Source organism: Cyprinus carpio, chromosome A14 (assembly GCF_018340385.1).
Source record: "Cyprinus carpio isolate SPL01 chromosome A14, ASM1834038v1, whole genome shotgun sequence".
NCBI lineage: Eukaryota > Metazoa > Chordata > Actinopteri > Cypriniformes > Cyprinidae > Cyprinus > Cyprinus carpio.
The window spans coordinates 21895218-22039396 of record NC_056585.1 but is presented as its reverse complement, the minus strand read 5'-3'; the positions used below and the strand labels follow the sequence as shown (position 1 = coordinate 22039396).

The 144179-nt window shown below is 36.3% G+C and overlaps 8 protein-coding genes, 2 long non-coding RNA genes and 4 pseudogenes across 15 annotated transcripts; 5 read left to right on the top strand and 9 right to left on the bottom strand.

The window, feature by feature from the left end:
- LOC122134665 overlaps positions 1-3267 on the bottom strand; it is a 4647-nt pseudogene extending 1380 nt beyond the window's left edge.
- Positions 3268-9063: 5796 nt separating this feature from the next.
- LOC122147462 lies at positions 9064-10325 on the bottom strand. The gene is made up of 2 exons (XR_006161642.1): positions 10228-10325; positions 9064-9128 (listed from the first exon to the last, which is right to left on the bottom strand). It is a non-coding gene; the product is annotated as an uncharacterized LOC122147462 (long non-coding RNA).
- Positions 10326-10394: 69 nt separating this feature from the next.
- Positions 10395-11086, bottom strand: LOC122147533 (annotated as a pseudogene).
- A 1514-nt stretch (positions 11087-12600) lies between these two features.
- Positions 12601-15752, top strand: LOC109108777 (transcriptional regulator Kaiso-like). Its single transcript, XM_019121881.2, has 2 exons — positions 12601-12748; positions 13383-15752. The coding sequence occupies exon 2, from the start codon at positions 13385-13387 to the stop codon at positions 15296-15298; it is 1914 nt and encodes a 637-aa protein (XP_018977426.1). The 5' UTR covers positions 12601-12748; positions 13383-13384; the 3' UTR covers positions 15299-15752.
- Positions 15753-16613: 861 nt separating this feature from the next.
- Positions 16614-24904, bottom strand: LOC109102243 (transmembrane protein 255A-like). 2 transcript variants are annotated; one of them, XM_042770240.1, is made up of 10 exons: positions 24595-24904; positions 23918-24060; positions 23331-23393; positions 21317-21406; positions 21158-21223; positions 20970-21058; positions 20694-20765; positions 20112-20274; positions 19878-20021; positions 16614-18115 (listed from the first exon to the last, which is right to left on the bottom strand). In XM_042770240.1, the coding sequence occupies exons 1-10, from the start codon at positions 24647-24649 to the stop codon at positions 17984-17986; spliced, it is 1017 nt and encodes a 338-aa protein (XP_042626174.1). In that variant the 5' UTR covers positions 24650-24904; the 3' UTR covers positions 16614-17983. The 2 variants fall into 2 exon arrangements, with proteins under 2 accessions (XP_042626174.1, XP_042626173.1); XM_042770239.1 differs by lacking the exons at positions 16614-18115; positions 20694-20765 and having other exon boundaries at positions 19823-20021.
- A 1684-nt stretch (positions 24905-26588) lies between these two features.
- LOC122134068 (protein ATP1B4-like) lies at positions 26589-32645 on the top strand. The gene is given in 8 exon segments (XM_042770238.1): positions 26589-27087; positions 28090-28312; positions 29860-29988; positions 30148-30261; positions 30591-30790; positions 31007-31063; positions 31200-31290; positions 31377-32645. Coding segments are annotated over 8 exon segments (1044 nt in total). The 5' UTR covers positions 26589-27021; the 3' UTR covers positions 31541-32645.
- On the bottom strand, positions 32180-41241 carry lamp2 (lysosomal-associated membrane protein 2). Of its 2 annotated transcripts, none has more exons than XM_042770236.1 (7): positions 40941-41241; positions 39062-39353; positions 38835-38982; positions 38582-38713; positions 38039-38093; positions 37669-37839; positions 32180-34799 (listed from the first exon to the last, which is right to left on the bottom strand). In XM_042770236.1, the coding sequence occupies exons 1-7, from the start codon at positions 40984-40986 to the stop codon at positions 34648-34650; spliced, it is 996 nt and encodes a 331-aa protein (XP_042626170.1). In that variant the 5' UTR covers positions 40987-41241; the 3' UTR covers positions 32180-34647. The 2 variants fall into 2 exon arrangements, with proteins under 2 accessions (XP_042626170.1, XP_042626171.1); XM_042770237.1 differs by lacking the exon at positions 32180-34799 and adding an exon at positions 34947-36849.
- Positions 41242-43629: 2388 nt separating this feature from the next.
- Positions 43630-53970, top strand: cul4b (cullin 4B). Its single transcript, XM_042770235.1, is given in 21 exon segments — positions 43630-44529; positions 47048-47163; positions 47248-47351; positions 48099-48168; positions 48319-48392; positions 48517-48679; positions 49447-49536; positions 50055-50137; positions 50231-50298; positions 50408-50526; positions 50625-50817; positions 50939-51043; positions 51143-51253; positions 51351-51436; positions 51535-51642; positions 51754-51867; positions 52176-52281; positions 52565-52720; positions 52723-52736; positions 52808-52963; positions 53647-53970. Coding segments are annotated over 21 exon segments (2592 nt in total). The 5' UTR covers positions 43630-44069; the 3' UTR covers positions 53743-53970.
- Positions 53971-55686: 1716 nt separating this feature from the next.
- LOC122147532 lies at positions 55687-57869 on the top strand (annotated as a pseudogene).
- Positions 57870-61351: 3482 nt separating this feature from the next.
- On the bottom strand, positions 61352-63210 carry LOC122147459 (annotated as a pseudogene).
- Positions 63211-67192: 3982 nt separating this feature from the next.
- Positions 67193-86471, top strand: LOC122133919 (palmitoyltransferase ZDHHC9-like). The gene is made up of 9 exons (XM_042770233.1): positions 67193-67386; positions 75340-75500; positions 78733-78891; positions 80060-80197; positions 81393-81441; positions 81712-81814; positions 84422-84525; positions 84745-84853; positions 85887-86471. Exons 1-9 carry the CDS (start codon positions 67220-67222, stop codon positions 86052-86054), a joined length of 1158 nt encoding a protein of 385 aa, XP_042626167.1. The 5' UTR covers positions 67193-67219; the 3' UTR covers positions 86055-86471.
- A 1684-nt stretch (positions 86472-88155) lies between these two features.
- On the bottom strand, positions 88156-95680 carry LOC109060339 (SAM and SH3 domain-containing protein 3-like). Of its 3 annotated transcripts, none has more exons than XM_042770230.1 (8): positions 95451-95680; positions 93337-93429; positions 90915-91049; positions 90292-90436; positions 90060-90211; positions 89447-89659; positions 89212-89356; positions 88156-89100 (listed from the first exon to the last, which is right to left on the bottom strand). In XM_042770230.1, the coding sequence occupies exons 1-8, from the start codon at positions 95511-95513 to the stop codon at positions 88880-88882; spliced, it is 1167 nt and encodes a 388-aa protein (XP_042626164.1). In that variant the 5' UTR covers positions 95514-95680; the 3' UTR covers positions 88156-88879. The 3 variants fall into 3 exon arrangements, with proteins under 3 accessions (XP_042626164.1, XP_042626166.1, XP_042626165.1); XM_042770232.1 differs by having other exon boundaries at positions 90921-91049; XM_042770231.1 differs by having other exon boundaries at positions 90915-91046.
- A 3646-nt stretch (positions 95681-99326) lies between these two features.
- Positions 99327-109531, bottom strand: LOC109060320 (xaa-Pro aminopeptidase 2-like). The gene is made up of 21 exons (XM_042770229.1): positions 109298-109531; positions 108647-108714; positions 108080-108190; positions 107576-107639; positions 107323-107427; positions 106549-106635; positions 106061-106201; positions 105219-105320; positions 105031-105112; positions 104750-104951; positions 103511-103600; positions 102909-103018; positions 102466-102543; positions 102239-102310; positions 102052-102112; positions 101885-101954; positions 101624-101728; positions 101005-101064; positions 100855-100931; positions 100627-100716; positions 99327-99952 (listed from the first exon to the last, which is right to left on the bottom strand). Exons 1-21 carry the CDS (start codon positions 109344-109346, stop codon positions 99752-99754), a joined length of 2025 nt encoding a protein of 674 aa, XP_042626163.1. The 5' UTR covers positions 109347-109531; the 3' UTR covers positions 99327-99751.
- A 14561-nt stretch (positions 109532-124092) lies between these two features.
- On the bottom strand, positions 124093-139448 carry LOC122147458. 2 transcript variants are annotated; one of them, XR_006161639.1, is made up of 4 exons: positions 139299-139448; positions 139044-139177; positions 128294-128519; positions 124093-126174 (listed from the first exon to the last, which is right to left on the bottom strand). It is a non-coding gene; the product is annotated as an uncharacterized LOC122147458 (long non-coding RNA). The 2 variants fall into 2 exon arrangements; XR_006161640.1 differs by lacking the exon at positions 124093-126174 and adding an exon at positions 126192-126312.
- Between the last annotated feature and the right edge of the window lie 4731 nt (positions 139449-144179).

Here is a 144179-nt window from a genome sequence, read left to right as displayed (position 1 = left end):
ATGCTTAAATTGTAATAATCTTTAACATAACTACTTTTTTTCACTGTATTTTTGATCAAATAAATGCAGCCTTGGGGAGCATAATACTTCTTTCGAAAACATGTGAAAAAAAATCGTAATTCTTCCAAACGTAAGGACCGGTCGTGTACCTTATTCTCAGACGGTCTTTTTTGGCATTGTCTTCTTTTTCTGCTGTTCCCTTTGATGGCTTTTCAGGATGAGCATTAACGGAGGACTCTCCATCTCTGTTTTCATTCTTTCTTTTCTCCCAAACACGCTCCTTGTCCTTCTTCCCCCGCTTCGTCTCTCTTTCTGTAGGTGTTTTCTCTATCCCTGACGTTCCCTTTTCCTCCCTTCTTCATCCATGCCGTCTGATATACGTTCGTTCTTTTTCTTCTGTCTTCGCTCTCTCTCTCTGTCACGGTCTCGCTCTCGGTCCACATCACGATCTCTGTAATTTTTATGCCCACTATCCTCTGACCTGAATACCAACAGCATATTAACATCATGAGATGAAAGTAGAGGAGAAGACCTGAAAAAGTAAAATATGTGTTGAGTAAGGCTGGGAAAAAATCTATTGAGTGTAACCAACATACTTTTCCCCCTTTCTCCTCTCTGTGTTCACCATTCTGCCGCTTCTTTGTGTCTCCTCCTCCAGGAGGTCGATCTTCCTTTAGTTTCTCTCTGTCTTGTTTCCTTGGCCTTGTCCTTTGGCTTCTCAGTCTCACCATCATCTGCTTTCTCTGTTTTTTTCAAGAGCTGAAAGACAAAAAACCAGGTTTGAACATTATCATTCAAAAGTGGGATCAGTAAGATTTAAAAAGGATGCATTTTATTGATCAAAAAGTGACCGTAAGGACATTTACTGTATGTTACAAAGGTTTTCGTATTCAAAATACTGTTCTTTGAAGTTTCTATTCTTCAAAGATCCCGAGAAAAAAATACATATCATGGTTTACACAAAAATTTGAGGCAGCACAACTGTTTTCAACACTGATAATAACAAAAAATCTGCATATTAGAATGATTTCTGAAGGACCATGTGACACTGAAGACTGGAGTATGATGCAGAAAATTCAGCTTTACCATCACAGGAATAATCTACATTTTAAAATATATTATAATAGAAAACAGTTAGCTTAAACTGTAAAATCTTTTACAATATTATCGTTTTGTATTATTGATCAAATAAATGCAGTCTTGGTTAGCATAAATTATTTCAAAAAACATTCAAAAACATTTAGTAATGCAACTCAATAATGGATTTATGTAGTCAATAATATTTTAGATAGTTATGTACCTTAATTTTGGCTGTTCATCTTTAGGTTGGTCCTTATCCTTATCAGATGCCTTTTCTCCTTTTTTAAATTTCTCTGCCTTCTTTTCTTTTTCTCCTGTCCTCCTCTCTCCACTTACGTCTTTCTCTCATCTCGCAGGCGTGCGTTTACGTTCTAGTTCTCTCCTGTCTCCTCTCTTCTTTCTTCTCTTCTCTAATCCTCTGAGGAGGACAGGCTTGAGAGAGCAGAACACACTACACATACAGTATGGCGTATTATATATGGGAAACTATATGAACCGATGTCAGGCTAATGAAGTATGCAATTAAGACGTCAGTAAATATTGCACCCTCACTTTACCTGTTTATTCTTAAGGAAAGTCCAACAGAGGTGTGGTTTTTTTACCTGGGTAAAGAACATTTCAGATAATTCTTTTAAATGCAAACTTTTAAAATCGTTTTGTTTATAGAGATGTTGTGTTGAAACACACCACTAAGTTCCTTAGTCTTGGCCTCTATTTCCCAAGTAAAGTCTCAGGGTTGGAAGGAAATTTTTCCTCGTCACCATTGTAGAACTCCAAAAAATTTTTGTAATCAGCATCTAATAAGTTAAAGGTAAACAAATAATAAAAGTATTGTTTGCAGCAATAACAATCAAATGTTCAAAACCACACACACATATATTTCACCGTCTTCAATTGTTCCACTTTTGGCATCCTTCTTCTTGCTCCTTTTCTTAGCGGTTTTCTGGAATGGTGCAAACTCAACAATTGCTGGATATTCTGACCGAATTTGGAAAAAAAGAAGATAAAACAGTCCTCACTGTTTAGAGACGAAATTCACCAGAAATCTCAGTCTGACGACTCTATTTGACATTTTTTTTGAAAGGGCTAGGGCTTGGGGCACAATAATTCTGAACTCCTAAAAATTCACTGATTAGCTAGAAAAAAAAGTCAAACCTCGATTATCAATGAAGACATAGCCATCAAACCGATCTCTGAAGAGAATTACGTCATCTTGATTTTTGAAATTCAGATACGCTCTTGCAAACAGATGAGGGAAAAAGACTGCAAATAAACAAAATCTCTCATCAGCCAATCAAATATCTTTCATTATGTTCAGTCTTCTGTTTCCTTTTCTAAGAATTCATCTACAAACCTAGTATCGCTAGAGAAAAAAGACTCCAGGTAATCCAGCTCGGGAAGAGGCTGCAGCTGTTCCCACTAAATCTTCTTTAGTTAGACTTGGAGGGAGACGTCGGATCACAATCTAAACAAATCCAATAGTGTAAAAAGAAACAAAAATGAATACTGGAATTACTTGCACACACTTTATGTGTTTTATTACATTGTAATACCAATATGACACATGAGATATTTATAGTTTACGTGATTGAGGCGCGTAATAGTTGTTAATGTGGATGTACTATATATACAACGCAAAGTTTATTAACTATGATTGCTGGTGATAATAACATTAATGTGAATAAATAATAAGATCTGACATTTAAAAAAACTATAAATTATTGTTTGTGGCTGTATCCCCAAAACCCCCCATGCGTCAAAGTTTCTAGTGATTCTTCTTTATTATTTTGCTAACAAAGTGCCAAATCCCAGCAGTGATTGTTAACTTTGACATGGGGGTTGCTAACCTAGTCTGTTCAGTTATATTCAACTGCAACGTTTAAATCAAAAAAGAGAATAATAATGTAAAAGTGTTAGTAAAATACAGCTGCTGACAATAATTTATAGTATTTCAAATGAAAGCGGCTAGCTACGCTGTTTATAATCTATTTGTAGCAGGAATGTAGCCAGCTAGCCTGCTAACTAACTAACGTTACCTTTGTCAAAGCCCTCCTTCTTCTCTTTATTTGGCTTTTCATTTTCATCACATTTTATTTCCACTTTCTTTTTCTGGGGACGCGTGTTTTCCTTGTCCTCCTTCATGATCCTTTGCCAGCTTCTGTAGCGAGGTCTTACTTCGTATGTTTCTCGCTGTTAGAAGCCGTGTGTTGGTGCTGGCTGTCTCTCCACTGACCAACTTTCCGCAGTCGATGTTGTTTCTCAGTGACACCAGCAGGCGTCTCTGATTGGCTACAGCTCATGACTCGCGAAGAGTCTCTCGATAAAGCGAGGAGCGTCCCCACTCTTCCACTCTGCTAATTTGTCGTTGCCAAAAATGACTCCTTGCTATCGAGAAAACTCGATGACAATTAGTGACTGTTAATGACACTTACAATATATTTGACCACAATATTACATACAAAAAATTCACACAGCTTTCTAATACTCGTTCTTGTACTGAATTTAAGTGGCTCTATTGCATGAAGAGTGGACAGGCTGACATGGCTGTGCTCCTCACAATTCATTATAACGAGTTTTATCATAATGCTATATCATTCAAAAATGATTAAATTAAAATGTCATCTCATGCTACGCACGAACATGATTAACAAAGTGTCCTTAAGTATGTTAATACTATAATAGGTTTGGCAGCATAAATACCACACTAAGAGCCACAATGCGGCGCTGCAGTATTACAGCCGAGGTTTTCAGATGCGGAAAGTGAATGGTATTACACATCTCGGAAGTTGTTTTTTGTGACCGTCATAAGGGCAGACATTTTGGCCCATGTAGAAGACAATTTTGAAAAAAATAAAAAAATCGTGTCCTCTGCAATAATTTCTGCTGTGTTTTTTTTTAACCTAAGCCAGTCAAATTTCAGCACAATCATGTGGTATGATGATATTGCCCGGCTTTGCTATTATGACAGTTTGTCTGATGATTCCCTGGCATCGCAAACTGCTCAAATCCAGAAGTTCCACAAACGGTGGAAAGGTGAGTTATGAATGATGATGAGCTATATTTTGTCACTGTCAGTCACTGAGTATTCTTTAATGGAGTGCTTCAATAGATATAACCTTTGTGTCAGCTTGACATGGTCTGATCTTTGGTACGGTCTCTTATAGAAAGTCTACAGCATTTAATTCCACTTCTTCTTGTATTTAGGAAAAAAGAGGATCGTACGGGCTTCCCGATCACTGGTATCTGGTGGAGAGAGATAGAAGACGTGTCGATGAACTTGGTGCACATTACCTTGCAAAGGTAAAATAATTTGAATTACACTTATGTTAAAACGTATACAGGACTGACAATATGCTCACAAATAGCTGGTGGTATTGTTAATATTCTTCTTTATTTCCTAGGGGCCATTGAAAACATTACAAATGACGAGCCACCAAGCAACCATTGAAATGCACGTTTTGTCCAGACGGTTATTAAAATGTTATGCTGTAAGTTATTAGTTTTGCTGGCTGTTTCTTTTTTTTGTGTGTGTGTGGTTCATATTAGATTTTTGTTCTATAGAGATGTTATATTGTACTGTTTTTGAGGCTGGTTCAAGGTTGTGGGAATGGGAATATTACATTTGGAATATGATTTGTTTGCATAGTTAAACTTCTGATTTAGGTTAAGAGTTCACGTTAACCGTCTTCGTGAGGTTTTAGTTAATGTAATTAAGGACTAATTTTGATTTAGTTGGCAGAGTAAATTCTTTTCATCTTTTCAACTTTGTCACTTCACCATGCACTCAAGGTGTAAAGAGCGGGTAAAAATATAGAGTGGCATTTGAAATCTAATCCTGGCAGTTTTTAAACAGAGGCCAGAGCAATGCATTATAAATAAACTTGTATGTAATACACATGGACACTGCAGTCTACAAAATGTGTCTAAGCACTTAAAATAATTCTATTGATCAGTTTAAGTGGAATCTACAAAAAATGCTTGAAAATATACTGAGTACACAATAAGGTGCATAACAACACGTTTGTAATACGTTATGTAATTATACAGGCCCACAGATTCCTCTGACAGCTTTCAAACGAGCTAGTGTCAGGTTGACATCATATGTGGTTAATGCAATGCACTCAGTATGACAAATGGTACAAAAGTACTAACATCTCTTTTGTGAGAAAAATTTGTGAAGTTTTTCACATCCATTAGGAGAGCAAGTGCGGAAACTGAAATGCTGACGAAGCAAGCAGCAGACATGACCATAATCTATTCCAAAACAATAATGCTTTTAGCAGGCTTTGTGATTAGCATTGTGATTTTTTCAGGCTGTAGAAGCTTGAAAGTTACTATTTGAATTTATATGTATATTTGCGTTTTGTAGCGCAATAAGCTCATTAGTGCTATTCTATGCTGTAAATGTAAAAATCCATATTTTAAAGCGGGGGGGGTATTCAAGGAAGTTCAAGAGTCCGGTTCGATATTCTTCCAGGGTGAGTCGGAAATATATATGGCCCACTATAATAAATAGAAAGTTTTCCAATTTTCACAATTATATGAGGATAAACACGAGAGATCCATTACAATACGACCGTGAGCGCTTGTGGACTCTTTATTTAGATAAAAATGAAGCAATCGCACATTAGGGAAAGGGTTGAATGAAGCGCGATGGGCTCTAGATACAAGCCAAAATAATGTTTTACAGAGTATAACACCGAGAGATCATTACAATGTATTACGACTTTGAGCGCTTGTGGAGTGAACTTTGCTCCGCTGTTTTGAAGCGCTGCTCACTTTTGATATAAAAATAGAGATAAAACATGCCTTAAAAAATAAAGCCTATTTTACCTAGCCTCATTATGTCTCGCAGTCCGGTTGGTAAAGCTCAAGCCGACTCCATATGCCTGTTTTTTACAGACAGACCAGTTATAAAGGAATTGTGTGGTTTGAGTTCTACGAAGTTAAATTCTTATATAAAGAAACTTTACCTTTTTGACTTTCGACTGAATAGCTCTTATATATGCAGTGGTTAATACTTTGTGTAAAGGAACTGCAATCATTGTCTCTATTTTTAAAAAAGAAAACTAATCTTAAGAAAATCTGCGGGACAGTCAATGACTTTGCCTTTGGTTTTTCTGTACTACAACTAGAGGATTCATTTCTCACATGCCTTTAAAAATAAAGACTCTCTATAGTTTAATAGATTGGTTTTCCTTTCTTCACAAGGTTAATACTGAGGGTTAAAATTACTAAAGTCTGAAAGAGGCAATTATTCTTTTTCCTTAGGAATACATTTATTTTATTTTTATGGAAAACCATGATAATTTTTTTAGGATTCTTTCCTCATTTTTGATAAAAGCTCCAGCATGACTCCAAGTGGGTCACCTGACCATATTTTTATTTAGATGCAACCAACATTACATAAAGGGAATTGCAGTGGAATAATGGTTATAATAGTTCAAAGAATGATCACAAAGTTTATTTCTTTGTGCACAAATAAAAGAAACTTCTTACCTGTTCCACATGACATAACCTCTCCACAATCTCGTCACTTGAAACCTGTTCACCGTAGGATAAACTCAAGGCACCCTTCACAAGCAAATGAAAAACTATGGGAAACAACACATTTGTTGTAAAATCTTTAAAACAAGACCATTATCATTAAGTCACATGTTGGAATTTTCAGTTGCTCACCTCCTTTCAGGTCCAAAAACATGAAACCAGCTAATGACATCCATGAGACTGAAATCCTATTTTACTTCCTCTGTTCGGGCTAGAGCTACTCTACTTTCTTCTCGCCTTCTCTCTTGATTTCTTCCTGTGAGGACTTTGGAAACGAACAAGCCTTGCTGATCTACACTTCAGATGTAACAAGATTCTTACTTTTTACTTTTCTTCTTTCGTTTCCTTCTTTCCCTGAAGCACGTAAAGGATTTTGCTTTTAGGGGTTCTTTCTCTGCTTTTTCCTCTTGGTTAAAGGAAGCAAGATTCTCTTATCATTATTATTATTATATATTATTAATTACTGTTTATTAGATCTGGTTTTCCCGCCCTTTCTGCAGCCCAAACCGTAAGGCCTAGAGACTCCATCGTAACGCCGAATGTCCTGAGTGGCATAAGCAATAAACAGGTGGGCAATTAAAAAATATTTTGGCTGATACTCCACCTAGACAAAACATTGCGCATTTGCAATAAACAAAATTGTGCAATGTTTTTTTTCACGGCGCATCTTTTTCCTTAATCGAGTACATTTACTTTAATACTTTTTTTTAATCACTGCTGCCCGATGCAAACCATGATAATTTTTTTCAGGACACTCTTTCAAGAATCGAGAACAACTTTTTATTTAAAAGTAGAAATCTTCTATGTAACAAACTATATTTACACTTTTGATCAATTTAATGCATCCATGTTGTTTAATAAAAAAATTTTAAAAAAATTGCGCACCTCTTTATAAGACAAAGAATGACTGCAAAGTTTTGAACATAGTGTATGTGCACAAATATATGAGGACATTGGCGTATAAAAACATGCTTCATACCTGCTTTCCACTCCACAAGGTCACGGACATCAACCACATTTCTCAAACTCCACAAAGGTCTCGTCACTCGGCACTAGTTGCGCGGAACGAGTTTTGGGCTCTGAATCACGTGGTGTTCACATAGATGCAATATGGATATCATTTGATAGATTATCCTCATAATGCACACCTTTGCCTGCAAGAACCGATTACGGTCAGTCAAACACGTTCATGAAATTATCACCAATATGTTACACATACTTTTGCGAAATAGTCCTAGGTTTTCTCGGGCACACGGAACCAAACCACATGTGGTAATCTTTGTGGACATCTAGATCAATAATATCGAAAAAGTTGAATTTGTTCTTTGGAGCTTACAAGGGGTATATTTAGAACTGGGGATTGGCCAAACATACCCGAAGCCTTATAAAGCCAAAAAAAGTCCAAACTGTCTGAACACCCTTGGTGATTCCAAATGGTGTTTGCGAGACGTGAACAGCATGCAAAGATTCATGGAGAGCGGACCATCAGGTGGCGCTATAACAGTACAAAAGGTCTCAAAAACACCATCTTATAGGTAACTGGCCTCAAATTGATGAAAATGCTCATTTATTCGCACCAAACACAGATCTTCATATCTGTAGTAGATTATCTCATTCTGAAAACTTTGCCTGGGACCAATGTTGTTCAATTAAAAATGTAATTAAAGATTATATAAAATAAAGAAATAAGCTAATAACAAACTGGGGGGGCGGCCTTAGTGAAAATCTGTGGGGGGGGGGTAGAATTCTCTAGCGGTAGGTCAATATTTAGTCAAAAAAAAAAATGTAACCTTGCATTTGGACCACTAATAAACTGGTCATTTGGATAGTTTCTTACGTAGGGTAACCAAAGGCCTATAATATAAACAGAAAGCCACAAATCCTCAAGACTGTGTAAAATAATGATATGTAATTCTAGTAAAACAAGCATGCAAAATTTCAGTGCTCTTCGGCCAAAAATATCACTCTAATGGTTTAAACGGTTAAAAACCAGAAACTTTATGTTGTGTTTAATTGATATGTTATAGAGAAAAATCTAATAAGTGTGATCATTTAATTTCAGTGTGTGTAGTGTTGTCGTGGACTAGTGAGCCTATTCGCCATTTGGAGGTGTTTACTGTCAGCATACATCAAGGTTGGCAAGACCACCTCAAAGGCCTAAAGTGCTTGAACCGGTTCTTGCTGCTGCAGCTATATTTTTATATTTTGTATAAACTTTTTTAAAGCCACAAACCTTCACACTTTCTGGACTTCATGGCCTTGAGTGTTCATGTTCTTTTCTTCTTTGGATTTTCTTTGTTGTTCTTTTTCGTCTTTCCCCGGTAAGAAACGATATCAGACATTTAGATTATTTATTCACCAACAACTGTTTTCGTATTCGGTAAACATGCTGTGAGAAAGCAGATTATGTGTACGTGAGATAATGAACTGATTTACCCTGTGAACTTGAATCAGAGCTGCTGTTCTTCACGTCCTCTTCTACAGGAGTGTGCTCGTCTGAGCTATTACAAGATATTAGATGAGAGCATTTAAGCACAGAGTATATGATGAATATATTATTGTACATAGACTGTTTTCCTCAAGTTGGACATCCACAACAAAAAATACACAACTTAAAAAAAGATAAAACAGCCTAAACCCACTAAGAAGAAAAAAACAAATACATGAAACCAATCATCTAAAGACAGCTCATCATTGGCTTGTGCAATGAGAAATGCAATAAAGCATTTACAACAACAAAATGTGGAAAAAATTACATTAATACAGAAATTCCAAGACGATGTGGATTTCCAGATAAGGCTACATTAATCACTTTACCCCCATGTCGCTCCAAACCCGTAAAAGCTCCGTTCGTCTTTGGAACACAATTTAAGATATTTCGGATGAAAACCTGGAGGCCTGTGACTGTCCCATAGAGTGCCAAATAAATAACCCAGTGTCAAGGTCCATAAAAGGTATGAAAGTCGTCGTCAGTCAACTACTCCATCTGCCATCAGATGTGCAATCTGGGTTATATGAAGCGACAGGAACACTTTTTGTAAGTGAAGAAAACAAATATAATGATTTTTTTCAACAATTCCATTGTCAGTGGTCTCCTCTGTGTCTCTCCATATCACTGTATGCTCGTCTGTATCATCCATGCCACAAGGATGCACTGTTTTTATTTCAAATCAAAGCTAAATACACGTAGAAACAGCGACGGAGGACACAGTGGATGATACAGAAGAGCATACACAGCATACAGTGATATGGAGAGACACAGAGGAGACCACCCGAAAAAGGAATTCTTTGAATAAAGTCATTATTTTTGTTTTCTTCGCTTAAAAAATGTGTTCCCGTCACTTCATATAACCCAGATTGTACGTTTGATGGCAGATGGAGTATTCTGACGATGACTTTCATACCTTTTATTGACCTTGACACTGTTATTTACTTGGCAGTCTATTGGACAGTCACAGGCCTCCAGGTTTTCATCCAAAATATCTTAAATTGTGTTTTGAAGATGTACTGAGATTTACGGGTTTGGAACAAACATGGGGGTAAGTGATTAATTACAAAACTTTCATTTTGGGGTGGAGTCCCCCTTTAATATGAACTCACTCAGGTTCTCTGACTCTTGGAGAATATCCCCAGACCTCAGGACATCCCAGTTCACCAATTCTCTCACGTTCCTGCAGACGCCTTGATAGAGAATAGCAAGAAAACAAATAAATGTAATTATGCATCGAAAACAATGCTCAGTAACTGCTCGTGTCGTGTACGCTCGCTCATGAAGACAGCACAGACTGAAGTGTGTCTGACCTCGCAGCGATGAAGGCGTCTTGTCTCTGTCGTTGGGGCATCATCTCTCTTCTCTCGTAGTAATCGGATCTCGATCCGAAGCCGTGATCTCTGTCTCTCTGATCTGACCAATTTAACCGATCTCTTTCTCTTGACCCTGGAGCGACTGCGGGAATTCTCTACTCGGAACCGGTTTCTGTTCCTCTCTTTGTCGTTGTATCTCGCTTTGTGATCGTCTTCGTGCTCGTGTTTTGTGGTTCTTCAGCCCGTGGTCCGGTGAGCGGCTGCGTCGGCGTCTCTTCGGGCTCGCAGAACCGGAATATTTTACGTCCAGCTCGGGCATTACTATAAACTGTGTTATTAACTTTAACGGTAATTTAATGACGATTGGATAGTATTTTATTTAGTTAGGCCATAAAACGTCCTGTTTAATTACATGTTGTTGGTCATGTCGCAGTTCACTAAGAACTAGCAAAGCTAGCTAGATAATGATTTTAGCGAATTTCGGTTTCTTTAGCTAATAAGACAAAGAAAAGTTAATTTATATAAATCACGGTGGTGTTGAGACTCACCATGAAGCAGTAAACAACTTAAACGCGTGTCAGGGGACCAAAATGTATACTAGCGTCGTTGAAGTGCCTCCTTGTTTTTTACGTTTCCCCTTTTTCTTCTATTGTGAAGAATTATGTAACTTAGTAGACGCGCGCAATATCGCCCCCTGGAGACCTGGAAGGCGCGTAATTGAAACTATTCTTGTGTTTGCCGCCGGTAAGTTTTGATTTACTTTTTTGAATATGGGAAAATGCATGCTGATTTTATAATTTGCTCTTGTAAGTATAAAGACAGTCTATGACAGACATATACGAGTTTACCTAATAGGCTACATGACATAATGAAAGCATTTGCTAGGTGTCGTAAAAAGTTTCATTCATGAATACCCAAAATTGCATTTATTTGTTTTGTTTGTTTTTAAGCACCTAGCTTGCCACATGAGTGTCTGAAATGTAAATCTAACATATTACCTTATTTAACCAGGAAAAAAAAGACTCGCTGAGATTAAAATCTATTTTTACAGGAGTGTCCTGGCCAAGATAGGCATGTTTGCAAATACAAATAAACAACATAGTTACAACATACAATACAAAAACCAACATACCAACATATAACTAATTAAAAACAATTACACAAATTACATAATAAAGACTTAATGCGTAATAAAAACGTTAAAATAATTATAAGACACCAAGTTTTGTAACTGAATGTAATGAGTAATTGCCAGACGAAATCCTTTGAATAAAACAACAGAGATAAACATGGCAAATAATCCAATATGGCTTTATATATCAGCAGATAATCAATGTATTATTGTGTTTACTGGGAAATTTTTGTTTGAATACAGCATTCACAAAAGGTGAATACACATTTGAAGGGTTTCACATGAAAAAAGCCTCTATAGTGCCGTTTGAAATTGTCTTCTAAAATGAGCATTTTTCTCAGGCTCCTGTGTGTAGGTTCAGGAATTTCACATTTATGGTAATGAATAGGTTCTTTTCATTGCCATTAAAGTGAAATAACTGATTATATATACATAGGAGCCTGAGAAAAATGCTGCTTTTAGAAGAACATTTCAAACGGCACATAGAGGCTTTTGCATCTATAGATTTGTCATTTGGACTTTTGAAAACCTGATAGTTACTGAGATGTATGAGACTGATAACACTGTAATAAAACGTTTATACACTCTACACATGTCTATGACACGTCTTGTCATGCTAATAAAGCACGTTGTAATTTTCAGTTTTTAAAATTCTTCTTCTTCTACATCTTAATAATAATAATGTTTATTTATATAGCACATTTCTACAGACTCAAAACCTTAACTATATTTCTTTAGTTGTTTTATTTACAAAATACCATAAAAACTTCTTATATTATACTGATTTGAAAAATGATATGGACAGTTTTTCTAATACGAAAGTGAAACAGCAATGTAAAACTCCTAAAACTTTTAAAATGTATGTAATTTGCCCCAATTTGTACTTCAAATGACAAATCTCTGTATTATTGCATTTCGCATTTGTTTTCTATACGCCTATTCATAAGGGTGCAAATACAAGTAAAGTTTAAGATAAAATCGTCCTGTCTCGTTAACATTCATCACACGTCTGTTTGAGGCAGACTGTTGCGCGCGACTCCTGTCGGCTGCTGGAGGAGAGACTCGCTCATCTCAGACAAGGAACGCGCGCTCCGTTGTGTTGTCCACGGCAACCGACACACGTTATCGCTGTCATTGTTGTTTTCCAGCAAAGGGAATCGTGGATTCTAACGGGTCGCTCTGCAGGTATAGGATTATGGAAATTCATTTCCAAGAATATGGGAGATTAAAACTTTAATTCATCTTATTTAACCACATACGCGTCGCTGTGCATCGTAGAGTCAAGATAGGCCGCGCGCTGCCGCCAAACCAGGAAGGAGAGTTGAATTGAGCCATTTGTTTTTGTTTTCACGCTGACCGCTGCACACCGGGCTCCTACCGGTTCTGAGTGCTAACATCAAAAAGCTGTGGCCTCGCACGTATTTGTGTTTCGTTTGATCACGTCAAACTAGTCAAAGGCATTAGTTTTAAGTCACTTTTCAAGAAGCATATGTTTGTATGCTTGGCTTTTGTTTGCTGTACAATTAGCCGGCTAGCCTGCATGCCTGCGATTCTCGTGCATATCCACATTCTGTTGCTTTTAATTTAGAAACAATAAAACTATATAACATTTTTAAGTAATGTTTAGATCGACATAACAAACTGAGAGAAAAAATATGGTATGAAAATATGATTTGTCATTGTGTGTGAGAGTATATCTTGCAGAAATTAAAATCACAATGTAGAAAGCTTTGCATAGAGTTGTGTTAATTACATTTGAACACGTTTTGTAATAGATTACTAATATGTATTAAACTTTATTATACCTCTTTCCCCGCAGGCATGTCAAAACTAAAGCTAATATCTGCAGCAGACACTCAGTACGCAGCATCTCTGTTGAGGTCCATCAATGATGAGCGGCACAGCGGTTTATTCTGTGATGTCACCATAATCGTGCAAGACCGCAAGTTCAAGGCACACAAATGCGTGCTGTCTGCCTCGAGTACCTATTTCCGTCAACTTTTCTCAGTTGCTGGACAAGTGATAGAGCTGAACTTCATCAAGGCAGACATATTCGATATGGTCTTGAATTACATATACACTTCTAAAATCTACAGAGTTCGATCAGACAGACTTGAGGATCTCATCAGCGCCGGTCAGGCTTTGGGCGTGACGTTCATAGCCAATTTAGGAACGCCGCTCGCACAAGTCAAGGGATTACCTGGCCTGTCCAAAGAAAGTGACAACAACAGCATTGGTTCCTCTGAGAAGAATGAGACCGGAGGTGAGAATATGCCGATCATCACTGAGACGTTCTCACTGTCTGCTGAAGAATTCAACATGGCGTGCGGTAATACGGAAAAGGAAGTGGACTCGGACAGCGATGATGTTCTCTTCGTCTCAAAAACAGAGGCACCTCAAGCTCAAAAGACCAAGATATCAGATGTTAATGATAAAGAAGGAGGACCAGAGGCTAAAAAACAAAAAGTCACAAACGAGGAAGGAATTGCCTCTAAAGATTCAACAGCCCAAGAGAGTAACAACAAGATTTCTTCTGAAAGAGATACGTCACTCCTAAATAACCTTGAGCCCCAGCCAGACGTTGTGCTCCTCTCGAACCCAGAAGCCAGTAGCAGTGTTCTCACTTCTCCAGTAAGATCGAGCTCAAACAGCGAACCCACCACCCCAGCTGGCGTGAGCAGCCTTCCTTCGGATCCTCACAGCACCTCGCTGCCTCTAGACAACAACGAAGTGCTCGGAGTCCAAAAGAAAAAGGTCCTTCTAGAGCACTCGCCTGATCAGCCCGGAAAAATCAGACTGTCGGATGTAAGGCCGATGTATAGCACCAATAACGGTCCAGTACCAGCAATAAACATGGCCATGACAGTGTTGGGGAAAAAGACGATAACATTAGACAAAGCCTCGGAAATCGATTCGCTGTCGCCTGGTTGTAAAGTGTATGCCAACATTGGTGAAGACACCTACGACATTGTTCCAGTAAAAGAGGATCCTGTGGAGGGATCGGCTCCTGGTAGAAAATCGCAAATCCCACACGGTGTTCCCAGTGTGACCAGTCACTCACCTCGAGGAAAGAAAAAATTCAAGCTGGATCAGGAGGATCACTATGAACTTATCATGGATGGAAAGACCTTTTACGTGTGTATTGTGTGCAAGCGTCCCTATGTGTGCCTGACGAGCCTCAGGCGGCACTTTAACACTCACTCGTGGGAACGGAAGTATCCGTGCCATTACTGCAGCAAGGTTTTCGCCCTGGCCGAGTACAGAACCAAACATGAAATCACTCACACGGGCGAAAGACGCTACCAGTGTTTACTGTGCAATGAAACCTTTCTCAATTATCAGATTTTGTCCACCCACTGTAAGCAAACGCACAACCAGGACCCGTCGGGAAGGAAAGAGAAAGATGATTCATGCAACAACTTGTATCGGCTGCTGCCTTGTAAAACATTGCAGTTCAAACCATATTCCTTTGTGTCCGAAGAGCCGGGGGAGATTCCGGTCATCAGTGAAGATGGGACTGTCCAACATGTAAACCCAGACAAAGAGCACTTTACCAACCAGCCACTTGCAGCTAGCCAAAGCAAAGCAATGACCTGGGACGACATCTTTGTAGAATCTGAAGCACAAAACCGACCGGCGGCTCACGTTCGACTGGGTCCACCTTCACGACCTATCGACCAAATAAATGCCGAAACCAGGAATGAATTTGAGTTTGTTATACCAGAGACGTACTGAGCATGCTTGTGCACTGCTCTGGCACAGGTGCCTTGTTTGTGTTTTAATTTTTTAGTCTTCTGGACCCTTTGATTGAAAAATCAAAGTATCCATCAACTCATGAATGTTTTTTCAAGGTGCTTTAATGTATATTTAGAAAATGTATTAGTGTTGGTTTACAGTTCAGTTTCACAGTCCATTACTGAATCATAAAACTGCTTCGTCAGATAATATTACTAAGTAGACAATGCATACTTTATGTACAGCTACATTAGACCTGTGTAGAGCTGATCCTTAAGATTTTCTATTCCCATTTATATTCCAGACATTACAACCCTGCTGGATGTAATTAGTAGGGATCAAGTACTGGCTGTTGCAGTTTGTTACATTTATTTTTACAATTCTGTACTTTTGAGAGCGTTACATAAATCCTATCAAAAATCAAATGTAACTTAGGAGTCAGCAAACTTAATTATGCCTTCTCATTTTCAAAGTTTCCCCTTAAAAACTAAAACATTTTATAATATTATATATAAAAAATATTTTTTCACAATATATATCACAGTTAAAATCACATTTCAGCACTCCTGCAATAAAAAACAGTAATAATTTTTGTATTTATAGTTTTTTTATGTCATCTGTCCAGTAATTATGTTTCGAGGTTGTTTATTTATATGCTGGCCATATATCCTGATATAGTTTCCCAGACGGTAACTGAGACCTGAAGAGAAATATTCCTCCCTCCTCTGCTCATGTCTAGAGAAACAAGATGCTGAATTGTCAGGGTAATCAAAGGATCTTGTTGGTAACACAGAGGACCTCTCCTTTACAGTTGAATATTTTGTACATATATCGTTTTTTAAAATTATTTTTTCAGCATAGTTTTATCAATTATTTTAGCTTTGTGGGCCGTGAGAAGAATCTGTGAATACGTTGAGATTCCTTCATTCAGAACTAGTGCTTTAACACCATAACAATGTACATGATAGTACTGAAGACCTTCATTTTAACAGTTTCTTCTCTTATGGAACCTATTTATTATTAGGTCTTAGTGTGATATAGAATGAAATAAAATTTTGAAGAAGTTACACACGTATTTCTTTTATTTCCAAGTGATTTGCATTTTTCAGTATGATAACCACCAGTCAATATGAACATCCCTGGCTCTATATCAGAGTGGATCTTGTCAGTGGTGATATTATAATGCACTGATACATGAATGTAATCTCCAAGGTTCCACGTGATGAGGGATAAAATGGATTCAATCAATGGTCAAATGCCAGTGAACATATTTGGAAATGCACGTGTGATAATGAAGCAAAAAATCTATTCCAGCTATACATATCTAATACTTTAATTTTAAGATTTTAACATCAAATGTAAACAAGTGCTTTCATGAGACATGAATGTGGTCAAAAATTAACAATCGAGGCAAAGATCCAATTTACGAGTTTTCTTTATAGCATGTGACTGTACTACAACCACCAGTTGCACCCAAATGTCAACCATGAAGTAATAAAATCATCATATTAATATCTCTACTCACATCAGTAAAGGACAATGCTCTTGATATGAATCAAGCACATGAAGTACAGTTTATAGACTTGACATTCACAGTAAGCACGCAAAAAGATGAAAAGGAGAACACTATAAGTCTTAAGACTCAATTCTGTTGTGTTATGAGAAGGCAGTTTGATTGTTCAGTATATGTACAACATGTAGAGCATTGCGCACACACTGATATATTTGCAATATGGAGGGACATCCTGTTATTACGTAGTGAACAATAAAGTGTTTAAATTTGTGTAAGTTTATATAATAGTTACTTATAAAGCTAAGCCTCCTTTTTACATTCTTTAAGTCCTGTCATTTATAGACAGAAACAACGGCAACAGAACAGCAGGCGAATGTGAGGTGTATATGTTTTTAAAGTCCTCTCATTCTTCATACCACTATGTAAGAGCTTATTACTTTGCATAAATCAAGCAAAGGATATTTTTGTCACAAAAGATTATTCCAATTTGTGACATGATTGTGTGCTTGATGTAATGCAGAAGAAACACCATATTTTACAGGTTAGATCATAGATCCTAATGAAGCACAAAAAGTAAGATTCAGCCTAAATATATGTACAATTCTTTGCAATCTAGCTGCCCAAAACAGTTAAAAATAACTCAAGTAATTATCTAGAACGTGTGAATACAATAAATTCTGAAGACAATAAAGTGCAAATCAATTGCTAGATAAGAGACTCATCCTCGTGCAGAGAGAGCAGAGGCGACTTTGGAAGGAAGAAGTTCACATTATGCAGAGGAATCTCAAGTGGGAGACCTATAACAGGAAGAGGAGGCGAGCCAGGTGGAGCTGTACTGGAAGCAGACACACATTTTAAGGCTTTTCTGTGAAGAGTCTTGATCTCACAGTCAGGTTAGTTGTTATTAGGTATAGTCCTCTTGGATTGAGGCTACATAATGTGAATATTTTACACATCAGGTTTGACTTGAGAGAATCTTTTCAAGGCTTAATGTTGCATATTACATCTGCTGAATGATGATGAATGACTGGGTAATGCTGTAGTCTCTCTATACTTATCCCACCGCACAGGTGAGCCTCCTCTGCAAAGGTTGTTCATTCAGACACTAATATACAAAAATGTCCAACGCCAGTTTTCTCTTGACAGAAAAATGTCTTCCTCAGACTGGTCCCTTAGGGGCTGTATGGCGGGGGCTTCTCATCAGGTGGGTAATAAGGAGGAGAATAACGTGGCGGGATCATATTTGGCCACATGAGACTGGCTCCAGACTGGGAGTCATCAGACAGGCCTGAAGAGTCAGGAAACTATTATTGTTAACTTAAACTAAAACCATAAAAAACGGTTATTTGAAATAAAATAAATAAAAAAGTTAAGATTAGTTAAAATTACAAAGAAAAAAAAATAAAATAAATAAAAAAGTTTAAAAGTGTTAAGCTTACAAGGCAACATTTATCATTTTCCCCTAGTTTATGTTTAGTTACTAAAAAAAAGAAAAGAAGCGAAACTAAGAAATAAACATACAGATATTTTTTAAAACAAAAGTTATAAAAATTTAAACAAAATATTAATACTTTAAAATTAAAGTGAAAAAAATAAAATAAAAATAAAATTTAATTAAAAAATATTAACAAAAACTATAATAAGATACCAATGATAGTGTAATAACACTGCTCTCAATAAATTATATATATATATACAGAGCTGGGTAGATTACTTATGAATTGTAATCAGTTACTGATTACAGATTACATGACAAAATTTGTAGTCAGTAATATAATCTCTTAGATTACACATTTTTGGTAACATAATCTGATTACTTTTGGATTATATTTAGATTACATTTGTGCTAACCCTTATTTGATATCACATATATTGAATTAGTCTAATCTTGTACTATTTTGACCTATACAAAGAAAAAATATATTCCACAAAATATATTTAATTCACCAACAAAAGCCACAATAACTTCTTTTTCAAGTGCAATGTATGGACAGTTAATACTTACAAAATACCCACACTAATGTACCTTGCTGTTAGTGTTTGCTAGTAACACTAAAAATAAAACAAAATCACATCTAATGATTTTTAAAGGATATTTACTTATAATTAAGTAAATTTAGAAAACAGCTACATTAAAAAAACCAATATTGAAAAACATAAAATTCACAGCAATATCACTGCCAGGTCAAATATTGAATATATTAAAGACCATAACTAAGTTAAATATTTCATCTCAAAACACTTGAAGTGCATAAGGTAGTAACAATGACGAAAAATCAACATTTCAAAAAATATATTAAAGAACATATTAAAGGCTATGTTCCCCTCCATTTTCGATTATCTTGTTGCTGATTTCTTCTGAGCACGGTTCTGACACCCCTCCCCTTCTCCGCCGGAAAAACTCGAAGAATCACGAATGTATATATGTGGCAGGTTTAACAGGAAAAAATATACATGTTAAAAAAAAACTGAAATTTAGGAGAATCAATGAATTGTGAACAACTTATTACCATTGTGTAAATAAAATGTAATCATGTAATCCATAAAAAAGTAATTGTACTCTGATTACGAGTATTTTAAAAAGTAGTTTACTCTAATTACAAGTACTTGAGTTTTGGAATCTGATTACGTAATCCAGATTAGATGTAATCCGTTACTACCCAGCTCTGTATATATATATATATATATATTTGTTCCAGGGGAATGATCTTTTTGTGCTTATTGTTTATTTGCATATAATTTATTTTTAAAAATAAATGATTGCATTAAGCTAATGTTAATTGGCATGTGTTATTATAAAAATAAAAGATAAATAGAAATATACAATATAAACATTAAATTCCTATATTGTAGTATAGTAATAATAATTGTATATGTATATTATATTTATAATAAATGTATATATTTCATATATTATTAAATAAATTATACAACATAAAAAGTCTATGTATGTTGTGTTGTATTATAATATATAATATTTTATTATACAGTTAGTATTTTAATCTCATCGAACAAGCATTTTAGAAAAAGTCAAAGTGGGTTGACAGCTCAAAGTGAATGGATTACCTGAAGGTCATAGGCAGTGTATGGAGGTAAGCAGGGGGCAGTGTTGTAAAAAGTGTTGTTAGATGTTGTGGGTCCAGGAGTCTCTTGGGGCGGAGGAACAGGGAGAGGTTCTGGCTCACAGGAATCTGGTGCTGCTGTAGGCATTTAATAAAAAAATCCAAGAAATGTCACAGGTTCTTAGAAATCCTACAAAATGCTTCTATATACGTTGTTTGCACTGCATTTCAATCTCACCATGTCTTTGAAGCCCCCCAGCACCGCGGCCGTGATGATTCCCAGAAACAGAGCAACAATGTTGAGGATAGTAGCAGACCACAGCAGGTGGTAAAGATGCACAACGTCCTGGCAGCTCCGCACCTCTGTGTACTCATGGTACCCTCCTCGCAGTTCCACTCGACTGAGATCATGAGGAGAGAAATGTATTATCACAAGAGACTCATAAAAAGAAATAAGACATATAGGTGACAGACAGAGCAACGAAAGAGGTAAAGCATGACCTGACCAGCGATTCATGCAAAAGAAAAGAACAAAACCATCTGCATACCAGTGCACATCACTCTTAAGAAGAGCATGAAATGGATAAATATATCCAGTCTCCTTATTTAAGCTCACTGTCACTTTTAAATTAAATAATTGCTGTCACTCCTCACCTGTGAAACAGGAACCAGAGAACACTAAATCTTAGTTCCTTTCACTTCACGAGTTAAGTAACTGTACGTAAAGTACAGCGACTGTACACAGCCACACTCAAGATTTTAACAACAACAAATAATGGGCTGTCAATGTCATTGAGGGACTAAAAGTGGAAAGACCTACTTCCAAATCATGGAGGATTTCCTAAATTTTTTCAAAACATCTTTATTCTGAAGTCCCATAAGAGGATGCTCTCTGAAACATAAATAAACAAAGTTCTTTCGAACAGAGCTGAATTTCAGGGATAGAAGCACACTGCATACAAGCAAATATAAACCAGAACTTAACCAAGGTAAAACAAAGATAGCATAGTTGTTGTTTTTTTTTTTCTCAGATTGCTTGTTTGCAGAGGGTATCCTAGGAGGGATGTATCCAAATGGGACTTTCTCACACACATACTTGCCACAGTTGTAAAGATCACAGCAGTAGCAGGTGTTGCTCTTCACGCGCAGGTTACAGGAGACGCGAGATGCGGTTAGACAGTGAACCTGGAAGACAGATGTATTTTCTAAATTGGATCCTAATATACTAGTAACAAAACCCTTAAATTCAGAGGCGAGAGCGCTTCTCTCAGGCTGACGACTCACATCTAAATCAAACGCAGTCCCGCTGGAGTAATATTCACATCGGCCAGCATATAGTGGTCTGAGGTCCTTTGAAACAACAACAGCAGTATGCTATGACTTTAACTGCAATGATTTTCTGAGGAAATGCATTTTACAATAACATGGTGTGGAAGCACTTACTATATGTCTTGCAGCAAAAACGCCATCCACTATAGCACAACAGAAGGCCGCCACCACACCGAAGCTGATGAAGACAATGGAGGCCACCAGCTGTAAGCAGAACAGCAATGTCAGCATATTCACCTGCTGGAGTAGCTCCATGCATGTGCATTCACACCTGGGCACTACTACTATGTACGATTTCTATAGAGACAGATTGAAGTAGTTTGTCTAAGATCTTGTAGATGTGTCTATTATGGGATATGGAGATAATCTGGAATCTGAATGGATTCTGCCTTATTGCCACTTAACTGCACTGATTTCCCTGCCATTTCACAACCATACCAGTCACTCCATTCTCTCTGCAATAAAAGGCACTTTGCAGAGGCATGTCTAGTGGCACTGTATGATAGAGAAAATGGAAAACATTTAACTGCCCAAATCTGATTAATAAATAATTTCATTTTGAGTGTCATTCTTGATATAGCTAATCTAAATCAATCCATATCTTAAAATAAGTAATTCTCCCCTTAAAAAGAAAGGTTGAGACCGGTGAAAATGCTTCTGTTTTGCATTTTTCTAATTTAATAAAAAATGGTATATTATGGTTTTTAATATTTTTATTATAAATAATACAATATAATATCAATACCCTACTGTTCAAATGTTTGGGGCCAAAAATATTTCTAAAACAATTTTTGAACAAAATTATTACTGTTATTCAGCAAGGATGCATTCAATTAATGAAAAATAATAATAAAGACATTTATAATGTTACAAAAGGATTCTTGAAAAAAGAATCACAGTTTACACAACTTTTAACAGTTTTCAATGTTGATAATAATAAAAAATGTTTTTAAGCACCAAAACAGCACATTAGAATTATTTCATGAAAGATCATGTGACGCTAAAGACTGGATCAATGATTCTGAAAATTGTAATGATATTTCACAATATTAATGTATTTTTGATCAAATAAATGCGTGCTCGGTGAGCATAAAATACTTATTTCAAAAACATATTACCGGCTATTCTGAATGGTAGTGTCTATAATATTTAAATACTGTAATAATAATTCAATTATATTTAATATTATTTAATATATTAAAATAAAAACATATGTATATTTTATTTAGATTTATCTTATGAATAAAATCATTATAAGTATATTATTATATATATTTATATTTTATATTATTTATTTTTACTGTATACAACTTATGTCATTGGTGTAACAATGAGTAAAAAGGATTTAAAAAATGATCATACGTTTCAGAATGTCTTAATATTTAGTTTGTCTCCACTTTGCTATAATGACAGCAGCGTTGAAGCTGCATGAACTGAGTGAAACCTGATGATCATGTTCTCCAGCATGATTTAAAAAAAAATATCTAAAGAGCATCTTGTGCTTCACTGGAAACAAGAACATCTGACCATCTGTACAAAAGGATTTGACATGCTCAATTTTGCTACAAATTTGCTTATTTGATTAGGGGCCTAGAAATAGTGCAAAAGCGTCATTGTTCCTTGTTTGACATTATTCAGAAAATAACCAACTATTTCCAGGTTTTTTCAGGTTTACAAAATCTCAGACTCCCAGACACCACTCTACATGCTCTAACCACTTCGACTCCAAGGGTGGAGTGTGTATCCTGCACTCTCCCGGCAGTGACTGTCCCTGTATGTCTATGATCTGGCCAGCTATGCCATCTTCATGCATTCTTTATTTGGATTGTGGAACCTCCCTATTCCCTTTGCACTGCAATGGCTTCTGAACATTCCTGCCTGGACATCCATCCCACTCCCCTTACACTGAGCTATTTCTGGGTGCATCTCACCACAGGGGCTGCAACATGCCCTGCTATTCGAGCTCAAACCTGTGAGCCATTTCTGCCATTATGACACAACTAAAAACAAACAGTTGATTCTTGAAAATCTGTTTGTTTGTGCGAGTATTTGGTTAGAAATGTCTATTGGATGATGGAATGCATAAGCACAGAATCCTAAATGAGAAGTGTAATAAAAGACCCCTTACCATCTGCCTCTTATTCTCTATCAAATGGGCGCCAATGATTCCCAGAAAGGACCCGAAGCCGAGCTGAAAATATCACAGGGTGAAACTCATGATAGTTGTAAATATCACCCTATTTCAAAGTCTTAAAACTAGTATTAAGAACCAACATACAATCTCTCATTCCCACAAAGCCTTTGTCTTTCTGCAAGCAGTATAGTTTATTTTATGGTGTGGTCAACATATATATGAAATCTGGCCATGTCCCCACCATATAGTATTTCAAAACAGTCGATCCTCGCAGAATAGGAAAACACCTGTTACTTGTACAAAACGTTCTGAACTGTTACTTAAGCTTGTATATTTTCTCCTAGAGTGTTGAACAAAATGATACTTGCTGTTAAATAATGAATGGATGAATTCACTCAGTTCAACCTTACAGTAATGAGGTAATGACAACCGGTCACCATTATGGTGGGCCAAGCGGAAAATAATTAAATGTGAAGCCTTTCCTTCCCTGCAGTACTTTACATCACAAACCCATTTATAGACAAAGAGGATAGTTCGCAGTCTGTTCTACGCACGACTATGAACATTAGTAGCATACTTACAATGACTCCTGGATAGTAGCCACCGACAGTGATGTTTTGAGTCCTGGTAGTAGCGGCCAGACCAAAGACCAGGATGAGTATGGAGACGATAAGGAGCATCACTGTTACTATGATGGACTTTCTTTTCCTCCTCTTAAATGATCCTGGAAAAGACAGTGGAGTAGGAAGATGCCACAACACAACACGCCCTTCCTTCAGGCAGCATTTGGCTACTAGTGCTTTCATTTTAGGCACGTTCGTTTTGGGGTAAAGCAAAGCAAAGCAAAGCAAAGCAAAGCATAACATCCAGTGTATTTGGCCTCTTGTATGTCTATAGTATCTACAGCTGCAAAGGCACGGCCACAACCCAGAAACCCAGATAAATGTAGGTGATGTAATATGATGGGTTTCCATCACTAAACAAAACATATTTTGACTATACAATAAAATGTCACTTACGGTTGTGTATTTTTATTTACAATATCAATCAGTGTTACATCGATTTTCATTGGGGACATCTGAGACATGCAGGAATGTAGGTTAAGTGACGCTTATTTCTCTCTCGTGCTAGTATATTCTAAAAATTACTAAGAATAAACGTTGCTAATCGCGTTTAAATGTAAATACAAGCGTAAATTGTCCTCCGTGTGATCATAATGGTCTGCGGGCGCAGTGAATGCCATTGACCTTGTACTTACCCATCGCATCTGAGATTGGTATACCGCTGCCTTGCGCATTCAGCCCCGCTGGCATTGTAACGTCAGGTTATGCAGCATTAGCTGCAGTTATGACTTCAAGTCAAAAACAAAAAACCTAGTCAATAAGATAAAGATGCCTTTCCTCAGAGTTAATGAATGGAAACTCCTTTCCTGCCGTGGCATTCTCTGACACCATGCGTCTCCCGTGTAGCCGAGCTTCTCTCATCAGCATCTGAGTCTGTTGCTCATGAATCCGCTGCTCTCATCCCTTCAGCAGAACGCCGCACGGAGTACAGCACTGCGCATGCGCAAGGCAGATCCGCTCGCTTGGATCAGGAGCAGTAGTGATCGGAAGAGAGAGTCATTTCGAATCGGTTCTTTCGAGCAGTCCGTTTCAGAAGCAACCTGTGCAAAAATAGATTCAGAGGTTCTTAGCGTCATGATGTTGTTGTCCGTGAATGCATGTAACACGTTTTAAACGTTCAAGTGAAGTCATGTGTAAGCACAAAATGTTGTTTATTACTTAAGGGTGTTTATAATTTCATGCTTCCTTCCAAGTAATTTGAAGCCATGATTCAGTTTATAAAAACTAATGCCATTTAGAACTAGAATTCCAAAAGACCGACTAAAACTATAAACAAGTTCTTGTATGCAGTTGCTGGACTGCATAGAAAATTTCTACATAATTCTACATATATTCACAACCTCTTATAGAGAAGATCGCTTCAAATATTTACCTGTTACATTACACATATTAATAATTACTCATGCATAGCCTGAGAATATCTAAAGAAGTAACAATTTGATTGGCTAATACGAAAATACTTTAAGGGTATTGTGCAGTTGCTTGCTAGCTCCCCCTACAAGAATGGCTATTTTGAAAGTCTCAGAACTAGAAGCAATATCAAAGTAATGAAAGTGCGCCATCATCAGGTAGTTTGTGACACACAAAAAGTAAGAAAATAAAAACTAAAGTTTATGATAAATTCTGCATTTTGTTTAATTTATTTTTTACTCGTGCAGCTTGAAATCTAATGGACATACACCAGACTCATTATCTCTCTCTCTCTCTCACACACACACACACACACGCATACATAAAAATATATCTGATGTGATGCAGAGTTCAAAATGTCTGCAGTTAAAGCCATAGTCTAAAATCCGTATTTAGTTTATGTGTCACATTCTGCTGGCGAATTTCTGCAACCCACTGCGACGTAGGCCTGTTTCGTAGGCAAGTGTATAATAAGTAAATGTAATTGAATGGATTCCTACATCGCCTTTCATTTTTACCAAATCAAGCATTCACTTCTACTTAAGTGTTTGTTTGTTTGTTTGTTTGTTTGTGTAAAAAATTAAGGATTAAAACACTAAATTAAATATATTGATCTCTATTCCTCCAGCCTAGGTTTGTCACAAAGTAAATGAATGCATTTGCTCGTTTCAGTTCTTGATGGTCTTTCTTTGAATGACCTGCTCTCTACCAAAGAAAGCAGAAAGAACCAGACAAGACCGAACTTTCCATGACGCGAGTTCTTTTCAGGTTTAAAAAAATCAGCGGGTTCACGGAGCTCAACGTGATCTGTGTACAAATATTAAGCTTGATTACAACTTTCTGAATTTATTACGCCTTTGACGCCAACGCAGACCAAAGCTGGCACACATTTCACAATTTTGCGTTCGTCTCTTTAATGCTTTATGTAATGCGCGTGAATACTCTCTCCAGTTTAACAGCCCAGCGAGTCAATGGGATTGTTTAGTGAAGGCTCCTGCATACTAAACCGCACTGTTCTGATGCGGTTGCCGATTTAGTGAATGACTACGGCAAATGTAGATTAGAAAAGAAACTTATAAAGCTGTGGGTCTTTGAGTAGAGCTTGTTTCAGCAGACAATGAGACTATGTGGTGTGCGTGTGCAGAATTCCACACAACACTAAACGAAGCTGCTGCCAAAAAAACTCCACTTCGTATCCCACCCCCACTTTCCCTCTCCAGCTCAACTCCATTCACTGTGATGCTCGACTCCTAGCGAGAAGAAGCTCCTCCGCACCCAACATCCGTTCTAAGAGAAAAACTCAAATGAAATTCAAGAACAATTCCTGACCACAATTAACCTTTGTGCAGCCAGCGTGACGTGAACCTGAAGAAATCGCCTCATTGCATTCATCAAGACTTTATTTGGGGGGCACTTCTGGTATTAACTTTTTTCCCCCCCTAAGGCTTTCCCCCACATTTTTCTTCACAGAAGAAATCGAAATATTCTCTTCTTTAAAAAAAAAAAAAGTCTGAACAGTTGTTTCACACAGTATTTGACTTTCCTGGACTGCTGCAGACTTTATTCGCGGACTGAAATCTGGCAGTAAATCGCCTGGACCGCTCGTATATGTGATTGGTTTAACAAGTACCTTTATTCTTCAGTGAGAGATCATGGAGCGCGACTCTACCGCGGGAGGGGCGGAGGACCTGCTCCTGGAAGACAAAGTTTCAAAGCTGGCAAGTGACCATAACCATAATGCACCAGACTTATGTGGTTACTTTTGATCAGGGCATTGTAATGACCATTCCTTGCTGGATTAAGTGCTCGGTGCAATATATAGTAGTCAACAATATAACAGAACGCAGATAAACGTGGTATTACCCAACCGTAAGTCAAACTTCTTGTATTATTATTATTTTTTCAATTCATTACTGGTACAGTAAAACTGTATCACACAAGAGGCATTTGAAAATCCCTCTGGTATCTTAAGGAGCTGTTTCTACCTTACCTGGCTTGTTAAAAATGACTTGTATTTATTGAATCATATTAAATAACACTAAAGTAAAACTTAAGTCCGAAACTATTTACAGTATTATGGCAACACGTTCGATTGAATGAACATTATGTAATGCATTAGGTATCATGAAGTAAAACGAACAATTTATATTTTATGTTCATTCACAATACAGTAGTAAATCTTAATACAACTTGAAATGTTTCTATATCGGAATTAATATTAACCTAGATTAAAAAATATTTTTTATTGTTAGTTAATAATCATAAATGCATTAACTAATGTTAACGTACTGAATCCTTATTGTTTCCAGCTTATAACAGTTTTTAAAAGCACATTTTATGTGTGACTTGATATTGAGAATGAGTGTGTAACATCTGGCTGAAGAGTGACCCTGCAGATCTTGTGCAGCTGTGAGAGGTTAGATCTCCCAACATGGGTCAGCGAGTGTGTGGGTCCTCTTCTGCCTCTCATAGATCAATGGGATTGTGAAACGTCTTTCATTCACATTGCTTTCATGCACTTGCTTTTCACTTTTTTGAAGATAAATATTTGTCTAACTCTTCTCCTAGCCTTTCCTCTTTTAAGAGCATCAGACAATATTATCAACATTAAAGTGAGTTTTTAACCATTTAATGCTTATTGCAGTGGGCTTTTATTTTTTTTACACTACTTACTATTGTGATTCAGAAACATGCTTATTAACTTTCCGCGTTGTCTTTAGCGTGCAGGATCGCTTCACAAACACGAACTAGCTGAGGCCATGGAAGTGGAACAGGAAGGACTGGTAGAACATCAGCCTCTGGAGCAGGATGACCTTAACTTTGAGAAATGGAAGCCCAAGCCAAAGCCCAAGAGGACGCTGCATGAGAAAATCGACGACTTAAAGACTTACCTGTGGAACGCAGAGACTAAGGAGTTTATGGGCCGCTCGGGGAAGAGCTGGAGTGAGTAACAAGACAAAATTATATTTGAATGTACACAACAAGATACCCGTTTCAATGGCAAAACAAAGGGCATTTGTCTGTGGGTGAGAGAGTGCATCCAAATTGTACTTGGACTGTACAGTCTTTAATTAGTGATGTTCAGTCTCACCATAGAAGCAAAAGCAAATGAGACTATTGCTTATTGTTTTTGCTCATTATTTTCCATTTTTAGTGGAGTTATGGGAATGAGTTGCGGGGATGAGGGGTGATGAACTGTGCTTCTGCTTGCTCAGACAAAGTGTGTGTGAATGTACACGCTGTCACTGTCGGTCCGTGTGTGTGTGTGTGTGTGTGTGTGTGCATGTCCAAGCTTAGTGTTTACATAGGTGCACAGATAGCTTAGAGACATCTTGACAAAAACAGACTGCCTGGGGAATGGTCCTCAGTGGGAGAGCGAATGTCACAGTCCCTTAGCTGGCCTGGGATCACATTCCATATACCCCTACCGTGCTTTCCTCTCCCTCTTTCCCAAAGCCCCCTTGACCTCCAGATCTCCTCCAACATGTTCTCAGATCAACGGCACAACTTAACGTAGCGTTTTTTTGTCCGAGCTCAGAACTTTTTTGGCAGCGAGCATTTCCTGAAGACGTCCGATGATGACAGAGCAGCCAATCGCTGCCTCTGAACGTCCCGTTGCTAAGCAACACAGCAAATTCCCATCGGGACAATTACTCTAGACAGCAATATGAATGTTTCCTGGGGTAAAGAGGGAAATCTCAACACCACAATGGCCCGAATTGAGCGTTTGTCTTGATGCAACATCTCCATGCTTTACATGGGCATGATATGATAGGGAATGTGCCGGAGGTGGATTAAATAAACAGCCGTAGTCTTCCTTAGCGCAGAGGAGGGGCTGCTGGAGGGCTGTGATGCATGTCCCATGAAAGGAGAGTGCAGAGGCCTCACAATGCAAGAATGGGGTGATCGGGCTCCTTGGAGCTGGCTGTGGCTCTGTATGGCTGCAAAAGTCCGTCACCGTGATGGCAACCGGAGGTTCACTGTGTTCCTGAGTGAAAGAATTTTCACCAGGCTCAAACAGAAAGGCTTTTGTAATTGGGGGACACAAGACAGGCTGCAGCTAGTCCCTGTGAAATTGTCTGTGCAGCAAAAGCCGTTTAGTTTGACGGCACATCCCATTTGATCAGCTGTTAATGGACTCTTAATTGAAAATTAAAGGACAATGGCTACACTTTTTTGCTGGGTCTTATATGCCAAGTTTCATTGACTTTAGTGTCTTGAACACTTCCACAATGGAAAGGTTGATGAAGAATAATTAATAACAAATGAAAAGGCTTAATATTTGAATGGTCAACTGAATGAAAGATACATACATATAAGAAAGAAATTCCTATATGATAAACTGTCCCAGTCTGATTGCAGGGGTGTGAGCATTTCACTTTACTAATACCTTTTTACGTGAATCAGTTATTCTACTAAAATATTTACAAGAGGTTTCCTCTCTTAAATCTTGCTTTATTCATCATTATTTTCTTATCTTTTTTTTCCAGGCCTCATTCTGCTCTTTTACTCAGCATTATACATTTTCCTCGCGGCTATGTTTGCTGGTGGTATGTGCTGCCTGATGTGGTCAATTAGTCCATATGCTCCCACCTACAATGACAGAGTGATGCCACCAGGTTGGAAAAAATGCATTTTACTTTGATAACATTCAAAGAGTATGAAACAAGGGTTTTGGGGAATGAATGGATGGATGATTTAAAATTAAGCTTTGAGCTTAATACAGTTATTCTTGTATTCTCACTGCAGTTCAAAATCTTCTGTTTCTCCCCCGGCAGGCATGACTATGTTTCCTCATGTAGATGTAGCTCATGGGTTTGACATTGCTTTCAATGCCTCCGACCGAAGCTCGTGGAAGAAGTATGCGAAAGCACTGGAAGCCCATCTGAAACGTAAGTTCTGGATGAGAGAACAACTAAGGTTACTGAGTTTGGTTTTACACTCTTTAATAGGGAAGATACGTTTTCTGTTCAGTGGGCACAGATTCAAATCGCTCCAGCACGCTGTTTAACAAATCCTGCGGTCTATAGAAATACTGACATGGAGGGAACCCCTTTTGTGCACTCAGTGCTGCCAGGGCCCCACTTTTTGTGCTGGCCTCTAAGTTGTAGAGGCCAGGCTGGGCAGCAGCCATTGTCTGGTTATTTTATGGTCTATCTCTCTCTCTCTGTCTCTCTCTTCCATCTCTTTTATTATGGTTTCCCGCCATGGCTGTGTTCAGCCTATGACGATGGAGTGCAGGATAGGCGGAACATTAACTGCGAGGGAAATACGTATTTCAAGCAAGAAGACTTAGAAGAGAGTGCCGAGCGCAAGGCATGTCAGTTTAAGAGGTCCTGGCTGGGTGAATGCTCCGGCCTGAAGGACAAAGATTTCGGCTACTCAAAGGGAAAACCCTGCATCCTCGTCAAAATGAATCGGGTGAGATTGAAATAGACAATATAATATACTGTACAAATATCATTTTGTTTGCTGAACAAAATCTCTCCAAAACAGAATAAATAAAGCTCTGAAGCTCTAGTGCCATCTTGTGGTTAAAATAAGCAAAGACAAATTAACAAATCCTGCAGTTAACCATTAAGTAATCAAGCCAGTCTCAATGGTTAATTAACACTTGACTCTTTTCTGTTGTGACAGATTCTCGGGTATCTGCCTGGTCAAGGCACTCCAGTAAATGTTACATGTGGAGTAAAGGTAACAATTAATGACTAGCACAATCCATTAATACTATATAAATAGCTAAATAAAATAATTATACAGTATAACAACCCAGTTTCTTTGCAGTATTCCAAACAGTAACAATTTTGGATCTCCTCCAATGCTTTTCCAGAAAGGGTCAACTGAAGGCCTTGGAGAAGTCCAGTTTTTTCCAGAAAATATCTTCAACTTGCTACAATACCCATAATATGAAAAACAGACACATAAAAGATACCACATAACATTTATCCCAGAATTCCTCATGACTTTATAACATCACATAACATCATTCACCACCACTACAAAAAACAGGTGAACTACTCTTCCCCGCTGGTGGCTGTGCGCTTTTCTAGTGTCCAGTATGACACCCAGCTGCACGTTCAATGCAAACTAAATGGCAAAGGCATCATCAACGATTCAGCAACTGACCGTTTCCTGGGTAGTGTGTCTTTCACTTTAGAAGTGGGTGCGTAGGGTGGTAGTAGACCTAGAGACATTGAAATTAAACTTCTCAGAGTATGTTATAATAAATGAAATAGCACACTGGGTGTTGTCATTACCCATTAGCCCTCTGATTATGCCTCCGGCAGCCACTGTGCTATTCACGTCAGAGCTGTGTTTCTACACTACTTTTTCAAACAAGGAATTTCCCAGTAAGCAAAGACTGAGATTCATAGATCACATTCAGTCACGTAACATTCACTACCCAGCCGCTAGAGACTGACCTGTCTGGATTTCATTATAGGATAAAATGAAAATATGAAAAGATGTCCAAATACAGTAAATAGGTTGCAATTATAGCTATTGAGGCATAATCATTCTACAGTGAAACGTAGGCAAAACAATTCTCTAGATCTGTGTAGTCTGTAGAATTAACATTTATTAAACCTTTTTGATCAGTTCTTTTGCAAGTCAAAAGTGTAAATAACACAAATTAAAACACAAAAAATATTTTTTTATGATTCTTCTCGGTTAAGTCTCCTTTAAATTCCCCCTTTGGATGAAGAAAAAGGCCGAAAACTGCTTAACATTATCATTTTGCTTGCTTATTTAATTGAATAACAATCAGATATGGTTTAGAATTAATAAGTGATTGTACATTTTTGGACTAAATTTTTATTTTCTTTCCTTTTTTTTTTTTTTGATGTGCGACTAAATTTTGATTCCAGAGGCAAATGTATTTCACTGAAATGTGGGACAGAAATCCCATTTCATCATTTTCACAGAGCTTCATAATAGAGTACAAGTTGATCTTTCTTTTTCAAGCATGCAACCAACACTTCTTAAAAACGAAATAGAGTTTTCACATAATTCATCTCTGAGTGAAACTATCTGCTTAGTTGCCTGTAAGGAGGATTTCAACAGTATTATTTATTAATTGTATTTGAATATATTGACATGGTACAAACAGTTACAAAGTGTAATAGTGAGATGGAAATTGGTAACTGCACATCTTTGTTATTCAGTAAATGCAACGAAATATCCACTTGCTGACAAAGATTTGCCAGCTTATGTTTTAAACGCACTCATGATGTTCTAGTATAAACAATAAAGATGGATGAGAATTAACGGAATCAAACCTTTCTGCTCAGTTTTCCATTCTGTTTAAAAGTAACCAATCAGTTGTGATATGTGTGATATTGTCTCCAATGATAAATTGCTTGAGATTGCCAAGAAAACATCACTACATTCAAACTTAAATGCAGTTAAAAAAGTGAGATGCTTCCAGTAACAGAGGCATAATTTATGACATCAGTAACTTTTATAGCAACACTGCTGATCTAAGTCCATCAGTGGAGGCTAGAGGTTATCTGTGAAATCATGTGAACTGTGAAACTGCAGTTGCTTAACACCGCAGTTCTAACATGAAATCAACTTGTACTGAGATTCTCAAGAAGAGGTCAGAGCAGGAAAACAAAGCGAGAGAAAGACTACTGTACAAAAAAAAAGCAATTTTATTGATTTTTTTTCCCCACATTGAACCATCATTCTTAACCTGACAGATTAAGGTCCTATAGAGGAGGAACAAAGAAATGTAACTAAAAGGCACACTATAGTACGACAATATATTCTGTGTTTAATTGTGTTTGTTTTAAAAGCTAAATCCTTTGGGGTTTTTTATGAAAAATAAAATGTTATACAAATGAACTGGTTCGGACACATGAGTATTTTCACTATGCAGAGCAGAAAACAGACCGAAAATACACAGGAACCTGTAGCTTTGGTCTTAAAAATGGTGTATTTTGTACATTGTATGCACGTGTCCAGAGAAATGACAAATTAAATCCACAACCCCATGTACTAACAGGCCTATTGTAACACTTCCAACATTCCCTGAGAGGGACCTAATGAAATCAACAAAAGCATGATCAACAAAATCTTCATATTCAATGCTGGTAAATGTCACAAAAATAAAATAAAAATAAAAAAAATTGTGTCCCTTTATAATATAATATGCTAAGTGCAAGAGTGTGACTTATCAATAAGCTCTGCCAATTAAGAAACTGCGCCATGATACTTTTCACCCCTAGTTTAGGCAACAACTGATTCAAGACAACACAATTACAGAACTAATTGAGCATTTACATTCAATGGTTAATAAACTCAAAAGATTCCTAATTCTAAAACTGCATCATTCATTCATAATGATAGTTCACATGAAGAAGTCACAGCAATCAGAACTGAGCATCCTTAGAGCAAGAAAATCCAAAACTACCATAAAAGGGGGAATAATCTTTTTTTTTTTACCCCCTCGCAATGCCAGTGGATTTTAGACAGCCTGTGCTTACACTAAACAAGTGAATCATGCCGGTTGACATTGCTTCAAGGGTGATTAAGCAGAAATATGCCATATCATTCATAAAACGTTTAAATCATACACAGGAAATGATTAGAGCTCAGAGATATAATTATGTAGTAATGATTTAGCTATGCAATTGAATGGGTGTCATCAGTGGTTAGTGCTGGCAGGTGAGGAGGGTCGAGCAATTCGCAGAGCAAAAGGAGGAAGCCAGCGGGACCGGAAGAGAGAGGAGGAGCAAGTATAAATGGTAAAAGGACAAGCTGGGTTTAGAGGCAAGATGGTAGCAGCTTGGGTTGTTATACAGACTGGTAACCAGTGCGACTCTTCCGCCGGCCAATCAGGTAAGAGATAAGCACTAGGATGATTAGGAAGCTGAGAGCCACACCCACAGCAATGGGTACAAGAAAACTCAAATCAGAATCCAGAAAGCATTCCTCCGCTGGGAGAAAGGGAGAAAGAAAGGGAGGGTGAGTGATTACGGAAATAACACAGTACACAGTAACATAGTACTGGCGCTCAAATGATTTTGTTAATCACAACAGGACTCACAATTCAGTCAGATCGATGCAGAATAGGCATTGTATTTTGTGACATACAGGCCTACCTTATAATCACCACGTTACATAATGTACTGGCAAGGGAATACAATAAAATATTTGAAATATGAGACTCGTTTCAAAAGAATTTGTGCACATAAACTGAAATGATTTGATTTCTGAAATACTGCTAGATTATTAGCCACAATTTGCATGGACGCATTGATATTCTCAGATTAATATTACGAATCAAATTGCTCATAGCCAGAGGTCTGACTTCTCTTTCTTCCGATCAGATAGGCCAGTAAGACAATAATAATCAGGACAGCCAGGGCAACTCCCACCGCTATAGGGACAATGAAGTTATCAGGCTCATCTGCGACGCAATCCTCAGCTGGAAATAAAGAGAATGAATGAGGGAAAACAAACAAACAAGAAGAAACAGCAAGAATGTGTCAAACTGCAGTTGAAACCTATATCAAACAAAATTCTTTGACATTTGCATGGCAGTTTTTCACTGAAAAGATGGCCCACACCGATATTAATGTTATATACAATTGTCTTTCTCCTTTTATTGCAGCTAAAAGCCCATAAAAACAAAGCCATTCCATTGCTTTAAATACACACATTAAATATTTAGGGCAGTCAGATAAGGAATCCCTTTTCACAAGTCTAAAAAGCAGAAAACTGTCAAACAGGTATGTTCAAGGGGGGAAAAAAAATTAAATATAAACCCATTTTTATTTTACAGGTTATTTATGTAACTTATTGGATGGCAAGCAAAAGTAACTGCATTAAGCGAGGCACAAAATTACCAGTGACCAGTTTTAAAGGTTTCAATTATCCTGGTTATAGTAAAAACAACAAACATTTACAAACGATTCTGTGTGGGTGCTGCATAGACTAAATTAGAATAGTGCATAAAGTGAAAAATTCACCTGAAAAAAATCTGTGAAACCTAGAGAGCCATAATGTGTGATAAGAACATAAATACATAAGAGAAAGCAAAGAACTTATTCTGAAAAAAACTCAGCTACTCAAAACACAAGTCATGTCTAATGTAACAAAAGAAAGAAAAAGAAAAAAAAACGCCACTATCAAAGACAGTTCAAACAGGTGCAAAACTTCATCTTGCAGCATACAATTCAGTTAGTAAAAAGCTGAATTTATCTTTCAGGCTAGAATAGATGTAAATAAATCAAAATTGCGAAGAGTAGCTGACAAGATGGCTGATTTATAATTAATTGTCCCTTTTCAAACCCAAATAAAGGGTAACCATACATTACTAAAAATATTTTGTAACACCATTTAAATGCCAGTTAGCATTTCTTTGTATTATGCTTTACTGAGTGTCACTTAAAAATAAAATAATAATTCAATTCAAGTTTATTTGTATTGCGCTTTTTACGATACAAATCATTGCAAAGCAACTTTACAGAAAATTAAGTTTCTACAACAATAATATTTTTTTAAATGCTTGTCATGTAGTTTAAACATTCAAGCATTTGTTTTCCTGTTCTAGAATTTCAATTGTTTGAACGGGCCGTCCAGCATGTTTAGACGCCGCTCTGAATACAGAACGACCAAAATGATGCAAAAGCACCTGATTTTAATAATTGTTAGCTGGCACTCACTATAGTGCAGAGTACCAACTTGTTTATGGGACTTCTTTAAATATTTAACCCAAATGCTACAAGACAGGTGAATATAAAGCAGTTTCCGTTTAAAGCTGTGGATACAGTAATGATAGATTTGATGGGCACAAGTTAAATGAGCTAAATTAATTACAAAATGAAAAATAAAATTAAAATTAAAAGGAATGTCTAAAAGAAGCAAGTGCATGGTCTGATATGGAGCGATGAAATTTTAAATTGGCCACAACCCAGGAAACTGTTGTTCTTACTTACTCTCAACCAAATAGCAAGGTAATGTGACTGTGGTAGTAATTTGCATTTTAAGAAATAAAATAAATGGAGCTTAAAGCCAAAAAAAAAAAAAAAAAAAAAAAAAAAAGACCATGCACTTACTTCACAACACAAAATTTTGTGGTGCAAACACAAACTTGGTTCACAATAGGAAGCTCTGGTCCTGGAATGCCACTGTATCTTTAGATTTTCAATGTTGCAGTTTAAGGGCCGGTGGATTAATAGACCACATTAGGACAAAACATTTTTTGGGACTCCCGTGGCCATGAGCCAGTCGCCAATTGAGATTGCACAAAAACCCACACTATTCACAATGGTCCAGGAACAGGCTTGTGTGTCCCTTAAAACACCCAGGATTTGATTCTGTGATTTTGTTGCATTACAGTGTTTGATATCCAACATAGGTCCTTCGTCGACCAATCACGTATGCAATCACAACAATGAAAATCAAACCAGCCAGAGCGGCACCAACAATGATTGGGATTAAGAGGCTGGTGTCATCCATTGAACATTCATGAGCTGCAGACAAAGAGAACATGAATGAACGTAAGATGAAGCTGCTATCTCCTCATTAACACCACTGCAGACATTCTCAACACACTTCACAAACATAATAAATCACAGACACTTAATCTGGTAAAACTGAGCCATTTCTATGAGACTTTACAGATTTATTCATCTTTGTTAACATTAGTTAATAAAATCAATGATAGCTTATATAAGCTCAGGACTATTAGACAATATTAACATATTACTTGGTTGAAATTAACATTAAAGTAATAAATGCTTTAAAAGTATTTTTCATTGTAAGTTTAGCTAATGTTAACAAATGTCACTTTATTGTGAAGTGCTGCCAAAAAAATAAAATAAAAAATCTGTGTTCAAATCATCATGTTTTTACCTCACATTTAAGACTACAAAATTAACTCCTATTCACTTATCAGGATAAATTTTGCAGGACATTTTTAGACTACCATTCATCCCTCTGTGTTCATCATATAACTTTTCCATATTCATCTTTCTTCTTACTTTCAGTGAACTTGGTGTAGCAAGTCACATCTGATATGATCACAGGAAACCATGGCCTTATCAGATTTAGTTGTGCATGAGAGCAGTACCTAAGCTTCAAAAGTAACACTAATAAGAGTTGGAAAGCAAAGTGGCTTTTCACACCACTCTGAAAAGCAATGATTCTTGAGCTGTAGTGCGAGTAGAAAAGTAGCTGATAAAATACAGCACTAAAGGACAAAGTCCAGTTATGAGTTATACATATGCTGTATAATTACCTCTGATGAGATAATTATCTCAGCTTTATTCTGTAGCATCACAAATACATACCGGTGTTAAACTTGTTGTTCTGGACTGCGAAGGGCTGCACTTGTAGCTCGAACGTGTGGATGGTAAGCTTGTCAGTGATGTTGTAACTCTGCTCTTTTTTGCACATGTAGGAGCTTCCGACAGATGCCTCCCATAGAGACAAATTATTATTGGAGGCATTGAAAACATTTCCTGTTGAGGTCATAACAATCAGAGGATAGAAGATTATTACATGACAAGAGATGAGACATGAGATTTTGTGTGTGTGTGTGTGTGATGTGATATATATATATGACAAAATAGTTTAGAATTTTGATACGGTCTTAACGTCTTGGAATGAAAATAATTTCAGGCATTTCATTTTCACTTTTTTACATTAAAATTCCCTTACCATTTGCAAGGTTAACAGAAAGCATCAAAGCATGTAGACGGAACTTCTGTGAAACCTGTAAAAACAAACAGTCAGATGCAACCTGATATCATGAGAGAATGTAATAATTTTATTTATGAACAGGCAGTTTCATATGAATATGTACAAAAACAAGCATGATGGTCCACTGCTAACCCATCGACCTTAATCAGGTTAGATGCCATACTTACAGTCGTTACAATAACATGCACTGTATTTGTAGATCATTTAATTTCCACATCTTTTAAGTCTGTTTTAAGGAGATTTTGTCTACGTTTAGACAGCTTAACAATCAGTGTGTTGTTAAACTACAGTACAATCCACTGAACTAAGGTCCATTCCTAAACCTAACCCTAAGTTGGGCATAAGCAGATCGTACAATAGAGATACAATGCATTAAAATTCACATTTAAGAATTGCCAATAGATGGCAAAACAAAAAAAACCAACCCAGAACATTTACCGCCTATTTATCTCAATGGACTTTAGTCCACGGTATACTTGACTCTTTTCTTTAAAGACTTACATTTGTGAAGACCAAGTGAACTGTGATTTCTTCTGACTTCAGCACAAGGGAAGAGTCATTGCCACCACTTCCACAGGTTCCACTCACTTCCGTTACATTAGGGTCCAGATTAAGAGTCTGAAAGCTGGCATTCTAAACAACAAGAACATCATAAAAGAGTTGCAGTGGCATAATAGCCTATCATAACAAATTTGCAGTAAAATATCACAACTTTCAATTCTTGCATTCCTCTGTACAGATCTTTTGTACCTACCTCACTCATTTTGAAACTGAACTGAAGGCCCATCTTTGCCAAAAGGCAGACTGTGGCATTGTCTGACTTAACACTGTAGTTTCCAACAGTTGGGTTGGGGACAGGAGGAGAGCTATTAGTGTGTGCGGTAGTTGGCACTTCTGTGGTGCAATTCTGTGGTGGAATTCGTGGTGTTGTGATGTAATTTATTTTGATGCGATGTAGTATAATTTGAGGCGCTGTAATATGAATTCGTGGTGTTGTGATGTGGGGTAGTTGGAGGCGCTGTAGTAGAATTTGTGGTGTTGTGATGTGGGGTAGTTGGAGGCGCTGTAGTAGAATTAGTCGTGTTGTGATGCGGGGTAGTTGGAGGTGCTGTAGTAGAATTAGTCGTGTTGGGATGCGTGGTTGGAACTGTAGTCACAGCTGAAGAGTGTTTGGAGGTGTTTGGAGAAGAAGTGCTGGAGAGGGTTTGGCTTGTGCTTAACTCCTGTATTGCAGGTAATGGTGATGTCACCAGATCATCAGCATGCACAATACCTAAACAGGGTGGAAGCATAATGTTAATTCCTCATAGGCATTATATCAAAAGTGAAAGACTACTTGGACACACCACAGCCTTTCAGCCACCTCTATGCATAAGGAAATAAAAACAGCAATCCAAGCACATTCCAGTACCTTCCTTCCTGACTAACCGGCAGCAAGCTAACACCAAAAAATATTGCATTTTATTTGCGTTTGCCTAAGACTTAACTGATTAAGGCTGGAATACACCAGATTTTCAATTTGCAATCAGGAGTTGGCTAGCTGCCAAAAGTCAAAGCCAGTCTATAAATTTTGGGCATTCAGAGTTGACAGATTTCACAGAAAATCACATACTGTGTGATGAGCACAGACTCAAAATATGCTTCAAACTATGTTTCCATCCAGTCAGAGGTTATCAAACATGTTTGATATTTTGGGCCAGTTATAGAACTCATGTTGTTCTCATTCATCACGCATCTCTTAGCAACAAGGTGCATGTTTCTGCTTGAGTTTGTGGTGTTCAGAATGACTTGAAAGCCTGGTAGTGCGTGATCCTTAGTCGTTTTAGTGTACAACGCCCAGTTTTTTCCTTTGTAACCATTTGCAAAGTCGTCAAGAGTATGATGTATAAAAAACATTCAGACTTTAAATGCTGTGTAAAGTACACCGGCCTTTAGACAATCACAGTGAGTGGCTGTCCCCTGTCCTGCAGTTTGATGAAATCATTAACCTGGAGCTTCACACACAAACACATCACATGATTATGAATGAGGGTGGGTGAGGAAAAAAAACACTGAACAAGCACTTCAGGATCACATGCTTCTGAATCTGAATGTGTCAAGTCAGAGAAATCTATGGCATTAATTCCATTCGTCGCTGAAAATAGTTAAATTATTAAAATGTTAACGTGAGTGTTCGAAAACATCAGTCTGTCTCAACACCAACTAAAAAAAGCGTTATAAATAATATAAGATTTATTTAACACACTGCAGTTAATACATCAGTACACGATATACCGGCTTTATTACAGCACTGCCTAGTTTGAATCACACCGATTATGTCTAAAAAACCTAGTGAACTACGAAAATCAGCATTTTTTGACATTAAAACTTTCATATTTTGCACCCTTTATTGCCGTCTATGTAGGCAGCGCGCTAAGTTAAGACACGACCAGAGTTTTTTTTCTCTCAGTGCTGTTTTACTAAATTATACACTATATTCAACGGCCCCTAAAAATATTTTAGCCGATGTTGTTTTGCATTTATATTCGCTAACAATCTAGCAGACAAACATCAGAAATTGAACGGTAATACACAAGTTATCTATTAAAACGAGTTTATGTAATTTCTTGATCACTCCTGAATTGTATTTATGTGTTTAAAACAATGCAAGGACGGTAGATATTTATCCAACAAGCTGACAGTCTCTCTGATTATCTAACGCTCTTCTACTGGCGTAGATTAGAATTCACGCTAATGCTAATGCTAACAACCTCTCGCGCTCCTGTGGGCCTGCGATAACCTCCCAAAAATAAACTCAATATCTGTTTCTGTAATGTGACACCGTCTGAAATAAAGCACCCAACAACACAATCGTACGTACCGCTCAGCAGAATAAAGAGCAGGGTCACACAACCGCGGGCAGACATCGCGACGGGCGGACGGCAGACGGTGAGTTCAGTGAGTGACGCCCGGACCGAGTGAGAGAGACCCGGTTCAGCAGCGCTGTGAAATCAGCCTCTAACCTGAGCTCATATAACGTTAAGTCATATGACAGGAGCTCCTCCTGCACATGAGCGTTACGTCGAGTTTACGAGCGCTGTTCGTGTGTCAAACGTGTGTAAATAACTCAGCTACAGAATAGTTTTATTCCTGTTTCAGAGCGCATTCAATAAGCAGGCGACTGGTCTAGTAAATGGAAATATACAGACTAAGTCTTTGCTATAGTTAAGGTTTTAAAGTTTTATCTGATCATATATAAACTATTTATAAAACAACTGTAGATCAGATCATAACATATCTTAAGTATTAACGCCAAAACGTAAATTTAAAGGACTAGAGTTAGCATAAATACTACTATCTTATGTGTGAAAATTTTATATTAATAAAGACCTTTATCTAAATGTTATATGCAGTTTCTGAGGCTAGTTATCACCTTTTTTGTACTTGACCTTGTATTAGGTTTGAAATCTGCAGTGGTGCAATGTAACGAAATAATAATACTTCGTTACAGTACTTTTTTTAGTATTTTTGGGAGAATCTAACGTTACTTGAGTTTTAATATTTCACTTTTACGACACTATATTTCCGAATTAAAATGAATACTTTTAATCCCATACTTTCGTAACTTACTACAAAATAAAGTCGGAAGAACACAGACTGAAAGAAAGCAGGTTTGATGAATCAGGGGTCAAGACTCCGATAAAAAACAACATCTTTACGCATCTTCATGCGAATATAAGGAATATTGTATTTATTTATTTATTTATTTTTGAATAAAGCCTCCACACTCCAGTTCAGTTGGTGGCGGTAATGCACCAAAAGTTGGCTTGCCCACCGCATATAAACGCTACGAAAAGAAGAAGAAGAAGCATGCGCAAACAAGTTCTCGCACAAGCACAGTTGATTACATTTTCCACTTAAATTAGGGCTGGAATACGCGAAATATCGTCTGCGCTAATCTCGTAAGGGTTGTTTAATCGATGTGCGACCTGACATTATCGAGTATATCACAAAAAACAAACAAAAACAGCCACTGAGTGCATGCATACACTGTGTGATTTAGTCTATTAAAATACATTCAGAATGCCCCTAAGATTCAAGATAAGAGGCAAAATGCCTCTGTATGTCTTTTATATTTATATAATTTAATATAATGTACATCACACTAAAATTGCCATTTTTTTTCATATTTTTCTATATCAGCATGATAACAAATGTAATATTGATTTAATAAAAGTTTAATAAAGTTAGTATTAAGTTACTTACATTTTAGATGCCTTTTTTGCTGTATTTCTACAATGAAAATAGTTCCAGCTGAGCGAACTGGTTTCCTTATTGAATGAATTTTTTTTTTTTTTTTTGAACGATTGGTTCAGTGACTCACTCATTAAAACAGTCAAATGTTTCATTCCTGAATGAATTAATAGATTTAATATCAATGAATCGCTTTAATTTCCCATTTCAAGGACCTTTTCATGTTTTTAAATCTTTTCAAATATCAATATTCAACGTTTTATGTTTAAAACAAAACATTATTTATGCGTAAATAAAAAAAAAATTCAAATTAATAAGCAGACCCAACATTAGCAAAAAAAAACATTCTTATTATGGAATGGAAGTCTTTGTACCAGATGAAGTGGAAAACCAAAATCATCTCTTAATTTCAATACTTAAATTAAAGAGTGACCAGATGAAGTGTCAGTGCTTACCAAAAGATACAAAATGTAAGAAAGAGTTAAAACTGAACACAGTCTTGCTGCTCAAACTGTGTATAGAACAATTGTTAATATTTATTTGCTCCTTTACTATTTTGAATTTACTTGTACTTTTACTTCCAATACTTAAGTTGTAATTAACATTTTAAAAAAATACTTTTCATACTTAAGTACAATAAATGTCACAAAACATTTTATTCTAAACGGTGACTTTAACTTCTACCAAAGTAATTTTCTGGTAAGATATCTATATTTTTACTTAAGTGTGGATTTCAGGTACTTTATCCCATCACTGGGAATCTGTGTATGATGGTTATAGTCGAAGTCAGATTGACCCTAAACATAATAAAAACAATAATAATAAAATCAGACATAATAATAATAATAATAATAATAATAATAATAATAATAAAAAAAAAATCTGTTAAAAACAGCAAAACTTTATCGTTATACAGCACATTATACACATAATTGTAATTAAATTAAAACATTTTTCAATCACAAAACAACTCAAATGGCATATAATGCAGTTTACATACAAAATCAAACCATAAAAGAAATTGTAATGAGTTAATTATTAAATTAATTAAAACACATTTGACATCCTGCCTCATTAAATGTGACAAATGGACCTAACCAGACATTTATGGATAATAGAATTGAAACCTTTTAGTAAAAATAAACATTATAAAGTTACAAAAAAAAAAAAATAGCTTGGAGGATATCATTCACAACATTATTCTTATTTAAGATAGTTCTGAGTAAAATATTCCTAGTGTTGCGCGTTATGTATTGTCGCCCCCTGGCGGAGGCTCGGAAACGTCAGGCCTCGCGCTTAACTAAAGCGCCTCAACAGCAGCTGCGCAGCGGTTGAAAGTACTTCCGGCGGGTCATCGTCGCCTCTTAGAAAAGTTACTATTTCCCCGCAGACTTTTCCTCAAAGCAAAAATACCACTCTGTCTACCGAGCGGAAAGACAGCGTCCGGCAGAATGCTTCAACGCAGACAGTCCTCGGCGAAACGCAGTTTGTAATCCAACGGACTTTGTGCCGCGCGCCAGAGTGTGCTCGAGCGAGAGGAAGCAGTATTCAACCATCTTTCCTCTGCTGGCAATAACAAGAACAGAGAAGGGTCCAAGTGGGGCTGCACTTCTCAGTTTATCCTCTTTTTCTCTTAATTCACACTCGGAGCCGCGAGGTTGCCCTTTCCCCGACCGAGACCGAGGAATATAACGCGTCCACTCACCGGGATCGTAGCATTAGTAGATTAGCGATTTGATTTGGTATTTCTTTTTTCATGTTTCCAACAGGTTTACCTTCCCCTAGTCCCCCACCGCCAGCCCAAGAGCCCAGACCGTCAGCTTCTGATGTTCACAACGACAGTAACGTTAGCTTAACGGCTTCTAAGAAGAGGAAAATAAACAGCTCCGAGAAGGAAGACATTGATTCAATATCTTCGTCTCCTAAAGCCATTTGTAATTCCTCCTCCACAACGTCCAGCTCTTCCAGTTCACAGCAGCAGCAGCACATCCAGAAGAAGTTGAGGTTCGAGGACCCGCTGGATTTGATCGGACTGGATGTGAAGATGGCCGAGGAGTCGTGTAACCCTGCAGAATCGTGTTCCAAGGCGAGGAATGTGTTTCTGCCCGGAGGTGTCGGGCATCATGCTAACGGACTGACCAAGTCTGCGGGCTCCGCCACCTTCTCCAACAGCAAACCCGGCGCTGCGAAGAAACTTGTTATCAAGAACTTTAAAGGTAGGTGAATAGTCTGAGTTCGCCCTCGTCTTGTCTGAAAACATCTTTGGCTGTGTCTCAAAACTTAGCGAGCTGCCAGCCTATGCAGCATTTTTTGCTAAACGCACCTGCGATGTCCAGAAATGATGCGTAGTATCTAAAGCAGTAGTAAACAACTTAAACAATTGTGTAACTAAAGGAAAAGTGCTGCTGTCATGTTGTTGAGGCCAGCTTTTTATCTGTACGCACTTCTATATAGACTTTATTATGTAACTTGCGTTTGTTTATGAAGTGACTTACCTTACATAAACAAAATCAAATCAAAAACAATTAATTGAGATTAATTGAAAACACTAATTGGTTTTAGTTTTTCTTTTGATTTTTAACTGATGTTTGTAAACATAATTTTCTTTTTGTTATAATGTTGTATGTAATTTTAATTTTGTGTGTATATATACAGTAGTGGCCAAAAGTTTTGGCAGTGACATAAATTTTGTGTTTTGCGGCTTAAGCTATTGTGGTGTTCATTCACATTGTTTCTAGATTATTGTGTAGAGTGATCAGATGCATTTTAAATAATTGTTAAAAGCAAATGAAAAAAAAAGAACTTTTCACCAAAACAAACAAACAAATTCATTGTTTTGTTGATCCTGACACAAATGTGATCATACTAGTCAGGTAAAATCGCTATCATAGTAATTAGCAACTGCTTTAAAAGTAATGAAAAACCACTAAAACATTAAACAACAACTGCATAAAAAGCACAGAAAAAGAGGGAAGAAATGCTTCCAATGTGATTCTGTTCTTGTTTAGCAATGGTTACCTTCAAAGAAACATGTGCAGCCATCAACGCTTTGGATCAAAATGGCCTCACATGCAAGGAAATTGCTACAAAGAATATTGCACCTAAAGGAGCCATTTACCGGATCATCAAGAACTTGAAGGAGAGGTTCAACTGCAGTGAAAGTCAACAAGAAGACCTAAGACCATGGAATCATGTCACCAGCAGTGCAGAGCTTGCTCAGGAATAGCAGCAGGTGTGAGAGCATCTGCACATACAGTGAGGCCAAGACTTTTGGACAACGGCCTGGTGTCAAGAAGGACAGCAAAGAAGCCACTTCTCTCCAAGAAAAAAACAAAAGTCAAGGACCGACTGAAATTCTGCAGGAAGTATAAGGATTGGAAAGCAGAAATCTGGTGCACAGTTATTTTCTCTGATGAAGCTCCCTTCCGACTGTTTGGGACATCTGGAAAAAAACACACGATTGTTCGGAGAAGAAAAGGTAAACGCTACCATGAGACATGTGTTGTGCCAACAGTAAAGCATCCAGAGACCAGCCATGTGTGGGGTTCGTTTTTTCAACCAAGGGAGTGGGCTCTCTCATAATTCTGCCCAAAAACAATGCCATGAGTAAAGAATGGTATCAAAACGTCCTGCAAGAGCAACTTCTTCCAAAGATCCATGAGCAATTTGGTGATGATCCATGCATTTTCCAGCATGATGGAGCACCCATGTCACAAAAAAGCAAGAGTGATAAAGAAGTGGCTCGAAGATCATTACATTGCAATTTTGGATCCTTGGCCAGGCAACTCCTCGGATCTCAATCCCATAGAGAACCTGTGGTCAGTCCTCAAAAAGGCGATTGGACCAGCAGAAGCCCACAAATTGTGATCAACTCTAAAAACTAATAAAGCAAGAATGGATAGCTATCAGTCACACTATAAAAACATTTTTAAAAAACACCAATTTTGCTAATAAAAGTCTTTAAAACGTATTATATGCTTATCATTGTTTTTCAGTACACTATAGAAACATGTGGAAAAATTATCTACAAATACTGAAGCAGCAACATTTGCAAAAGAAAAATTGTCACTGCCAAAACTTTTGGCCACGACTGTATATTCTCCAAAACAGTGACATAAGAAGCAAAACAATATGAATATCAAAACTCAAAAAGTATTAATGTGTTGTAGCAAAAAAATACCTGCTTAATATTTCTGCTTTTAAACCCTCAAAGTGCATGCTAACCCAGTTTACCCCATGATAATGTCCTTACTGTAACTTATCTGTACTAACTTTTTCTTAATCTCGAAATATTTAATCAGTGATCAACATTATGGCATGTTGTCATTTGCATCTTTACATTTAGTCCTAGTAGCCAAAAAAATTCAATTAATCAAAAATAAATAAATTTAAAAACATCAACAAAAAATAAAAATCTGTGCTGTTGTCACAGGTGAGATCAGCTTTTTATCTATACGTACTTATATATATAGATATAGATTTTATGTAACTTGCGTTTGATACATACATACACATTATATATTATATTATATATATACATTGAAACACTAACCAGTTTTTATGTTTCTTACGGATATAGATTTTATGTAACTTGCGTTTGTTTATGATGGCACATCACTTGTATAGACAAAATCAAAACCTGACCTTCATTGAAACACTAACCAGTTTTTATGTTTCTTACGCATCCTGACTGTTTGTAATCATCCCTCTTTTTTTCTTGTAATGTTATATCAGAAAAGCCCAAATTACCGGAGAATTACACGAATGAGACCTGGCAGAAGCTGAAGGAGGCAGTAGAGGCCATACAGAACAGCACTTCAATAAGATACAATCTAGAAGAGCTCTATCAGGTAGGTTTATGTACATATTTGTTTTATCATTTAGTATTATTATACATGGAATCTAACGCTATTTATTCCCTTTTGTTTTTTCAGGCTGTTGAAAACTTGTGCTCTCATAAGATATCTGCCAAGCTCTATAAACAGCTCAGAGTGGTCTGTGAAGACCATATCAAGGCACAGATTGACCAGTTCAGAGAATATCCTTTTCTTTGCTACAAATTTATATTTTGTGTCTTGCTGTCTTGTTAGGTTGAGAGTTAAAGTAAAGAGCAAGGCTCAACATGAACATTTAAAAAAAAAAAAAAAATGTTTTTGTTCACAAAACAATGGCCCATCAAACATGACTTTAATTATTAGAAACATTTTTGCAGATTAAATTGAGGATTCTTTGATGTATAGTTTATAAAAACGCATTTATTTGAAATAGAAATATTTTGTAACATTACAAATGTGTGTACTGTCACTTTTGATCAAATTTTTATCCTTGCTAAACAAAAATATAAATTTCCTTCAAAAGCTCTTACTGAATTCAGATATGTTAGAAATATATATATATATATATATATATATATATATATATATATTATATATCTATATATATATATATATATATATATATATAATATATATCTATATATATATCTATATATATATATATTCTTTGGAATTATTGATACATTCTTTGGAATTATTGCTTTTTTTAATATTAATCATGTATTTCTTAAAACAAAAATAGCAAGATTGATTTTAATTTTATGTAATAGCTGAACTTTTGACAAACTCATTAACGATTTTGCTAGAAAACTATGGCAGACAGTGCATATGATGAGCTATATATATGAGGGAACATTTTTCAGAAATTGAGAAGTTGTCACTGGTAATTAAATAGGACTGTCTGCTAATCATAACTGTCATATGAAACCATTTCTTAACTCTTGCTCTACGGATGCCTTAGACAGTGTTCTGTTCCTCAAGAAAATAGACAAATGTTGGCAAGATCACTGCAGACAAATGGTTAGTGAAGTTAGTCTACTCTAGACCTCTTTTCTCTATATTTATTTTGAATAAGTTGAAAGTTGACCTTTTTATTAAACGTTCTTATATCTAGTTATTTACTTGTTTGCAAAAATGCTTTTAATACAAAAACACTGTCTTTTCTTCTAGATCATGATTAGGAGTATATTTTTGTTTTTGGATCGCACATATGTTTTACAAAATTCGATGCTGCCATCAATCTGGTATGTCTTCACTCTTTGCCGAAAGAATTTGTAACATTGGCACCGTCACATTTGCTGTCTTTATTTACTACCATTGCTTTGCTGTTCACTGGTGATTAAAGATACACTTGTGTTCTGTCTTCAGGGACATGGGCTTGGAGTTGTTTCGTTTCTATATCATCAGCGACCTGAAGGTGCAGAGTAAGACAATCGATGGGATTCTGCTTCTTATTGAGAGAGAGCGGACTGGAGAGGCCATAGACCGCAGTCTCCTGAGGAGTCTTCTGAGCATGCTCTCAGATCTGCAGGTTACCTTACCTGCTTTCTCACTTGTACTCAAACCAGCGTATCTGGGTTTATGTTGCATTTATGGCATAACCATTTAATAATATTAATCATTTTGACTTGCTGTTCAGTTTTTTTTAAACTATAAAAAAACATGGTTACCACAAGGACTTTACTTGTGTTTCTTATTGCTTGCTTAAGTGGCATGTCTGTATAAAGTCAGTAAACCCAATAACTTTCACATTACACAGACAAGAATACAACATAAACATTTTTAACAGTCTGGTTAGTTAAGCATGAATATTTATATTTGCTAGAACTATTTATATTTTTGCGAAAAGAAAATTTGCTAATGCTGGAAAACCTTTTTGCAGATTTTTTTTTTTTTTTTTTTTAATAATGATGAATATTAATGCACATTTAATAAAATGTGAGTATTATTGTCAGTGTTCATAATTCATGTTTCTGCTTTTAAACCCTTAAATCACATGGCCCGTTTATCTCCATGGTAATGTCTGTATTGTAGCAACTTATTGTTCTTAAACTGATGGATGAGTCTAAAATATTTTACGCATCAACATTATGCCACATCCTGTAATTTGCATCTTTACATTTAGTCTCAGTTGCAAAAACTGTAATTCTGCATTAATACATTAATGAAAGATTAAATAAAACCATGGCAAATCTTGTGAGGTCTTGATCCCTGATATCATTCAGCCCTTAAACTGTGGTCAAACCTGTTAGTGTTAGTATTGTTGTTGTAATCATACCTTTGTTCATTATATGACAGATTTATCAGGATTCATTTGAGCAGCGCTTTCTGGAGGAGACAAATCGACTGTATGCTGCAGAGGGCCAGAGGCTCATGCAGGAAAGAGAGGTGAGTTTTGCATCAGGGGAACATAAAGTATTGATTTTTTTTTACATTTAATTTAATTTTAATTTATTGTTTTGTTATTGTGATTCTGTGAGCAATAAAATATTGGCATGCCTCATTAAGTGGAAGTTAGCTACAGGCTAGATTTGTATTTTCTATTTTATTTTTTTATTTTAATAATGTAATCACTCTTAGTTTTTTTGTTTCAAAATTATTTACACCCCTACAAAGATATGCTGCTATTTTGTTTTTGTTTTTGTTTTTTCTCTCTCTCAATACTAATATGTTTTTGAGGACTGTAGCATAATTGAAGATAAATAGTACAAGTTATAAAGACCACTTTTATGGTGCTTTTTTGTGTCTGGGCTTTGTATGAAAAAAAGATTGAAATGAAGATGTGTTCCACAAAATAAACAAACATACATTTTTGTGAACTATAATTGAAATTAGTTTTCTTTTTCGGTCTCATTAAGGATAGTAACATTTCAGTTCTTTATCCCTAACAAATATTTTCTTTTCAGGTGCCAGAGTATCTCCATCATGTCAACAAACGTCTAGAAGAGGAGGCAGATAGAGTCATTACATACCTAGACCAGAGCACACAGTACGTATGCAGAGAACATATAATTTGCATTATAAGTTATTTTGGCAAAAATACATTATATATTACAATATTACATCTTTTTTTTATTTGTAGAAAATCCCTCATTGCCTCAGTGGAAAAGCAGCTGCTTGGAGAACACCTCACTGCAATACTTCAGAAAGGTATCACCTTCATCAAGATGATTGATACTATATTTGGTGTCCAAATGGTCAACCATCCTCAAAATTAGAAGTAATTTCCGTAAGTGATTGTTTTCTTGCCTCACTCTAGGTTTGAATAACCTGCTGGATGAGAACCGTATTCAGGATCTGTCTCTACTGTACCAGCTCTTCAGTCGTGTGAAGGGAGGCGTGCAGGTGCTTCTCCAGCACTGGATCGAGTACATCAAGGTGTGCAGGGAACCCATCTAGATGACTGGAAAAAACATGACATAACTGTTCTGAATGTGCACATTCAATTTCACAAGTCTTGTTTGTTTGTGTCTCAGGCCTTCGGAAGCACAATTGTCATCAACCCAGAGAAAGACAAGACAATGGTTCAGGAGCTTTTGGATTTCAAGGATAAAGTCGATTACATCATTGATGTATGTTTCATGAAGAATGAGAAGTTTGTAAATGGTATGAAGGAGGCCTTTGAGACCTTTATCAATAAACGGCCGAACAAACCTGCAGAGCTCATAGGTCAGTTCACAAATGTTGTTTTCAAAGCAATCTTTGAGGGTTTCTGTTTGATTGAGAGCTGGCAGCTGATTAGATCAAGACAAATATTAATATTCACTAATATTGTGAATTTGTTCTATAGCAAAATATGTGGATTCAAAGCTCCGTGCTGGGAACAAAGAAGCGACTGATGAGGAACTCGAGAAAATGTTGGACAAGATAATGATCATATTCAGGTTCATTTATGGTAATACATTTAAACTTAATCCTCCGTTCCAAAGACCTAGAAAGTTTTCAATTATTAAACATCTGTCTAAGCTTCATAGACTTTCTCATCTCTCTTAAGGCAAAGATGTTTTTGAGGCCTTCTACAAGAAAGACTTGGCTAAGAGGTTACTAGTGGGAAAGAGTGCCTCTGTAGATGCAGAGAAATCAATGCTGTCAAAACTGAAGCATGGTAAATGACATTTCTCCTTTAAAACATCCCATCCTCATTAACACAGATGTTTCGACAGACTGTGAAGTAAACAAAGGTGAATTGTGTTTTCTTGTAGAATGTGGAGCTGCATTTACCAGTAAGTTGGAAGGAATGTTCAAAGACATGGAACTCTCAAAAGATATTATGGTGCAGTTCAAACAGGTAATGATAGCTTTTACTTCTTTTAATGTCATTATTTGCATTTTCTTATTTTGTCTAATTACATCTTTCAAATTTCTCCCTTTGAATCTGGACCGCAGCACATGCAATGCCAAAATATTCCTGGGAACATTGAGTTGACGGTGAACATCCTCACTATGGGTTATTGGCCAACATATGCCCCCATGGAAGTACATCTGCCTCCAGAGGTCTGTTCTGATGAATATTGAGAGATGGGATCTTGGATTAGATGTTCCCTGGTCCTTTAACATGACAGTAATAACCTTCTTTTTTTTTCTCAATACCCTGTCACTCTCCAGATGGTAAGATTGCAAGAGATTTTCAAAACGTTTTACCTGGGCAAACACAGTGGACGGAAACTACAGTGGCAGTCGACGTTAGGACATTGCGTTTTAAAGGCAGAATTTAAAGAGGTGATGCACATTTTCTTTTCAAAAAAGCAATTGGGCTTGAAAACCAGACTGTTAGTAGCTCATCTTTATATATCTTTATATATATATATATATATATATATATATATATATATATATATATTATATATATATATCTAATATATATATTATGATCTCAGAAAATTAAATGATGGCTATAAGGAATTGCTATTTTTATATATATAATAGAATATATATCTATCGATATATATATAATATATATATATATATATATATATATATATATATATATATATATAATGTATGTAATTTTTTTTTTTTTTCCACAGGGCAAAAAAGAGCTGCAGGTTTCCCTGTTTCAGACGTTAGTTCTGCTGATGTTTAATGAAGGGGAGGAGTTCTCTCTGGAGGATATTAAATTGGCTACAGGCATTGGTACGGTTACTTGTGACAGGCAAAGTGCATTGCAATTTATTCCTGCTTTTAAGAGATACTATTGCATTCAATGTTAAACCAGGGTTTCTGCGGGTCTTCATTTTTAAGGCATTAAAAATTCTAAAATTCTAAAAAATATATGCCTAGAACAAGAACAATGGGGTACGAAAACCTTCTTCAAACCTGCAGAAAGCCTGTAAACCTCAGACTTTTACAAACTTCCAAAATGTTTAACAAATATGACAAGAACCTCCGGTAAATAAAAATACTAATAAATTTGCAGAGGACGGTGAGCTGAGGCGGACTCTGCAGTCACTGGCCTGTGGGAAGGCGCGTGTCCTTACCAAAATCCCAAAGAGTAAAGACGTGGAGGATGGAGACAAGTTCTCTTGTAATGATGATTTCAAACACAAACTCTTCAGGATTAAAATCAACCAGATCCAATGAAAGAAACGGTACTGTCCCGGCACACCTATCATTGATTGGGGTTGTGTGAAAGTCTCATGCTCTTTGCTGTACCTCACAGGTGGAGGAGCAAGCCAGCACTACAGAGAGAGTATTCCAGGACCGTCGTCAGTACCAAATTGATGCTGCAATTGTTCGAATCATGAAGATGAGGAAAACTCTCAGCCATAATCTTCTGGTGTCTGAGGTGTACAACCAACTTAAATTCCCAGTCAAGGTGAGGTCATGGTCACCAAAACGTTTTGGTTTCACAGTTAATGGAGCAGTTTCACTGTGGATGTTGTGCAGCTAGCCGTGTACTCAGTGTAACTAAGATTTATTGTACAGTGTGACAGCTTTTATGCATTACAATAAGAGCATTTTTAATTGCATGTTGTACAATCACATTATCTGTCCAAGTATTTTTTCTTGCTATTTTTTTATGGAAATTAATCTATTTATTTATTAATTTAATTGATCAGAAGTGACCGTAATGACATTTGTAATGTTACAGAAAAATATGAAGCAGCACAATATTGATCATGTTTATTGAGCACCAAAATCAGCATATTAGAATGATTTCTGAAAGATCATGTGAAACGGAAGACTGGAGTAATGATGCTGAAAATTCAGCTGGTTGTGAAATGGGATGCCTAAATAACAAATATGAAATTTTTAATGTGAATTATGTTTAGCAAAAATAATTATGATCAAAGTCAAGGGATCTTTTCATAATCGTTTAGATTTCACGTAAATTTAATTCACAGTTAATGCATTATTTTTCCCCTCTAGTCTTAAGATTTCATATAATATGAGCAATATGAATAATGTTCTCAATTGAAAATTAGCCCCAAGACTCACTGTGCTCACAGCAGAGAACATATACCATTGTGACTAAATTGTGTTTCATCTTTTTTGCAGCCTGCTGATCTGAAGAAGAGGATAGAGTCAATCATTGACAGGGACTACATGGAAAGGGATAAGGACAATCCCAATCAATACAACTATGTGGCTTAGACAGAGAGAGAGAATAAGAGGTAGAAATGAGGGATGGTAGAAATGACAGGAGGAAGCTGTTCTCAGTGACATTGTTTACTTCCCTTAGCACATGGAACCCCTTGTTCCAAGTTTTGTTCAATTTAACACTGGTCTTTCTCCCCAGTGACCAACAACCGAATCAGTTTTCTCTTCCTGGCTTTGACAGGGTAGCGTAAGTTTGATTTCTCGCATTAGAAGAAAAGAAAATACAAGATTATTTTGTTAAAATGCTTCTAAGAATTGGACTATCCCAAGCTTAAAAAGAAAAGGTATTTATTTTAAGACGTAGTTCCATGGCTTTTGTTTGTTGTCTCTGGCACGTGTTTCTTTTTTGTCATTGTTTACTCATATGCAGATATCTCACAACATATTGAGACATTACCTGTGCAAAGAAAACCCAACACCAGATTCACCGGATTAGACTCATTTGTTCAGTCGGTGTCACATTGGTACCGGTTCGTGAACACTGAAAACAGTTTTTCTCTTTGCCAATGTTGTTACAAAGAAAAGAAGATTCAGCTGATTGGGTCACAAGCGAGTTTATGTTCTGTGAATGATTTATTGATGAATAGAACAATTGAGGCTGATTGGAAATTTCACAGTATGTGCCAAGATTAGATAAAACCAAGCACCTTGTTTTGTTTGTAGGGATGTTAACGCTGCTAAACACTAACTTGTACATCTTCCTTCTTTTTTCCCTCCCCTCCCTGCTTACATCATCTCACATCTCCTCCTCTTGTTTATTTTGTACATACATTTTACACACAACTTTGATGTTTGACACTTTCGACTGCATTACAAACTGCATTCTTCTCCGAAAACTCGAACAAGCACAGCAGCACCGTTTTATCATTCTTAGTGTTTCCAAGTTTATATATCCCTTAAGTTCTGAATTAGGCCCGTATACTGAGAAGCTCCTCTGTGTGGCATCACTGGATTGCTCGGTGGAATTTTCGGCAATGGTGTTTTGAGAAATCATACTTAAGTGGACAGTCGTCCAGTGTCCTTGGAAAAAGTATGCTTGTTTTTATTGCCTCAGAATAAAACAACTGTAGTGTTTCCATGATCTTGTCCCTCAAATCAATTAGTGTGATCTTCACTGAAACAAACTTGATGACAAATGGATAATTAATTCTAGATAATGAGTGGGTGAATGGAGCAAAGATGCCTCAGACATCATAAATTGGTAGTCTATTATTGTTTTAATCAAAAATACATTGAGCGTAATAAGTATTCTAACTAATAACCATATAAAATGTGACGCTGTATTTTATATAAATGTATAAATACATGGTTTGTGGTTTTAATTTTGAGTTTTTGGACTGGTTTGCTTCCATAACATTTTTCTTTAAGACAAGTGGGGAAATTAAAAAAAAAAAAAAAAAAATAATATATATATATATATATATATATATATATATATATATATATATATATATATATATATATATATATATATATATATCTCTTTGAAGGCAGTTTTCTCAAAAATGTTTTTTGTCCTCATGCACTAAACCAGAAATCTCCACTTTACTAGCTCTTCCATAAAACTTAATCCAATCTATATTCTGACGTTTTTGCTTTATCTATCTTCTGATCTGGAAATGTATGCAAAAATTTGTGCATATTTAAACATTTCTGGTGAATTTTTTTTTAATGCAAAACAGTTGTCTTAATATGCTGTGAATAGTTACATTTTTTTACTCACTTTGACTTTATCTTTGAAGACTCAGGTTTAAATAGATGCAAAAATACATAGCATCATTTTTGTCGCGCTGTACTTCCATCCCTTGCCGTAAAATGCTTACCACTGTCGTAAATGTCGTAAACAGGAATCACCTGCGGTTGACGTGAAGCGTGGAGTTTGAGTTAGTTCATTAAATCTACTGAATGTTTAGGTTTTTTTTTTTTGTTTTAAAAAAAAACTGACCAGTTACAAGCTGTAAGACCCCACAGATCAGAAGACAAGAGTGACGGATAAACGACCTGCAAGGATGTTTAAAAAGTAAGCTTGAGCCGGTTATCAGCCTTATAAATAGTAGCGAACACAATTTAGCTTTGTTGCAGTTATGTATTGTTTCATTAACCCAGTAGCTTTGGCATCTCACTAGAAACAGAAGGAATGTTGCATGACTACGCTTATCAGTTTTATGCTATTGTAACTTAATATGTGGTGTCTTAATTTCTGTAACCGAGACAGCAACCTGTTTAGCTAACGCACTCCGCTAACTCGCTCTGTCACAGCTGACTGCATGGTTCATTAGATCCATCTCTATTCCTATTTTTTTTTTATACTTACTTTTTGCTAAGATATTTCTAACTTGAACAGATGATAAGCAAACTGCAAAAAAAAAAGAGACTGTGATTGCAATGGATGTTTATATTAATTATAAAACCTGAACAACTGATGGTAATTATGTCATGTGAGACCTTTATATTAAACCAATTTCTTTATTTTGCCATACTTTGCCACAAAAATCTAATATTACAGAGACCTGCATGTATTTGACATTAAATTTGCTAATTAATATTTTTTTCTCTCTCTCTCTCTCTTCATAGATTTGATGAAAAGGAAAATGTTTCAAACTGTATTCAACTGAAGACATCTGTTATTAAGGGTATAAAGAATCAGCTGTTAGATCAGTTTCCCAACATCGATGATTGGCTCAACCAGATAATGCCCAAAAAGGACCCTGTCAAAATTGTGAGATGGTAAGAGTTGCACTATATATAGTGTCGGTGCTTACTGATGTGCAGTACTAAGAGAGGAACTCATTTTACATCAGAGGTGTGATATTTTATGTTTCCAGTCATGAGCATATTGAAATTCTCACGGTAAATGGAGAGCTGCTCTTCTTCAGACAGAGAGAGGGACCCTTCTATCCCACCCTCAGACTTCTGCACAAATGTAAGACCGCTTTCAATTTTTTTTAATGAGTAGCAGTAAGATGTTTCTCTGCAGAAGAGGTTGCTGGGTGCTTATACTACTAAGTTATACTTCTTATTATTCCTTTGGTCGGACTAATGGCTGGTACTCACGTGTCTGTTCTTCAGATCCCTTCATTCTGCCACACCAACAAGTAGATAAAGGAGCCATCAAATTTGTTCTGAGCGGAGCCAATATCATGTGCCCAGGCCTCACATCACCAGGAGCCAAACTCTTCCCCTGCTGCAACAGACACAGTAGTCGTATCTTTCCAACTGTTGCATTATATTCTGTTTTCTAAAACATTTTCTCCACGTGATGAATTAATCCTATTGATTCATTGTGAGGATTAGTTCACTAAAACAATAAGAAATAGTTTACTTCTTTTGTCAATTCCTTTGATACAAATGTCGCAAAAAAAGGACATAAAAAACACCATTCATCTGTGATTAATAAAAGGTAATTATTATGTATGTATGATTATAGAGTTTATTCATGTTTTAAAATTTATCTTTTCAGTTTTCTATTTAACTTCAGTTTGTTTTAATAGTTTTTGTTCTGCGTTTAATATTCTATTCCGCTTTAATTTCATTTTTATTTTAGTTTTAGTAATTTTAGTGTTCCAACTTAAATTCATTTATTTCAGGTAGTTGCCAAAGCAGTTGACTGGTGTGTGTTGATTTATTATCACAGGTTGTTGTCCTTAAGTATTTGTTTTCAGGCCATAATGGCAGAAGGTGTAAGCAGCACGCGCTTTGTGTGGGAGTCATGAAGATGTCTGCAGATGACATGTAAGTGGTTTTATGCATCCCCTGCACTCTGAATCCCATTTGGTTTATAAATGCGAAAAAAACACACACAGTGGAATTTTTAGTTGCTCTAGAGTCTATAGTCTCGATTGTGGTGTAAATGCATCATGTATAAAAAATATTTTTGTTAACACAGAGGAAACAATGAATGAAATCAATTAAATATGTCAGCATCCGTTTAAATCTGTGACTACAGTTTATTGGTTATTGAAAACTAAAATATATATAAAAAAAAGTACAGTGCATTTCATTTGAAAATATTTTCTTGTCTCACATCGCTGAACAGAGGGAAAGTAAACAAGGGAATTGGAATTGAGAACGTTCACTATCTGAATGATGGACTGTGGCACATGAAGACGTACAAGTCATAAGTAATGACAGATGAGAGGATGTGCTGGAATCGTTTGGACCTCTTGTCACCAGGCTGCCCATCTACTGTTTTACATGAATGGACTCAACTGTATACCATGCCGAAAGAGCTTTGAAAGCGACCCTATTTTAATGCAAAATAAAACCTGCATTCAAGTCATCCAAAACTGAAATGGTCTGTTGCTACAGTGAGAGCTGAATTGTGTCATGGCAGCTTAAAGCCTGTTTAAACAAGAGTTTAATTCTCAGTTGCCTGAAACAGAAATCATTTGGTATTTGCTTAGACGAAATTACTTGCCAAAGATGAGTTATACAACACATGCCATTATATACTCTGTATCATATGCAGTTCTAGACCCTATGTTTTTATTGTTTTGAATCTTTTTGTTTGCTCTAAAAGCAGGAAACATACATTATTGACAATGAATCTCAAAAGAATCCCATGAGGGGTTAACTTACAGATGTTTCTGTTGCTCTACATCCACATCATATTTATGGAAATATAAACCGCAAAAGCCAATGTTCATGTCCCAATAAATAAAGGGAGATTTGATTACTGTTACAGAAAGTGAATCCAACCAGCTTGTCAAAAAAAAACTAAACAAAGAACAAAAGGAAACCCAAATTCTTTTTAAGGTAACTGTAATATCAGAAAAACCAAAGTAAGGTACGGGCGGTGCATTCAAATTTATCAGTATGTGTATTCGCTGAGAATCAAAACCAATAGTACGGGGTCTAAGTCTACACTTATTTGATCCTCTTGTTGTTTTCTTAGTTTACTTCTGATGCCACAGTTTTTAGTCAAGTCAGGCTGGAAATGGCCATGAATATATAAAGGCTTTATTTTGCATTCATAAACAGAACCTTTTTTTTTTTAAATCTTACACAGTATTAATCTACATTAGTATTTGTTTCTACAATAATATATTGTCTATCATAAATCCATAATATTATAACACTTTCCTTAAATTTCCCCTTTGAGAGTGAATACACTTTTTTTCTATTAAAGGGATCCAGCTTTGGAATTAAGAACAGCTGCAGCAGAATATATGTTCTCCTCATCCTCAGATTAATACAGATTTCAAAGTCATACCTTCAGACTCCATTGAGGAAAAATATTGACGGGAGACTAAAGTTGAGTAGGTGAACTCCTCCATGTATTGTAGCCAAGTACCTCAGTGACACCAAGAAGTTTATCAACCAGCAGAGACTTTCACTACATTATCATTCCACCAGAAACAGTGTATGCGATCAAATGTCCAGAAACTACACCATAGACAGTGATGATGTCATCAGAGTTATCACAGAGGTATGATGATTTATCAAATATGAACTGATAAATATTTTTTAGGTCTATAAAATTCTATGCCCCTTTGTCAGAGTGAGTAAATTAACAGGTACTGTTCACCTTCCCATCTTAATTCCTGTTTCATCATTTAATCAGTATCAAATTAGTTTTTCAGCAAAGTACGAGGACAGTAAAGGGTGAGTTGTATACTGTTTTCTATCCGATTGCTCGCCTTCTGCTAATCCACGCTAGGTGGCGCTGACCAACAGTCCATTTTTTCAGTTATGTATCTCGTACATGGAGTTAGCATCGTCCGCTGCTCAATAGCATTAAATTTAGATAAATAAAGTTTGGTTTCTACACCAGAAACACAAACTATCTATAATGCTTACATCTTAAAACATCACCAATGCTCTGAAAAGAAATAACTTACTTTATGTACACAAAGGGGTCATTCATATTGTTTTATAGATTTGTCATTTATCATATTATTGTAAAGTTGCTGCTCTCACATATGAGCTGTATGTTTGCTTAAGTCCAATCTAGTTTTTACCTGCTCCATCCTTCAATAACAGCCATGGATTTAAGGCACTTTTTTTTGAGGGGACACAAATGAAAATTCTTGCACTCTCCGAATTCTTTGAAATTAGCTGAAATATCCCTATAAATTTATATGCGCCCATACATTTTTTTTTTATCTCCTGAAATTTGGAAGACATTCTACACAGTAATGTTCAAAAATAAATCATTAAATAAACATCTTATTGTGGACACTCATGTGTTTAACAACACCACCAAAACTTAAATCTGTATCAATAGTATTATTAATAGTATTTATCTGACATTGAGCAATTTTCAGATTGCCAGGTGCTGAAGATCAACCAGATGAGCTGGAGGAGGGTTTGAGGATTGTGCTGATTGGGAGGACAGGATGTGGGAAAAGAGTTGTGCAACAGGAAACACTATTCAACAGGAAACACTATTCTAGTATGAAATGAGTTCGAAAGCAACATACATTCAGTGACAAATGTTTGTAAGAAGGTTGTTTGTGAGGTTGAGGGTAAAAAAAAAAAACGAAGAGGAAAAACTCAAGTTACTCAGCTAGTAAAAATTGTTGATTACATCCAACAAAGTGCAGTATCAACCAAAACACGGAGATGTCTATTAAGAAGTGGGTTGACAACATCCTGAAAGAGAGGGAGAGAAAAATTGAGGCTCAAATTGAGAAATTAAGAACCAGATACGAGACCGAAATGGATCAGCTCAAGAAGAAAAAATAGATAGTAAATTAATGTCCGTACAGTCAAAAATAACCTTCTCTAGAATGGGAATGAAAGCTGGAGATACAGAAATGAATAAATGAAGAAAAATCTGAATATCATCAAATAATTAAATAGATGAAAGAAGAGACTAAAAAAAAAAAATAAGTGACAAAAGGAAACAACAAGACAGAGAGAGAAAAAAATGAATATAAACACGATTAAGAAATTATACAAATTGAGCAATATGTGCCATAAAACAAGGCATTAAAAGAGATTTTGAAGAAATAGAGGATCAACAAGAAGAACAACAGAGAAAAATGGCATAGGGATTCAAAAGAAATTAATCAACAACAGAATTGAAGAATTGGAAAATGAAAAGAGATAAGAGAATGAGTGAAAGAGCATAAGAACCAGAACAGAAACACTAGAGCTGAGAGAAAAACAAGACCGAGAAGAGAGAATATGAAAAGAATGAAGCTGATGTTTTTTGTTTTTTTTGGGAAGCCTTAAGACAAATCAGATGAAAACACAACATTTTATTTATCGTATAATTTGTTTAAGAAAGATCAAGTATCCATAGAAATGAAGAGGATTTAAAGTTATTCACTGCACTGTATCATCTGTTGATAGCACTCTTTTATTTGTAACCTTTACTATTACTTAAAGCAGGTGAAAACAAACATCCTAGTAAACACAGTAAAGAACAATTACAAACCAGTGTATGATGAAGTACATCCTGAATTATAGAAAGAAACAATATTTTGATATGTAAATAAATAGATTGTTTTCTATGCAAAAGAAATTTTCCGATCTCAAGCTTATTAACCTTTCAAATGCCACATTAAAGTTTATTTTTTTTATTGATGTAGACAGTTAAAGCATCATCAAACAGATCATATCTGAGTATACATATAGCATTATATAGTTTATAGGGTTGCATAACATTGCCTATCTGATCCAAATATGCGCCATTCATATATCTAGTGTAATTTGTGTTCAAAATACTGTAAGTGTACAAAATTACCCAATATTGGCCCCTCATTATTAACTTATACTCATATGCAAAAAATTATCCTTTTGTGAGAATGCATTTGTAGTAGAAAGCAGTGAAAACACCTTCAACTTACACACCCCCGCACCAACTTTCAGAACATGATCAGAATTACAGTACAAACTGCACATCACAGCTAATTCAGCCCTGCACCCAGTTATGATCAACATTTCAATACAGTAACAGTTCCAGCACAGACACCATGAAGTCAATCAGTCATTATCAGAGTCTTTAGGAGGCAGAAATGTCAAGGAATCATGAAAATCGTGTCCATACGGCCGGAGTCTGTAGACGCCATACATCAAAACCTGTATCTGGCTCTGAGACATGCCTCCGAACGTGATGGCCATGTCAGAACAACAGGCCTCCACGACGTCGGCTGGGTTTTGGCCCATGCTGTCGGAAATCAAGGAGCTGACGCTCTTCTTGTTAAAAAGCCCTTTGCCTTGGGCATCCTCTCCGTTTTCAGCGAACACCCCGCTGTACTTCAGACAGGTGGCGAGCTGCGTTTCTTCAGGTGTCTTCCACAAGGCGTTTCCCCGCTCTGGACATCTGTCCACGTCTTTGAATATCTCGATCAGCCTCCTCATTGTTTCATAGCTCAGCACAATTCCCGCTATCATACTCCACATAAATCCAGCTCTCCGGACTTTTCCGTGTGGCCAATGTAAAATGGCTGGCTTGGATCTTTATCCAACACCAAATACCTTGAGGTTCTCTATAATTGCGAATGTGGTGGGCCGGGCCACGAAGAACCAGCGCAGGTCTCCAGCGTTCTCGTAGGCGTGTCTGATGGCTTTGCGCAGCCTAGCCCACTCGTCCTGCTCCTGTAGGTCAACCGCCTCTAGAACTTTGGACGATTCTGAGGTGTAGAACACAGATTTGTCACAGTGCTTGCTCCAAGTGTCGTTGGCTGTCGCCCAGTGGACCAGCAGCTTGGGAGTGGACCATGATGAGACAGTACAACTCGAACCTGCAGGGTCCAGTCAGACATCTGAGACTCTGATAACTTCTCTCTAGTTCATCTTTGCTGACAGGTTTCAGATGATGGTGGAGATGCTCATGACCTTCTGAGTGGGTTCCTGAATTAAAGGTCTCAAAGAAAGACACCACCAGGCAAAATATGCCCCCTAGGATCATGCCTTTCATAAATGAACTGCCCTCGTACATCATGCTCAACCCTGTAATAGTTTAAAATAAGAATAAAGATTATGATTAGAACAAAACTATAATGGCAGTCCGTGCTCTAAATTACATTTGTTCAGCAATAACAACAAGAATCCTATCGTGGATATGATGAGATACGTTGCGATAACTCTACACTTCTGTTCCTGGTGACAATACAAAGCTATTTTACAAAGCAGCTAAGTTAGTCAGGTTTGCTGTACTTCCTTCTCAGAAGGAGAACGGCTACATCTGACTGCAAGAATCCAATAAACAGTTGACCAAAACTACACATTCCCAGTAATTAGTTAGTTATGAACTCATACCTTTCAATAACACAGAAGAGTGCTCACGTTTAGACGCTATGCCGTCGCATTCATTTCCGTACACACAAGCGGAAAACAGCAACAACAAAAAAGTAGCGTCTGTTCTGGGGTCAGTTTCACCTGCCCTCCATCTAATTCATTTGGACGGGATAAGGTAAGAAAGCTGGTCGCAGTCCAGCACTAGCTTAGTAGTACTGTCTTCTAGAACACGGATGTTTAAGCGGATGTCGAATCCACGCGAAAGGCACTGTGGGAAATGTTGTTCGTTTGTGTTGTCTCGCTGTGACAAACACGGTGGTAAAAACTACAATGACGTCGATTTCCTCCAAGTAGGCAAAGGCGGACATTATTTTCGTGTTTTTACAGACTTTATGTTAATATTATGTTAATACACAAAATACATTTTTACAAAAAAATACATATTTACAAAAAATAAATTCTAAATGATAAAAGAAGAGATGACCGTATTAAATTAAAGTAACTAATTTATGAAGGAATAAATTAAGTTAATTCAAAATAAAAACTGACAAATAAATAGACTTACTTTGTTTACAACTGTAGGTAAATGTAAGAGTAAAACAATACATTAATAAAAAGCCTTTCAAATTTAAAAATAAATAGATAAATAAAATGTAATTAATTTTGAAAATGCTATTTAAATCTAACAGTAAAAATAATATATTAATTAATCCCTCTTTTAAACTGCAGCTTTTTAAAACATTTTATAAAACACTTTTCTTAATCTATTTGCTGAAGTGCTTTTCTTCATTGTTTTGTCCTTTGTAAGAGAAGTAATTCTTGATCAAAAATTACTAACTTAATTACTGTGGTATGTAATGGATTTTTGGAGCCAGATGGTGCAGTTTCAGAGTCTTCCAGCAGAGGCCAGGCCGAGGGGTCAAGGAGATTTGATTGGTTAGCATGATGACTTCTGCATTAGCCCCTGATAGCAGATGTACGGTGGCCTTGAAGGGCAAAACAGAAAAAAAAGTTAGGTAAAAGGTGGGATCGAACCCCGGTCAATCGAGCCAAAATGCTAAGAGCAGACACTTATCCATCCACACCACTGGAGCCGGACAAAATGCTAATGCCAAAATGCCAATAAGGCAGATAATTTTGCACAAAGTGTAAATAGACATTCCGTATGTTTTATTCCATAGCAAGCACAATTCATACAACACATTTAAACAGAGCTACTTTAAGACCATCTCCGAACTTTCTACCACGACTCTGCTGTTTTTCGGTTGTTTATTTCTGTATACTTTGATTGACAGATGTCTCGTCCAGTCAGTGGTGAGTAATCCCAAACCAATGGTGCTGTCTCAAACTATACCTACCTCTTCCGGTTTGTCTGGGGGGTATTCCAGAAAGCATGTTAGGTGACATACCCGGGTATGTTTAAGAGTAAGTAAGCGGATAACCTCAACTTTCGGTTCCAAAAACGGAGGTAACTTCAGGGTATATTAGTAGTCATAGCAACTCACTCTCTGAACTTAACCTGCTCCGGAGCAGGTTATGTTCCAGGGTTAGTTCACTTCAGCGAGCCTTCAGTGGGCATGACAGTTAGCGCACAACATTATATAATATTACAATATGTAATATAGCCTATTATATATATATATAGCTATATATATATATATATATATATATATATATATATATATATATATATTTGACATGTTAATGAGGAAGGCGCTAATACAAGTAATAAATAAGGTAATATATTATTCTAATATGATTATTTCTTTTATTGGCAAATATAAGAGTTATCTGTATAAATTATAAAAGACTATGACAAGGTAATGTTTAACTTATATATATATTTATTTATTTTATTAATTACATGTTATCTCACACATGGAGCGGCATTTTCTATAATGTCTAAATTCTAAATCAAAATACATATCTGATATGACTTAATATATAATTAGCATAAAACAAACAATATAATTCACATTCTTCTCAGGGATTAAAGATTGAATGGAAAAAAAATAAAAATTATTGCACAGCCATCAATTAGGTGGCGATATGCACTAAGCATGTAAATGACTATTGAACAAAAGAAGAAGAAGGAAACAGCATGGCGTGCTTTTTCTTAGCGTCTGTTTCCATAGTGACTCGTCTATTCGTCGCTCTGTTGAGAATGTCTTGAGTCTTATGCTCTGAGTTGAATAAACTTACTCCCAGACGCGTTTTTGGAACCACATACCTCGAGTAAGCAAAGTTTTGGGTTTATCAAGCAAAAGTTCAGGGTGTAGTTCACGGTAAGTTAATCCTGCTTTCTGGAATACACCCCTGATTTGTCGTTGTGTTATCTGACTTGTTGTTTTGTTTTCAAATTTTTTCGTTGTGTTTATGACGTGTTATTTTGTTTTCGAATTTGTCATTGTGTTTTCTGATTTGTTATAATGTTTTCTGAATTGTTGTTTTTTCTGAATTGTTATTTTGTTTTTTAGATTTGCATTTGCGTTTGTAATTTGTTATTTTGTCTTCATAATTGTAATCTTTTTTGCCCTTCTCGGCCACCGTACTGATGCCGTTAATATCTACACCATCTGTTCCAAAAACATCTTTTTCCACTGAAAGTCTTTAAAAAAATGACCCATGCATTCTGACAAAATATGTTTTTCCTTGCCTTTTTTGTTGAAGGTAGTTGGCTTGTGTAATTTGTAAAGGAAACCTGCTACTTGCTTGTCTGTTCTTTTTATTTTCCTTGTAGGCTGTTGTCACCAAACCTGTTACCCTCTTCTTGATTTTATAAAGACAGAGAGAGTCTTTCTCTCTCAATTCATGCTAATTATAGCTTTCTTATTTATAGAAATAAATCTCTCCTATAGCTCATATTTCCTGCCCAATGTTTCTGATGAAACTCCTACTCATAAACTGACTGAACTCCATCTCTCACAAGCTAAGCTTTAATGCTGAATATGAGCTTACAGCATTTTATATATTAACAGGGCAATACAAAAGCTTTCTTTTTTGTGCAAGATCCGAAGAGATAAATACTCTTGCAATTGTCACTGAATACAGTAGCCTACAACTAAATAAAGCATCTTTGGTTTCTCAGCTGACATGTAATTTCCTGAATAGCTACCTCAAAAAAGATTTAGGCCATAAAAAAGGTAAAAGAAAGAAGCGATACCCGGTAATGCGCTATTAATTAGTCAAAATATGTTTTTATTATTTTTTTTTCTAAAGGGAAGGGAGAATACTGAAATGCTGTTTCTTAGGAAACCATTTAGAAGCACACTGTTAACATTAAACAACAACATTTCAGCACAATTACACACACAGTAAATAGAACACGGGACAATAAATATAAAGACATTACAGAAAGTAACAAAATGTATAACAACAACAATGCAAAAATCAAATAGCTAATAAAATAATTATGGCTGTAATAAGCCTAAAATAATCGAATGGACTTGAATGAATTATCCTTTCAACGTGCACTCAGAATATCACATTCGCCTAAAAAGCTCAAAAGTAACAATATTTCACTTAGTCATTTTGTATTAGAAGACAAAATTCCTTTGTTCCCTGCAAAGTGAGACACTGGCCCTTTAAGAAGAGACATTTAAATCTAGGCGTGTTTCCTGCTCCCGAAGAGAATCCAGCCCTGCTCGCATCCTACGACGCGAAATTGGAGGAAAGATTATTTACCACGCTGCTCAAATGATTCCTGAATAATCGGCATAGATCACAAAAGCCTTTACTCAGATTGATTTTGTATTCTTTTAAGAGAAAAGGGACGGCGAATCCTATCGGGATAGACGCTTTTAACCAACCTAACCAATGATATAAATGTCAGTCGGTCAAGGTCCACTCACACTCCAGATGTGCGTTTAGCGCGTTACACGCTTACTTCAGGTTAGCTTCGCTTTCTCATTCGAAACCTGTGTACATTTTGAACGGAAACACTTTCAAATAGTGCCATTATGGGAAATCTTCGCTTTCGGATGGGAATGGGAATTCTGCTTCTTGGTATTTGACTGGGACTTTAACCATGGATTTAACCGCAGAAGAGCAGACATGTAGAGCGACAGACTGATGATTTTAAGAAACACTGAAGATCCGTGAGGAAACACGGGAAGAATCCTACATACAAATCGTGCACGTGAAGGAAGAATTACAGTTCTGCAAAAAGAAGCTCATCTGTGTTTTATATTGCTGACAGCTCTCCATCGTTCGTTAATCTCAGGTTAATCATTAGTGGACACGATTGTGGTTTATTTCAGGTTAGGCTTGTACCTTTGCTATCATGTCGGCGGTGATGATAACACGGAAGCCTACTCGAAAATGGGAGAAATTACCTGGGAAAAACACCTTCTGCTGCGATGGACTGGTTATGATGGCTCGGCAGAAAGGAGTATTTTACCTGACCTTATTTCTCATCGTTGGAACCTGCTCTCTGTTCTTCTCCTTTGAGTAAGTGCATGTCATTGTTGATGATTAGACCTACACTGCTACAGACTCGAGCTGCTGAGCGTGGCACGCGCGGTATCAGTGGACAGCGTCGCTTTTTCCTCACAGTGGGGAATTTGCACTGTATATGGCCTTTGTTTAATGTCATTGCAAGAATGAAATATTATCTTTAATTAGCACTAGCAGTCAAAACATATTACAGCCACATGACAATCGTAACTTTTGAGTCAGAACTAATCAAATGATTGTGATGAAATGATGCTGACATGCATGTGTTTTGACAGCAGAAATGTCCGATTATTGAACTCGTTCTTTTGATTATTTCAACCGAGAACTGAGGATATCAACATGTTACTTTGAATATTCAATAACGATTTCAAAACGTGTACTGAGGAATATAAATGTTCCTTTAATATTCGTGCGTGTAATGACAATACTAAATTTCACAAAATCTATTCAAAATGTGTTTATAATTTGGTCGTATGACAATTTTAGCACACATAGCCTACACACTACAGTTAGTTTTAATAAGTAACATTTTTTTAAAGTTGATATTCAAAAAACTTATTATAATAATCACCCTTATAATAGTAAAACATTATAATCAGACACGAAAAAATTCCTTTTTTTTTAAACGACTCTTTAAAGCGAACTGTTCAAATGAGCCAATTCGCGGGAATGAGTCAGACTTACCATCACTAAATGACAGTCATAATCAACTCAATTCTCCAGAAGAAACAAGAACAAAAAATCTACAGAAGAACCAACCTTTTTTTTTTTTTTTTTTTTGGTTTTTTTTTGGCTACAAAAATATGTAATTGGACCTAGTTAGTTTCACTATAGAGCTATAAACATGTAGAGCACCCAACAACATAACTTATACCTAATAAATATTTTTGCAATGAAAAATCATACAGTTGTATTAAGATTAATGGCAGGTTTTCGAATTGTATGAGATCATTTGATGGGAAAGAGCTGTGTCATCTTTGTTATTGAAGCACGTTTTCACAAAAGCAGCTGTTTTTAAAGCTGGATGTGCTGCATGTTGGAGATGAGCTCCGTTGGGTGGATATGAGCTCCCTTGTGTGGACTTTGACGTCTGTGGTCGGTGTTTCCTGAGACTTGAGTGTTGTGTCCTGCCCATATCTCGGATCCTCCCATAGTCCTGTTCATCAGCGAAAACGATTTCCCCTGTCCCTATCAGATGGAGTCTGTCAGAAACTCTCATGTATGTTACTAGACCTCTTGAGGCAGACATATTAATGTATAGACTGGGGCTGAGTGTAAAAGTGTGATTTCCAAATGGTTTATTACATGAGAAGCTAATAGATGAACTGGGATTTTGTTTTGCATTTACGATTCAGTGTGTATAAAGATTTTACCTACACAAACATTGTCTGTATCCAATCTTCTTTATGGACCGAACTTGCCATTGGGACTTTCGATAAAATCCTGGGTATGACTATCACAAAAGATCCATAATTATTAAATATCACCCAAGGTTATTTATATAGTCCCTGCTGGATCTTTAGTTTCAGTAGTGCACATTTATTTTTATGTGCAATTTATCTTTTATTTAATACAGAGCATGAGATTTCAGAAGAGACAGACAGTGTTTATGGAAACACATTGCTTCCAGTTATTTTATATTTACAGGGAATTATTTATTGAGTTTTGCTGAATGCTGACGCTGTTGTGTCCTCATATGCCTCTCTGTCCATGGGGCCTGTTTCTGGACAATTTATTCCTCTGCAGACTGAGTTACAAGCTCAAGACTGATTAGCAGGGCTGGACTTTGCATTGCTCTTTCTAAAGATTTTTGTATCCTGCCTCCTCTTCCATTACTCTCCTTATGTGTCTTTGTTTGCTGAAAGTCTCTTGGCTGTACGTGTAAACAAGATTATGCAAGTTGCATTGCATTATGTTTGTACTCTTAGATATCAGATGTAGAATCAGTGAGTTTATTGTGTAGGCTAGAAATTTTGTAAAAAATCTGCTGTGGTTGTGTGTCAAAATAAAATAGACCCATAAAAATTAGTGCTGATCCTACACTCACTATAGCCAAGAGTTTGTCGATCCACCATTGGCTGAAAGTAAGAACCACTTGCTTTTGGCCCGATATCTTCAACTTAAAGGTGAAGTGTGGAATTCAACGTAAATAAAAGAAGGGTTATTTTGAAATAATTTTTAAATACTAGAATAGTATGTATTAATATTTCGAGGTAGCTTTTTATTTGTATGTTTGCATTTCTTTTAGTTGGCTAATATTTTAATTCTTATTTGTCTTTTAAACATTATCTTTTTTATTTTTAAATCTTTATTTTTATTTCAGTTTTAGTAGTTTTGAATAATTTTAGTATGCAATCTTATTTTGTTTCTATTTGTTGCCATTTTTTTTAAAGCAATACTTATCTTATTTCAAGTTTATTTCAATTTATGATGGAATAACACTGAAAAAGTAACTCATATCCCTGCATAATAAGCTGAAACAACTACAAGTAAGCCATTTGTAGACTGAATTCCTGAAGAGTGTAATTCTGTGACACTTTCAAAACAGCATTGTCGACCAATGCCAGACAAAGTGTTCAGGAAACCTGTTTGAAAACAGACATTGTTTTTGCTGACTTACACCCTTCAATCTTTAACATACTTCTCTCTAAAATGGTTTTCCACACAAGTTAAACTGATTCAGTAGCACTTGATGTGTTGACAGTCATCAGATTGTGTTGTTTAGTGGGTTCGCCCACTCATTCTTTCACTTTAGAAGTACATGGTTTCACTCTGCTTTTGTCCTGTATGTTTGTTTGTTTGTCTATACATTTTATGTTCATCGCTGAATGGTGGATAGTTACTCATGTTGTTGCTGAGGAAAGTCTAGTGTATGAGTCAGTGGTCAGTGTCACGGTCTGAGTGAGCGCTAGAGGGCTACTGTCTGTTGCTGTCCTTCTACAGGGGTCATGACTGTTTATTCTTTTTGGATTTTTTTGTCCCTGTGCTGTGTGACTGTAAAAATAGAGCTGTGGCAAATTTGTCTCCATGAGGGATTAGGATACCCTTTTTTTTTTTTTTTTTTTGCAGTAATGCATAATTAATTTGCTTCGTGATTCACTTGCTCTTCAATTGGGAAACTCTATATGAAGAATTAACAGAGGCTGTTCATGTAATTTTCAGGCTTGGCAATGTACCGGCATAACAACTTATATCAGTGTGACACGGCTGAAAATAGACTTTTGTACTTTATTAGTACATATTTGTACACCTGTATAGTAAACTTTAAGCTTTTCTGAGAGTCCCTTACTGGAAGAAAATCAACTGTTGTCACATCCGGATGTACAATTGCAGTTTATTTGTTCGCTTGCTAATCTTTCCCCACTTTATTGTTAGCACTATTGCATACTATTTTAATATCATATCATAATCAAGATTTGCAATGCAAAGTTCGAATGAATGAGGTGATTATTTGCATGTTGAATGTTTTTCCTTGGACTTGCAGGAGTGTTCATTCCTTGAGAGTTTGACCTACTATTTGGTTTGACTTAATACATATATCCATCTTTATCCCGTGTGCTTCCATCCTTAAAAGAATAACAAGTAGAAAATCTTTGTCAGTATTTGGTGTATCTGATATGGAAGCTTGTTTCTGCATCAGAGTCAAAACTAATACAGGTAATTATGCGAGTTTAAAATAAAGAGTATAGTAATATTGTGAGTTATGGAGGACACTATTCTATTATTTGTAATATGTGGCTAGTAGAGTTTTATATTTATACACAGCATATATATAGTATATTCAGTTAGCACTTCATCAAAGTTTCTTATGCTCACCAAGGCTGCATTTATTTGATCAAAAACACAGTGATATTTTTGTAATATTATTACAATTTAAAAACATCTTTCTCGGTTTAAAAATATTTTTAAAATATGTGATGACTGCTTATTTCTGTGATGACAAAGCTGGATTTCAGCAGCCATTACTCCAGTCTTCAGTCTCACAAGATCCTTTAGAAAATCATTCTTATATGCTGATTCAGTTCTCAAGAAAGATTTCTTATTATTATCATCACTGTTGAAAACCTTATTATAATATTTTTTTGTGGAAACAAAAGGCCTGGTTTCACAGAAAGGGTTTTAGACTAAAACAGGATTAGGCCACGAGGTTCAATTAGGACATTTTTGTAATTTTTTTTTTATAAGGTATCAAATACATTACTGGTGTGCATCTTGAGACAAAACAAAGGCCCTGACAAGTTTTAAGATCAATCAGTGCAAGTTTTTTAAATGAAACCGCTCAGACTTATATTTTAGTCTGGACTAGGCTTAATCCTTGTCTGTGAAACTGGGGGTTAATTTCTTTAAAAACAATTCCGTATAGCAAAATATTGAATGGTAGTGTATGATGTCACAACAAGCTCTCACATTCAACACTGTATACAGCATCAGAGACTATGTCTAATATATAAAATTTAAGGTATATAAAATTGTCTTCAGATTTGTTTCAGACTGAAGACTTGTCATAATAAAATTATATTTTATTTTTTAACCATCATCCCAGGTTTTTCTCCCCTCATTATCCTTTCCGGTGGGCGTATCGGATGTTTGCGCCGAGCACTATCAGTAACGATAGTTGTCAGGCCTCCCTGCCCCCACCAGTCTCCACCTAGAGACCAGCTAGACCAGTGAAGCAGCTCTATTGCTTTTACGAACACACACAGCTAAGCCTTTTAATAGCCAGCCATAAAACTCTACTGTTGTGCTTCCTGCTGTCTTAACTGAGGAAAACAGTCCTTTTCACCTAATTCTCTGTGGAACAGAGTGCAGATAATTCACTAAGGACAAGCTGTGAAAGCAAACAGAGGGGTGGAGATGCTGTAACATCTGTGTGCACGTGCATACAATTAATTATCTTGTTGCCAGAGAGCATGAAAAGTGTCTTTCCAAAACATTTGATGTCTTTTGCTAAATTTCCCCAATTTGTTTGCAAGTCAATATGAAATCAAACTGACCCCTGTTAATTTCAGTAATGCGTGTTTCTGGTCCTGTTGTTGAAATGATTCATTTGGTAGTATTATTCCAGAGACAACAATGGTTTTTATTTTTGTAAGCTTGAATCAAAACTAACTAATTCGTTCTGATAATGATTGATAATGTTAACTAAATGGCTGTTTCGGCATTGTTTTAGCAAACTCTCATTCAGTCTGGTTATATTGTGGTAATGCCTGTGGTTTTTGTGATCCAGTTGATTACCACCCTCCATTTTTTACAGCTGAATATCCTATTCAAGAACTGTCACATCAACGGAAGCCAAATGGAAATTTGGTGTTTGATTTTCAACAATAAAGTGTTGATTATGCATGCATATTGAGGCACAATACTTTTTTGTGTTTTCATGTTGTTTTATGGAGAAAGTTAATTGCTAATTATGGTGGTTAAATAACCTTGTGCATCAGTGGTGACGATAACAGAATCTGCACTTTTTATATTGGAGGGCGGTGGCTTCTCTCTTGATTATGGGAAAGAGGTCACATCCAGCATTGCATGATGGGTAACATCCGGGAAGCTTAGGGATGTGATAGGAACTGATGATGGAGCAGGTCCAGGATGCTTAAAGTCATTAGGCAGATACATCAACACACACGCACGCACACACACACACACACACACACACACACACACACAAGCGGTTCTCCTCAGTTTTGCTCTGCTTTGCCCCAGCACAGCTTTCACAATAATAAATGGATTTCCCTGCAGCATACTCATGATCTGCGCAGTGGAAAGTTGTTATCGACCCGCTCTGTTTCTGTATCACCCCCCCCCCCCCCCCCCCCCCCTCTTAATGTCTTCCAGTCTCACAGTTTAAAAAAACAGATCAAGCTAATCTGGCCTGTTCCACAGGTTAGAATTCCAGTGTACTGATGGCTCTGGTATGTTGACACACCAGTGTGTGAAAAACAGCTGAACTTGTACATGTAGCCTGACTAGAAATGATCCTTCTGAAGCTAATTCTTCTTACAGAAGTGATCTGTTGTACTGTGTGCTGGACCTAAAGCAATGACTATGACATTTGAGGAGACAAACCCACACTCTCGTATGGATTGGTTCAACCAGTGTTCTAGTATGCGTTGTAGTAGGCGGATTTGGTTTGACACGTCATAGTTCGTATAAAACTCTTTATATGCATTTTGTGTATTTTGTAGAGCTAGAAGTACCTATTATTATTATGTTTATTATTATATTATTATTATTATTATTATTATCTGGAAAACATACACTGAATTTAGTTTCATCCGTCAGAGTATTTTTAGATGTATACACATACAGGGTCCTATAACAGACCCCTGGTGGTCCCTAGAAAAGTGTTGTTATTTGCTAAATAAACGGTGAAAAAATCGCTTTCATTAATAAAATGTACCTAAATAATACAGGTCCCCCAACCACAAATCAACACAAACAACCACCAACAATACCATAGTGGCAACTTTTGTATGAGCAAGCACCACTTACATTTTTATTAAAAAATCTAGTTCTAAGTCTTTTTGTATTGTGTTGTCAGGACTAGTCATGTCCTCTCTCTCTCTCTCTCTCTCTCTCTCTCTCTCTCTCTCTCTCTCTCTCTCTCGCCGAGCCCACTCTCTCTCTCTCCCTCTCTCGCTCTCTCCCCCACGACGACCATCTCTCAATCGCGCTCTCTCTCTCTCTCTCGCTCTCTCTCTCTCTCTATCTCTCTCTCCGCTCTCTCTCTCTCTCTCTCGCGGCTCTTCTGTCTCTCTCTCTCTCTCTCTCGGTCTGTATTGTAGTTAGTGTTGTAAAGGTGTCCTTTGCACATGCAGAACGCTGAGTGTAGCAAATTTTCCCCCTCGAGAGTGGATGCACTGCCTGTGACGAGCTGTGACGTACCATTATCGTAATGTATTAGCCATACATATCTTAGTATAGTAGGTCTAGATTGCAGGAGAGAGTGGTGGAGGAGAGCCAGGGTGACCCTATTAATAGCTCAATGCGGTAGCCTGTGGAGCAGACCAATCTGCTGCAGGCTGAGAGAAGGAAGGCACTTTTACAGGAACCTAAGTCATCTGCAGTTTATGGGAGCAACCAAATTCATTGCTGTATGGCTGTCTGCCTGTGGAAATGGAGAAAGCACAGTCATTCATAGTAAACCATCCTCCCTGACTGCTTCATTGTTGGGTCTGAAAAGACTGTCTTTTAGGGGAAGGGCTGAGCCAGACAGATATTACAAACCCACTTCATCAATGACCTCCCGTTTTATTTCAGATAGAAACTAATTCTTCATCGAAAAGATAACAAAAATGTTTTAGTGTTGAATTTAGGAAAATTTTAGTCAAAAATACTGGCATTCCAATTGAAATGTTTGTTTTTAATGTGTTTTTTTTTTGTTGTTGTTTGTTTCTGTTGCCATTGCCAACATTAGTGAAATTAATGTCAATTGTTTTGGAAGAAAAAAACTTTCATTTCAGCAGTTTATGGGTTTAATGTGTAATTTTTTTGGTGCTTGCATCACCAAACAAAATCTAAGAATTATTTTACTTAAATTTTTCTTTACTTTTTTTACATCCTTTACCAAAACGCTTGTCCTATGCAGAGTCATAGCCGAAACATTGGCAATTTTTTTTTTAATGCAATTTTCTATTGTCATTTTAGCAGAATTTTTTCATCTTTTTGTTATTATATTATATTATATTATTATATATATTATATTATATTATATTATATTATTAATCAAATTTACCAAACATACCCTCATCTTTCATTAATCAGACAAGCTGATAGTCCCAACCTCAAACTCACAGGATTGCGTCTCTCAAACAGTTTCTCAAAGCATTTCGTGCCATTTAATAGCACACACATTCCATGCTTAACCTTTAGAGATATATTTCTCTTTCACTTTACATGATCATGTAACCTCTTTTGTAATCCTGCATGTTCACTTGTTCTGTACAGGTGCCCGTACCTGGCAGTGCACCTGTCTCCTGCCATCCCTGTGTTTGCAGTGTTGCTCTTCCACATTGTCATGGCCATGCTGCTCCGAACCAGCTTCAGTGACCCAGGGGTGCTGCCACGGGCCTTGCCGGAGGAGGCCAACTTCATTGAGATGGAAATCGGTGAGTGTAAAGGTGACTGAGTTCAGGGAAGGGGATTTGAGGTTTAATGCCATGGTTTGTACCATCAGTGCCACCTGCGGATGTTTCGACTGAGAGCGAGAGGAAGAACATGAATAGTCTAGCATACATGTTGCGTAAGTGGGGCGCTGTTAGCCCAGACCTGCTTATTAATTTATTGTTTTGTTTTGCCATTAAAATGGCTGAGTGCATTGGCCCATGAGCTCTTTTGAGTTCATCTGGGAAACATTGTGTTCTTCTGACTTCAAGTTTGATGGGCTCTATATAATGGTTATCTTGTAATTTTTTTTTTCTTTTGGAAATCACAGATATTGAAGAAAATATGTATTTTGCCTTGTAATGCACGTAATTTTTAGATATGCATTTAAGGAAAAGCTCTTCCAAAAATCTCAACATTACGAATGTGATGAGGCAAGAAACATTAACACAGCCATTTTTAAACACATTTGGTATACAATAAAGAGTGCATGGGAGCATAAATTCGTTCAAGTTAAAACATTATGAAACCCTAACAAAAAAACTGGTTCCCCCCCCACCAACAAAAAAAAAATATCCCATGCTTATGTTGAATATGCACAAGTGAGATTTCAGACGACGTGAGCTGCTCCAGGAGACTTTGAATCCGATCCATGCATTTCCATCCCATTCCTGCCTCTCTGCTTCTGTACTTTTTTGCTTTTCTTCACTTTACCAACTATTAAAGGCACAAAAAATAAAAATAAAAAATTGATATTCTTCACATGACTGGTGAACACCCACACAATGCCATATGTCAACTGACTTGAACAGAATTCAGTGTTATGACTGTTCAAAGTGAAAATTTGATCTTTTTGCAGGGGTGTTTGGCAGAAACTGTTGAGGCTCATTCAAATCCAAGGCTCACTGAGACATTTGTCTTGTCTTTTTTTCTTTCTTTTTTCAAATAGCAAGGATTTGCTTGGACGAAGAATCTGCTCAAACATTCATTGTTAAATAGTAAAAGACATTGCCTTAGTAGATTGCCTTAGACCTTTGTCTGTCCTCATCTATAGTGAGGGAAGTCAACTGAAATGCCCTACTGATTGTACACATTTACCCTGTAGCAAAAAATATCCATTTAAAGTGGGTTTGAAAATGCAAAACTGAAAACAGGGAATTAATGTGTAGTTTTTTGCAAGCTTGTTCTACTTTGAATGTCAGAAAGGTTAACATCACTGCACCTGACTAATTAAATGCAATTAAATTAGATTAACTTGCTGCTCTTATCTTGCTAATTTAGCTTCTAGTGATTCATTTGTGTGGTTGTAGCTCTGTGGGAATATTGCCTTGTCTAGTTCAGTCACTAGCCCATCGCCATTCACTTTACTGATTACAAGATGTGGACTAGAGTAAAGATAAACTCATCTCCCTACACCCCCCACCCTCACTTCTCTCCATTCTTCCTCCCTCATCTCTACTCCCCTCCCTGGTTTCTCTTTTAAATGAGAGCACAGTTGTTACACATCAGCACCTCCGCTGAAGCTCAGACATGCCTAGGGGTGGTGCAGCATTTGTTATTACTGATGTTCACTAAACCAGGACATCATTTCTCTTGGCAATTCCCCTGATAAACCACAGTATTCTCTGCTGTCATTAACTATCCACTAGCCCCCATTTTCACACTGATTTTGTGTCGCATGTTCACATCTAGAATTGTTCTACAGCTCTCTCTAATAGGGTTGTGTTATATGCTGGACTGGTACTACAGCATGCAGTAGTATATCATCATCATAATGCAGTGTGAAGTGAAACATAAAAATGAATACATTTGAAATTAATGTTTAAATGTAGAAAAACATCTGTCAAAAACCTGCATGAACAGCCCCTAAATCAATGGTTCTTACCTTTTGACTCCAAGGCTCCCCAACGTCCACAGCAATGTTGGTAACACTTTACAATAAGGTGCATTCGTTAACTAAATTAGTTAACGAGCTAAGCATGAACAAAACTTATACAGCATTTAATAATCTTATTTAATGCTAATTTCAACATTTAGCCTACTAATTCGATTTGATTGCTAAACAGCAATAAAAATTTTTTGGTATTGATTCCACTGTACCCTCTCAAAGCAGGGCAGTTTTGTTTGACTACTGCAGCAGGGCAAAGATTGATTCCTGCAAATTTCCTCTGCTCTATTCTATTTTTAGATGAATGTCTGTGTGGCTGATTAAAAGTGGCTGATGCTGGATCAGATGCAAGTTTGGAAGTGCTGTTTTAGCCAACCCAGGCATGTGGATTAAGAGGCAGCTGTGTAGTTCTGCCTCCCGAGTACTTGATAATGCATACATTTTACTAGAGTATAAAAGTACAGAGTTGAGAAATGTGAAGAAATTACCTTTTGAAATGTAAGTCTTATCTTTTAAAGAAGTGCTTTGCCTTCAGTATTGTTGCTATCAAAACAGATGAAAGTGAGTCATTTTGAAAAAAATGCAAATAAAGAAAAGGCAATAGAAAAGATGCTTATTTTTCTGGATCTGCATTCAGATTCAAAGAAACAAAAAAACAATAGAAATTAGTGGTAATAGAAAATTATTTTCCTTAGAAAGCAAATTTTTCCTGTTTTCCTTAGAAAGCAATTTATCAAGGTAACTACTAGGGTTATGTTAAATTATATGAAATTTTTTAGTGTATAACTATAATAAGTACATATACAACAGAATTTTATTAATTTTGTAGATTTTTGCTTTGATTACTTCACGTTTGTTCAGTGAGTCATTCTGTGGTCAAATATACCTTTACTGTGCTAGCTCCATCTTTTCTACAAAAATCACACCACGATAATGTAAATTAGTATTTAATGTTTATTTACTGATTTATTAAGGGGGATCATGTGCATTCAGCCTGTCATTATTGCAAAATAAACCCTTTAGGATGATACAAGATCCCTCTGCTTCATGTCATGCTCATTCTGCTTCAACTTTAGTGCAAAAATCATTATACTTGTCATACCAGCACCATTAATAACTGTTTTTTGTACTTAAGGTTTTGACCTCTTTTCACAGATCCACACAAATTTTCCTGGCTCTGATTTATTGGTGTGTTTTTCATGTCTTTTGTGATTGAGTCATGGCATCAGCTGGAGTGGCCTTGAGTGAGTCCTCCATCAGAGACTGTGCTGTGTGTCATGCATATGGATCTTAATCGACCTGAGTGGCTGTTGGTTGCCACGTTGACTGTTTCTACCCATCTCTTATAGAAGCGGCCAATGGGAACGTCTTGGCTGGACAGCGGCCTCCACCCCGCATCAAGAATGTGCAAATTAACAACCAGATCGTCAAGCTGAAGTACTGCTACACCTGCAAGATCTTCAGACCCCCTCGTGCTTCCCATTGCAGCATCTGTGACAACTGCGTGGGTAAGTGAATGTCCCTAACATTTTACACTACAAACATGAATGGTACCCTCAAATTGTGTGGCTTGTTAAGGAGAGGTGTGCTGTTGTTGTTGTTGTTGTGCCTCCACCTCCATAAGAATTTAACTTTTATTCAGCAAGGATGCATTAAATTGTTCTAATGTGATGTTAAAGATATTACAAAACATTTTTTATCAAATAAATTCTATTCTTTTAAACTTTCTATTAGCGAAAGAATCTAGAAAAAAAATACCAGTTTCCACAAACATATTAAGCAGCTGTTTTAAACATTAATAATAATAAGAAATGTTTCTTGAGAATCAAATAAGCATATTAGAATGATTTCTGAAGGATTATGTGACACTGAAGACTGGATTAATGATGCTGAAAATTCAGCTTTCCATCACAGGAATAAATTACATTTTGAAAAATATTCAATATAGAATACAGTTATTTTATATTGCAATAATTTTATTGCAGCATTACTGTTTTTTTTTTTTTTTTTTTTTTTTTTTTTTTTTTTGACCAAATAAATCCATATTTATGATGAGGCATATTTTAAAAACATTAATACATTTTACTTAAAATATACTAAAGTATATTTACTATGTATAAACACTAATTAAATAGTATTAATTATTGTTGAATTAATATTAGGTATCATGAATTAAAAATAAATAAAAAAATTTTTTATTAAGTATTAGTAAGTCAACAAATGATTTGAACCTTACAAGGCCAATGTTATTTTGTAACTTACAATGCAACAACATAAAAAAATTCACAAGCATTCTTACCTTTGACATAGTTGCACATGATGTGCCATTTGATACTCCATTATAATAGTGAATTGTTGAGAGATGAGTCAGAGATTACACACACTTACTCACACATATTGTAACAAGGTTTGTGAGATATGCTGATATTAGAGTTCACTGAGGGCTCACTTTTGCTCTCTTTGCACAGTCATCCTGAACACAGGGCCATTTGTTTGGCCGGCCTGCATCTGCCACACACACACACAGTCTCTGGTTTGAGTGCCATCTCCCTTTTAGCAATTAAAAATATATGCCTATCTCTGCCAGAAGATCCACACTCACTGTTAGAATGTAGAAAACTGACTTTCACCAATCTTAATAAGAGTCTTAAGATTCTGTGTCTTTCTATCTCTCAGACCGGTTTGACCATCACTGTCCCTGGGTCGGAAACTGCGTAGGAAAGAGGAATTACAGATATTTCTACTTGTTCACACTCTCTCTGTCTCTGCTTACCATCTACATCTTCGCCTTCAACATCGTCCATGTGGTTCTACGTGAGTATCGCAGCAAGAAAATGTTTGTGAGTGCCTGAGTGTCTTCACTGTTGACATCCAAAATCGGATTAATTAAAGTGGAAATTAAGTTTTCATGTTATCGGTAACTATTTAAAATGCACAGCCGCTCCACCGGTTTACTGATCGTGGTTTCTGGGAAAACATCTGCCTTTAAGCGACACTCAATATGTATGTGAATACGGTTCTCTCAGGTGTGTTTCAGGATATTGGAAAAGCCACTATATGCGCTCGTAAATGTCTGCTCTCTTTTCTTCCTTTGATCTTCCTCTTCTCAAAGTGCACTATAGACAGCAAGGAAGAGAGAAGCAGAATTCACGTGAATGCCTGGACAGTTTGCTCCGAGCCTGTGATCTTGGTTTAAAGTGAAACACATCGTGACTGTCATTCATTTAGATTTTTTTTTTTCCATTATTCAGTTTTTGTTTACATGTACAGATTTTACAGGTCTGAATCTGAATAAATTCAGTCAAAACTTCAGATACTGAATGTAATGTTTCCATAGCAATGATAAGCTTATGAGTCCTTCCGGAGAAAGCACTTACCCCACACCGTTGACACTGGATACATGTGGCACATCGCAACTCGACAAAGTTAGATCTCTCTCTTATTATAATAAACAAAGCTGTCTACACTGCTAGCATATTTTGCATGTTTCTATTTTAGACTTTCTGAAGAGTAAAGCTAATCCCTTTATTTTCCCCATCCACTTGAAATTAACCTTTTTTTCCACAAATATCTTGTGCGAATAATCTAATTCTTTCTGACCATACGTATCCGCACTCATTGGTTACCCTAAAATTAGCCAATGCAACATGTGCACTATTAAGTCTAATGAAGCCATATCAAACCTCATCATGTCAAACCTTCACCATAGGCTTCATTTATTTGAGAGCTGTTGTGTAGGTAAAAAAATTTATATATAATCATATATATCTATAATATATAGAAAAATGACATAAAATTTGTACATGTACTGTGGCAGATTGAAAAGGTGCTTGTAAATGAACAGTGCAAACTTCTCAGCTCTGGCAGAGTGTGGGTGGATGTGAGAAAATCTTCTGTACTTGTAATGATGGGAGAGAGTAAGGGAGATGCTGAGAAATCTGATGCAGTGAGTTACTGCTTGCATGCATAGATACATAATGTAAATAAATAAAATCTTTGTGTTTTATAGGTTCTGTAGACTCTGGATTTGTGAATACCCTTAAAGAAACTCCCGGAACATATCCTTTCACCTGGGCTGTAGGACCACTTCCTGAAGATATGAAAACAAAATGAGCTCCTGATAAACCCGTCATGCTGTAAATGATCTATCATGATAAACACAGTGTTTGCATACTAGTTTTCTAACACTTAAATAGGCAAAAAGCATGTATTTTCTTTTATAAAACCCTTTGTATTGCTGAACAAAGAAATATCCAAGTTCAAACACATTGTTTACGCTGTATTGTAGATATTTTTGAGCATGTTGTTTCCTTGACTCCCCATTGCACTGTGTTGGAGGTTCTGGTGTGTTTTTTCACGATCTGGTCTGTGGTGGGATTGACTGGTTTCCACACCTACTTGATCTCCCTCAACCAGACCACCAATGAGGACGTAAGTCTTTTTCTTACCTGTCTGTTCCAAAGTCTATTGTCGGTTCTTGACTCCTGCTGCTGTCACATGGCTGGAAAGATAAACACATGCCCTAGAGCATTTCAGCACACTAGATCCAGCAGTCACCTTGGCAACAGTGTTGTCTCAGCAAGCAAGCACAGAGAACATATCAACATGAGTTTTATGTACAGTATATACAGTATTTATGGCACTGTTTATGAACAGGGTACACATTGCTGTCTCATTATGTTTGGAGTATTAGAGGCACAAATCTCATGTTTTTTATAGTAACAATTTCCTATGTTACATAAGCTATTATGTAACAAGATTAACCTTGCATGAAAAGAAGCTTTAAATGCATCAGATGTTTAAACACATTAAAAAAATATATGATTTTTGCCACCAGAGGTTTTGACTGTATCCAACAGATAAAATCATCATAAAATCATACACATCAATTGACAAAGTGTGTATATATATATAATAATTTATTCCTGTGATGCAAAGCTGAATTTTCAGCACATCACATTACTCCAGCCTTCAGTGTCACATGTAACATCCAGTCTATCACAAAAATGATCATTTAGAAATCATTCTAAAATATTTTTCTGATTATTATGAGTGTGTGGAAAGCAGTTTTTCTGCTGTTCTAATATATTTCCATGAACATAAAAGGTTAAAAAGAACTTGCATTTATTCAAAATAAAATAAAAAAAAAGAACTCTAATAATATATAATAATATATATTCTAATATATTTTTCTTTACTATCACTTTTTATCAATCTAACACATCCTTGCTGAGTAAAAGTATTGATTTTATCTAAAAAAAAAAGAAAGAAAAAAAAATTACTCAAATTATTGACCAACAACGTATATTGTTATTACAAAATATTTATATTTTAAAAACATAGCTTATTTTTTTATTTTTTTATTTTTACTTTTTATTCATCAAAGTATCCTAAAAAAAAAAACACATGTTCGGAAAAAATATTAAGCAGCAGAACTGTTTCCAACTTTGATAATGAATCATCATATTAGAATGATTTCTAAAGGATCATGTGATAATGATCCTAAAAATTCAGCTTTGCATCACAGAAATAAATGATAATTTAAAGTATAATAAATTAAAAAAACAATTATTTTAAGTTGTAATAATATATCACAATATTACATTTTTTTTCTCTGTATTTTTGATCAAATAAATGCAGGCTTGATGAGCAGAAGAAACTTCTTTCAAAAACATAAAAAATAGTAATGTTTCCAAACTTTTGACCTGTACTGTGTGTATATCTGTATATCTGTATATATATATAAAATTTTAATCATTTAGTCTAAATATAAATCTTGCAATCTTGATGCATACTGTAGGCTTGATTTTATTTGATTTATTATCAAAATTTTACTCATTTTGATGATTATTTAATATTTATTTGCTATAAAATTGCACAATTGCATTGGATTTTATAAGTTACACAAATCAGAGTTTATCTATATTTAGTTGCAAATATCACAGTAAACCCAAACCTGACAAAAATCCCAAACCTGAATATATATATATATATATATATATATATATATATATATATATAAAAATTTAAAACTCTTATCAACGTTTTCTCAAGGTTAAGCACTTATAAAAACTTTTAACAGGTTTGCAAAAATCCCAAACCCCTTAAAAAATAATAGAAAATATATCTGATTTTTTTTTTTTTTTTACTCTGATCAACATTTTCTGAAGGGGAAGCATTTTTATTTATTTATTTATTTATTTTTGGGTTTTCCATATTATATTCCCTATTCATGGAAAATGCCGTATATGTGTAATATCTAACAAACTAGCACACATGCATAGATTCCCTGCAGTGGTTTAAGTTTATTAATGCTCGAATTTAGTTTTGCAGAATCTGTAGTTCTGTAGCACTTTCACACTTAGCCCTAATGATTAATTTAAAATGTTTTTGCCACATTTGCCTTCTGGCCCTTCTTTTCTTGTTAATAATGATTGAAGAATGGTGAGAAAGGAAGGAAGGGAGAGGGAAGGATGTAGTTGCTGCAAGTAATGTGGTGTGAGATGGTGGTTGTTCTCCTTAGCATAAATCGGATTCTGCTTATAATAGATTTATCAATACCTGCAGGCACAGTCATAGATGCCAGTCAAATTCAGATACAACTAAACTTTTTACTGAAACCAAAACCTGGTGTAACATTTTTGAGTGGAATACCACACATGAAACTTAGAAACTTTAGATGATTTTCCCCTCCAAATTTGCCTGTGATGCATGCATACATTTCTATCTAGGAGCAGATGAAACAGTAAAGGCATGTCTTTTTAAGATGAGGACCCTTGAAGTGCTTGATTAGATCAAATTAAATCCATAGGGGTGGAATGGCTAGAACTGAAAAGGCACATTTAAATAAAGGATAACAAATAAGAGATTCTTTTTTATCAAGCTCCCGTTTGCACGCTTTATAACATAAAACATCAGAGTGCATTGAAGAGTCAGTAGAAAGTTGGAGGATGAATCAGATTGTAATGGTCCGTGGCAGTTATGACATTGTGCTGGTTTTATTTTCTGAATTCTAAGTCCTTCATCTCTCCTGTACAGATCAAAGGCTCGTGGTCTGGAAAGAACCGTGTGCAGAACCCATACAGTCATAAGAACATCATCAAGAACTGCTGTGAGGTTCTGTGCAGTCCTACTTTCCCTAGGTAGGAACATTACTGTAGTTTTGCTTGTATACAGTGGCCCCATAAAGTTGTTTAAATGGCATTGCATTAGACGACAAAATATGGAAACCTACACTTTTATCAGTAAACCCCAGCATTTGTTTGCAGATGCCACATGGTTTGATATTATTTTTTATTGGCAAGTCAGGAAAATGCCTCATCTGAACACAGGATTATATAACTCTTTCTCTCTCCTTCTAGTGTGTTGGACAGAAGAGGGGTGATGCTGGAAGACTCATCTAGCCCCACCCACTCTGATGCGTCTGCTGCTTCCACCCATAAGAGCAGCAACCCTGTTTCACAAACCACAGTAAGATGGCATTTTTAAAAAAATGATTTTGAGTGTACATTTGGCTGAAATGTTGCTGGCTGCCTTACTGTGCATTGAGTAGTGAGTCTGCAAGAAAGATCCTAAATCAATTACCCTAAGAGCTGGGAGGTTTAGAAGGCCAGGAAAAAGAATCATGTGGAGTAAATTAATACATTATGTGGCTTTAGCTAGATTTGGCTTTCACAGGGCAGATAGTCATAGTGCTGTAGTCTGTATAGCACTGCATGTACAATATAAAGGATATTTATATATTGTTTGTTATTTATTTATATATATATATAATATATATATATACACATTCATACACACACAATTGCAATATAGCTTACTTAGTGCAAATTTTATTTTACAATTGTACTGTAAAATACAATTCTTTTTATACTTCTATTTTACTTAATTGTATTTCACTCAAAAATGAGAATTTATTACCATAGTAGTATTTCTTGATGTTTAATATTTTTATTTTTGTTAGTACTAATAATCATAATTAAATTTGAAAAATATTTGTAAATTATATTAAGTTAGACAGCAAATCGAATTTCATTAAAAATAAAAATATTGAAATATATATACAATTATTGAATTGGCTAGACATTCAGTGCAATCGGTATAAAATATTAATTGTCAAACAGTGTCAAAGTTGAAAATGCTTTAGATTTTTTAAATGTTCCATTAGTTACTAGATAAGAATTTCCCAACTTTTTGTCTTCTGTTCTCCCACAGAACTATTTTAACTCCTTTTTTCCTTTCAACTACTGTCACACTGAAGATAATTTTGCATTATCATTAATCATGATTATTATTATCCTTCTCTCTCTTATAAGAAGATAACTCAAGCTTGACGATTTTTATTAAACAAAACAAAATTGAAATCTTTCCAAGTTCCCTCTGAACTCTGCTTAAGTACCCACTGGGTACACATACCTCTGGTTAGGAATGACAGCACTCACACATTTACATACAAGTAAATAACACTCCTTGATTGCTAACGTAGTGTTTGTACTTTCTGCAGAAATCCTCAGCTCCGCTGATTCCCAATGAACACACCCCTGATGAAGCCAAACCTGGCATTGGTGCAGGCACCCAGAAGAGCACCAGCTCCCCTAAAGGAGAGAAACCCCCTTCACCAACATCCCCCAATGCTGTCGCCCCTGCAGTCATCAAAGAGTCGACCCACTAGTCTCCAGACTTCTCTCAACCCTCTGAATGTGCTCACAAAAAGGAACACACACAGAAAATCTTGTGATTCGTTTAGAGCAGTGGCCTATGTTCTCTGATACTCTTTCACAGAACGGGACCCCCTCTGGCCGGATCCTGCACTAACACTCAAGACAAGTTCAGGTTTTGAGACTTTCCTCTCTGAATCACAGCATGATGAAACTCACATTGAGGGAAATGGGGAGCCATAGACTGAATGAGATGAGAATGGGCTACCCTGAAGCGTAATGAGGACATTATTTCCCTCGAAAGAGCTTGTGAAATGTTTGGTTGATTTTTCAGTGTCATTACCCGTTTCTGTATAGCCTGCCTCCATTATTCATAGCCCTTTGTGTGCCCTGTGAAACCCATTACAAGCTTCTATAGTAGTTGTGCGAAATCCCCTGTGGATCAGACTTCTTTGTTTTCAAAGTGTGATAAGGAAAAGTGCTTTAGCCATAAACGGACATTTAGGCCCAACACAACTGCTTTATTCTGATGATGGGGCCTTTTGGGTCAGCTTAGTGAGTCAGTCCGTTATAAATGTGATTCAATTCAGTGTCAAAACAGAAAGTTAAGCTCAGACTTGATTTTACAATCAGCATTGATGATAGAAAGCAGAGGCTGTAAGCTGTGTGAGTAAAGGCTGATCTGCATCAGTAAGAGTGCCTTATCTATGCTCTACCATTACATCTATAGAGGACTCCATAATGCCCTAATGCTACTCGCATCTCTATAAGTTTGTCTTTTTTTTTTTTTTTTTTTTTTTTTTAAAATTTTACAACAATATCGATCTATAAGAACGCAAAAAAAACTAACAAAAAAAAAATCGGAGTAAATGTACATAATGTAAAAATAACTGAGAAGCTGCAAAATCCCTAAGAAGTGGAAAACATGTCTGATTTATTAATATTATTTTGATCTTGAAGTTACTACATTCCCTCCATATTGTCTGACGTATGAGCAACCTTCCCTTTTTTCCTTTCCACTAAGAGTTGGCTATTACTACTCAAGACCTAAGTGCTTGTTTGCGCACAGAGTAAATAAAAGATAAAGTTTGGTTTACATCTGAAAATGAACTTTCCCGAGTCTAGGCATGGAAAAGTCCAATCCTCCTTCAGTGTCATTTAAGCATGCTTTTGCATTCAATTAAGAACCATCTTTAAATTCTGTTTGTTTTACTTTTTTCCACACATTCATTTCTCACTGTTTAAGGTAGCAAAGCTTGCCCCAGTTTATAAGCGAATGCATATTGTAGTCACCTTTGCTAATTTCACTGTAGTATGTTGATGGCCACTTGTAAGGGAACACTTAATGGACAGACCTACAGACATCAGGGATTCGTATATTTTTACATGAATTCTCATAGCCATTTGTTTCAGAGATGTAAACATGGACAGTATTGTTGCGTGGAAAGAATTTAGTCTCTGATTCATTTGAAGCAGCCAGCTTTATATTTTTTTTATGTTGCCAGTTCAGTGCCATCTTACAGCAGTTTGAAATATATAAGCTGGAATGTTTGTGAGATTCATTTAGTTTGATTGTAAGTTCCTTTACTGATGTTGAAAAATGTGTTGAGGGTAAAAGTCCATTATTGCAGGAAATGAAGTCCTTCAAATACCAACGGAATGTGCTTCTATCAGATCACGTTTAATTTTTAGCAAATGGGATTTTTGTGAGTAATTTTTTGTGAACTATTGTGATGATTGATTACACTGTGTATGGAAGATGTGAATATTCATTTGCTAGGCTGATGGTATTACTGAGTATACAGCAATGTGCTGAAAAATGAATCCCACTTTTTAATCATGAAATTTACTAAATGAGGCGCAACAAAATCAAAAACCTTAATGCCAAATCATTGTAAAGTGTAAGTTTGGATTATTAGCAAAAGATGGTCTGCTCTAGATATTTGGATATGATGCATAATGTACACATTATTCGTCAACACGAATTATGTTCACTTTGCTTGGTAATAACACTGTGATCATGTATATCCTCATACTCTTCACTTTCTACTTTATGAATTTGTGTGTATATGTATGTTCATTAAATTATATGGTATTATTACAATTTCTGTCACATAGTTTCAAAATAGTTTTTTTTTTCTTAAAACACAAAACAGTGAAGGTACAGACAACAATATAAATGACAAATGGAAGGCTGAAATGGAATACGAGTATTAAAACAACACTGGCTTTGAAAACTAAACAAACAATATTAGAACAAATATTACCATAAACAGGAACCAAAACAGTTGACTACAGAAGCAAAAGAACAAAAACTAAACAATGTGCTTTTCCTCTTCCATGCCTGACAAAAATACATTTTTGAGTGCACCAGTTGTGTAACTCTGTACATTCATTCCGACAGAAACAGTAGAATAGTAGTATATAAAATGCTACTTCATAACTAAATGTATGATGATGATGAAACTTCTCAGATATTATAGAATCACAGTTATGTCATACATATTTAACCTTGTGAGCAAAATCAATATTTGGGATTCCAGCATTCTTCTTCTTTTATGATGTAAAAACATAGCTGTAGGTTTAATCCATGGAATATCACTTTATGCAGGCTGTTTTTTTTTAAATTCTACAACTTTGTTTCAGTTAGATTTTGAAGCCCAGGTCTTTCTGAACAATAATATCAGAGCGAATAGATGATGGTACCTTCAAGACCTTTAAGGCATCTGACCTACTGGCCACTGTATGGGCTGTGCATGTGAAATAGTTTTTTTCATAGAATTGAATCCAGCTTGACAGAGTTTCAAAGAAGCAGGATCAAGAGAACATTCTGGTGGCTTCACTCTGTTTGGCTCTCAGGACTCTCCTCCACCTTCATCTCCTCCAGTTGTTCCTGAATTGCATTGAGCTCTGTTTCTGTGTCCGGATCAGTCTCTGGCTCCGGTTGGGATTCCACCTGGGGCTCCTCACGTCCGTTTGTCAGGTTCTCTGTACTCTCGTAACAACCTGAGTCCCGTGGCATTTCAGTCTTTTGCTCCTCTGCATCGGATTCATCCTCAGCTGGAGAGCAGAAAGGATGTTAGTACATTAAACAGACTGCAACTTATGATATGTACCAATGAACACAATTAGGATAACAGTCTAGACTCAATTGCTCTTTGATGGACTTACAATCATGAAGCAATTCTGCTGCTTTCAGTATCTTCACACATTGCTCAGGGTCTGTAATATTCAGTTCGTTCAGGTGGGACTCCTTCAGGCCGCTGAAATCCTCCAAACTCTGGAAGCCATGCATGGACAGGAGAGATCCCAGCTCCTGGACACACAATGAAGTCAGTCAGTGCACATCCTATTGTTCTGTGATGTAATGGCCCACATGTTAAAGAGAAAGTAACTTGAGGCTTACAGTTAGGCCTATTCTCTCCAGAACTTCCTCCAGGGTTTGCGGTTTGGGTTTGTTCTTTTGTCCTTGACTCTGGCATCGCTTCCTCTTTGGTGGTGTGTCCTCCTCTGGTAGTATTGTGACGTAGATGAATTTAAAGGAGCCCACTTTGTTATTGAGTTTACCAGTCCAGGTGCCTACTGGTGGCTTCTCAATGATCTGGATGATGTCTCCTTTCTGTGTGTTTTGAAAAATGCAAGTACACTAAATACAATATACTTGCAGCATACTACAATTTTTTAAAGGATTAGTTAGTTCTTTTGTGTTCCACAAAAAGCAAGGCAAGTTTATTTATATAACACATTTCATATCAGGGCTATTATAGTTAACTAAACTTAGACTAAAACAAACAAACTATTAAAATAAATAAAGAGTTTTGCTACTTGAGCCAAAAATAAACATGAACTCATTTATTTTACATTTTATTATTCTATTTTATTTCAGCCAGTTGTCAAGGCAACATTTTCATTTTCATTTAGTTTAACTAAAATAAACTAAAACTGAAATAAAAATTAACACCCATTTTTTTTTTTTTTTTTTTACATTGTCCAAAAACAGCACTTTTTAAAATCCTGACCTGTAGTTTGAGGGATTCAATGTCATACGGGCTGGGGGTGAAGTCAGTGTGGACGAGGGCTCTACCGCAGAAGGGCCCTGTGTAGGCGCTGTCCTCCAGTCTCATACTGTCTCTCTGGCTGAAGCCACTGTCCAGACTCTGCCTGTCAGCACCTGCACATCAGGAAAAAAAAAATCAACCAGTCTTATGATTTCACTTCAGCGTCATATTGTGGCGGGCTGAGATTGCTTACATCCAGAGAGCTGGCGTGAGAGAGGGCTGTGTATTGTGTCCTCTGAGCTGTTGGAGCACACAGATGTTCTGTTCCCAGCAGTGAGATCTGGAATCCAGTTATCTAGAGACATGGGAGATATAGAGCTGTCCTCCCCACTCTCATTCTGAAATCAACAAACGTAACAATTAAAGGTTCATTTGAATTCATATGCTCATGAATGTCATGAATGTCGTAGCATTAAGCTACTGGAAACATTCTGAGACTGCTGACTGTATAAAATGTACTGGTCTCATCCACATGGGGGAGACAAATTCAATCTGTTAGATTAAGTACTTTTCTTAGGTCGCTATGTTAGTTAACTTAGAAATAAATAAATAAAATAAAAATTAATTTACATTAATTGATGCATTAGGTATCATTAACTAAAAAATTTACAGCATTTATTAATATAATGGTAATTTATAAATGCAATTACATTATTTTATACATAATTTATAAAATTGGATGTGGAAATACTAAAGCATATGAAATGCTAAAAAACTGTAGCAATTAACATTAACCAAGATTAAAAAAAACTGTAAAAGTGTTTTTTATTTCATTGTTGACTCTTATTTTACTTTACACTTGTGGTTTCTACTTACCCCCACCTCTGCAAGGGCTTTCTGTACCATCTTGGAAGTTTTACGGGTCATTGTGCGAGTTATGACATTTCTCCATTTCTTTCCCAGTTTCCCGTTACTTTTCCCTGAATCCTCTAGTGGTGCACTCTCCAACTGCTGAAAGAAATTTCACAATTTTTTTACTGTACATTTATTCAGCTTCTAATTTTGTCCTCTTGACTCATAAAACTTCCTCTTGTCTAAAAAGGTCTACAGGAAATGAATAATTCTTGCTGCTTGGCCCCATAGATTTGTTCTGTGCGCTATATGTCCTAGCTCCATAATTAAAGAAAACAAGAACGTATTGCCTTGATTGACATCAAGTAAGCTTTTTGTTTTTAATTACTTACTGTAGAACTCTTGGATGTGTTTTTCATAGCGCTTTTGTAATGTTATGTTCAGGGCTTTGCCCTGGCTAAGCTGAATCAGCTTGTATTTGTGTGATATAACCTCATTATAAGCAGTGTTAGTTTTAACCATAGACTGTATAAAAACTTTTAACTTGATGGGCCTGTAGCCAGCTATGAAGTCACCGAAGTTCGGAGCTCGGTAAATATATAATTTTCTAAAATAAATTTTGTTCTATAAATGACTAATCTGCTATTTAAAGCTTCTCATATGAGTGTCTACAAGTATAATTAAGTTTAGAAGTTTTCAAGAATGTTTAGCGCCCGTGGTATGAAAATAAGCGCTGCGGAAAATGGATTTGGAATGACATGGGGGTAAGTGATTAATGACAAAATTTTCATTTTGGGGTGGAGTATCCCTTTAAACTGATAGTAATCAAAAGAGCCCACAGACATGTTATTGCTGACAGGATACCACATTCGGTAAGGCAAATGCAAAAAAAAAAAAAAACACATCATGGTATTATCTGTCAGAAACGTTATCAACGTTATCAAAACAGTAGCATATAACACTAGTGCAATCATCTGTAGAACAAGTATGTTACTTCTATGCTATTTCATATTGTAGGCTAGTTAAATTTTTACAAAGTCAAGCCGACAAAGTTCAAAAGGGCACTAGACAAAGTTATCATATATATAGCAATGGTTATTAATGAAAACTATAACAGTAATAGGGCTGTTGTTGAATGAATAAGAAACAACTGATAACATTTTATAGGCTACCCCTTACCTAAAGTAATGGTGCAATGTGATATAATTTAACAATGCTCATTCCTCTACATAGCTGTTTCTTTTAAAGTATTTAGTATATACAGTATAATGAGTGGGGGGTTATAATGTGGTGTTATTATAGCACAATTCCCACCCAGACCTCATTAATTTTCAAACCCTGGCTATGGCCATTGGGCCTGTTCTCAAGAGGATTTCCAGTAAAGTCTGTGACAGTCGTTTTTGTGTCACTACCGTGATGAGTCAGTGTGGCTCCTCCTCTCTGAGCTCAAAGAGAAATGCCACAGAATCTTCCTTTTAGGACATGTGCTGTTATCAAAGGCACAGACTAAAAAACAAAAGTACCTGTAGACGTCAAGGGGATTTTACATCAATCTGTTACTGCCCTTGTGTTTATACCTCAGAACTTCACTTAACACCAGCACAGAAAACTATTCCATACCATTTAACACTTTTGATATCGAACAGGACACAGTTTTAACAACAATAAATAAAGTAAAAACAGTAATATTGTGAAAAATTATTACAATTTAAAATAACTGTTTTCTATTTAAAAATTATATTTATAAATGCAATTATATTTTATTATTTATTATTAGAATTTTCAGCAGTCATTATAAATAAATCTTATAGAAAATCTTATATATCTATGCATAAAATACCACAGTTGTCTGATTCTCTGAAAAGCAGACAGAAGGCTAAGCAGGCTCTCTGCTTGAATGGCTTATGAAAGGATGACATCCTGTTTAGATATTTTTAAAACTTTCAAATGAAGCTGTTATTAAGCACCATTCTAGCCGTTTGGTTTAAGGTTAACTATGACTTGGCTGTTGTTTTTTCTTTTGGATTATTATCCAATATAATCATGAGACAATAGTAAGTTGGAGCTTGAATAGAGCAAATTTATCTCCATAGTTAAAGGGATTTCACCAAAAATGAAAATTTGTCTTGATTTACTCACCCTCAAGTGGTTCTAAACCTGTATGAGTTTATTTCAGCTGTTGAACACAAAAGAAGGTATTTTGAAGAATGTAGGCAACCTAACAGTTGATGGTATCCATATACTTCCATAGTATTTTTTCCATACTTTGGAAGCCAAAGGCTACTGTCGACTGTTTAGTTACCAACATTCTTAAAAAAATATTTTGTTTTGAAGAGCTGAAATAAACTCACACAGGTTTGGAACTTGTAGGGAGGTGCTTAAATGACAGCGTTTTATTATATTTTTTTTTTGGTAAACTGCTCCTTTATCAAACTACTGCACTTACTGTTTCATCCAGTGTAGGCTCAGAGCTCACTACGGGTGACGACGGCTTTGGCTTCATAAAGTCTTTGAAGCTGCTGGACCTTTGCAGAGTCAGCTGTAAACACAGAACAGTTTCTCATCTGAGACTTATTGAAGTTACAGTACTGTACAGCATTCAGATATAGACAGACCGTTAGATAGATTATTGCTCATGATTCCTGGCCCAATTGGCCTTTTAGTTTAATGCAGAGTCATCCAGCATTATGCTGATGAAATTTAATCTCTAGGCATCATGAACAAATCCAGTTTACTTTAACTGACAGCTCATGTTATAATGGCCATTTAATGTTATTGTAATTCCACAAGCATATATCCTGATCAATATTTGGAGGCATTATCGGGCCTCCGAAGCAACATTTGAGCAGAAGAATCCACATGATCCTTTTCAGATCCATGGACAAGATGAAATTATAAGCATGGATAACACTTAGTTCAAGTGTTTTGTAGGGTGTAAAAACCTTTGAACTGTTTATGAAAAATAAGCTTTCATAGGTTTTCACAGATAGGAAAATGTGTTTGGTGACACTTTACATAACAATGTCAATGTAACTTCTCAATGTAATTGATCACAATAACAATGTGTCTAATCTTTCTACTACAATGGGCCAAAAAATCAAAGTTAATTGAGGACCATTGGACTGAACGTAAATATATCCAACTATATTATACAAAAATAATAATAACATTTAATATATACTTAAAAATTCAGTTTCATTCTGTTATGGCATGGTAAGTCAAATCATAAGTCATCAGGAGCTAACTTTGACTTTCCGGCTCTGGTTTGTGCACTGCTTATCTATATGATTGCCACTTTAAAAGACACTGTATTGAAAAGGGTGACTTGTTTGAGTAGAACCAGAGCAGATTCATTCAAGAATAAACAACTTTTCTGAATTCATGCTAGTCATTCAGTGTGGGTTCTGTGGGCTGTTGTGCATCTCTGTTCCAATTTAACTTTTTTTTCCTCTTATCTAAACCTTTCACTGTGCCACTTTTCTTCAACTCAGGAAGTGGGTATGTCACAGTCATCATGCAGCCAATCCCTGCAGAGCTGTGCACTATCTAGACAACACACAACAGACTGCAATCTGCTAAGACAGCTAACTAAACAGTCCCACTGTCAAACTATCATTGCACAAATCATTCTCATCTATTTGCAAACCTTGCACATAAATTTCTCCAACACAGTGAAAACATTCTGCATCATCATCAGATGGTGAAATATATTTTTGACAGATCTCGACTGAAATGATTACGCATAATCTAAACCATGACCAAAGAGGAAACAGCAACATTTTGATGTGAATTTTTTTTTTTCATTTACGTGGTAATGAGCGTCAACTCTGTTACATCCTGTACTCTGGATAAGGATATGAGAAAGGCATTGGTTTAAAACATAAATGAAAGACAGCAAAATAACCATGATGCACAACAGCAAGATTTTCAGATCTCACTTTGCTTGGGTTCCATGCGTTTACAAAGCACATGCAGTTTCACAGAGGAGAAATATCGAAACTGTTGGTTGTTACACGCAATATGTGAATCAAATGGAAAATAAGAGTAATGCTGTAGAAACAGTTAACCGCTGATGGCTGTGAAGACCTACGTTAATGTCACTTTGAACTGAGAAGCTGTTTTTGGATGCTTTGCTCTGAAGAGGTATGAACTGCTTCAGGATGTGTGGTACGGTCTGCTGTATCTCTACAGGAACTGCTGCACAGCCATGCATTTCACCCAGAACAATCATAGAGTTTCAGTTCTTACAGGTCTGAAGTCAAACTACATATTACAATAGGACTATTATTAATGCAGATGAATGAAAACAGTTGAAAAAGCCTCTCAATGTAGTGTTGTTTCAAACAGTTAGCAACGAAACCACATGTTCTGCATTTGTTTCATTTACCTTTTGCTTTTTAAACAGTTTATTATGTGTGTGTGTGTGTGTGTGTGTGCTTCCTTGGGATTGAAGACCTCCAGAAGTAAACCTCCAGAAGTAAACCTCCAAGAACATCAATTCTACTCTTGCTTTAACTCTTCAAAACAGGGCAACACATGAATTAAGATACAAACTCCTACCTTCTTCTTTTGCACCTGGCCCTGCTCCTTTTCAGATGCGTTGGATGGTTTCCGTCGTAACATGTTGAGCCAGTAGTGGGTGGGCAATATTCTCCTATGGACCACGACTAAAGCTGTGGCAGTATGATACTCGGTTGTGCTAAACGAACTGTCAGTCTCACTGCCAAGGTGCCACTCACAGAGAGACAAAAGCCACCAGAGGAGGAAGTGGCAGAAGAAAAGTTCTTCTCTGCTCGCCGGAGTGGAGAACTAAACGCTTGAGGAAGTCACATGACTAGACGGGAACTTCTTTTTTAAGAGGTGGTTTTGTGTGAGATGGTTCATATCAGATAAAAAACAAACCAGAGATAAAAAGATAAAAAAAAAAACTAATGACCAGATATATTCAGTGATACAGAACATCCTCACCCTGAAGATTTGGAATAGTTAAATATTTTAATATTTGTAAATCAAGTACATTTTTAATTCATGAAATCATATTATATATTAGTTAAAAATACATAATACAATTTTTAAAAATAAAGTATTTTCTAATACTTAAAAATATTACTTACAAACATATAAACAATAAATAAAAAAACCATTTTAAATAAATATTTAATTCATATTAATATAAATAAATACATAAAATAAAAACTATTTAATGTAGAACATTTAAATGTTCTAATACCTATAAATAGTACTTAGAAACGTATAAATATTAAATAAAGAAATAAAATAAAAAATATTTAAAGTAGAACATTTAAATATTGTAATGTTTGAATTAAATACATAATTAAGATATTAAATATTATATGCATTATTACTAATTACCAATCTCTCTCTCTATAATTAGATGAAATTATAAGCATGGATAACACTTAGTTCAAGTGTTCTGTAGGGTGTAAAAACCTTTGAACTGTTCATGAAAAATAAGCTTTCATAGGTTTTCACAGATAGGAAAATGTGTTTGGTGACACTTTACATAACAATGTCAATGTAACTTCTCAATGTAATTGATCACAATAACAATGTGTCAGTCTAATCTTTCTACTACAATGGGCCAAAAACTCAAAGTTAATTGAGGGCCATTGGACTGAACGTAAATTATATCCAACTATATTATACTAAAATAATAATAACATTTAATATATACTTAAAAATTCAGTTTCATTCTGTTATGGCATGGTAAGTCAAATCAAAGGTCATCAGGAGCTAACTTTGACTTTCCGGCCCTGGTTTGTGCACTGCTTATCTATATGCTTGTCACTTTAAAAGACACTGTATTGAAAAGGGTGACTTAGAACCAGAGCAGATTCATTCAAGAATAAACAACTTTTCTGAATTAATGCTTAGTCATTCAGTAAGGGTTTTGTGGGCTGTTGTGCATCTCTATTCCAATTTGACTTTTTTTCCCCTCTTATCTAAACCTTTCACTGTGCCACTTTTCTTCAACTCAGGAAGTGGGTATGTCACAGTCATCATGCAGCCAATCCCTGCAGAGTCCCTGCAGTATCCCTTTCTAATACTTAGAAATATTACTTACAAACATATAAACAATAAATAAAAATAATTTTAAATTTAATTTAAATTTTAAATAAATATTTAATTTAGAACATTTAAATAAATATTTAATTCATATTAATATAAATACATATATAAAATAAGAACTATTTAATGTAGAACATTTAAATGTTCTAATACCTATAAATAGTACTTAGAAACTTATTAATATTAAATAAAGAAATAAAATAATAAAAAATATTTAAAGTAGAACATTTAAATATTGTAATGTTTGAATTCAATACATAATTTAATTAAAATATTAAATATTATATGCATTATTACTAATTACTAATCTCTCTCTATATAATTATTATTATTTCATATATTACCCATATCACATGGAAACTATCATTAACGATTATGATGCCTCTGAGTGCTGATTTACTAAAGTAAAAAAAAGTCCTGAGACCTTTGCATGTAAGTTCAGCCAGCTGGGACAGATAATAGAGGAAGTTTCTGTGCGTGTGAGTTGTCAGAGTTATTTTTAATAATTTTTTTTACACCACATGGTAAGATGCCTGACAATGAGCATGCCATGTGTATGAAATATCAAAGAGGTCAAAGAGGCTGGTGTTTACAGCACATACAAGCTGCAAGTAACAAATAGTACATGATTTTAGCTAACAACAGTATTTTCTGTTGTACAGCCAGCGGTCAAGTACAATGACAACTTTAATGAGGTCATTGTTTTCAAAACCTCCTGTTGCTGCAGTTCCTCTTATTGTAGGGTCAGATCCCAAGCTAGCAATGAAAACATTTACAAATATACAGAATCACACCCATCAGTCCTATTTTTGTAAAGATAAGAAACAATGTTGAAAGTTGTTTTGAGCTGGAGGAGAACAGCCAAACAAAGAAGCGCAGAGAGAGAGAGAATGAGTGAGTGAGCGGACGTCTCTGAAACCACACTCACACCTTACTGCGGTTCTGACGGAACTGTTGCCAAGCAACAGCACCTCTGCAGGCATGAGACATGCAGCAGTGCTATTGACAGCAGCTCGCTTCAGGCCTGTGACAACTAAAGGGGATTGTAAGCTGGTTCTCAGGAAGCGCTGTTAAGATGTGCGTCTGCTTTGATATCTGTGTGAGAGATAGGACTCGGTTTTATGCTGTCATGTCAGTTTCAGTGCCCTAAACCATGTCCGGCCCTAAAACCAACACACCCATATGAAACAAACAGACGGCCATGGCACATTGGGTCAATATTTTAGAAAGGATTGTTCACAAGTCATTTTTACACACAACAAATACGGAATTCATGGAAAGCATGATTTATGTTTTTTTATTTTTATTTTTTTTCTAAATAAAATGTATGCTATTAAATATGGCATCTGACATATTAATGCTGATAAATGTGAATTTGTGGCAATGATAAAGCAATGACAATGAGCGGTGATAAAAACATTGTGATACAGGTTTGGCTTAATAAAGAAATGCCAACATGAGAATAAAAGGTTACATTACAAATTTTCCAGCTCAGTAAATGATTGATGACTAAAAGATGATTTATGTATTTAGCTCTAACTTTGCAGAAAATTACAGTTTGGAGTTCAGTGGCAAATTGTTTTACTGAGCTAGTCTCATTACTGAAGTTGTTACCTCCACATAAAATCTTACAATCAAAAATATTTTCAGCTTTTTTTTTGTGCATGTAAATTATAATGGTATTATTAATGTATACTGTCCTAAGAATCATTTTCTCTGATAATATTTCAGCAATCAATCATATGTTTATTCTATGCGCTGTTTAGAATGAATGAATCACTCTTCTGATCTAGATCAGCTGACAAAAAATGCAGATCCAGTTCTGCATTGTCTCTACATTTTTATGCATGTTCATCATGTGCTTTCATGCCTTGCAAACTTATATATAATTATATATAGTTATATATTTAGTCATCTATAATGCACCAAATATAAACCACTCAATACAAACCACTCAATTCTATGCAAAATTGACTATAAACAAAATTACATTCATGTCCTTATAACTGGCATTATAATTTTTTTTGGTGTCATAAGGTGTTATGTTGAGATGTTGATGGTGTCTGGATAATATTTCCACTCAGTGGAGTGAACTCTGTTTGACATCTACAATTATGACTGTTAAGTATGAAATCATTCATTAAATATATGAAATCAAAAATGAAATATTCACTTATCACCAAAGTTCTCTCTATTTTCTTGAAGATCATTAGACTGTTATTCTGCCTTAGAAGGCTGTCTGAAATCTGTTTTGTGAGGTAACTTCACATGCAAACGCTGACTGAAAAGTCATTGCCTTATAGCCAGCCTAAGCTTTCGGACGCAGTCATAGATAAACCAAAGTAGTGGAGATACTGTAGTAATCTTACTTTAATAAACTATAAATGAACAATGATTGTCTTAAAATAATATATTCATACAAACACATGCAATGTATCATTTTGAAATCTAAATATTGTCTGACTTAATTAAACGTACAAACTTTTGTCATAAAATACATTATAAAATACTAACACAAGTTCAAACATAGGACAAATCCTAATGAGGTGGCAAATCCACTGAAAATGGCTTGAAAAAAGAATAATATCCAGAAAAAGAGAAGAAATAGAAGAGAAAGAAAGAACACTGTATATAATAGACAACTTAATTTAAGTACTCAACATTGGAGCTTTTCTGTTTGTACCTGAAAATGAGTTTGTCAACTCGGCCCACAATAAGAGCAGAAGCAGTACTGAACGCTGTGAAGTGGGTTATGCTCTTCAGTGCTTGTTTTACAGCAGATTATGCAGTAAAACAGAGGGCAGCATTGTTACTAAGAGTGTGACTGATGAGATGACAGCTGAAGCTCCAGCACTAAGGAAGGGTGCCGTATGCTTCATCATCCAGTCATACTCCTCCTTCAGCGCCTGCCTCTCCAGCTCGGGACCCACCACGCTCCGGATGCTCTCATAGTATTTGTTGAGCCAGTGCACCTACAAGACAACAACAAATAAAATGCTGTGAGACAGAGATGTCATCTGCACTGCCAGCCATAGCTGAGATCAGTAAGTGATTCCTGTTTCTTCATAAATGAAAACAAGGCCATTTTCAGACATGTGCTAACCCACAACCCCCCTCCCAAGATGTATTTCCAGCAAAGAGCGCCTGTGGGCACATTTTCAGAGGAAGCCAGTACTAGAAAATAACATGTTTAAACACAAAGTTGTGGTTCTTAAATGATTATTACACAGATTTTACACTGAACACCAAATGGCATACATCACAACACAGGATGTATTATCTGTGCTGGCAGGAGTTGTAGGTGGGTGGGGAGTGAATGAACAGTGCTCTCTTCCACCCTCAATACCCACGGCTGAAGTTCCCTTGAGCAAGGATATAGCTGCCCACTGCTCTGGGTGTGTGTTCACAGTGTCTTCACTTCTCACTGCTGTGTGTGTGCACTTGGATGGGTTAAATGCAAAGCACCAATTCCGAGTATGGGTTACCATACTTGGCAAATGTCACGACTCTCACTTTCACTTCACTTCACTTTAAATGGTTAATGATATGAAAGTAAATATCGATGTATTTATATTAATAACACACACACACACACACACACACACACACACACACACATAAATATTAAATGGCACTATTACAGTACCTGCTCAGGACTTAGAAGAGAAGTGTTTATTAGTTTTCTGTCATAAGGCACCAGTGAGACGGTTTCAAATGTCAAGTAATTGTTGCCAAGCTTTAAGGGAAAACAGGAAAAAAAGGAATTTTATTTTAAGGAAAAATGCACATATTATTACTTTTTTTTTTTATGTACTGCACTTGGCTAACTGCACTGGATTTACAGCGTTCTGGACCCTCAGTTCGTTGGATGTACCTCTGTAGTAGCTGGAACAGTGACAGCAATGTCCTCTATCCTTATACCAAAGTCATTCTCCTTGTAATAACCAGGTTCTAGAGGAGAGTTTGTCGGTTTATAACTGTAATTATCAAAATAAGACAATCATTATCATAAATGATTCCTCACCAATTGATGTGAACATCCCCTCTTGAAATGGAATATTATTGGACTGAAAACCCACAGGCCCTATCAGAGAGAAAACAAAGACGTTAGATGAAGAGATACAGCACATATCTATGAATAAATATACCTGTATATGCGTGTGTGTTTGAAAGTTTCTTATGCACACCAAGGATTAGCATTTATTTGTAATAACTAACTAAATAAATAAATAAATAAATAAATAAAATAAGGTAAAAACGGTAATATTGTAATAAATATTAAAATGTTTTCTATTCAAATCTTTTAAAATCATTTTATTATCAATTTCTTATTATTGTCAATGCTAAAAAATATTTTTATTAGTCAAATTTTTTTTGTGAATATGATGATACATTTTTTTTTTTAAAATATTCTTGAATAGAAAGTTCAAAAGAACAAGATTTATAAAATGAAAATCTTTTGTAAAATTATAAATGTTTTTACTGTCGTATTTAGTGGATATAATGCATCTTTGATGATAAAAAATTACTTTTAAACAGTTTTGTATTTTACTTGTAAATGATTGTTATAAACACAAATGCATTTAAATTACAAGATTACTGAAATAAATATATAATAAATATAAAAACAAAGTCAGACTTACATTCATGGACTCCAAAGTAGTTCCCCAAACCATGACCTGTGCCATGACCATAATTTAAACCCACTTCCCACAGTGCTCTTCGTCCCAGCATCTCCATGTTCACACCTAGGGTGGTAATAAAAACACATGAAAGGTTAGCACTTGACAGGTTTTGTGGTGGTCACTGTGAAAAGTCTGCTGTGGATATGGTGCCCTCTTGTGGAAGTATTATGGCACGATTGCTTGAAGAGAGAATGCGAATGAAGATGAGGAGATCCTCACCTCTAGTTCCAGCAGGAAAGACGCTTCTTGAAATCTCAATATTTCCCATGAGCACTCTTGTGTAGGCCTCCTAATAGAGTAAGAAATGGAGAAAACTTTTCTTTTCAGCATAAGCATCCTATTACACTCTGCATCATCAATATCTCCCTATGAATATCATTCAGTACCTTCTGAAAGTCAGTGGGTTTACCCCAGTGTACAGTACGCGTTATATCAGTAGTGCCGTCACTGTAACATAGAATGAGATGGTTTAGGTAACATAAATCAGGCAGAATGCATGCATGCGCTTGGCCATGTATTGTTTTTTTTTTGCACACAAACATAACTATGCACTATTAGTGCTATGAAACTCACAGGTACTGTCCTCCAGAGTCAACAAGATACATCTCATCCACTGACAGCTTCCTTGCAGTTTCATTAGATGGACTGTAATAAATAAAAACAGTGCAATGATTTAAAAAATGACTACAGGTAGCTATAAATAAATATAGAGAACATAATTATAAAGAGAACAAAGAAAATTACTGAAAAGCTATATGTCATAAGTGGACAGGAAGAGGAACGCATATTGTATTCAATACCTGTAGTGAGCAAGAGCAGCATTAGCTCCACTTGCAGAAATAGTCTCAAAACTCGGCCCTCTGCTGTTCTTCTGTTTGCTGTCAAAACACAGTAAAGGGTTTGTGATTCTCAAGAAAAAGGAAGTTTACACAAGTAAATCATCTTCCGTATTAACATCCTTGATGCACTAACATGTTCTAAATGTTGAAAATATTGTTATTCGAATCATGAAAGCTAAGAAAGATGGCTAATATAGAGTGCTAGTGTCTGTTTCTGGAAGTAAATATCCCATTCATTTCTCCATACGTAAACTAATATTTAGCCATAATGGACCAAATTTACTGTAAAAGAATTACACTACCAATTTGTATGTCATTAAATAAATGAATGAATGAATAAACAAATACTACCCATATATATATATATATATATATATATAGGGTTTAGCCCCACAGTTCTGTACCTGCGACACTGATCGACAAAATGTGCTGCTGTAAGCTCGGTCTCTGTGCCTTCTGGAACTTTTTTCTCAAGCCACACCAGAAGCTGCATGACTGCGACTGCATCTCTAATCTGTGGGAGAGAGTATGCTCACCCATCATAGCTGATAAGAACAAAATCACCTGCTTGAAACCAGACGGATGGCAGACGGAGGCGATTAATTGAAAGCAGTCAACTGAGGTCTGGCTTTAAGCCATAAAACCACCAGAACTAAGATGTTTCCATGCATGTTATCAAATGCACAGTTGTTTTTCAATTGAAAAAATTCATTCTGCAAAATATGTCAATAGAAAAACTGAATACAAGCAAACACCATGAGTAATAAAGGTCCCAATATGTTTGATGGAGGTTTTACGATAAGGGGCGATAAGGCATTGATTCAGCTACATTGAGCTGCAGTGAATGGAGTCTGTCTGGCCTCCTAATGTGGCTTTATGATGTGATAAGGTGGCCCTCAATCTTTACGATAAAATTACGATAATACAACACAGGTATCAGTCAACAGTGTCTATCGGGGTTATGACTGCTTTACAAAGGTCATTTGGGGAGTGTGTGTCCTCTTACATGAGCCTCTTTGAGAATACGCTGCTCAGTTGCATCTTTCACTGCTTTTGTGGTCAGTACTGGAGAGTAGGTGGTGGTCAGAAGTTTGTCCTTAAAGACATAAGAAAAGTTCATCTGTAGTAAAATATTGTCTTTCCATCCATCTAGCAAGCCATCAATCTAGCCATCATCTATCCACCTATCTACCCATCCATTCACCTAACCATCCATCTAGCAATCTACCATCCATCCATCCATCCATTCCCTTACCATCCATCTAGATATCTACCATCCATCCATCCACCTAACATCCATCTAGCTATCTACCATCCATCCATCCATCAATCCGTCCATCCATCCATCCATCCATCCATCCATTCACCTAACCATCCATCTAGCTATCTACCATCCATCCATTCATCTAGCTATCTACCATCAATCCAACCATCATCCATCCATCCATCCATCCATTCACCTAACCATTCATCTAGCTATCTACCATCCATCCATCCATCCATTCATCTAGCTATCTACCATCAATCCAACCATCATCCATCCATCCATCCATCCATCCATCCATCCACCTAACCATCCATCTAGCTATCTACCATCAATCCAACCATCCATCTAGCTATCCAACCATCCATCCATTCACCATACCATCCGTCCATCCATCCATCCATCCATCCATCCATCTAGTTATCTACCATCCATCCATCCATCCATCCATCCATCCACATTTCTTTTCTAATTTAATTTAATTGAAACATCATAAATTGTCTCTAATGTAATGGTCACATTATATTTATTTACATATCTGTCAATAATATAATTTTATTTCAGAGAGACCTGGAAGGCAAAATAAAGTAGCTAAAATAGCTATGTAGTGTGTCAAAAATAGAAATGGTTCCACCAATTATAGCAATCTAATTTTGTCACATGGTGTTATGTGCATGATGTAGATGTGCGTAACTAAACATTTGTGACAGATGCAAGAACACAGACTTGTTTGCTGTCTCCTAAATTATAGTTACATATTTACATTTATGTTTTCAGCCTTTAAAAAGCCATATGGTAAAAAATAAACCAGGCTACTATTTAACACTTAATCAAAAAGTGAAAATCAGTTTTTAACACTTGAGGGGCTTGACTGAAACGATCTCAGCCATAATCAGCAAACAGATAGTTTGAGACTCCTTATTTGAGCGTCCAAGCTTTCATGCACATACTAATAGTCTATATTTTGGATCCAGCTCTTACCTCAGGAGTGATGAGCTCATACAGGGCTTGGTTGGTGTACTCTGTACCCACCCACACCCTAACGTTGAGTTTCTGTAGATAGGACTGCAGGTATGAGCGCACAGAGCTGTACTCAAGCAGCTGCACACAATAGGAATGGTAGCATGAAGAGTTCAGGTACACCTTCAACTCTTCTGTTATTCGTTCAATGTGCACAAAGAGCCTGGCGAAGAAGGTTAGTTAGAAACTGTACAGTACACCAGCTAAGTATAATGCTATTAATATGAAATAGAGGAACTTGCCATATCTCATCCATTGACAGCAGAGTGTAAGAATAGAAGAATGGATTAAAAGGGATGTCGTTGCCTCGTAGATTAAACAGCCCTGAAAAAAGAGACACAAACTCAATTGTTTGGCCTGAGTTTTACAGAACAATTCAGAGAAAATCTCCTGCATGAGATGGCTTTGTGTTGTGTAGTTTTGTGCTTACATGCAGTTTCGTCCAGAGCTGAAAGCAGCACAGCGGTGGGCTTGTATGGATTGTCACTTATCTGGGCTCGTATCTGCTCTACTTTCATTGGCCAGGTCCTCTCTGAACATCCGAACAAACACACACAGGCACAATGTTAACTTCAATTACATCAAAACATTAAAGAAACAGTTCACCCAAAAAATTTGAATTCTGTCACCATTTACTAACCCTTACACTATGTCTTTGGTCACTCTTTTCTATGCAATTACAATAAAAGGGACCATAGAAGTTGAGACGATTGATTTGATAAAGAACCACTATTTTGATGCTATTCTGTTCAGTGAATCACTTATCCATTTCACCAAAATGATTGAATGACTTTTGGTTTAAATGATTCATGAATCAGACTGATTTGGCTCTCAAGTTCACCACATTGACTCAACGATTAGTCTCAGCAGGAAGATTATTAGTAAACAATACTGAAAAGTTTGATAGGTTCCTCACACAAGGCTATCATATGAATACAGAAGACTTATCTTATATTTTTATTAACCTGTATCTTATTTGAAGCTTGAAAGCTTTTTTTATGGAAAAGAGCAACAAGCACAGAATTTCTCCTTTTATGTCCCACAGAAAAAAAGCCAGTTATTTTTAGGTTGACTATTTTTAGGTTGACTTGTCTTGGCACCAGAATGAACTAGAATATCCCCTCTGTCAACTGTCATTACTGTAAGTTATATCACTAGTCATTAAAGATTAAATCAGAGCTTTATTGCTCTGTTTTGTCATCATCTTATGGTCCTCTGTCCTATTAGCTTGCTACTTATCAGTCAAGTGAAGCTGATAAGAAATGCACACACCGATGACATTGTCAGGTAAGCGTATGGGGTTGTCAGGAGGCAGAGGAGGTCGACCTGTCCATATTTTATCCACCAGGTTATCAGGAATAGACTTCAGGATCCGGGCTGGAGCCAGGTTGGTGTTGTAGACGTCAAATGTGTCTGAAGCAGCAAAGAATAGTAACCAAATGATTCACGAATGATTTGGATAATCTTTGATACTTGATTTGTTTCTCATGTGATCTTTTTAAGAAAGTTTATAGATACATTACCATGCATTCAAAAGTTTGTTTCAGTGAGATTTTTAAAATATTTTTAAAATAAGTCTCTAATAAACCTCACCAAGGCTCCATTTATTTGATGAAAAATATAGTAAATATATAAGCAATATTGTGAAATATTATACAATTTAATACATTTTAACAGCAGATCTTTTTTTTTCATAATTATTTGATGAATAGAAAGTATTTTATTAGTAGGAAAATATTTTGTTAGCTCTGTTTGCTCACCTACAGAGAAGAGGAATGGGTCAAAGCCCACCTGACCTCCCTCAGGGATCTCTAGGATTAGCCAGTTGGTAATGCTGCGAACGGAGGCTGCGATCCAGCAGAGTTAGACCAGAATAGAGTTAAAGACTCAGATCAAATGAACAACAGACAAATTAGGGGAAAATAAAATAATTCTACACAGCAATCAATGGAATAGCATTTTTTAATATCCTTTGAATATGTATTTTAAGACATTAATTCACCCACATGTTCAACTTCACTTAGACAAGTTTATATTTACATTATATTTAGGCATTTAGCAGACGCTTTTTTCCAAAGTGACTTACAAATGAGAAAAATGGAAGAAATCAAAATCCACAAGAGAGCAATGATATGCAAGGGCTATAACAAGTCTTAGTTAGCTTAACACAGTACAAGTTTTTTTTTTTAATTATATAATAAAAAGAAAACAGAATTTTTTTTATAAAACATTTTTTTAAAGAAAACAAGCAGTTAGTAAATGAATAGAGTGCAAGGCTAAAAGGGGCAATGTTTGAAAGAATAGAATTGAATAGAGAGTGCTAGAGTTAGAGGGTCAAATAAAGATGGAAGAAATGTGTTTTTAGCAGATTCTTGAACATGGCTAAGGACTCAGCTTCTCGGATTGAGTTGGGCAAGTCATTCCACCAGGAGGGAACATTTAATTTAAAAGTCTGTGAAAGTGATATTGTGCCTCTTTGGGATGGCACAATAAATTTTTAAATATTAATTTCACTCATATAATTTACTCCTCACCATCTCGCTCTAGCTCCCAGTTACAGTCAATTTGTCTCTCTGCCTGAATCCAGTAGCGGCTATCGGTCCACAAAACAGCCTTGTTTTCAGTAATTACTGCTGTTCCTAGAAATTAGAAACAGACTTTTGTTCGGTATAACAGAAGACAGAAGTAGGCCGTTTGTCAAGGACCAAAGAAGTGACAAACATAATGTGACTGAGAATGATGCATGGTGATACAGCAATACTATGATCAGCTGGCTGTGAAACACACCTGCAGAGCCAGTGAAGCCAGATATCCAGGCCAACCTCGCATCTCTGGGGGCAATGTACTCACTCTGCCAATAAAACCACAGTCAGTTACTGTCACGTAGGTAATGTCTGACAATGAAGAAGATTGAAAGAGCAGAGGAGCTTTAGAAGGTCAAAAATTAATTAGGGCTTAGGTCAAAAATGGCTTCAAAAGTGACAAAAATGCAACATATATTTAAAACCCGAGGACTAAAAATTCTATATAAAAAAAACCATCTATCATTTGATTTATAAATATAAAAATATAAAAACTATACCAAAAATATTTTTATTAATCATCATGTTGTCTATACACATAAAACATTTATTTAGACGTATTTGACATCAGTGTATGGCACGGTTTGTGATTTTATATGGTTAGAAAAATAATAAAAAGTGTAAAAGAAAATGAAATATAAATTCCAAGGCATCAGTATTGCCCCTTAATATAAAAGTTCATTTCTGACACTCTTTAGAAGTTTAGTACCAGATGAGCATCTGTGGCTGGGATGATGTAGGCTGAGATGTTCAAGGGGATCATGGATGCTCTCAGATCACGAAGCCTCAGAGTCGTGTTCACAGCTGTTGGTGGCAAATACTGGAGCAACAGGAATCATTTAAATATATTGCATCAAAATTATTTTGTATCCATTAAAATAGTTAAAATGTTAATCCTCAATCCACAAATGTTAAATATCACAAATTCAATAAATTTACTCAATCCTTACAATAAAGCACTGAATTTCAACCCATAATCTGAAATTCAGCTCATATAAAGAGATTGAGTCGACTTCAACTGATATGGCAAGAAAAACTATGTTAGCAAGACAAGACATAGAAAGTTCACAGATAACACACACACCTCACTGAGTTCAGATTTGGGCTGTGCATGACCTAAAAACTGTGTTCTTATCAGAAAAGAAGATCTCCTCGCTGAGAGGCCGAATTAGGCCTGTGTGCTGGAGACAGGGTTACTATTTTCCCTTTCCATCGCTCTCTGAGCTAAAAATGAGTCTTAAAACATGAACAGAGTAAGGATAGAAGAATAGAGTACCGGAGGAATTGCAGAACAGTTCCTCTCACTGCCTGACCCTTCCTCAGCCCACACAGCATGTCTGCCTCCTGTGATGACACGAGAAGAGACACATGCAGGACACCAGAGTAACTGTTTTAAACTGACTGTCAGCACATGTGGTGAACAAAGGTCAGCAATTGTGGTTAAATTTATGCCTTTATAATTCAAGACGACAAAGTTTTAGTATGTCAATATGATTGAAACGGTAAAAGCAACCCAACAGCTGCGTTACTACTCAAACATACATACAAACATGCATAAAATCTAAAAAAAAAAACACAATGTAAACAAGCCAAATATAGTAAGCAAACCATATATATCATAATTTTATGCAAAATAAAAAAAAAATAATAATAAAAAAACGGTCTCCTACATAATCATATGTAAACATATTTGTTTTACAGTTAGAGTGAGCAAACAAATGACATTTTATAGCAGAATTCATTTTTAGGCTAATGACATGCAAATATATTTCTAACACACATAAACCAAATACACATGACACAACAACAGATGGTGAACAGAAATGTTGCCTTAATGAAAGCCTTACTCATACAGTGCATGATTGTCACATAGTTACACCACACCATCAAGACTAAATCCCCATCATATACACATTTTTTTTGTTACCTTCAAGAACCACAAGACACACAGCCAGTATCCAGCCTGAGGAGCTCATTTTAGACCATCTGCTCCAAGCAAGTCCACACACAGAGTGTGACAGCGGGGCACGAGTGTTTCTGTCTTGTGAGTCTGTGCGTGTACAAGGGTGTGTATGTCCTATCTGAAACTACATGTATTACCAGAGGCATCCTAACCAGATCCATGTGCAATAGCTGAGGGGAAGGAACTTTGTCTGTGACTCTGATCTTTACTACTGTAATAAAAGCACAGTGCCTCTCTCCCTATGTCCTTCTTTAATGTGCAGTGCATTTACCCAGGCACAGCGAAGCAATTGCACGTCACACAGTAAATTATACCCAATGTCTCCTGTTACATATGTACTATAGGCTAGTATGATCCTAAACTCCACTTCAGTACCCTCTTCTAACAACAACACTGCATTTCAATGCCAGGAAGTTTTGCAAGAAAGGTTTTTATTGCGCAAACACTTAAAGGAATAGTTCAACCAAAAAGGAAAACTCTGTCATCATTTACTCATCCTGATGCTGTTACATATCTTTCTTTGTCCATTGGAACACAAAAAGAGATGTCAGTGTAGCGTCATTTTGGCAAATCTGAGCTGTACGCAGGCGGTGTATGCTCTTCTGTATCAGCTGTGCCACAAGGATACGTTTTTTACATGTATTTATGCTTTGGTTTGAAAGCAAACAGCGCATGGGCACAGCGCAGCTGACACAGAAGAGCGTACGCCATCTGCGTACAGCTCAGAATTGCCAAAATGGCGCTACGCTGATTTGGAGATACACAGAGGAGAGGAATTGTTGAATAAAGTTATTTTTGTTTTCTTTGTGTACAAAAAGTATTATCTTCGCTTTATAACGTTACGGTTGAATCACTGATGGCAGATGGAGTATTCTAACGATGCTTTTCATACTTTCCTGGACCTTGAAACTGTTATTTATTTGGCAGTCTATGGGACAGTCTCAAGCCTCCTTGTTTTCATCCAAAATATCTTAAATTGTGTTCCGAAGATGAACAAAGCTTTTAAGGGTTTGGAACGAGATGGAGGTAAGTGATTTATGACAAAATTTTCCTTTTGCGGTGGAGTAACCCTTTAAGCTCCAAAATTATCTAAATCCATTATAAATGCACCATAAATGTAGTCTATGCAGTTTGAGTACTGTATTACAAGACTTATGAAGTAGCTTAGTGTGATAAACAGATTCAAATTTAAGTTATTATTCATTTAAAATGTTCACACTTCAAAAGTCCAGAGGATTTAACATATAATATATGTTGGACCAGGTTGATCCAAATGTCATTGGTTCTAGTGCAAAAATATACACAAGAGCAGCAGTGGAAGGGATGATTTTCTCCAAATAACAACTGACATTCTGGTCTGTTGTTCACACTAAGGTATCATATGGCTTCAGACTTTGATAACATCCATCCCTCATTTACTTAGTGTACAGAAGAGCAGCTTCAGCATTCTCAGTTGTGTTTTACCACAGAATAAATGCTCTACAGATTTAGAATAACAATAATGTGACTAAGTAATGACATCATTTGAATTTTGACTTCACTTTAAATGACATCCATGAGTTTACTGTGTGCGTTTTGGCCCATTTTGACCAAAACATTACTTCGATTTCAAACAATCCAACGATCGCCGTGACTTTGCCAAGTGAGACATGTTCCTGGATTAACATCTTTTGTTGATTCTGGATCGACATTACTGTCCAAAAATATAGACCTATCCCTACCCCTAAACCTAACCCTGCCCATAATTTATTCCTAATATCAGAGGGAAATGATAAGTGAATAACAAGGGCGTAGAAGTCTCTAACCCTGATTGTAAGCCTAAAACTGACATCTCTTGAAAACATATCCCTCAATTCTGATTGGTTGATTGGAAGGTTGTTCCAGGGACATGTACTTCACCCAATCCAACAGAAAATAACTTTGAGTTCATCTCTAATAAACAATAAGAAGCTCAGATAAATGAAATAATACTGCATGTCACTTGATTGTTATATGAACAACAATTGTCTAGACAGAGAAAATTACTGTGCCACAGTCAGATCCCAGCGAACAGCTGAGATGCACGTCTGGCCGTTCCTCTGCCACCAGACTCATTACTGCATAGCAACAGTGTCATTTGCAGACTAGGAGGAGATTTATCTCCTTACTGAGATGTTGTATTCTTATGAGCAGATTATTAAAGTGTTCAGAAAGTTTGAAATCAAAATTAGTGCTATTTACTTTAATAGTGAACATCGCTGGTCTTATTTCGAATTATTCATATGTGCATTTTAAATCAATTGTTGGAATACATCATTTTTTATCAAAAGAAAAAAACTCTTCCTCAGAAATATATTTCCTTTTCCAGTGACATCACACATCAATAACAACATAAAAATACTGTAACAAACCATAAAACCCAGCAAAAGGTCGTTACTAATTAACACAAGAACCCACAATCAGTGATGATAAGATAAAACCACAGGCCCAACATTTCAGAGCTCCATCATCAGGAGCATCTTCTGAGTAAATTTACATAAGAATAAAGACAGACACTGTTTGTTACACAATATACTGTACATCCAGAGCTAAATACTCGACACATGCAAGTGTTACTAATCAACCAACAGGGGGCAGGGCTGCTCCATTATTTTTTCCATTTTTATTTTTTTCTGTCTGTAGTGCCCTAACTTGATATAAAGGGAAATATTATACAGCATAAATGCCACTGATTTTATTATTGACAATTTTTTTGAACCCTTATAGCTGAATCAGAGCAGGAACATTACTTCTTTTTTTTTTTTTTTAGTTGTAATGCAACTGGGAATAAATTAATTATAGTGATATGAATACATGATTGATTCAATTAATCCAAGCAATTAAAGACAGGAAACATATAAGAAGCCAGATTTCAATAAATCATACATTCACATATATACTAAAATGCCTCAGTACTTGCTTTTCAACCAGATTTAATTAGCCTGGTTGACAATTTCCTATTGCTGCTTATTTACATAAACACTAGCATATGCGATTGCACATACTTTATGCAATATTTTATTCAATTGCTCCCTTATTTACAAGCTTGTAAACACACAGACAGACTCAATTATGTCCTGTGCACATTAAGTATGTAGATTTGTGTGCTCACATGCCAGCGAACCCTCCCCTGAAACCAGTGGCTGTCTTCATTATTTGCTCAAATGAGCACAGTGCTCAAAGTTATAGACAGATATTAATAAATGGTAGCCCTGGCAACCGTTCCCTGGTAATGTGGATCAGCACAGGGAGCTACAAGCAATACCTCCACTGACACAGAGCAGCAGAGCCCAGATAGCCTTGCACTCACATCCATAGATCATTGATCTCAGATCAGTTCTGAGAGCAGCCCAATGCACTCACACACTACATATCCAACTGTACACACTGTAATCTGTGACTCAGGTAATGCAGCAGTCTCATATGATATGTGTGCCAGTTAAGTCCATCACTACTAAAGTATCTATGCTGTTAAAGGGTAAGTTCACCAAAAAATGAAAATTAGGCTGCGTTTAACTCACCCCCGAGGCATCCCCGACTTTCATCTTTCAGACAAATCCAGCCGAAGTTATATTAAAAATTGTTTTTGATCTTTCAAGCTCTATCATTGCAGTCAGTGGGTGTTGCATTGCTTCAGTCCAAAAGATTTTAAATAAAAAGCGCCCATCCATTAAAAAAAAAAGTGTCTCACAAAACGTAATTATCACTTGAATCTGGCTGCAAAGCTAAACCAACTAAAGACCATCAATCAGTCAAAAAATTTATTTTTAAAGTTTAAACCAACCTAAGCTGGTTTAAACTTTAAAAATACATTTTTTAATGCAGAGCAGAGACTTAAAGATGAGATATTTTGACTTGGGTTAGTAAGAAACCACCTAGCAATGCACTAGCAACCATTAGACGCCATATTTCCTTTAGAAAGGGTAAATATCTTAGCACTGTTGACTGTTTTGCTTTTTACATTGTTTCCCATGATACTGACTGTGTCCCTTACCTGCTCACTGTAAGTCTCACGCAGTCAATCATTATCTAGGATGTGACTACAGTAGTTACTGTTAAATGCCTAGAAGTGCTGGTACATAAATCATAGATATCAACGCTAGAGACCAAGGACACACAGCATGTGTTGTCCACTTGAAATATGTTATGCGGTGGCCATTGAAAAAGAGAGACAGAGGAAAAGAATGTGCCTACAGAAACAATGTGAAGTGTGCAGAAGAAATCCTTCAGGAGTAGCATATATAGTACAGTATGAAGACTCAGAAGGTTGTGTTCCGGGTCACATAATACAGTCTATACCTCAACTTCAGTCCTCAGTCTCTGAGCAGAGGAAACAGAACCCATTGCACTACAGAGCCCCTTCTGTCAACACAGACAATTTTAGGTCCCAAAGTCACAGACTATGAACACAGCAATTTCCCTTTAGATTAGATCGATTACTGTGTTTTTGGCATAGACAATTCTTGGCATTCTACATAGAAGTAGAAATTTCTCTTTTAAAATGGTAATTGCTGCAAACTTTTCTAAGTATGCCAGATTAAAAACAGGTGGAGGTTTAATGAAGTTTGCAGCATGTTTGAAGTAAGCTTTTAACATCCAACGCCAAACACTGCGAGGACATATTTTGTCACTGTGACTGAAATGCTTTCTGAATGTTCTTGTAATATACAATGTATCATGCAGTATACAGTTTTCAAACCTACAAATGGAAGTAATGAAAGTTGAAATCATCATGTGCTGCAATACACCAGATTGTGATGAAAGGAGACAGGACCGTAAAGACAACACATGGAACGGATCACAAAACCAGATGCATGTCATCAGATTGATGTCATTGACAAATCAAGCAAATTATATATGCTATGCTTACTGACATATTAGAAACTATTAATGCGAATTGCACATTTATTCTGTCATTGGATCTGCCCATTAATTTAACTGATATTCCTGGGACTTCATCTGCCAAATAAATGAGATAACCTCAGATTGTGGGACTTTGAAGTGGATGTGGAGTGGGGCGAGTGTGGAGAAGGTTTCAGCAGGCCACGGGAGCTGTCAGATGCCAGTCAGAGTGACTGATGATTGGGGTTGGTGTTCGATCCGATGCTGGTCCCTGATCTTTGTAATCAGAACCTGAGACGGGTCAGACAGGGTCAGGAGAGATGGATGTTGAACTTCCCTCTCGGCTGTGCTTAGACACTCAGAGGCGGAGGAGTTTTACATAATCAGCGGGTGGTCTCCGGGGTGCAGGAGTAGAGCTGTACTAACACACACACACACACACACACACACACACACAGTCTCACACTCCACACTTACTCAAATGCACCCCATGCTGCTCGCACCAGAGGAAGAGACCCCACGCTGTGTCTACTCCTCAGAATTAATGAAGGTATGTGGAAGTGCTCTAGTTCTGAATAACAGAGAGCGCTGAGCTCAGTGCTCCTCAAAAGAAAGAGAATATGGCGCCTGAAGTCTGTTTAAACAAATGCAGGCACTGTCTGCAACGAAGAAGGTAAAAAGTAGGACCTAAAACAAAAATAAAAACAGGTCAGTGAAAGGAGGTAGAAAAAATGTCACTCTTGAATCTCAGATAGTTAAATTAAATGTTGTTTTTAATTTTCTAGGTTTGCAATTTTCACAAGCCTGTTACCAAACAAAAACACTGAATAAACATAATACATAAAAGCAAACAAAATAAATACAGTATGCAGGAATGGGTAACAGGGTTGCCAAAACAGGCCAAATGAAGCGGTCACTTAGAATGCACTAGATTTAGTTTGAGACTATATATACTTATGCCCACAATTAAAATAAAATATTTATTTGATATTTTATCTTATTATAAATAATTTAGGTTAAAGATTGAGCTCAATGAATGCAGTCAACACTACAATTTTTATTTTAAAAAATGCGAAAACGGAATAATATTTAAAGCAAATAATGTGATTTATTTCTAATTGGTGTCAATTTTAAAACAATGTTACAGATTTTGTAATAGGGAGAAAATCATGTATAACAGAATTTGTTGTTGGTCATTAAAAACAGTTAATTAAAACTCTTTTTACAAAAATAAACTGAATAGATCAGTGTCAAAAATTATGACTTTGCATGATTTTATTTGTTGAATACAGTAGAGAAAGTTGAGACCACTGAGCTGAGACAGGCCAAAATCCATTCATGCTAGGTTCATTTCATGCTTATCAAACATCTAATAGTTCTTACAACAAAAAAAAAAAAAAAAAAAAAAAAAATTGTGCCTCTAATGATTTACCAAAATATCAGGACACCACTGTATTCATGGAATGTGCCAAGTGTCTTTGATGATTTCGGGTTTGCTGGGTATTTTTATATACTTTGTAGCAGAAGTGCAATTTATTCTCTTCCCCTGATTGGTCCATCACATTAAATCACATATGCCCTAATAAAAATTCTCTCCCTTCACTCCCTTATAAATATTTATGTGAGAGAGAGAGGGTGAGGGGTGCTGAAAACAAAGTCCAGCCAAGGGTCTTTTGCAGAGGAAAAGGTGAAAGTGAAGTTTCTATTAAAGTCTGCTCTGTTAAATATTTATGGGTCAAGAGTCGCTTTTTGTTGTACCAGAAAGCACAATGACAAAGAATAACCTTCCAGACTCGCAAGACAACCTCACAAGCCCTCTGTTCCTCTCTCACACACAGAGAGACTAAAACAAGTGTGTCAAGAACACAAAGAACCAAACAACCTTTATTATGCTGAAACTCAAATTTTCCCTCAGAAGGCCCTCACGATATATAGAGAGAATGAGAAACAGCTGGACAATCATGTCATTACAGTGTGTTATTTGAAAGTGGGACAAAAGAGAAAAAAGCAGATACTCGTCTGTCACTGATAAACAGAAATAGCTGGTTGACCACAGAATGAATTTTTTTTGCTGTCTTTATTGCAGTCATATATTCAATCTGGTATGAGAGTCATCTGATGTCTCTTTCCCACAGTCCTAAATGGGGATAATTCAAATCAACAAATGTGCATCTGAATGGCTGTTTCAAAATCTAGTGAACTACCTAGAGACTATCTGAATGTAGCCCATCTCTCCCGTTTTGCCCTGCAGTGGATGCTTAAGCCACATGAAAAGTGAGTCTCTTTATGTCTCCGGCACCCAGAGTGACACATTCCGATGCTCTGAGAGAAGAGTAGGCGATGACCTGTCACAAGGTTTGTGTGTTTACCAGGAGGAGGAAACGGCACTCATTATGTTTATGAATGCGGTCAGTGTGGTTAGCTGGACATGAGGTGTGTCACTGAATATTAACCCACACTGTGGCCAAATGAAACTTTAAAGACATGCACAGATAAACACATTCAAGAACATTTATTAAACCCTTTAACCACAAGAGGAACAAGGTCAAGCAGAAGCTATATTTACAAGACTGTTAATGGCTGGACCCTGCTGTGCATTAAGCCAGGACAGTACTTCTCGTGGAGTGTTATATTTATTTAAACTTATACTAATATATTCTTATACATATACAGTACATCAAATGTTGTTATTGTTAACTAAGCTAAAACTACTGAAAGTAACCCTCAGTAATTAATATAAAACTGAAATAAAAGTATTAGAATAAAAACATAAAAATAGCATTATAAATGTTGCCCTGACATCTATCTGAAACAAATAAGTACAAAAATTAGTAAAACTAAAATTTACATAAAAATAAAGCAACTAAAATAATATTAAAATGAAAAGTAAAAGTGAAAAAATAAAAAAGGCAATTCAAAATAATAAAATAAAATGTGTATGTGGTGTGTTTGTAGATACCATAAAAAAATTTGATCACACACACACACACACACACACACACACCTATCTATCCCCTTCTCTCTCTCTCTCTAATATTTTTACAGTTTTATTTTCAGATTTATTTTAGTAATGTTTATTTTATTAAATCTAATGTCTGAAGTCTAGACTATAAAGCACAATTTACATTCTACTTTGGCAAAGAACCACCCAATTTATGTTTTCAAGCTCTGCTAAATGTTTTATACCATGGAGACAAATGACAAAACCCTTAATTTTCTTTATTTATGCATAAATTTGACCTACATTGTAATCAGATCTTCATCTTAAAATCCTCTAAGAGAATGCAATTAAACAAGTAACGCACATATCATGGTTTTCTATCCCCACTTAATTATCAGCCAAAATGAGCAAATATCTCTGTGGGAGACAGTTTGTGAATGTCTAAGCTTATCAGCTCATTTAAAGAGGTCATTTAAGGGACCTTGAAAACGTTTGGTCGATTTGATCAAAAGTGGCATTTGACCAGAAGAGTTTGAGAACCAGTGAGGTAGTGTGCTAAACCACATCCCTGACTGTATGATAAGAAATCTCACAGTCTCCATAACCAAATAGACTGGGCTGATATGAGGGCACTCATCACATCTAACAGATGCCATTAGCTCAGACCTGTGTGACCTTATTAAAACCACACTGCATCTGCAAGCTCCTCCAGACATGAGGGTCACGAGGTCATTGGTGATAAGATGGGAGGAAAAACTAATCTAAATGATACTCAGACTGTACGCAGCAGACAAAGAACGGATATGCCATCACTTCGAAAAGGTACAACAACAGTCATTTTGGCATCCAAACTGTTCAAAGCTCCACATTCATACTTGCTTTTCCACTCAATAGTTCACACTTAAGTCTGACAGTTAAATTAAACATTCATTCCAAGGCATTGTATTTTAAGGTTCAGGTCAGTTGCAAAAAGAAATAAATGAATTCCTTTAGCACTTTCAAGTAGCATTAATTCCTCAACACAGCAATGGTGGAAAAATCACAGCCTGTTGCACAAAATGAAGGGAAGATGGGATGAATGGAGCAAGATGTGCCTCTGAAATCTGACAAAGGCAAAATCCGAGGCATTTTCCAAACAATGCACCGCACACCAGACTCCATCAGACTTCCCGGAGTCGATATTCTGAGCCTTTTAATGATGTCCGGCAGCCAGACCGGAGCGATTAAGTCAGGTGAGTGCCTGTGCGCTACAGGAAGATATCGACTCAGGGGACTGAAGGAAAACATCCAAACAAGCGAGCGAGCAGGTTGGTAAACAGGAAAACACAGAGAGGAAGGGAGGTCTGGAGTGCATGCTGGTTTCAGGGACAGGGCCGCACTCCAACCGCTACTGTCCTCGCTTCCTATCGGCCGTCTCAAACTTCCCCTCTCTCAGGCATCCTGTCTCTTGGCTCATTTGTGTATGTTTGCATCTCTGTTTGTTAAATGATCCTGTAATTTATTGCCTCTTAATTTGCCATTGGACATTTTCCAGTTGAATCACAGAGGATGCTGCTGTACTCTCAGCTGGGGAATTCTGCAATGCTTCATGGTGACCCTAATCAGACCAACAGCTCAAACACACACACGTCTGGACCGTATGGAGGTTCTCAGCTGGCCAAATGGACCCTACAGCTTGATTAAGGGCGGATATTTTTAAATTCCTCCTTTTCCTAAAGCCTAATCTTGTATAGGTTATTGCATATCCAAGAGACTAAGCATGTTAGCATGACTCACAATAAGGCAAAGGTGTCCCTTTGATTCACAGTTAACTGGGTTTTATTGAGACACCATCTGAGGTAGATTTCACTGTGAAATATGTCTCTTATAGGAATAATTCAGTTCAATAGTCTGCATTAAACCTGGCACAGAGTCTGATCTAGATATTCATAAAACAATAATTAGCTTGAAGAGGGATTTGCTTGCAGCCTAACCTGACCTTTGTAAGCTTTGTGAATAATGGCCTGAGACTTCTACTAACAAATGGCACATGCAGAAAAAAGTCCACTGCTGAAAGACAAAGTGATTTTTCCCCCTCTAAATTCCATTGGGGAACTTTTGAGATTTTCCCAGTGGGCCACAGACTGGACATAAAAGAGGAACAAGACCCCAGGACAGCCAGTCAAGATGTGACCATGAGACTGGCTAATTATCTTTTTTTTTTTTGTGTGTGTGTGTGTGTGTGTGTGTGTGTGTGTGTGTGTGTGTGTGTGTGTTTGAACTTCACAATGCCAGATGTAAAAAAAAAAAACTCAAAGTTTCACAACATTGCATTATTGTGACATTTAGTTATTCTTATTTCTTCTGAATTCATTATCTGGATTTTACTCACACTACTGGGAAAAGCAGAAATAATTCTGGACCGAGACATGATGCATTATTTTAATAAGCTCTTAGGCTTATTATGAAATAATTCAGAAACACTTCACAACAAGGTTCATGTTAACACTTATTAATGCAACAGCTAACATGAAGTAACAAGAATGAACATGAATAGTTTTACAGCATTTACTATTCTTTGGTAATTTTACCTGAAATGTTAAGAATGTATTAGTCTGTTGAAATCTACATGCACTACTTACTGCAGTTTGGGGATGGTAAATTTTTTTTGAATGTAATAAATGAAATATTATTACAAAATAAACTATTTGTTTTCTATTGGAATATATTTTCAAATTTAATTTATTTCTGTGATGGCAAAATGTCTCCTTGTTGAATAAAAGAATAATTTCTTTAAAAAAAAAAGTTGTTCTAATCCAAAAGTTTTAAATGATAGTGTATACTAATAAATTTTACATTAGTGTATTAATTATAAATAAAAAATAACCTTTAATAAGTTTAATAAATGCTGTACATTTGAATCATTGTAAAGAATTACTAAAATCTTTTTCTTTTTTGGTCTTTATAGAACAAAAAAAAAGACAAGAATAAACAGAATAAAATGTCTTTGTATTTTTTTTTTTTTTTTTTTTTTTTTTTTTTTTTTACAAGAGAAATCATGATGCAGCTTTTATATGGTGTGTTGCATCAATATCAAAACACATCCACTGCATTCATTTTCTTGGAAAAATGAGGCCTGCGAGGCAATATCATACTGGCAGACAGGGACACATTGATTTTGCTCTCCACAGGGAAAGAGCAAATGAAAGTAAGAGACAAATAGACAGACAAAAGAGAGAGAATTCAACTGATAGATGGACATGAAGGCAAAAGGATCAGCCTGACACATCCTGTCAAACCCTGAGTGTGCATCCCTGTTGACCCATAGAGAATGGAAGCACAGCCGCTGACACACATACACACACTTCGAACACATGTCCAGACTGCTAGTTCTGACCTCTCTAACACTTTCTTTCCAGTCGTCTGGTGGCAAACTATTTTTAGGCCATTATATTCCTGGCACTCATGCATTTCACCTATCAGTTTTCACTTGCTCATTTAACATTTAAAGACATTAAAGGTGCACTCCCTTTCACTAGCCTTCTAATTCAACAATCTGATACGCAAATGCACATGCAATGTTGATTTCAGATTAAAATCCTCAAAAATACATTTGAAGCATGTACGAAAAGGTCACTGGCAGATTGGTAAACATTCCGTGTGTGGCGTGTTTTCTTTCAGGTTTTGTGGCCTTGAGGGATCCTCAGAACTTGCTAGGTTAAAGTAAACTGCAGTGCAAATGGGCCGTGGCGAGATTGCTGCATTGCTCCAACTTTCTTGGAGAGGCTGAAACGCACTGATTAAAGTTGATTGAAGCCCTTCAGCTCCGAGACTCTCAGACAGACGCTCACGCTGCGTCCATCACATCATGTTTAAATCAGAACAAGTAAGTCTGATTAAAGCTGAGGTAAGTTCTAACCTACTCTGCTCTATCATCCTTGTGGATGAGAGCCTTGTGGTTACTCAGAAGGGAGCAGTTCTCCATTAAGTCTCCTGCCAATGGACAACTGGTCAAAGCGGATGACCGGTCAACATTAGTGTCCCTTTGATACCTGACCTTTTCTTTCGGCTAGTTGATTCATGATCTCAACCTGCAGTCTCTTAAAGACTAGTGAAACAAGAGAAAAGCAAAGCCAAACAAAGCAGAGTTTTCATTAGTTATGGGGATTTCTGAACCGTTGGGTGCCGTGTGAGTGAAGGAGGAAAAGGAAAGCTGTGTCATGGGAATACAGACACCCGCTGAGAGAGTGGAGGCCATCACAGAGATTTTCCTGATTGTACATCTAACCTTTCAGCACCTCCTCCTGTGGCCTGCACACATAACAAGGTCTGTGTGAAAAAGCCCAATGATCAACACAACCAAACGAAAACTCAGCTCAACTCAAATCATTCATTATGTAGGCCTTGTCAAAATTCAAAACCTTTACATTCAAATGTGCAATATGTTCAAAAGTCTGGGATCTGTAAGATTTTTATACTGCAAGGATGCATAAAATAGATCAAAAGTATGTAAAAAAATAAATAAAAACTATTTAAAATAAATGCTGTGCTTTTGAACCTTCTATTCATTAAAGAATCTGAAAAAATGAAAAAAGTATCACAGTTTTCACAAAAACATTAAGCAGACCAACTTCTTTCAACATTGATTACAATAAGAAATGTTTCCAAATTACCAAATTAGCATATTAGAATGATTTCTGAAAGATCATGTGACACTGAAGACTGGAGTAATGGCTGCTGAAAATTCATCTTTGACATCACAGGAATAATAACATTTATAAATATATTCAATGTTGCAGTGTTTACTGTATTTTTGATCAAATAAATGCAGCCTTGGTGAACAAGAGAGACTTTTTTTCCCCAACAACATAAAAAAATCTTAAATAATCTTACATATACATACACACACACACACACACACACACACATATAAATACATACATATATACATATTAGTGCTGTCAACATGCTAAAAATATTTAATGCATTAAAGCTGCCTTTAAACTGTGCATGCATTTGAAAAAGTGAAAGTGACGTGACATGCGGCCAAGTATGGTGACCCATACTCGGAATTAGCGCTCTGCATTTATCCCATACAAAGTGCACACACACAGCAGTGAACACACACCACGAGCAGTGGGCAGCCATTTTTTTTGCTGTGTTGCCCGGGGAGCAGTTGGGGGTCCGGTGCCTGGCTCAAGGGCACCTCAGTCCTGGTACTGAAGGTGGGAGAGAGTGCTGTACATTCACTCCCCCCACTGACAATCCCTGCCAGTACGAGACTTGAACCCGCAACCTTTCATTTACGAGTCTGACTCTCTAACCATTAGGCCACAACTTCCCCTTGTTATATATGAGTCACATTTAAAAAACATGTCTCTGAAATGTAGTGGTTTTCAGAACTGTCCTGGAGCACCCCAGCAACGTCTCCATCATCTGATACACACGATCAAACCCATCAGCTCATTAGTAGAGACTTTAAGAAAACTAACATGATGAAACCTAAAGAAAACTAATACGACGTGCCTCAGATCTGCATCAGGTTCAGCAACGGCAACTCTTAAAGCAGCCAAAATAACCTAATAACCCAGCTGCTGGGATGTCAAAGAATTAAACAAAGAACAAAAAAAAAATAAAATAAAAAATCAATAACTTTTATAGCTTTAAGGATTCATCTATATTTAATTTAGAATTTAGTGTTTGATAACTTTATTCAATTTGTAGATTCCTACTTACTGATGGGCTACTGAAGTTTACCTCAATTAAAAGTTGTTATTTTTTAAAGTTGTTATTTTTTAAATGTTAAAATTGATAGCTCTCAATTATACTGTAACGGTGAATGGCTAAAGACAATGGTTAAATATTAGAAAAAAACAACAACAACTTCATAGAGACATTAGTAGTATTCGCATCAGGAACACTCACCTTCAGTCATAAAAAGATGCCATTAAACATATTAAAAAATATACTGACTTTGCTGTTTCTACATTAATTTGAAAATTGAATGTGAAATATAATAATATAATAACATAATATAATAATAACTTTAATCGTTACTAACCACAAATATTTTCAGAAAAAATGTGCAATTCATTAACTTTTTTTTTAATTGATTAGCACTAAAACACACACACACACACACACACACACACACACACACACTGTATATATATATATATATATATATATATATATATATATTATATATATATATATATATATATATATATATATATATATAGATATTATATAAAAACAACATCAATTTAACAGCAGAACAGTCCAATTTCATTTGAAAATCACAGGCTTGGCAACCCTGGCAATAACCTTCAGCTGCATGGTAAAGACAAAGATGCACGTCACCTCAGTGACCGTGACTAAAGTTAGGGATGAAGAGAGGATGTGTGCACCATGAGAACATTGACCTGCACTCAAACAAACACAAACACATGCCTCTGCTCCTAACATAAACATACAAAACACAAAACACAACCATCAGTCAATACATTTGCTCAGACTGTGAATCAGAATTTCACTAGAGCATGACAAACTCAAAACATTATGAGTAGATGATGACTATACCACAGTTAAGATGTCTAGTAGCTAAAATGCATTCTGGAAAAAATTAACTATCTAGATCATCACAATAATACTGGGGTCCACAAGTCTGACATCACATAAAATATCTGGCATTAAATACAGGTTATAATTTAAATCTGAAATTCATGTTCATTTTTTCAGTTTTTTAATTTAAATTGCTATTATATTATTATTTGTAATGAGAGATTTGTATTAAAACAGAACAATTATTATAGAAAAATTATCAATGGTCTTAGTTTAAAGTTTTAGATCAAATAAACCATTCTGGTCAGTACTTCTGAGCTTCCTAATAACAGAGATAAACTCTGAAACAAAACAAATGAGGGAAAAAGTTTCCCTTGATCTCTTGGCTAAAGCTTCAAGGTAAAAATGGCTGGGAGAGATATCTATTCTACGATTGCTCAGAATGAGCATATTTTAGGCCCAAAAAAAACAAAAAAACAAAAAAAGCCAGTCCAATGGATCTTCAGCAGCTTGTGTCTTTGCACTGAAGCTAACTGCAATGACTATGCTGTGTTTATGACATGAAAATCCCACAGCTGGACTTCTAAAGCATAACGGAGCTCTTCATCAAAAAGATGAGTTTGGAACTGTCACTGAATTGATCCATGTTTCATCTCTTTCTCATGAGAGCTGCGTTCAGCCCCTTTCTCATAATCACATCAGATTCAAAACATAAATGAACGGTGAAAAAGAGCTTAATAAAGTGCTGAATGTTAACACAGGAATTTATGAGAAGAAAAATATGTTCTTCTGGTCTTAAAACATAAAAGTGCAGTAACAGTTTATAGAACACTCTAGCCTGAACAGAATGACTCACAAGAAGAAAGGAAGAAAAATAATGTGTGACAAGAAAGGGAAAAATATGTGAGAACAATTTTGTAACAGTATACACTACCAGACTAAAAATTTTTGGACACACTTTCTCATTCTATTAAGTTACACAAATGGAAGTATGAGAAATATGCAGTGATCCCATCTGGGATGCTTTTTAATCTGTATTAAAAGAATTTCAATGTATGCTGGCTACTTTTTGACTGCTTTTCCTTCACTACCCAGGTTTAAAATTAATTAAAAATAATTAAATTAATTCAAATAAGAATTGAATATGTAAGCAACTATGTATTTTATTCTACAAAATAATTTGAACATTTTCTTTTTTTTATTATTTTTTACCTCATCTCATCAAAAAAAGCATTTATGAGTTGGAAATTCTGTATTAGTATGATTTGATTTATACGAAAATGTAATTTTTTATAACAAAACTAAGCATTAAGGTCCATTCCTAAACCTAACCCTTAATGGGGTATAAGCAGGTCGTACAGAAATGTATACATGAGTTTTTATGAATTCATTGAACAACTTTAATAATTTGCCATATCATAAAAAATAGTTACAAACTGCCATGAGATTGTTTTTCCAAAACCATGAGCAAAATGTTGGTCTAGTATGATTGATAATATATTATCAGCTATACTGTAGTATATTTATAGATATTATTAGTTGCAAACTCTTGGTAATTATTTTGATGCATTTTTCTTTAAAGAGACAGTTGACCCAAAAAGTAAAAATTCTGTCATAACGTCCTTCTAAAACTTGCAAGAAGCTTTCAAGCTCCAGACTAAAGCATCATAACACTGGTTCATACAATTTGTAAACTAAGCTGCAATAGTTCACTAATGGGGAGGGTTAATCAACTAATAATGACGTACTTTAACTGAGTAAACAAATCCTTTAAGGAGGTTAATAGCATATAGCTGACAGCCATTAAACTGTACTTTGAACCAAGAAACCAAGACCGAGTCTCAATCAACCATGAGCTGCTCAGACGTCTTTGAGTTTGTGAAGGCTGCCAGTGTGCCTTTCACTCTCCAGCCCAGGACTTCTGTCAAGTGTCCTCTTTGCTCATCGTGTCACCAATTATGTATTCTGCTGCCACTGAAGCACTCCTGGCAGCGCTATGCTACTGTCAAGGACATTCAGTCTGGCCTCTGTCAGATGGGGCACTTGTCAAGCTGCCAGTGCACTCGGTGACACTACCCTTCAGAGCACACTGTCAGCTGACCGCAATGAATTAATACATAAACCAAAACCACCCATGAGTGTTACACTCCGGTTATCATGGAGAGGCGACCTCATGATCTCCCGCTTTGAGTGTCCCGGCAAAACAAGGAAAAAAACCTTTAATAAAAGGCCCTGTGAATTATATTAAGTATACAGGTGTTTATATTGATGATTAACAACATGGGCATTCAAACAATGCTGACATTCCTGACCATTTCCTCGACGCACAGAGTGCACCTTTAAGGGTCTTCGGCCGCCTGCATACTTTCCAGATCTTGCATCCTGTCTATCAATGCAGAGATTCCAAACGTCTGGATGGACAGCAGGTGTGAGGCCCAGGCGGACTTTCCAAGGATGTAAAGTCAACAGAAGACCCATTACTGCTCTTCCCTTACATCTGAAAACAAAGGGACTGGAATTCAGGAGGATGCATATTTACATGCATGCATGTGATTTTAAAGATAGGGTCCTCTGAGCTGGATCCTGACCGGTGTGCCAAGATATTGTGTATATTCATTCAGGGGAAGTTTTTCATCTGCTTGAGATAAACAGATAACTGTATTAGTCTAAGAGGGCTCTTATGGTGGTGTCCATGAGAAACAATGGAGGATAGAGATAATAAATTAGACTTGATTTACACATATAGAGAGTATATATATTTTATATTATAATTTAATATTTAATTTATTACATATAAAAAGCTCATCTAGATAGATGTCTTTGATGTATGTCACTGTTTTACAGCGTCTCACGCCATGAACGCTGGGTTTTTTAGACTGAGTGTCAAGTTAAAAGTAGCTGGAAAATCTATCTCAAGACTTGCACTTCTGTTCTATTCTGTTGTCCTCCGCCTAGCTGTCTTTGTTTATAAATATATACAAATTAGCTAATCTGGCTGTTCCAGTTCCGTGAAGATGAAGGAACATTTGTGCACATGGAAGTACTCCTGTGCGTTTAATCACATTTAAAATATCACCATGGTGATTATGAGAGATGGGCTTAAAAGCAGAAATTACACATAATTGGTTCTTTCTCCGCATGAATGCTTTCTCAGAAGGCATATGACACGGGGCCAAACAAATAAGCCCACAGCATGCATAAATGGCTGTGATGACAGTAGAAAAGCCAATTTACATTTACAGCACATTTCAGTAAATGTATTGAATATGTTGATTCTGAGTTGGAAAGAGCAAACTCATTCAAATCAAAGCTTTATGCCACAGGATGTAAACACCAACCAAAAAAATAATTATTAATGGAGCACCTGTGTGTTTTTCGGGCCAGGAGTTTGAAAAAGTATTGAGGGTAGACAAGAGTAAACTCCAGGAAAAACAGCATGGTTTGAATATTGGACTCTGGACTACAAGGTGCTGATTAACAATAACAAACTCTACAGTGGACGGCAAACTTTTCACAGTCCAACAGGAACTGAACTTTTGGAGTTTGATACATTGTAATCGAGTAGAGAGGAATGATTTCCTTTACTTTAAACTTTTACAGGGTTATGCTGACAAATACAACATTGCACATTATTGAGATATGGATTCAAACATAATTTCTACCAACTAAATGCATTGCCTTAATTTATATTATAGGCTTAAAAAATATTAATTTAGTTTTAAATTCTTATATTTAAATGATATACACTACCCTTCAAAATCTTCAGTGAGTCAGTGAGATGTTTTTTTTTTTTTTTTTTTTTTTTGCTGTTCTTTCTATTTATCAAAGAATCATGAAAAAAGTTTCATGGTTTTACATTTACAATAATAATAAATGTTTCTTGAGCAGCATATCAGAATGATTTCAGAAAGATCCTGTGACAATAAAGACTGGAGTAATGACTGCTGAGAATTCAGCTTTGCTATCACAGGAATACATTACAATGTTTAATTATATTCAATCAGAAATGTTTCAATTGTGTTAATAAGTCACAATATTAATGTGTTTTTCATCAAATAAATGCAGTCTTTGTGAGCATTAACAGTCTTTTTCAAAAGCTTTAAAAAGGCTTGCTGATACCAAATGTTTGAACGATTATTATATATTTATTATGTATTTTATATATAATTAATAAAATAATATTAAATGAAAACATTTTAGCTATATTTAACAAAAATAATATATTAGTTTTAGCATATATAAGTTTTAGAATTCTTTCTCTTTTCTTTTCTTTTTTTTTTAAATAATCCTCTTCCTGAGAGATTAATTAGCTATATTTGTGATTCTGCTGCTTAGTTACCATCATGTTATTGGGAAAAGGGTCTATTGAAGTATTGAAGCATCTCAGCTTCTTGTTTGTGTCCAAAATGTCAACCTTGAGCAGGGTCACCTCAGCCTCGGCCATGTTGTCACTGTTTTAAAAGACTGTGTTGATTGATGAGTCCATTACTGAGCTCCATGCAGCATGTCCAGCTGCAGCCAGACTTGTGCTTGTTCTGTCATAGGATGTCACCTAATTGTTTGCAGTAACGGAAACAAAGACATTTGCAAAACAAACAAACAGAAATATCTCCCACCTGACAACTTCCTGATGATAAGAAAAGAGGCTGGCCTGCTTCATGTGGCTGACAAGCTCGTCAAGTGCCGGTGGCAGTGGTCAGCCTGGTTCCTGTGGGACAGACGTCTTCCTGAGGTTTTGTCCGAGGAATGGTGCATACATTCAAAGCATGATGTGAAGAGGAGCAGCTGTTCTTTGTTTCACATGCACAGTACTGTAGTTGAGGGATGGGATCACAGACAGAGCTGCAACAACAAATATAGTTAGTGGAAATTAAGGTTTACCATTATTGTTCTGCATGTTATATGAGCCACATTAGTGGGGCCTCTATAAGCACTCGCACACGTGAAAACTGCATTACAGCCAACAGAATTTCCGTGGCTTCAGGGAGAAAAGCTAAAAGCCGGTATGGTGGTACTTATGTTTAAAATAACTGTATACATTGGGTCAGCTTGTAGCAAAGCTGAAATTGGATGCATTGTTTTATGAGGGAAGACATACCGGATTGGTTACACACTCACGCTAATCAATGACAGGTGTGTCCAGCACTGAGAGGTGCTAACACATGGGCCCAAGCAGTGTAGCCTTAGGGGAGGTCTACGAGCTGAGGTCAAAGACACACACACACACAGAAACCAACAGAGTGTCTAGAAACAAGGGGTGAGTTGTAACGCTTAAAGATAGGTTAAGTCAGTTTAATTACTAAGAAAATAATTACTAAGAAAGTACAGGGATGAAAATATTGGGGTCAGTAAGCATTAAAAGTATTTATTAAAATGATATATATATATATATATATATATATATATATATATATATATATATATATATATATATATATATATATATATAAAATTGTGATGGCAAAGCTGAAAAGAAACGTTTCTAATTATTATCAGTGTTGAAAACAGTTGTGCGGCAATATTTTTGTGAAAACTGTGATACATTTCAATAATTTACTTTTTTGCTGTTACCTTTTAAAATTCTTAAAATGAATCGTGGTGGAGTTTAGAAAAGGATAAATGGGGGTTGCTATAAAAATGTTTTGAACAATGTAATTTATAAAAATTAATGCATATCCATGTTGACAGTGTTGCAATGTTTGTACAGCAGTGTTTGCACATGACACTAATTGACAGTTCATAGATTATAGAGTTATAGATTCCTAAATGATCTATAAGTTGTAGATTCCTAAATAACTTTTAAATCAACTTTAAATTTTTTAATCAGACAAATGTGGGAAATTTATATTAAAGTTTGATAAAACAGTTGCATGCAATACATAAATACATACTACATACAGTACATACATACAATTACATATGTCAAGGAAAAAGTGTTCACTTCCTACACTTACCACACCTAGTCTCTCCTACACTGGACAGAGGCATATGTTTTGCTGTTATGAGTAAGAGTGAAAAGAGGTTCAGACAGGAGGTCATCCAAAAGTTTAGTCCACAGGCTGAGAGCAAAACTGGCAAGCTTGATCTTGTAATTTCCTAGCTCTCAATGGGTGTCCAGAACTGAGATGAACATTGAGATGGAATTATAATACAGAACAAATCCTCTTTTACAGATCATTTGTAGCATGTAGTGCGTTTGAAATGATAAACTTCACTTGTTTGGTAGGGTCATTGGTTCCAGAGAAGCCCAATTCCTGACATGCAGTAAATCATAGAGGTCTGGCCCATGGGGATTTATCAGATTTTTTTCAGGAGGTGTGCGTCAGATGGCCTCACGGGACTGCTTGTGAGAATGTTAAGGGCTGGTTGCTGCTGGATTGATACAGAACACAGCACGCCATCAAAGCTCCACTGAAATGGAGCCATAAAAAATTTACCAACCTGCAATAAATTTTTCACTCCAAGAAAACTTGGAGTGGTCCAGTGAGTAACAGGGCAGGAAAAGAGGTTGAGACGGGGGGCACTCAACATGCCAATGACTCACGGAGCACCAGACAAGTAAAGCAAAACTGAACATGAACTAAACACTTTACCAGTGCCTTTAAAAGCATTATCAACACAGTGCCCAAACTTCCATTGCATTAAACAGGAAGTTCTCTGTAACGCTAGTCATTTTTCATTCGTTAACAACAAAGGAACAAAATACATCATTGAAATGCAATTTCAGACTATGATTACACCTGCAGGAATAAAGCTTTCCCAATGTAGTTTTAGTCATGGGAATCTTGAATTACATGTATTCTGGTCTTATGTGTGTGGTTTTAATTCATGCGTTTAGGATCATTCACTTGCACAAACAAGATGAGCTGAATTTTTTTTATTTTTTTTGGAACTGAAGAAATCAGCAAAAACTTACAGTGGAAAAAATCTAGGTCCATAAAGCCACAATAATAATAATAATAATAATAATAATAATAATAATAATAAAAGGCTGCACACTATGAATATTAAAAAATGGCAACCAAAAAGCAAAATCAAGATAAAAAAAATAAAAAAAATTCCCACAGCTTTACTTTATTAAACACTTAAGAAAGCCATGTTGTGACCAAAAAGTTATTTTTTATTTATTTATTTATTTTTAAACTTGCATTTGCTTTTTGGTTGACTTTTTGGGATGGACAGTCAATTCAATTGCACCATACTCTCACAGTGCCAATAGACTTTGTGTTGCAACATTTCCAAACACAGGTCTTGGCACTAACATCATAGGAAGATGATGAACTTCTGCACTTCACCCTACACCATTATAATCCATCTACTTCCTCTCTTCCTGGTCAAATCTCTGCCCACAGGGAATTTTGAGTCCCATCACAATCCCATGAATCCATGGATTACTCCCATCCTGCGCAGTGGCTTTTGGGTGCCAGCGAGCCGTGGCTGTGGACACAGATGGGAGCATAGCCTTGTGATAGCTTCCATATGTCACAGTGAGAGGTTCTGAGGGCGCTTTTTTCTTTTTCACATTTCTGTTTTTGCCACATCTCTCTTCTTTCTCTCTGGTTTTCTCATAAAATGTTTTGTTCATTGAAGAATAGTGAGCATACCCACAGACAAAAGCAATCAGAGCAAAATAATTGCCATTTAAAGGAACAGTTTATCCAAAAAATATATTAAAGTTATGGGTTAGAGATGACAAAGGCCAGAATTTTCATTTTTGAGTGAATTATACCTTTAATCATCCCAGTGGAGAGATACACCTTAGATTCCTTAGGCGAGTTAAGCCCTATATGAACCTATTTCTATAAATTTTCTGGCCTTGCCACGGATGCTGAAAGCCAAGATATGAGGAAGGGTTATGCTGTGCCTCTAAGGTCTTGCAAACTTGAATAATCTGTTTAGCATAACTTATCTGTCATAGACATTAGGCTGTTAAAGTCACCCCTGGGGAGCAGTGACATGGATCTGTATGGCTCTATGGTAAATAAGAACAGCGTGGAAGCAAAACATATCCTTTTGACACCACAAGTCTGGGAGGTTCGCTCATCTGTGCTGACACATATGGTCAGTAATATCCCCCCTCTGATTATAATCCTTGAAGTCAACCTCATTAACCAGACATCCGCATTGAACCCTGACTGAAAAGGGGCAGAAAGTTTGCCTGTCAATCAACACCAACTGGCTGAAAAAATGCATTTAGAGAAAATGATCCAGGAGCTACAGACTTGAGACCAGCTGCACTTTCTCACCACCTAAAATGTCTAAATATACCTAAATATAAATAACTTCCAAAAGATTGTCAACAATTACATATTGACATGAATAAATATTAACTAAAAATAAATGTACATTTAGAATATTGTAAAAAAAAAAAAAAGAAAGAAAAAATATATAAATTCTAATATTTAAAATAAAACAAAAACAAATACACTTTAATAAATATTACCTACTAAAACCATTAAAACATTTTTTGTTACCTGAAATAAACTAAACGTTAACGGACATAAAATAAAACAATAAAACTTATTTCAGCTAGTTATATATATATATAAACACACACACACACACACTTTAATAAAAATAATAAAATGAAAACAGAAAATATAAAAACAAAATATTAATAAATAATAAAATAGAATCTAATCTATACTAATCAGGGGTAACACAATAAATAAATAATATCAATTTATTTATTTTATTATTAATCATGCCTTTAATAAACCTATAATAAACTTTAGTTAAATTAATTATTCATGATTTATAATATTAGAAATTTTTTTTTTAATAATTTATTAATTATCAATTAATCATGCCCCCTCAACCGTACATTAATGCAGAAATTTTACTGCCATCTGAGTAGGGCCTTGAGATGGGTTTTTTAAATCTGAACTACTTTTAATATATTAATTTAAATTAACTGGCATGCAATTAATACAATTAAACTTTTTAATCAGTTTACAGCCCAATTCAGAGGCCACTGGAATACAGCTCCAGCCAACAGTTACCTGATCCAAATCAAATAACCTGTCCCAAGAGACGACACCACAGAGCAATGTTGACTTAAGAGCAATCTCACTTATGCATGCTCACACTTACTCAAGCTAGAAAGTAATGTAAACCGCAATAAAACAAACAGAGTGTGTCATACTTTGCATGATTCAAAACTTCACCTTTGAAATGTGGTCCATCCGAAAATCAATTCTATAATGACATTCAAATGTGTACATACCGCATCTAAACCTGTAAAGCAGATCTAATGCTCCAACACATGCTCTGGCATGAAGACATTACCATCCAGTTCATGGAGGGTTTTTGACAGCGCACTTTGTGCCCATGCCCTGAGTCAGCTTCCCACGCAAGATCATCTGTAGGGAACATGCCACACTTTCAGGAAAACACTAGCAGCTTCCTGGAAGAAAACAGCACCGTACAGAGTGAAGGTGGCTGAAGGGAGACCTGAGGCTAAAGACCCTGTGCCTGACAAAGTGATTTATGATGTGTGTCCCCCCGCCACCCCACATCTCCACGAGGTGACAGATCTAAGAGGAACTTTGGTGAGCTTGCATTAAGGGACCCCATTGACTCTCATAATATTCTTCTGATGTTTATGAGGTATGTGCTAATTTCATATACACTGCTGTGCAACTGACAGTGGCAGAGGACTATGTAACCAAACAATCCTTTGTCCTATCAACAGAGAGAAAGGCAGGGTGTTGACAGGAAATTAAGAGTAGACATAAGTAATTTAGCTATATGTGATTCAACCTGTTAAATCATCAAATTATTTCATATTTTTATATCATTAATATTTTGTGTGTAGGTGCTTTATAGAAAATGAATTGAGGCCTTGTCCACATTTATTGTCCATATTACATACAAAAACACTTTAAAAGGGTCATGAACTGAGAAATCAAAATTCCATTGATCTTTTAACAGATAAGAGGTAATTGTACTATAAAATATCTTACGTCATGCATGTAACCATGGTTCCCCAAGAGGGATCGAGACACTATGGGGATTGCTTCCAGCAGGACCGGTCTCTGAAGCATGTGTGAAACAACTCCAATCTAATTAGCCCACGTAGCGTGTGATGTCACAAGTAGGTGCCCGGAAGCATAAGAGCACCAAGAGAAGTGACAGACATACACCAAACCTTCCCTCAGAAAGGGGGCAAGCCACTGATGCCTGGGGCCACTAACATAACTCAGAAAAATGGGGAACCCAGCCAATAGGACGGACACTTCATTAACCAAATCCGCGTTTCCACCGCTGGAACTTTACCCAGGAACTAGGGACTTTGGGCTGGTACTCGGTGTGTTTCCACCACAGGAACCAGGATCTAAATAAAGTTCCAGGTAGAAAAATGCCCCTCAGAAAGTCCCTGCTCACGAGGTAGTACTTTTTCCAAAGGTCCGGAACTTTCAGGGGCAGGACTTGGGCTCTAAACATGCTGATTGGTTGAGTTCATGCAGCATTGTGATTTCAACCACCATTTATTCTGATCATTTTCAAAATATTACTGTTATTGTGTCATGAAATTTAGTATTTCAGGCGAGAATGTAGTTGTTTAAAACTCAAATCTGTGGTTTATTTATAAAGACAGCGGCCATTTAAAAATCTGTTTCGCTGATTTCGGAGACGATCAGCGCCACGTGATCAGCGGGAGCTCGGGGCTCATGTATCCGCCTAGAGCAGTCTCAACTCGGCTAGACCTTCTGACATTTGCCGCTGGCTCTGATATCTCTTTAGTGGTTAAACAAAATATAATTCTTTTTGGGTAAATCTAACAGGTAGTCTTTCAATTTATCTATATGTTAAAATGAAAATAAAAAGAGGAAATTTATATAATATTTCGTTTCATTGTAATGTAGGCTGTATATATACACATTTCCCTGAACGAAGTACATTTCTGCGGCTATTATTATGTTTAAATGAATCTTAATCTTATTGTAAATATACAGTGAGGAAAAGTGCAGTAGCCAAGGTGAGCTGACTGATGTTATCAAGTACGGTGCTGTTTGCAGAATTACCGGACTTGAGTTGTTTCGTCCGCGGGAGATCACACTCCCGAGTCGAACTCGCAAAGTCCGAACTACAGAGGATGCAAGTCCAAAATTTGCGTACTTTGTATTGAGAAACACGCGCAGGCTTACGTCACCAGACTATTTGCCTTATCTTCACGGTATTTCAGACCGTGGTGGAAATGCAGAAAGCAACAGGTCTGTGGGGGAAAATAGTTCCTGGGGAAAAAAAGTTCCGGGTACAATTGTTCCGGGTAACCAGAAGGTTATGTTACAATGAGCCAAAGCAGCATGCAGGGCCCAGGGGGACCGCCCACTTAAAAATCCTGTAGAAAAGGGGGTGTGGGCAACCTACCCCTACTACCTGACTAAGCTTAAGGGATAAAGGAAGTAGACCATCTATTAAAAACCACAAGGGGAAATGGCTAGAAGAGGCTCAGGGGTCTGCCTACTTGAAAAACCCTGATAAGGGGACACCCTGACCACAGAGTACTTGAAAAAAGTCTACATCACAAGGGAAAGACTGGACCTTCAGTCAATAGTTCGCCAATAAGTGAAACACATAAGAACAACATTAGTCCAGACTCAGGGCCAGATGTAAGCAGCATCTCTTAGCACTCGCCTGCCTCTGCGCCCAACTCCTAGAGAAAGGAGGGACGTGAGTGGCAACTCTTCTCTTCTGATCCTGCCTATGATCTTTAGATCGAGACGGACCAGCCCCCTCAGAGGTTTTAGAGGAAGACTCGGGATGGCAGAGAATGAACTTCCTGTACGGCAGGAAGTACCGCGCCTTCACCTTCCTGAACTTCTCAACTACTGAGCCCAATGTAGCGCTATCCACGTGGTCAGATGACCCAAGAAGAAGAGTATCTGAATTCCGCCGAGCACCTAGATAGCCAGACAAGCCATACACATACATATACATATACATATATATACACACACACACACACACACACACATGTGAATGCTGACTACTATCCCTTGGGAGAGAACAGAATGAAAGGAACTTCTGAAAGGGAAAACACTCCCCATCAGATTCCTTCCATACCCCCCGCCTACAATCCCTGTGATCGGTCTGCCTAGCTGCCTTGGCAGCTGTGGGACCCAATCCATGGGCAGTAGGCACTCAGTTCTCATTCCTCAAAAGAGAATCAAGAATACAAGGCATTTCTCAGTGCGATTTCATCATGCAGAGAGCATTTAGCTCCCCCGAGAGCCAAACACGCTGTTCAAACACTAGATTCCCTCAAGAACCAGGCGAGAACAGAAACTGCCGCAAATGCTAAGAGTCTTAATTGCATTGAGGCTGTTCGACTCCCTAAAGAGACAAACGCACTCGTGCAAACCCTGTCTACATTCTTGAGTAAAAACACGGAGGCACACACTTTCTAAAATGCCCACTTGCCTTGGTTTTCCCCATAATGCCTTCACACGCACTGCCAAAAAACAGCTCCTGAAGACAACAAAAGTTGCAGACGTGTTCGGCAAGTGCCTTCTTATACTTTCGGGTGCCTGCCTGTGATGCCACAGGCTACGTGGGCCAGTGTGCTCGGTGTTGTTTCACATGTGTTTCAGATACCGGTCCTACTAGGTGCAGTCCCCATAGTGTCCGCTAGAGGACGCAGCACAAGTTCCCTAGAAGGGGAAACACTCAAAACTTTCTTGTTAGTCTAAAAAAAGCTTATACTGAAGCCAATCTGCCAAAAGGACAGGTTGTGGATAGGATGTGCCACTTTATGACAATAGTGTAGCTAAAAACCACCTCCGCAGAAGAAGATCAATGTCTGCTTCTACATCACTGCCTGTTTAACCCCGCCCACCGATTCACGCATTTAAACAGGTAGGTAAACAATAGGTTTACAAACAAAGCACAATTCGACACAGGATTTTCTGAAAAAAATTAAACCAAAGACGATGCTGTGCCAACTATATTGGATCTGACAGTAATCCGACACTATTGCTTGATCTGTTATTAGAGATTACTTGATATGTTCTAAGTATTTATGTGTTTTTGACCTAAAATTGGTGATATTTTGCTGTAAAGCTTTTACAACAAAAACTACAGAAGAATATTATGGACAGTTTCTTTTTTTCTGATGTCAAACACAATAAAACCAAAAACACTTTTTTAACAAGTGATATAAAAAGAAATATCACCAATACCTGGCTTTCCATGGTTATGTGAGTGTTTAAAAGGGGTCATGTACTTCCTTTTTATTATTATTTTTTAACTGTTCTCTGAGGTCCACTTATAATATTATCAAGATTTTTACATCAAAAATAATCATCAACTTTAAAACAATTTTTGTCAGACTGGCAGCTGTGAGCAATGTCGTAATTATTCTCAAGCCTTTTTTTGTGCTTTTGTGCAGTAAAAGAAAGTAAAATATTATTGCTAAATGATGGTCCATGTATACATGCATACAGCTTGTGCTATCTTTTCACTGTCTAGCAACATGAGCACTGCACTTTTAAAAGGAATAGTTCACCCAAAAATAAAAATTGCTTAAAATGGAGTCATCCTCAAGCCATCCAAGATGCAGATGGGTTTGTTTGAGTCCAAACAGCTGATAAAACATTATAATTATCCAAAAGTAATCCACACGACTCTAGTCCATCAACTGATGTCTTGTGAAGAGAAAAGCTGCCCATTATTAAGGTGCTTTAGCTTTAAACCTTTGCTTCTGGCCAAAAGTCGATAATCCATACTTCCTCCAACTAAAAAATTCTGCTTTACCCTCACATCAAAATCCACCAACATATTTGTTAAGGACTGTTTTCACTTTTAATTGGTGCTTGATCTGTGCATATTTCTCTCCTGATTCAGACAAGATGACTTTTTTCACTGGAGAAAGCAATATTATGTATAGAGGGGTATTTTAGCTGGGAGCTAACACGTTTTGTTATAAACATGCAGCTTTTAGACTAGAGTCGTGCTGTCATTTTTTCCCAAATCTCTTCTGATGAAAAAACAAACTCATCTATATCTTGAATGGCCTGAGGGTGAGTAAATTTTCAGAAAATTTTAATTTTTGAGTAAACTATTCTTTTAAGATGGTGTCAAGTTATAAACACTTAAACACATCTTAAACACGATGCCTTCTCTTTAGTTTTGTTGCATTGTTTTTATGGACTTGTGCAACATTGACACTGTTATTGAACTGAACTTAACACTTAACTTGTCTTCTGTAGAGCTGCTTTACAGCTGAAACTGAATGTGTTTCATAATTGATGAATTCTAACACTGATTAATTTTAGCACCATTAATGCTGTTATTTAACTGTTTATTACTGTGAAGCTGCTTTGAAAAGATCCGCATTGTAAAAAAGTGCTACATAAATAAATGTGACTTTACTTTGTAAATGCATCAAATATGAAAATCTATCGATTTGGACAACCCTTGTCTAGATGATTTAAGGTCTAACTAGGGGGCAGTGGTGAGTATCCACAGCCATACAGAGATGGTGCACACAACTACCTTCCCAGGTGGGCGCCCTGTCGTAATGCTGGACTTCTGCCTGAGCGACAGATGGCAGGCAAATGCAGAGGTACCCGCCCCGAATGCTAACTTTGCTGGTTAGTGCTAGCCTGCGACAGTGCCCACTATCTGTCTTCCTGTATCTCCAGTGAAATAACCCCATTATCCTCAAAGCCATCATGAGATTAAGAGGGGTATGTCAGAGAAGCCGAAGGGACAGCTGAGCCTCATTATCCAACATATGCTGTGATGTTTCATCAAAGCTTTGGTTTGTATCTGGTTATCGACACAAAACACGTTATGTGAATGAATGTTGAACCAGGCCTCACCCTTCAAGCCAGGACGAGGGTGTTTCAGATGAATGGCACACAGCATGTTCACACCAATCAGATTTAGGTAATTAGTCATGTAAGAGGGATCAATGGTCAGGATGTCTTTAGATGAACTCCATTTGCCCTGCTCAGTCAGATTAAATGGAGCAAATACTCAAACAGATTTGAGCAGAAATCCTCTCTCAAACCTACACAATGATCATCATACAACATCTGAGATCTGTTCCTAACTGCATCAAGTTAAAAAAAAAATAGCATACAAATACATTTATTTTCCTAAAAGGAAGCAAATCTCCCATCAAATTCTTCATTAGTTCTTCTAAGACTCTTCAACACTGGTTAATCTTTTAAGAGTCAGTGTTATTCTGTTCAAAGAGGCTCATCAGAGAAGATGAAGGCATTTTGATATAAGCTTGTGAGCGTATTTCATACCCCCTGCTACCATGTCTAATCTGGTTGGGAGGAAATGATTTGATCTTTTGCAGGCATGGGGCATCTCAGAACCTAACACAAAATCACAAAAACCAGCGCTCACCAGCCAACCTTGGTTTTTCATGTAGACATATGAGGGGCTCCCCGTTGAGCTTTGGAGCTTGTGGATCAGTGTTTTGGGCTTCTCACTCTCTTGATCTTCTGAAACAGCCATCACATCTGTCTCCTCTGTGATGTCTGCAAGGGTAAAAGGAAAAATGTCACATATCTTCAGGCTGTTTTGTCATAAAGGAAGAAGGAAGAAAAGAGGAAGGTCAAGAAAAGAATTACGTGAACCAAAGAAAATATTTCACTTAACTTGTATAGTAATATTTTTTGTTTTGAGTGGAAAAAACCTTTAAACCTTTAATTTAAATTGAAAAAAAAAAAAGATTAAATTGCAAAATTGTTTGTACGTATCCTCTGGGATAAACAAAATTCTCTCTCTATACGTCAGTCGGGTGGCGAACGTCAGTCCTGGAGAGCCGCAGCCATGGAGAGGTTTGCTTTGACCCTAATCAAACACACCTGAACAAGCTAATCAAGGTCTGAAGGGTTACTAGAAAGCTACAGGCAGGTGAATTTTAATTAGGGTTGGAGCTGAACTCTGCAGGGCTGCAGCTCTCCTGGACCGGAGTTCGCCACTCCTGCTCTATATGTACTGTATACTGTATATAAAATTTATAGTATTCTGAAGCTTAGTATAAAAAAAAACTTAAATTAGATATTTGAAAAGAACTCTGATCAAAATTACAGACCGCTTACAGATACCTACAAGTTCTTGGTGGTAATTTCCTTAATTATATGACAAACCTTATTTAACTAGCAGCATTCTTCTTAACTTTCACTGAGATTGCAAGATGGCGGGATGCTCTAAGGTTACTGAAACCCTGCAACAGGAGGCAGTCCAGGTGAAGGCCTAAAGGGATGAGACCCTTTCAGCCACTGTAAGAGAAGCTGGTCATTCCAAATCTGTTATTTCTTGAATATTGTAGCTTTACAATGATACTAATTTATTCAAGTCCCCAAAAAAGCCTGCTCGTCAACGTAAGACAAATGCACGTTTAAGAGAAGTCGGACTGAAAACACACTTTGCAGTGACCAAGCCTCTCATCAGCAGAAAGAATCAAAAGGCTAGACTCACATTTGCTGAGGAGCATGTTGTATGGCGAGAAAAGAACTGGTCCAAAGTTCACTTTAGTGATGAGAGCAAGTTTAATTTATTTGGGTCAGATGGGAAACATTATGTTTGGCATCAAACTGGAGAAAGACTGAAGCCCAAGTGAGTAAAGAAGTCAGTAAAAGGTGGAGGAGGAAGTGTCAGGGTTTGAGGGATGTTTTGTGCAGCAGGAGTTGGGCCTCTTATACAGCTATATGGCAGAGTGAATGAAAATGTTTATCAGAACCTCCTTCAGCAACATGTAGTTCCTTCCCTGGATGCATCTCCCAATCAGCCTGCAATTTTCATGCAAGAAAGTGTCCCTTTCGCGTACATTGGCAAAACTGGTAAAGCAGTTCTTTGAAGGTAAGAACAATTAAATAATGAAATGGCGGCCAAGAGTCCTGATCTAAACCAGACTGAAAATCTCAAAAAAAAAAAAAAAAAAAAAAAAAAAATATCCTTGACAACAAAGTTATGGCTAAGAAACCCACTGCAGTTACCGAACTATGGAAGAGACTGGAAGAATAGTATGTAATAAAAAAAATATATCAGAGTTTGAATATAGTTAGATTGATTTTAATATGTGTGTGTGTGTGTGTGTGTGTGTATATAAAAAAATTATATCAGAGTTTGATAAATGTTAGTTAATTAAAAAGTTGCATAACTGTAACGCATCATATAAATATATAGTTTGATTGATTTTAATTTGATTTTGTATACTGTATAATAAAACTATACATAGTTAATATAGTTCAATATATTTTAACTTATATACTACATACACATACTTATAATCACATGCATACATTCTTTGAAATTCAAGTAAATTTATATAAATAAGTATATAATTAAAGTAATTAAGTATATAATTTATATACATTGTGTTGTATAACTGTCACTTTGGATTACAGAAGTGATTTTTGATAAAAGCATATGCTCATGAAAATGAATATGTAAATGTCCAACAGCTGAAATATTCTAAGCAAACAAGTAAATAATAGTGACATTTCTACATAACATGAAATATTTAATTACATTATATATTGCACTACTCTGTAACTGAGTGACGTTAAATAAATAATTCACCACATGGCAATGTGACTCAATGGGGAAAAACATTTCAAAGGTGACATGAGCTTGACCTCGGTTGACTTTGATTTTCAAATCTGTCTTATACATTATGCTTGTGATCTTTGACATGTTCCATAGGTTTAATCAGCTTTTTGGCATTAGGCTGTAATACTGAACACCTCTCTGCACCTGGTCACAAACGCCTGATTGAATGCCATGTGTTTTACACGTTCTTTAGATTCTGTTTGAAGTGATCACCCACATCACTGAGGCCTGGCCTCTGGCAGTTGGGGTGCTGATGGCTTTTGGCTCAAGTTCTAGTACCTGTGTGTGTTTACTCTCTCTGCTGGCAAAAGACATCAGGAAGCACATTCACTGCTTGGCAGACATCCAGCTCTCCTGATCCTGCGAGAGAGTCTGCTACATCTGCACTAGATGTACGGCTGCACAGAGCCGATCGTTAGGGTCAGATTGACACGTGCTTTGAAGAGGGTTAAAATCCTGATTACCTTTTGTTCTCACATTTTCCTAGTACAGGTGAGTAACTGCTGGCCATCACTAGGCTAATATCCCACTGCTAGACACTACAACATCTTACCCAAAATCCTCCCATCCAGACTGGAGAGTGTTGATGGTTCACAGAGCCAGCCATGTGTAGCTGCATAAATGTTTCAACAACTGACACAATAAAAGGTGCACCACAAATGAATCTGCTAGGATTAAGTCAATTGCTATAGTGTGTTGTACGGAGACACTGAAAAAGCAACACTAAATTTTCTGGCCTACAGTCATCTAAAGGCAAATAGTGCTCTCGATGTCTCAGCATGGGTACTGGGGAAAATTTAAATCTGTGGAGGTGTTAAAAATTCTGCAGACTGTATCCTGAACAGCATAAACTATGACACGCTTACTATAAATAGCTAGGTGTGCTGTTTTAGTTGAGATTACATTAAAATAAATGGTCAAACTAATCGGCTGTAAATGCATGAAGAGTAGATCAGACAAAATAAAATTGCAACAGGATAACATGTTAAAAATTGAACAAATCTGAAAGGGATACAATTAAAATTCTGTCATTTACTTACCCTCGTGTCATTCCAAATGACTTGCTTTCTTCTGCTGAAGAAAATGGAAATACAATGTTAGGAAACATGCAATATTTACACAAGATATTAAAATTCAAACCTTTGTGGAGCTCTAATGCTCACCAAGGCTGCATTTATTTGATTAAATTAAAAACTGAAATACTAAAAAAATTAAATAACCATTCTCTATTTTAATACATTTTAAAATGTCATTTATTCCTGTGATGTCAAATCTGATTTTCAGCATTGTTACTCCAGTATTCAGTGTCACATGATCCTTCAGAAATCATTCTAATATGCTGATTTTCTGATCAAGAAACATTTCTTATTATCATCAATGTTGAAAACAGTTGTGGTGCTTAATATTTTTGAGGAAACCATGATACATTTTTTTTCAGAATTTCTGGATGGACATTAAGTAAAAAAAAAAAAAATCTTTCTGACAACAACAAAACATCTTTTGACAACAACAAAAAATGATTTCTACTGATGAATTAATGTGCTGCCCTAAATTAGAAAATATAGAGGACGTTTTTGTCTGTATTTTCCTAGACCTCTCTCTACATAGCATAAAGACTCAGCTGGGGATGTTTAGTCAACAGTAGATAACGTGAGCCATAAATCAGTCATACACAGGATTATGAAGTGAATCCTATGGTGTGGACAGCTGGCCTGTAGCCAACATACAGTATGACAAAAGGTTGCCTCTCCACGTTTAAGCAGAAGCTTGTCCCCTGTAGTATCCTGTCCAAATTTCCAGCCATCTTTCTCCAAATGATTTTTCAGTTTTTCTTACTTTCTCTCTCTCTGCCTCCCTCCTTCTTTTTCTAATTTGCTGGCCACAGTTAGAAATCAGCCAACTGGGACACGCCAGTAATTGAAGTCTCCACAGTGACTGCCTACAGCACCGCTTTTAGTGATTCACGGGGGAGGTTTCCTGGGGGAAACTCAATAAGCTGCTCAGCGTTAACTATAGTCATCATCAGACTTTTTCCACCACAGGATGTAGAACAACACTTGTTGACAAAATCTCAAAATAGCACCAGGAAGCATGACCTATGGAAAACTGATAATACCAATACACAGGTTTCAAGGAGAATGTGGATAATTCATTCAAGTGCAGAGATGCTCACAGAACTTCACTCTGATTAATAAAAGTCAGTGTTTGAATTGAGAGAAGGTGGAGAAGTAGTATCATGCAGGTGATATGATCTTAATATGTAAATCTGTATGAGGTGAACTTCTCTATGCTTTTATTTTTAAAAGCACTATTTATTGCTTAATGTGAACAAAATACTTATTAATGAGGGAAACATTAACTTTACCTTTTGTAATCAGAACCAGTTCCTGAATGTATGGCTTTTTTTTTTAATGATTCAGAAACTAGCACAGCCAGCGTTGTACTGACTTCCAATGAATTACTCCTATGGACTTGTTCTTTTTAGTGAGTCAAACATACAGCAGATTCAGAGCTGCTGAATTCCTGAATTAATAACTCTTTATGAACTGGTTCTTTTTAGTGAATCAAACACATACAGCTTACAGCTAAAGACACTGACTTAAATCAATAGTCACTTACTGGTTGTTTATAAGACAGTATGTGTAGCTAAAGATATTCAGTAGTATTTTCTTAAAAAAATTATTCTGAACATTTTTTGTTATTTTTAAATTGTATATTTAAGGCCAATTGAATTGAAGTATATTTATGCCACGGATATTCTAATAAGATATTCTAAGGAAAAACAGATCTTTCCAGGCCTTGAATATGTTTGACCTTAAAATAGAAGTATGGTACATATTCTTTATGACATCTAGACTGCTCTGAATCACACATAGTTGTGACCATTCCCTGATTTGTGTGCAGCACCGGTGCACCTGGAAC

Bases quoted from the DNA above. Each gene is read 5' to 3' on its own strand.
- LOC109108777 (XM_019121881.2), top strand. From the start codon at position 13,385: ATGTCAAAACTAAAGCTAATATCTGCAGCAGACACTCAGTACGCAGCA.
- LOC109102243 (XM_042770240.1), bottom strand. From the start codon at position 24,649: ATGCCAGCGGGGCTGAATGCGCAAGGCAGCGGTATACCAATCTCAGAT. The intron at 21,407-23,330 runs GTAAGGGGTCTT...TTCTGCTTACAG, and splicing joins TAGAGAATAAGAGGCAGATG to CTGGTGGCCTCCATTGTCTT. The intron at 21,224-21,316 runs GTAAGTGCTTCC...GTTGTTTCAAAG, and splicing joins TTTTTGCTGCAAGACATATA to GACCTCAGACCACTATATGC.
- lamp2 (XM_042770236.1), bottom strand. From the start codon at position 40,986: ATGTCTGCCCGCGGTTGTGTGACCCTGCTCTTTATTCTGCTGAGCG. The intron at 38,094-38,581 runs GTAAGTCTTTAA...TTGTTTTTACAG, and splicing joins TTCACTTGGTCTTCACAAAT to GTTTCACAGAAGTTCCGTCT. The intron at 34,800-37,668 runs GTATGTATTTGT...CTTTATTTCCAG, and splicing joins GAACAACAAGTTTAACACCG to CTGAGGATTGCGTCGCAGAT.
- LOC122133919 (XM_042770233.1), top strand. From the start codon at position 67,220: ATGTCGGCGGTGATGATAACACGGAAGCCTACTCGAAAATGGGAGAAA. The intron at 67,387-75,339 runs GTAAGTGCATGT...TGTTCTGTACAG, and splicing joins TCTCTGTTCTTCTCCTTTGA to GTGCCCGTACCTGGCAGTGC. The intron at 81,815-84,421 runs GTAAGTCTTTTT...TCTCCTGTACAG, and splicing joins ACCAGACCACCAATGAGGAC to ATCAAAGGCTCGTGGTCTGG.
- LOC109060339 (XM_042770230.1), bottom strand. From the start codon at position 95,513: ATGTTACGACGGAAACCATCCAACGCATCTGAAAAGGAGCAGGGCCAG. The intron at 93,430-95,450 runs GTAGGAGTTTGT...CTGTGTTTACAG, and splicing joins GCCAGGTGCAAAAGAAGAAG to CTGACTCTGCAAAGGTCCAG. The intron at 89,660-90,059 runs GTCAGGATTTTA...CAAAACACACAG, and splicing joins TTGAATCCCTCAAACTACAG to AAAGGAGACATCATCCAGAT.
- LOC109060320 (XM_042770229.1), bottom strand. From the start codon at position 109,346: ATGAGCTCCTCAGGCTGGATACTGGCTGTGTGTCTTGTGGTTCTTGAA. The intron at 103,601-104,749 runs GTAAGAGCTGGA...TATGTCTTTAAG, and splicing joins ATGAGCTCATCACTCCTGAG to GACAAACTTCTGACCACCAC. The intron at 101,955-102,051 runs GTACTGAATGAT...TTACTCTATTAG, and splicing joins AACCCACTGACTTTCAGAAG to GAGGCCTACACAAGAGTGCT.